At 34.5% G+C, this 135,245-nt stretch overlaps 4 protein-coding genes and 1 long non-coding RNA gene across 6 annotated transcripts; 1 reads left to right on the top strand and 4 right to left on the bottom strand.

The window, feature by feature from the left end:
- Nucleotides 1-4,197: 4,197 nt before the first annotated feature.
- Nucleotides 4,198-15,455, bottom strand: LOC125661760 (uncharacterized). Its single transcript, XM_048893920.2, has 9 exons — nt 14,664-15,455; nt 14,266-14,353; nt 11,779-11,861; nt 10,986-11,159; nt 10,771-10,868; nt 9,650-9,789; nt 9,153-9,265; nt 7,849-8,000; nt 4,198-7,710 (listed from the first exon to the last, which is right to left on the bottom strand). Exons 2-9 carry the CDS (start codon nt 14,329-14,331, stop codon nt 7,505-7,507), a joined length of 1,032 nt encoding a protein of 343 aa, XP_048749877.2. The 5' UTR covers nt 14,332-14,353; nt 14,664-15,455; the 3' UTR covers nt 4,198-7,504.
- Nucleotides 15,456-56,519: 41,064 nt separating this feature from the next.
- Nucleotides 56,520-68,856, top strand: LOC125655428 (ficolin-1-like). Of its 2 annotated transcripts, XM_048885709.2 has the most exons (6): nt 56,520-56,888; nt 57,638-57,701; nt 60,319-60,434; nt 61,397-61,493; nt 65,586-65,747; nt 68,416-68,856. In XM_048885709.2, exons 1-6 carry the CDS (start codon nt 56,550-56,552, stop codon nt 68,670-68,672), a joined length of 1,035 nt encoding a protein of 344 aa, XP_048741666.2. In that variant the 5' UTR covers nt 56,520-56,549; the 3' UTR covers nt 68,673-68,856. The 2 variants fall into 2 exon arrangements, with proteins under 2 accessions (XP_048741666.2, XP_056000515.1); XM_056144540.1 differs by lacking the exon at nt 65,586-65,747.
- A 2,757-nt stretch (nt 68,857-71,613) lies between these two features.
- On the bottom strand, nt 71,614-73,216 carry LOC130048187 (uncharacterized). The gene is made up of 2 exons (XR_008797027.1): nt 72,591-73,216; nt 71,614-72,300 (listed from the first exon to the last, which is right to left on the bottom strand). It is a non-coding gene; the product is annotated as an uncharacterized LOC130048187 (long non-coding RNA).
- Nucleotides 73,217-76,002: 2,786 nt separating this feature from the next.
- Nucleotides 76,003-88,514, bottom strand: LOC130048692 (fibrinogen C domain-containing protein 1-B-like). Its single transcript, XM_056145712.1, has 5 exons — nt 88,355-88,514; nt 85,125-85,261; nt 83,359-83,455; nt 80,667-80,831; nt 76,003-77,878 (listed from the first exon to the last, which is right to left on the bottom strand). Exons 1-5 carry the CDS (start codon nt 88,512-88,514, stop codon nt 77,637-77,639), a joined length of 801 nt encoding a protein of 266 aa, XP_056001687.1. The 3' UTR covers nt 76,003-77,636.
- Nucleotides 88,515-93,787: 5,273 nt separating this feature from the next.
- Nucleotides 93,788-130,337, bottom strand: LOC130046430 (techylectin-5A-like). Its single transcript, XM_056145711.1, has 7 exons — nt 130,032-130,337; nt 128,940-129,030; nt 128,562-128,732; nt 126,968-127,104; nt 117,517-117,613; nt 103,990-104,154; nt 93,788-94,051 (listed from the first exon to the last, which is right to left on the bottom strand). The coding sequence occupies exons 1-7, from the start codon at nt 130,335-130,337 to the stop codon at nt 93,813-93,815; spliced, it is 1,206 nt and encodes a 401-aa protein (XP_056001686.1). The 3' UTR covers nt 93,788-93,812.
- Nucleotides 130,338-135,245: the final 4,908 nt, after the last annotated feature.

Here is a 135,245-nt window from a genome sequence, read left to right as displayed (position 1 = left end):
TTTTAAGAAAATTACAGGTTGTTGAACTTAGTCCCTTTCTTTAAGGAAAGATTCATACTATGCAAAGAAAGTATCTCACAGTTTGATGATGGCTGAAAAAGTTCTACAAATTATTGCTTAAGAATATACCTTATGTAAGCATTTTCACAGGCGTATTATGTACCGTTTGCAGTAATCTTGTTAGAACTGCAATACAAAAGCAGTGTTTTGATTTTATAATTCTTTGCATGAACGATTTAATATGGATGTTTAGTTTTTGACTTTTTAAATTCTTTTTACCTCACCTGAGCTGATGGCTCAAATGAACTTTTTTGATCAAAATTTGTCTGTTAAAACTGGACCAATTTCAACCAACCTTGGCACAAATCATCCTTAGGTAAAGGGCTTTTAAGTGTGTTCATATGAAGGGCCATTTCCCCTTCAAAGGGGAAATAATCACAAAAATAGGATAGGGTCATTTAAAAATCTTCTTCTCAAGAACCACTGGGCCAGAGCAGCTGAAATTTACATGAAAGCTTCCTGATAGAGTGCAAATTCAAGTTTGTCAAAATCATGGGCCCCGGGGGTAGGAAGGGCCGCAATAGGGGAACAAAGTTTTACAAGCAAATATATTGGGGAATATCTTTAACAACCTTCTTCTCAAGAACCACTGGGTCAGGAAAGTAGAAATTTATATGAAAGCGTCTTGACATAATGCAGGTTCAAGTTTGTTCAAAACATGGCCCCCAGGGGTAGGATGGGACAACAATAGGGGATCAAAGTTTTACATACAAATATATAGGGATAAAACCTTTAAAAAAAATTCTTCGGACTATGAAAGTACAAATTTATATGAAAGCGTCCTGCCATAGTGCAGATTCAAGTTTGTAAAAATCATGGCCCCCTGGGGCAGGTTGGAGCCACAATAGGGACCAAAGTTTTACATGCAAATATATATGGAAAATCTTTAGATATGGGCCAAGGCTACTCAGGTGAGCGATGTGGCCCATGGGCCTCTTGTTTTATCAAGTATACCTCTCAACAACAGGTGTTCATGTGATTCTTGTTTTTTTATACTGTTACTATATTTTCTTATGTCTCCCTCTCTTTCAGGGGGATCAGACATATTGTTTTTGTACTTTCTGTCTGTCCGTCTGTCACAAAATCTTGTAAACACTTCTCCTCTTATTGGATAAATTTAAAACTTTGTAAAAAGTGCTTCATTGCCCATTGTAGATGTTGCATATTGTAGGGACAGAAGTTATAGTGGCTCTAAGAGGGGTGGAGGATATTGAAATAGCTTGTGAATGCTTCTCCTCCTATATGGCTTATCTGATAGACTTGAAATTTTGTACATTGCTTCATTGCCATTTGTAGATGTGCACATAGTAGGGACAGGAGGATCCAATTATTTTCCTAAAACTTAGAGTGGATCTAAGAGGGGTGGAGGATGTTTAAGGTTGATTGATCCTCATGTGATGTCATAATTTTTTGCAAGAATCTTTATTAAATTAAAATTTGCGCATATTTATAGAAATATAATTATATATCATTCAGAGGAATTCTATTCACTGGATAAAATTAAAATCTGGTAAACTATTGATACTGAAAAAGTTTATATTTTCCATAGATAATCAATTATTTATAATTGAAAAAATGTTGTAATAACTGATCAGGACTCTGCTGGTATTTCTTTTACTGCATGTCTATTATACATGATTTCCCCAATATCCACAATTAATTTATACATATTTAGGAATTTGTTGGTAGTTTTTTTGAAACTGTTGGCATTTAAAATTTGTCACTTCAACAAGTTTTTATCTATTATAAATATATTGTATAACGAAAATGTGTGATTTTCTGATCTTAACATATACTTCTGTTTTTGTATGTCTGACAGCTTTAAAAATGTGGCAACATACACATTTTCTTTGGTTATTTATTAAATTTAACTATATTGAATGGAAATTAAAACAGTTTTTCCACTTCAACCATTAATATTAATAAATCATAGGAGGATCAATCCACCTTAAATAGATTGTGAATGCTTCTCTTTCTTTATGGCTTATCTGATAGACTTGAAATTTTGTACATTGCTTCATTGCTATTTGTAGATGTGCATATTGTAGGGACAGGAGGATTCAAAATTGTTTTCCTTAAAGTTATAGTGGATCTGAGGGGTGGAGGGTGTAAAATAGTTAGGGTCCCGCATGAAATGCAGGAGCCCTACAGTAATCACATTGTCAGTCTGTCACTTTTTTGTGAACACTTGTCCTATGTGGCTTATCGAAGTTCAGAATGTCTATGTCCCTGCTCATGCTGTCTCCTCCATACCATACAGTACAATAAGGGGAGGAGATTATATGGAGGACTTCCAATTTGGGGAGCTGGGGAGACATTTTTTTTCCCATAAAAACGATCTCTAGTTAATATTGCAATTGTCATAGTTTAAGAATACATTTACAATATATCATAGAATGTTTTGGTTCAAGTGTGTAAGGTATACATTAGATGGAAAATGTATGTGTTGTTTGAAGAGACTATCAAGATTGTTGTAATTATATTACATGTACATGTACTTGCAATGAGTTATAAGTGATATTGTTTGTCATTTACAGCGAATTACAAAAGACCAGTTGAGTTTCCAATTGCCTGCTGGATTGATCAATAGACTTTACAATTTGGTCAGCCAAGAATCACATTTGGTCTGAATTTAGGTCACAAAGTTACTCAAGCGTAGATTGTTTTTACATGTAAATCTGACTTGATTTCAGTGTCTTTTGCAGCTATTTCCGTTAGTTTTTTTTTTTAAATGAACATCAATTTAATCAAACTTGAATACATTCTTTCTCAAATATACATTTCATTACTGTAACAAATTGTTTAAGTTAAAAACAAAGTGCACTCTCTTTCTTTCTCTCTCTAATTTGAAACGTTTCTAAATCAATAAATTTGAAATAAAATCAAATTTGATTATATTTTTCTTTCAAAAATACGTTTGATTACTTTAAGTAAAGAAAATTTAAGGGTTCTCTTTCTCTCTCTCTCAAATACAATTTTTTGGATTATTGATTAAACTGAACTTTACTAAACTCTCATCAATTTCACTTTAAAAAATTAATTAGACATCTCAGAATGTACACCATTCATCTGTTTGTCAATCTGTTTTTGAGGTTGGTCCATTCCTATCACACAAAGAAAACTTCCAGAATACTCTTCTATTGTATACTGTTTCTGACCAATAGAATTCTTGTTATTATAGCTAACCATTTAGGTTCGGTCTTCTATTCTATTTATAGTTTGTAGGGTTGGTTAGTGCACATCTACCTTTGAGAATTTTACAACACCTATTCAGCTTATATATAACCATGAAAAAAAATATGATGGGAGATATTTTAAATCTGAAGAAATAAATAAAGAAATTATTAACCTTTACAATTAGAGAAATTCTTTACACAAAATAATCATTAAAACATCTTATTTACAGGGTTGTCACTCACACCGAGAAAAAAAAGAGTGGTCAATTCTTTGTCATACCCGAGTAACTTTGTGACCAAAATTCAGACCAAATGTGATACTTTGCTGACCAAATTGTAAAGTATAATGATCAATCCAGCAGGCAATTGAAAACTCAACCGGTCTTTGTAATTTCGCTGTAATTCCCTTTGTTTGTTGCCATACATGTAGATCACTCATTTACAGATCATAAGAGTCAAGTGTCTTGACTCGTGATGATTACCTTGCATCTTTTAATGTCCATCCAGAAAGGGTGAAGAAAATACATGTATGTTTCTTATCTTTGAGGATAGATTGATCTCTGACCTCTGATTTTAAAACCATTAATGTAGTACTTCAGACTTCTTGAGAATACAGGAGTACCATTTTTTAATGATGGTAATGAAAACAAGATATTGTCAGAGCTGAAATCATGTGATCTGCTTACCTCTGTCTTTTGTTTAATGACCACTTGAAGTATTAAAGCTTGTTAAAATATTTTTGAATTAGCTTTGATTTTTATGTCACTCTGATTGCAAATGTGCCCTAGTGCAGAATAAGGGATTAATACATGTATATTAGTATAATTTTTTCCTTCAAATTCAACATGCTTATATCAATATAAAGGTCAACATGTATTTCATCAGTTGGCACAGCTTTCCAAACTATATATATCCCAATACTTATTTGGCATAAAAATTAAAAATATAACAAAAAGAGATGTGACATTGAATTAATTTTATTTTTCTAAGATAACTTAAAAAAGAAATCCTTAAAAAATCCATACACAAACAAACAAGTGGTCCATGGGCCACATTGCTCACCTGAGTCACCTTGGCCCTGCTGTTGTTCAGCTGCTGTGACTTTTCAAAGATTTTCTTATTAATCTTTATTCCCATGAAAAATTTTGACCCCATATTGTGACCCCAACCTAGCTCCAAAGGATCACAACATAACTGAAAAGAATTGACACAACACTGAATTGCCTCAACACAAATATGACAACAAGATCTTGTTCTGGAAAGACCATGGTATGATACGGAAAACCTTACCCTATGAAATCTATATACAAACACGATATTATTATAATCTTCCGATTATAAAGTCTCCCAAACGAAGTACTGGCTGTATAAAAGTGCCCTTTTTTAGCACTACTACTTTCCTCCCTTGACAAAATTCATGACAATGTTAACTTCCATTTAAATAATGTACATCACAAAGACTTTCATATTGAAATTTTTCAAAAAATCCCCATTTTCTTTCAGTAAAGCTAGTGACACTTGACCTTGCTCCTACTTTGTAGGTCCCAACATTCTCTCATCATTTTTGATGATCTCATGTCTCTGTCAGTCCTGGTTCTAAAGTTATACAAGTTTTTTAAATCAAGGTCACGGGGAAACTGGTTTGTAGGTCACAACACCCTTTTATCATTTATGAAAATTCCATGTCTCCATCAGTCTTAGTTTGAAAGTTATACCAGACTTATGTTCAAGGTCAGAGGTCAAGGTCACTGGAGTCACTTTACCTTTATACTGATTTGTAGATTTCATCATTTCTTAAGATTCCATATCACTCTCAGACCCGCTTCTCAAGTAATATTAAGTTTATGATCTAAGGTCAGAAGTCAAAGTCATTGGAGTCCCTTAATCTTGATACTAGTTTGTAGATCTTATCATTTCTGAAGATCACATGTCTCTATCTATTCCAGTTCTAAAATTATATGAGTTTGTATGTTCAAGGTCATTGGAGTCACTTGACCTTCATACTAGTTTGTAAGTCCTCTCATCCTCTTTACATTTCTGAAGATCCAATGTCGCTATTAGTCCTGGTTTTAAAGTTTTACCAGTTTCTCTCTTCATGGTCAAGGTCATTGGAGTCACTTGACCTTAATACTAATTTGTAGGCTCTGTCATTCTCTATTCATTTCTGAAGACCCCGGGACTCTATCATATTTAGCAAGTTATATCTGTTGAATTTTGGAATTGATTTTCCTCATAAAGTTTTGAAAATCCACCCCCATTTGATCCCCCAAAATGTACCCTAACCCCCTTCTATCTGAAAACAAAAACATTTCTGCACATCTAGGTACATTGGCCTATCAGATCCTTGAATATCCATTACTTCCATCAACTGGTTATGGAGAACGGTGACAGAAAGTTTTGGGTGCAAGAAAGAAGAAGCGGAAGAATAATAAGAACCGAGCAAAAACAATAAGTCTCCAAACTTCGTTTGGGAGACTTAATTATGAAAGCTTTATTTTAAAGGGACATTAGCTGTGAAAGTGATGGCAATTTTTTTCTCTCTCAAAATCTCTCAATGGCATAGGAATACATGTGTATATTAATGACAATAAAAAAATTTATTTTGTACAAATACAAGAAAAATCTAATGAAACTATGTTAGACACACTTTTAGTGTAAAGAAATATAGAAGGAAGAATTAGTGTCTTGCAAGGCAATGATCATTTAATCACCAAAATCACATATTCATTTGCTTGCTTTGATGTTAACAAGTGTTTGAAATAATTAAACACTGCTGTTATTACTGAAATATATAACATGGAGCAATTTTAATTTAATTCAGTTTTTGGTGATAAAATGACAGCAAATGCCCTTATGGAGATATTCAATAGGTCAGATTTTCATTAAGAGTAGGTAAAACATCCAGGTCATTGTCAAACACTGAAGTAAATCAATGTCTTGCCATAAAAATCTATATACAAATATAAAAGCTTTTCCTTATATGATTCCGAAAATATTGACTTGGTCAGATTTTTAAGTAGGTCAAAGTCATAAGATCAAATATGATTGTATTACAAGGTCATCTTGTCATAAAGAATCTAAATTCAATATGTGACACCCTATACCTGGAATACTTCTGAAAATATTTTATAAGTTACATTTCCTTAAAAGTAGGTCAAATTTCAAGGTCACAAGATTATAGTACATTTATGAAAAAAAGGTATTGTCATGAAAAATTTCTTTACAACTTATGAAAGATATATCTTAAATAGTTCAGGAGATATTCAATAGGTCAGATTATTTTTAAGTAGGTCCAACTCCATTGTCAGTGTTCACAAAATAAGGTGTTGCCATAAAGAATCTATCTACAAAAAATGAAAGGGCCCAACTATAATAGCTCCAGATATATTTCATAGGTTATGGGTTTTTTTTTAAAAGTAGGTTAAACTCGAAAGTTCAATGTCAAAGGTCATGATATAAAATGAACAAAATATGAAAAATCTACCTTCAGGACATATTGAATAGGTCAAATTTTATTTAAAATACGTCAAACTTCCAGGTCAATGTTACAAGATCACGCCATCGCATCACATGAAAGGTCTTTCCTCAAAGAAGGTACAGTATACACAAAATATGAAATAGTTGAAGAGGTATTTTCAAAGATTTTTTTCTATATATCAACATAAAACATTCATCCTCTATTGTGGCTACACCCTACCCCTACATGGGATTTATGACTTACAAAAAGTTGGATCTACTCTAGGTAGTTTTCATGTAATTTCCATTTTTCTGGCCCTATGGTTTTTGAAAAGAATTTTTTTTAAAGATTTTCCATATATACTCATATATACAACTTTGATTCCCTATTGTGGCCTTAACCTGGGGGGGGGGGGGGGGGGGCATGATGTTTACACACTTGATGTACGCTATATCAGGAAGCTTTCGTGTAAAGAACTTTTCTAGCCCAGTAGCTCTCTGGATTTTTAAATGACCCTATCCTATTTTTGCATTTTTTTTAGTTATCTCCCCTTTGAAGGGGACTTCATTTGAATAAATTCAAACCCCCTTCATCCATGGGTGATTTATACAAAGTTTGATTGAATTGAGCCAGCAGTTATGGAGAAGATGAAAATGTGAAAAGTTTACAGACAGACAAAAGGTGATCAGTATAGCTCACTTGAGCTTTCAGCTAAAGTGAGCTAAAAAAAAAAAAAAAAAGGTCTGCCAAAAATCTTCCATGAATGAAATTGAAAAGGATAATAAATCTATTGACAATAGAATTAAACTGTTCAAGCACCATAATAGGATATGAGCCATTCGTACAATGCAAGGGCTTCTTTATGATTGGATGGATGTGACCATGAGTTTTCCAACAGGATATTTTTACATTCTACTTCAAATTCTTCCAGACATCCAGAGGCACTCTGTCGAACACAGAAGTCTTCAGCAGCATCAACATCAGCTTCGTCAATCTCAATTTTGTAATCAAGTGTATCTAAAAATAAAACATGTACCTGTACAATAAATTCAGTTTACTAATGTAAAGCTGGTAGTAGAATATGAGGAAAGAAAGTTACATGATATATCCTGATGCATCTCCTACAGTATTGTGGGAATAAATTTAAACACCTACCATATAGCTGAGGAACATAAAACATTAAGTCTGGTTTTCCTCCAGGCAATTCAGCAGATTTAGTGTGTCTCATCCTGTGTTGATTCCATTCTTGAGCACATTTGTTCAGATCATCCTGCACAAGTTTGGTGAAACAGAATCTAAGACATTCACTGAAATACAATGCAAAAAAGAAACAATGTTAAAATTGTACAATTTATGATAACTCCTTATTCATCATTTTTATACGATTGCATAAAAATATTTTTTTAAAAATATATATCACTTACTATATGTACAAACAGAAATTAAAGGTGAACCTAGCTTAATAGTGGAAGGGAGAAAACCTGGTGAGGGCTCATAGAGCCCTTGTCCTGGAAGATGCCAAGTTCTGACAAGTATACAATGTTCGTTTTGGCTTTTTGAACATATAAACAATAAGAAATATTTAAGAAACAAATATGTCTCCTTGTGCAAAATTGAAAGGGGCTATTAAATAAGTGCATGTATACACAGGGTATCATTGAATTGGTAGTAGTTCCAAAACAAATCAGATGCCAAGTGAAGTCAATTTTGTATGAATGCCAAACAAGCATTGATTTCTGAAGATGATGAATTTTTTCATCATTTGGATTTAAGAGCTTGAACTTGTGGCATGAAGATCCAAATGGGAATCATCTTCAACCAGTGTTCTAAGTTTAGGTAATTAAAGGATTGTTAGATATAAATGAGCAGACAACATGTAATTCTAAGACCAGCAGTTAAATTAACCCTATCCCATGACCATGTTACCTGAAAATCTGCTCTCCAAGACCAACCACTGTATCAAGTTTAGTAACTGCATGTATCAAGCACAGGAGTCAGAAATAGAGTTGACAACAAATGGTCTTATGACTAGCAGTTTGACCTTGATCGTGTGACCTGAAAATCAATGGGTGTCACCTACTCTATAGGACTAACCACTGTACCAAATTTTGTAAATATCAAGCAATGCAATCTGATATTTGACACTTGGTCTATAGATTGACCAACTGACCCATCAAGAGGTTCAAAACAATATGCCCCCTTATTTTAAAAAAAAAGGGGGGGGGATAAAAATATACCTTAAAACAAAAACCTCATGGGGAAGGGGGCTCGATCCAAAAGCTTTACCAAAGATGAAATCATGTACGTGTGGCTAACCAAATTTTATTGTACGTACCAGTTATAGAGCTACAATTGAGCAGTTAGACTCAAAATTTATAAGAACAACTCAAATCACTTAAAGAAGAAAACCTTGTCATGTGTAAAATAAAAATGACCAGCTTTTTAAAAGATAAACTTGCATTTGAATAGGATTTGAGGTGGAAAACTTCCCTAATTGCTCCAGGTTGTTAAAGAACTCTATCCAAAACTGCCCTCCTCCTTGCCTGTTAGACAACCACCATCGTTCTATTCTCTGAAACAAAATATGTATATTTAAGCCCATGGGTCAAATCACTCACCGAACATTTTTTAACTAGTTGAAACTGGCTTAGTGGTTCACAGAAAAAGTTGAAAATGTCACAATTTTACAGACAACTATACAAACTGATGCTGGAGACAACAGGTTCATGATCAGAACTTAATTAAGCTCACTTGAACTTGAACTCAATTCAGGTGAACTAAAGTGAAACTTTTTCTGCATTGGTGGTGACTAAAAACTGTAAGCTTAGAAAATGCAAACATACATCAGTTTAGCAAGTATTAGGAGTATCAGTATTGTGTGAATTTTGATGACATAAAAATCCAATCCTTATTTATTACTATATAAGCTTCTATATACATGTATATATATAATCACTTGATTTGCTGGTGATGATCCTGTCAGAAAACTCTTCTCCCCTGCCATATCATCATCATGATGCCACCGAAATGCCCTCTGAATATCTGCAATTATGCAGTTTTCTGTCCCATCATCTGAACGAATACACCTAGGTACCCCTGTTCAATTGATAGTTTGAGATTACATGTATCCATCACTAAATAACACTGTAAATTACAATCAACAATACATATATTTGCAAACTGAATTGAAATGAAACTTGTATATGGCAAGCCGTTTTACTACTTATTAAAAAAGACAGATCTCTTTTACGTTCAGAGACATTTCTTTAAAGTAAGAGATATCTCTTTAAATTAGAGAGATATTCATCTAAGTTTGAGAGATATCTCTAAAATAAAGATCTCTCTCTCTTTAAGTTAAAGGGATATCTCCTTCACTTTAAGAAATATCTGAATTTATAAGATTTTGAATGCAAGATATCTCTTAAAACAGAAAAGATATCTCTTCGAGTTCAAAGAGATATCTCTGTAATTGAAAGAGACATCTCTCTATTTTCAAAAATTATTCTTCAATGCACATGGAATGCTTCCCAGAGCAGAAGCATGCCAAAATTGTGTTAAATGATAGAAATTGAAAGTGACAAGAAGCAGGCATTTTCAGCTTTCGATGTGCACACATGTATGAATGTAAAATATATACATCTTGTACATATTTACAATTTTTGATTTACTTTGTCCAACAAATCTACTAGATCAACACGGTAGAGACAACCTCCTCTATGTGTTCAGCCATTTTGACTGTGCACTTATTACGACATACAAAAGACAAATATGGGAGTAATAATTGTAGTCAGTTTATTGAGGTAATGTCTTTAACTTTCAGAAATATCTCTTAAAGTTTAAGAGATTACATTTTCTAAAAGAGATATCTCTTAAAGTTCTTTTGCATGTCTCTTTAACATAAAGAGATATCGCTTTAACTTAAAGAGATATAGTCTTTGACTTTAAGAGATATCTCTTTAACTTATGAGATATCTCTAACTTTAAGAGATATATCTCAAAATTGAAAAGATATCTTTCTCGAATAAATAGTAAAACCACTTGCCATACTTGTACAATGTTACATTCCAAAACAATTACCTTTGATTTCTCTTATGTAATCCAAGAAGTATGAAGCAATGACTTTTGGGTCATTATTTGATCTTCCTACTTTCAACCACAAGACTCGTCTTGAAAATCTAATAAAAAAAATCATGCATACACGGTGAATAAAGTGACTCAGGTATTCTGAGTTGTATTTGTCAATAGAGAGTAGACATTAATAATAATTAAGTTGTGAAAAGTAATTGACATACCCACAAACACATCCATGAATGGCAAACCCAAATCTTTTCAGTTTGTCGTAGCCGTCGACATGTAACAAATAATTGGGTCCCTTGTTGTGGTATACACGCCTTCTAAGATGTTTTTGCCTTCTTTCTTGGACCCTAATTGGATCTACCACATTTTGAATATAGGCAACTCTTTCTCTATATTCAAAGTAGGTAAACTATTGTATTAAATTTAAACAGACATGTATATATGACTAGTGCTACATGTATATAATTCCAGTTATATGTGGATTATAATTTGAAGCACATTATCTTGACCGAGCATTAATTAGGCCATAAATATGCTATCACCTGGAGAGCTTTAAATTAGCCAGGAATTTTTCTAGGGTCTGTAGAGGGCCGAAATTTGGCCCCATTTCCAATGCTAAAGAGCAGGTATTTTTCCCAAAATGATGCCTTAAAATTCCCAAATGATGGATGCTTTGATGAGAATATGCCATGAGGTGCCATCCAACCTTGGTGCCACTCTGTTACAAAACTTTTTGACAGTTTTTTCTCTGCCAAAGACCAGAAATTAAAGCTTGTTTAAGCCACATTGATAATAAAATATCAAATGGTTGACTTCTTACCTGTTTTTCTTATTTATTTGTTTGAAACAAATTTCCCAATTTCAATCAAATATCATTATTTTCCCCAAACTTGAAGGCCCTGGCCCCTGGATTCAGGGGTAAAAAAATCCCTGTTAGCTAAATTCACTTTAATTCTCCCCATAAGGTAATTTCACAAACAAAATACTAAATCTATATAACAAATTTACCTCGACACCACAAGTCCATGTGACAAGAGCCTGCGCTGCATTCCTCTACATCCAAGAACCGAGCCTTTATCATTTATTTCTTCCTTTTGTAAATATAAATCATGAAATATGTATTGTTCCATTGATGCATATAATTTATCTATACACACTCATACATGTACATGTATTTAATGCAAAAGAATCTAACCATTTCTTTTTAGATCTTCAGAATACATTTATAAAGTACTTTTATTAACAACAAGAGGCCCCATGCAGGCCTTATTGGTCATCTTAGTATCAAAGACCATGCACAGGTTTGCAGAGAGACTCATGTTTTCATAAAAGCTTCTTTGATTCTTTCTGGAAAATCTGGTACAAAACATATGGTATCTATAAGTTTGGTATACTCTCACAAAAATTGTCTATAAAAAATTCTTGTCAATTTTCATTCAATGGTAAACAGGGGTAAAGCATTGAAGTATATTGAATACCCCCCCCCCCACCTTAGGTTTTAGAAATAAGATAACTTCCCTATGAGCACTACTTAATATTTGCATTCAATCTTTATTAATTTCAATACAATGTGCTAGCCAACTAAAAAACCAGATATTGCCTTTGCTCAAACTCTTTCCCAAAGTACTATACTTACTATCCCAGGGGTGGATCCAGGAATTGTAGTTGGGGGGGGGGGGCAACTTTTACAGGGCTTCAAATATGTCTCCTATGTAGTAATTTTTACTAATTTCTGTCATTTTTGATAGAGGGAAATCAATAAAATAATGCAAATTGTAAGGGTTAAATCAAAAGATTTTGTCATTTATTGCTCTGAGAGTGGAAGAAATTATTGCTTCTTTTATCCTTCACATTTTTCTAAACAAGAGACCACGATTTACCTTAAATTTGAAAATTTTAGGGATGGCCCCCTTAAATCCGCCACTGTATGCTGACAGGATCTTTAATCGTTCATATCATCTACATCATATTTCAGCTTTCATTTAACTTCAGAAGGGGTAAAGATGTTGATTTCAAGCATTATAAACATGAACCCTATGTGACCATTTAGACAACACTCTCCTAACACCCCCTCCCCATTACCCATCGTGAACCCCTGCATTCTAATGTTTATAAAAATAATACTTACATTTGTTAAATGATTGACTTAGTCTTTCTAATTATGTCTAGTTTTCATTCATTTCATGTTTAAACGAAGGTGTTAAAAAAAAATTGTAGTCATTTTCACTATATGACCAATATGGCATTGTAAGCCTTCGGCACTATGAAGACACCTAACCAAAGGAGTCATAAAATTTACAATTTCGATGTTTGATAGAGGTTTCCTTGCTCATCATTACTTTATACTCAGTTTGTCTGATACATGCCAAGGGGTAGAAATAAAAAAAAAAATCTTTGAACATTGCATAAATTCCAAAGCTAATATCCTTGCATGTGGGTCCCATAAAAGGACCCAGTCCCAATTGAAAACTGTTTTTTCCAAGATTTTGATCGAAAAATCCCAAATTATCAGCTCACAAGCATAGTAAATCTGCAACATCTTGGGAATGAGTTATCTAATATGATATATATAAGACCACCTTTACATGAATTCGCTCATAATCTAAATGAAATATAAACACATGACATATATCAAGTCCCCCCCCCCCCCCATTTTATTTACAAAATACCGTTAATTTGTATTTATATCCAACATATATATTGGATCATATGTACCTTTAATCACGATATATAAATTACTGCGTTCTGGGTTTGTATGGTTTTTTTTGTTTTACCTACAATGCATTATTATTATTTTGTCCAAGTAATTTTCCCAAAATAGCAGTTTTTTGACGTAAAATTCCCAATTAAAAAGGCACCGGACCCTGTGTTAAGCCCCAGGTTCTATTTCTATTTTGATTTAAAAATTGATGCAGTGGATGTTTTGGGTAATAATTTTTACAATTTATGTTTTAATATCTATACCCATACAGGGCACATACTATATATAGAGGCTAAGATTGACTCAATAGTACATGTACAATTTGTTAAAGAGAAAGTTGAAAATTTTCATTTGTTAGAGACCGAGTCAGTAGGCAGGGTTCAATAGCAATATGTCATCTGAGTGACCCGGATGACCTAAAAGGCTGCAACTTATCTACAGTATATATATAATTTATAAACTTATAGAAAAAGAGGTATACTGAATACTAATCAATATGGTGCCAATTTCTATTTTCTTAAAATTATGTTCAGTAATTAATTCCATTTCAGTAAATGTAAGGATTAGCTATAAAAATTTAATTATAGATAAGAATGAAGACCAAATTCAAACATGACATTAAATTCAAGGAAATTATAACATGTTTAAATTAATTCATTATTCATGGTTAAATCTACAAAGTTAAAACATTATAAAAGGTTTTTTCAAATTGCTTAGATTCATTATAATTCATGACATATTAAATTTCAAAGGCTTCAAACAATGAGGATTGAAATTTGATATCAGAACCCCACCGTGATAACTTGATATGCTTCTTCTGTGTTTGGTACCATTCGTCTCCTCAGACCCATCTTGGCCATTATCCTCTTCAGATGTCTTTGACTATCAATGTACAAAAAACATGAGTCATATACACTATGGGGTCAATCACTCAAAATTGTTGGAGAAGACTTTCAAGACACCACCCCTCCACACACAAGGGAATCCACATCCAAATGTCGTATTTGTTGTGCTTTGGGAAGGGGGGGGGGGGCACTCTCCTGATGTTAAGTCACTCTCCTGATGTTAAGTCAGGTCCGTGGAGTAGACCCTTGGACTACTGTATGAAACAAGAATTGCTCTTTCACAATGCATTTAAGAAAGAGAACTTTTATTTTTGAGTGAGTGAAGGAAAAATGAAAATAATAAGTACCTTAGTTTAACTTCATGCTTAATTTGTAGAATGCCACAGATTTCCAGGTTTGTGTATCCCCCGAAGAAATAATCCCGTATGAGATCTTCCCCTATAACATAATATCTATGATAAATATGCTTTTCAAATCAATGAATCATTATTCATTAATATGAATCGATAACAGACTTACAAATTGACATACAATTTTACTTACGTGTTGCATCAGATCCTTGATCAATATGTAAAAATGTGTATTTTTCCATATCCTATACGCTAAATTTTCAGCTCTGAACGTGTAATATTTGGTTTCCTGGTACAATTTAATTTTCTGGGGAGTTGCAATTCCATGTAGTGATGTTTCCCAACATGCGCAGTATTCGATTTCCGGTTGAATTTTTATCGCGTTAGCGTGTCGGCGTGACGGCGCGAAGGCGTGTTGCTTGTTAGCGTGACGGCGCGAAGCTTGTCGGCGCGAAGGCGAGTTGTGTAAAGTTGTGTTAGCGTGAAGGTGCATTGCTTGTTGGCGCGAAAGCGCGTTGCTTGTTGGCGTGACGGCGCGAAGTCGCGTTGCTTGTTGGCGTTAGAGCGCGAAGGCGCGTTGCTTGTCTGCGCGAAGGCGCGTTGCTTGTTGGCGTGAGAGCGCGAAGGCGCGTTGCTTATTGGCGTGAAAGCGCGAAGGTGCGTTGCTTGTCTGCGCGAAGGCGCGTTGCTTGTTGGCGTGAGAGCGCGAAGGTGCGTTGCTTGTTGGCGTGATGGCGTGTTGTGACTAACGCGCAGTCACGCTTTTGCAAATGGCCCTATCAGGACACCATACATACATTCATTTACGAGAGTTGTTCGATATGCAATGTGTATTGTAACACAGCACGATAACGTTTTGCACGATTTCGTGGATGATTATACCTTTAAATAGCTCTATTCAATACATTTCCAACAGTATAAACACGAGTCTTCAGCTCCACATAGTTTTAAACTTATAGTCATTTCAATAGAGCCAGTCGTTGACCACTGTTGTAAAAATGGTTGGGAAACGGGTTGGGAATATTGAGGATATTAGAGCTTATATAAAAGTTCCCACAAAACTCTGTCATTCAGTAAAGCAGATTGTTTACTGAATTGGTGGAAGTTATGAGTCTGATAAGTTATCTTATGAGACAATTTGTAGGTGGAGAAAGAAATTTCTGACTGAGTCCGTCAAAGATACAGCAAAATCCGGCCGACCTGTGACTGTAGCAGGCAAGGCAAATGTCTCCAAGGTCAAGGAAATAATTGAAAGTGATGTCAGATACACGATTCGTGATATTGTCAGAGCTGTTGGGATATCCCTATCGCGGGTGCATTTCATTTTGAAGCGGTATTTTGAAAGTGCAAACGATTTCTGCCGCATGTATTGACAGATGAACAAAAACGGATACGAGTACAAACCGCTAAGCAATTGCGCAAAATGTTTCCCAAATTCAATCAAACACAATCTGTTACTGGTGACGACATATTTCACTATTTTGAACCAGTAAGAAAAATTGAAAGCACAATATGGCTAACTAAACACGGTAGAAGGCCTGTAGTTGCCAAAAGAACCATTAGCACAAAGAAGATTCTTTATTGAATATTCTTCTCATGTGATGGTATAGCCGTAAAAATTCCGTTGTCAAAGGGAAAAGTGTTACACGTCGGTATTATCGAGATGTTATACTAAATAAGCTCAAGAAATATTATCATAAACGACGCATGTTCGTTTACTTCATGATAATGCTCCATCACATACATTAATAGTGAAGATAACGAACAGTGATCAATCTCATAACTCCTATAAGCAATACAAAATAGATAGTTGAGCAAACACGGACCACTGAACACACCAGAGGTGGCATCAGGTGCCTAGGAGTAGTAAGGATTCCCTGTCGACCAGTCACACCCGCTGTGAGCCCTATATCCTGATCAGGTAAATGGAGTTATCCGCTACATCTAAGCTTGTGAAGCAATGTTTGAAGTCGGAGAATGTTACCATCTTGACACACCCAGCATATTCTCCATATCTAGCCCCATGCGACGTTTTTCTTTTTCCAAAACTTAAAAACGTTCTTATCTGGTCGTCGTTACAAGTCCCGACAAGCCTTTGGCTCAGTCATTAGTCAGTGTCTCAGCGGTCTACCTATATCAGCGTACCATGACGTATTTCAGAAATGGATTCTGAGATTGAAATTATATATTTCAAACCATGCAGAATACTTTGAAGGGCTATAATGTTCATTTCACTATTTGAGTCGAATGGTTTTGTGACATCGTACAATACACATTGCATATCGAACAACCCTCGTATGTACAGACATAGAGAAATTATTACAGTGTACTAATATGATGTAATCTGCATGTAATAAACATCGTCTCTTGGTATCTACTGGTATCTATGATTTATTTGCAAATTTCTTTATTATGCAAAATTGTACATGTTTTACTATTTGTACTATGCCTCTTAGGGCCCTGGGATGTCCATAAATAATCCGCATCTATATAACAAACACTTTGATAACGAATTCACACTTATATCAAAGTGATATTTATTCCTTTATTAGAGGAAATAACGACAGTTTTATAGGATAGTTTGGTATTAGATAAGTTATTTTACTGGTCCTGGAGGTTCACTCAAAACGTGTTTTACTGTATTTGGAAGTCTCAAACCTTAGAGAGGGCTATCTCAAAATGAAACCTTTGATAATAAATAGTACATGTAGGTTTATTAATAATGTTTATAATCATATATCTTTCTTAAAGAGGATTATCTCGGAGTGAAACCTCTCAACTTTGTTCTATTTACAATCTTTTGGAAATTAGATTTATTTCTTTGAGGGGGTTATTTCATAATGAAGACTGTCATGAAAAAGTATTGTGATAACTAAATGTGAAATCGTTTAAAATTACATCGTAGAGAGGGTTGCCTCAGAATGAAGCCTATAAGAGGAAAATATAGGGTCGATGTGTTATGTAAACGTGTTTAAAAATTGTATTTCTTTATTCCACAGGAATGCCCCTTCTAACGGTAAAACAACATTAGTAATCGGGGTATCAGTTGCCACAGTGCTGTTGATATTGATATGTCTAGTGACAGCCATCATCTTGAACAGGAGGATATATTCTCGAAGTAGGTTTCTTTATATCAATATTTAACATATTCAGTATTAAATCTAGGTAATTTGATTAGTGTAGAGATTATGTTCACTTAAATATGTAATTAAAGAATACAAACAATTTCATGGATGCAAATTTACATTTGATGACGTTATGTCGAAAGTTTATGTATTCCCATCACAATTCAATTCATTAGGTACTAATAGTTAAAATTTAATAGTTATTTGATTCATGATATGGCTTGCTTTCACATGTTCGTACCGGTACGCGAGGAACCATTAAAACAAACCATGTTAGTTCCGAAAATACCACTTAATAAGTACACTTGAACTAGTATTCAAATGACAACTGTTGAATTTATGCTTAAATAATTTATTTTCTCTTTCTACTTGTCTCAGCAATTAAATTGATAAGCATGAAAGGTGAAGATAACGAGCAGTGTTCAATCTCATAACTCCTATAAGTAATATAGAATAGATAGTTTGGCAACCACGGACCCCTGGACACACCAAAGGTGGGATCAGGTGCCTAGGAGGAGTAAGCATCCCCTGTCGACCAATTACACCCGCCGTGAGCCCTACATCTTGATCAGGTAAACGGAGTTATCCGTAATCAAAATCAGTGTGCTAAGAACGGCATAACAATAAACTGATATATCCAATTATGGATGTTGCCAATCACAGGCTCTTTAATCCACAACAGGAATGGATGGTATTCCTTCCAAATCGTGCCACCAGTTCCTTAAATTCAAATTTACAAACAAAAGAATTGATGCCGTCAACATAAGCAACATTATTCGTCATAAAAAAAAATCAGTCGTGTATTCCAACTTATTTCAAGTTCAAGCCTACACCCCGTATTTCCTACAAATATACTTTTACTATTGCATCCAAACTTTTTAATTATAAACAAACTTTGCATTGCCTAGATATAGACCATCTTATACGTAACCCACCTACGTGTTCTGGTTCTTCATCTTCTATCAACTATAGTCCAGCTGGACATGTCATTACTGGTGATGTTGATATAGTTGAAAATGAGGACCTCAAATCACTAATACTAAAAGATCCTAAATATATAGAACATCGGTCTTCCAATTGGCGACAGAACTTCATTTCTAATATGAGTTCTGTCGAAAATTATGCCAGACGATGGGCTAAATATAAAAAAGAAGAACTTGATACATTGTCAGAATGGATTAAAAGTATACGAGGAATATGAAAATCCTGCATTACACATATAAAAACAAAGGTACGTACCATCTATCCCGTGTTTAGTGAACCAGAAGTGATAAATGAATGAGATAGGTTACATGAGGAGTTCTTTGTTTGTAAGGCACATTATTACAGCTGTATTTTAAACGAACTTGGCATTAATTCCTCTTTTGGTAATCGTACCTGTACTCTACTTTGAAAAGACGAAATTCTTCAAAACCATGCTCCAGTCAATGCGTCGGATGAATATGAGTTACCGTACCCATACTGAATTCCTAAACATCATAAAAACCCTTACAAAGATACATTGCTGCATCCAGTAAATGTTCTACCAATACCCTACCTTTGCTCCTCACGGAAATATTAACAACTGTGAAGGAGAAACTTCAAATTTACTACATATGCCAAAAGTGGTGTAAATCAAATGTGGATTTTAAAATATTCTAAAGAACATTTAGTAAACCTGAAATCACAACATCCAAAATACTTTGTTGCTTCTTCAACAAAAACGGAAAACGGAAATATTCGTATCTAGTGACCAGTCATTCAAAAACTTACTTTGTTAATCACCATTCTGATTCCACGCTAAAGTACTCAGAATTGGAAATAAAAAAAATTGCTGGAGTTCCTCATTGACAATCTTTTCATGGTGTTTGGAGATCAGATCTTCCAACAGTTTGTTGGAATCTCCATAGGCACAAATTGTGCATTCTTGTTAGCTGACCTGTTTTTATATTGATATGAAGCATAATTTATTCAATCACTTCAATGTGAGAACAAAACTCTCTTACTGTGGCCTTCAATTTGACATTTAGATATATCGACAATGAAATATCTATTAACAATAATAATTTTCATTCATATGTCGATTCAATATATCCCAGTGAAGTCGAAATAAAAGACATCACAGAGTCATCCACTTCTGCTTCATACTTAAATATTTTATTGAAAGTAGATATTAAATTACCAACTCAATTTTATGACAAACGGGATGATTTCAGCTTCTCCATCGTCAACGTCCCATATTTATGTAGCAATATTCCATCATCACCTATATATGGTGTTAATATCTCTCAACTGATTCGATACACAAGAGGTTTTTCTGCGTATGGCCATTTTCTAAATCGAAGCAGGCTATTGACGAATGAGTTAATGGTACAGGGTTTCAAACAGTCTCGTTTAAAATCAGCATTTCGCATACTATGGTCGTTATAACGATCTAGTTTGCCAATACAACCTATCACTGGGTCAAATGTTGTCTGACCTGTTTCATGCCCATTACTAGGCCGTTCTTGACACACTGATTTTGACTACGGATAAGTCCATTTACCTGTCCAAGATATAGGGCTCACGGCGGGTTAACTGGTCGACAGGGAATGACCACTCCTCCTAGGCACCTGATCCCACCTCTGGTATACCTAGGTGTCAGTGTTTTCCCAGCTCTCTGTTTTGTACTGCTTATAAAAGTTATGAGATTAATTACCGTTCGTTATCTTCGCCTTTTACCCAGGGGCCCGTTTTTGCCCAACTATCTATTTTGTATTGCTGATAGAAGTTATGAGATTGATCACTGTTCGTTATCTACACTTTTCAAATTTCAATGAAACTTTTTATATTATTCATTTCAGCACCAAGAACATCAAAAAATGAACAACTGTCTACGCAAGGTATTTCTTAATCTTTATATTCATCATGATGAGAACTCGGTGTTCTTGAGGTTCAAAGAGATTTGTTTAATTACAAATTTAAGGCTGGGATAAATATTTTAATTTGTGGGGGGGGGGGGGTACATAGAGTTTGGCCAAATGACCATAGTTCAAAATTATGGCAAACTATAGGCCTTGAATACTATATCTTTAATATTGTGGTTCAATGGCAAACCCCCAACTAGAACTTACCTTTATGACATGTATGAAATTAAATTTCCCCGTTATAGCGTTAAGATCAGGAGAAATATTTTTTAAAAAGTTACTTTGACATTTGTTGAATGACCTTGGTTCAGTCCGCTTTCACATCGTGTGACCTGGAAGAATGATTGTGATTGGTATGTCCTCTACCTTTTGTATTTTGTAATGAGGATAAGGCGCGGAAAAGAGTGAAACTATTCTGAAAGTGTTATGCACGACTTTCGAAGGCAAGACAATGGAAATGAATAGTATCTTGACACCTGACTTAGTGATTGATTCGAGTGACCTAAATTTTGTTGCATGCCTACATATGTTTATCGACATCTTTTGGTTTCGTTTTAGCAGAAGGAACGCCACTGACACCTGTACATGGATAAGGAACATACAATAACATAGGTATTTGTGCACATAATATCGCATTCACTATCATTGTATTTACCTGATGGACACTCTTACCTGATCACATTTTGTCCGTCATCTGCTTGTTGTCCGCAATCTGTCGTCTATTGTCTGTATACCTAATATTTTCAACTTTTTACTCTGAACCCCTAAGCCAATGTTAACCACATTTAGTATAAAATATCTTGCATAAATGAGATCGATGTTTCTTGAAATGAAGGGCTATGTCCATTTTCAATTCAAAAGTAAAAAGAATACCATAACTTGTGTAGAAGCTTCCTTATAAACCCAAGATTTAGTTTGTATTCCAAATCATTGGGTCCACATGGAAATCGTAAATTGTAAAATCTGAAGAAATAGAAGATTACAATTTGCCAAATACACACACACAGTGTAAATACCAGTTTCATCCCACCCTGGCCTGCATTGAAAGTTGGGACCACAGTAGTGGTTAAGGAATTACTTAAGAATATCTAGGAACATTCTTTTAAAATCTCAACATCTGCAAGTTTATGATATGTCAAATTGATATGCAAGCACCCCCGTGTAATGCAGTTTCAAGTCTCTTCACATCATGACTCCAGGGTCTAGACTACAAAAGGGGTTTAAAGTTTTATATAAAAATATATGAAAAAGTGAAGATTGTAGTGATTCATTTCATAATTCTTATAAAGCATACTACGTTAAGTGTAGGGCAAACACGGACCTCTGGGCACATTCGAAATGTGATCAAGTGCCATCATGTGCCTACGAGGAGTAAACATTCCGTGTTGACGAGTCACACCCACCGTGTAATATATATGATACATGTATTTTCATGTGTCTTTTTAAGAATCACAGGGGTATGCTATGTCAAATTTTAAATATGCAAGCATCATCATTTAATTTAAACTCACATTTGTTCATGTCTAAATATCATTATTATCCGGGGAAAGAAGGGATCCGTAAGGGGGTTGTTCAAATTTACACATAGGTGAAGATACCGAAGAGTGATAAATCTCATAATTCCTAAAAGCAATGAAAAATAGAGCATTGGGCAAACACGGACCTCTGGATATACCAGAGGTTGGATTAGGTGCCTAGGAGTAGAAAGAATCCACTGTCGACCGGTCATACCCGCCGTGAGCCCTATATATTGATCAGGTAAACATAGTTATTTGTGTGTTATCAGTGTGCTAAGAAAGGCCAAAAAATCGGTATGAAGCATGTCACACAGCATTTGACCCAATGATAGGTTGTATTAGTAAACTATATCGCTGTTTCCATCAAATAATTTGCTAAATGTTGACAATAAACTACATAAAAGCCCTTTCAATCAAAGATACATTGCTGGATCCAGTAAGTGCTCTACCAAGCCCCTCTCTTTGCTCTTCACGCAAATATTAACAGCTGTGAAGGAGAACCTTCAAAGTTACTGTGCGACTACATATACCAGAAGTGGTGTTAATCAAATGTGGATTCTAAAAACTTCTAAAGACCTTTTAGAAAACTTGAAATGGGAAAACTTTTCCCAAATCAGTAGCATCAAAACCTATGACTTTTCAATACTATGCACGACCATTCCTCACGATGAATTAAAGACTAGATTGTTTGACATCATAGAAAGTTGCTTCTTCAACAAAAATGGAAAAAGGAAATATTCATATCTAGTGATCAGTCATCCAAAAACTTACTTTGTTAAACATCACTCTGATTCCACGCACAAATACTCTGAAGTTGAAATAAAAATATGCTAGAGTTCCTCATTGACAATATCTTCATGGTGTTTGTTGATCAGGTCTTCCAACACTCTGTTGGAATTCCCATTGGCACGAATTGTGCTCCTTTGTTAGCTGACCTGTTTCTATATTCATATGAAGCAGAATTTATTCAAAAACCTATACGCGAGAAGAAGAAATATCTTACTGTGGCCTTCAATTCGACATTTAGATATATCAACGACGTTTTGTCTATCAACAATGGTAACTCATTCCTATGTCGATTCGATACATTCCTGTGAACTCGAAATAAAAGACACCACAGAATCTTCCACTTCTGCTTCATACTTAACTATTTTATTGAAAGTAGGTATTAACAGCAAACTGAAAACTCAACTGTATGACAAACGCGAATATTTCAGATGATCCATCGTCAACTTCCCATTTTTATCTATCAATATTCCATTATTACCTGCATATGGTATTTATATCTCTCAACTGATTCGATACACAAATGCTGCTTGACATGTTTCATACCGATTGTTAGGCCGTTCTTGGCACACTGCGTTTACCTAATCAGGACATAGGGATCACGGCGTGTGTGACCGGTCGACAGGGGATGTTTACTCCTCCTAGGTACATGATCCCACCTCTTGTGTGTCCAGAGGTCTGTGTTTGCCCAACTATCTATTTTGTATTGCTTGTAGGAGTTATGAGATTGATCACTGTACGTTATCTTCGACTTTCGTGAACCGAAAGTGTTGAAACCCCTGCACCATCAATTTGTTTATCAATAGCCTGCCTCGATTTCAAAACTGGCCAAACTCTTGCGTATCAAGTTAGTGTATATATATATATATATATATATATATATAATATATATATATATATATATATATATATATATATATATATATATATATATATTAGAAGTTGAATTGGATTGAAAAGTTTAATAAAATAGTCCTCTTTGGCTTTGCGAGTTATTTCATTTTCAGTCCACATTTTAAAGAACGGGAACACTTTAAATTTACCACCCCCGCATTCTGCAAAATGTTCACTACATGGGGCAAAGCCAAAGAGGACTATTTTATTAAACTTTTCAATCCAAGCCTTAAGGTGGGTCCTTAGTCCTGGATTTTTGGGGTTTAGGTAGCATTTTTTTGTTTGGAATCAATAGATTAACATTCAGAGTAATGAGAAAAGGCAAATTAGTTAAGGATTTCCAGATTTATTTTCATTACAGACACTACTGAAGTAATGTACCTCTATGTAGATTTTTATGAAATTCATTGGAAACAGTTATCTGTTGTTATTTTAAAATAAAAACAACAACAAAAATTTTGAACTGCATTTATTTATCAGGAAACATGTCAATAACTAAAACACATGTCATTTTCAATATGTTCATCAAGTTTTAGTAGTATAAGTACAAAATTATTGAATTAGCCTTATTCTCCAAAATGTTAAAAAACAAACAAATATGGATACAATTTCCTTATAGCATGGTTTACATATCATTTTTTTCTGTTTATATTAATAAATGTACATCTGTTATAGTTATTTATGAAAAAAAAATCCATACCTTTCCTTAATAATTTCAAATCTATAGCTTCCAGAGTATGTATACTCCCATAAAAACCCTAAGTCTGGCACCATACAACTGAGCTATTCAAAACCACTCATGGATTAAAATTTTATGTAATTTCATGAAAAGACACAGATAATAATTCCTTATCACCTTGGTAAAATGTTTGTGAAAAATATAGGTAATCTATTGCATAATGGACTTGATAAATAATTTAATGAAAACAGAGTTATTGTCCTTGGATTCAATATTTTGAAACGCATCATTCACTATTCAAATATAACTAAGACTTTTGAAATATTTTATGGCTAACAAGATTTTTTACAATAACTATTGAAAAAGACTCCAAAAAAATGTATGTTCCAGTCATTAACTTATTGACTTTGCACAATCTTATGACGTCACAGGAGTGTGGAACTACGTTAATAGAAAATAATTATTTGAATAATTGAAATACAATTTAGCATAATATCTTTACAAAATAGTCAATTACCAAACGCTACCGGTTAACGTTATTATGACGTCATAAAGGACTCGTTTAATTGACGTCATAACAAAGACGTTACTAAACAATTTTTGTATACATATTTGAACTGCCTGATGAACCATGTAGACATGGAGAAAGCGCTAGCAGTAAATGATTGTTTTTTATGGAATGTGTCATTCTGATTTTCAATATTTATATATATATATATATATATATATATATATATATATATATATACATGCTGCAGTACATGTATTTTTATGAGATACATGTTTCTCATAAAAGCGAACTCATATAACGGTAGGAGAGGTCGCGTCATAATATATGTCAATGAAATGTCAAATCTACCCTGCCATAAAAGTGAAAAAGTTACTAGTTGATAGATGAGCAATGTAGTGGTTAGATGTCTAATTATAACTTATCTGTAAACTAAAAGATAAAGTATTCGCTTCCATTGTGTGTTCCAAAAGGACAAACCCGGTGAACGCAGAGCATTAACGGTGATTGCCAATCAAAATAACAGTACATTTCTAAAGAAAACATTTCGGTTGGACCAAACAACTTTGAATGCATTTGTAATCGATGTCGACTGATCCATTACTCTAATTGTTTCCCTCTTACATCTCCACAAGAATTCACTACTACCATCAAAATAAGTGGGACTAATAAATCGAACTTCGTATGTAGAATTATTGGAAAACTACATTTTCAAAAGAATGTGTGGGCCAAGCTCCCCTGTTGTTTCGTCTCTGTAATATTTTTCTGTTTATATAATCTCCTATACCGGAACACGTGTTCTATGGCATGGTCTTCTCTAAAACATATAATAACTAGTCATTGGTTACTATTTCCATCATCAAATCGTGGAACAGGTGTTCGAGTAGTACAGCACGATTTTCATTCAGAATTGTAGAATGATTTGTTAGACGCGAAAACCAAAGATTGGTTTCATAATGTCTCTGACTAAATGAGTAAAAAGCAGAAGGGGATGCCAAAATACACGACCATCTCCCATGCGGACTCCAGACGTGGCCAGAGACAATGATTATGATATAAAATTCAAACTGTTTCTTTTGCATAAATACTAATGCACTGATGCACTGAAGGATTTGCTATATAAAATTATTATCATTTAAAAAAAAAAACCAAATTGATATAAATAGATACACATGCAAATGCTAAAATATTGATTAATACTTGCAAGATAATTTTTAGTTAGATTTTTCATTGTCACAGTGTCAAATCGTGTATAAATTATTTGTAAACCTTATCACGTGTTATAAGGTTCACTCTCAGTCCCATTACCATGTCTTGGATTTAAAAACAAATTCAAGATAGGTTTTTTTTTATATTCCCATAACGTCTGAATGAATCCCATGCTCTTTTTACTCAATCCAATGAAACATTGTTTAGTCTTGTGCCTTCGCTAAACACATATTTATTGCAGAAATATACATATATTTATCCGGCGCCATGTACGTAATTGATATTTATTTAAGTTAGATTAAAACAATGCAATTGAATCCAAATGTAAACACAAACAAAATGTTGAACGGTAAAATTGAATAAATATGAAAGGCGAAGATAACGAAGAGTGATAAATCACATAATTCGTACAAGCAATACAAAATTAAGAGTTGGGCAAACACGGACTCCTGGACATACCAGAGGTGGAACCATGCGACTAGGAGGAGTAAGTATCTCCTGTCGACCAGTCACACCCGCCGTGAACCCCATGTCTTGATCAGGTAAACAGTGTAACCTGTAGTCAAGATCAGTGTGCCAAGAACGATATGAAACACGTCAAACAACATTTAACCCAATGGTAGACAATATTGGCAAACTAGATCACCTTAGTAGCCTGTCCCGATTTAAAAACTGATCATACGCAGAACAAGCTGTGCAAATTGAATCATTTGAGAGATGTAAACAAGAAATGCAGGTGATAATGGGATATCGGGTTGCTCTGTAATTACTAAATGCAATTACGCTAATTGTCCTTCAAATCGTAGTATTTGTTGCATTGAAACATCTACAATTGATAAAAACTTTCGGAGTGAGTCAAATAAACTTTTCAAATAAAATCATAGTACACAGTTGTTTAAAGAATCTTGAAACATATGGCGAAATAAGGTGGATTATTTTAATAATGAGTTCATGACATATCCTACTTGTTGATGCCGTCGCATAAAGTAACGTCAAAATGACACAACATTATCGTAAACTATACTGTATTTTAATATATGTACATATATCTTATAGAAGAACAGATGTGCATCATATCGAAGAACGGATGTCAATTTACTCGGATAGTCTAGTCGAATACGCAGACGTTTTAATCGAGAGATGGTCAAGTAGAAAAAACTCAGAATGACAGGGTAAAAATGTACCTACGTCATCAGTCACACTCGGTGCACACAGATAGCTAAGTTCAAGAGATGAAAGGCTGTCGATACCAACTATTTATCTGGATAGCCGTTTATAAATTTGTTCAGCTGAATTAAGGATATCGTATTAATTGCAAATAGCTAAAACAATATGCTACAACATTAACACATACAGACTTACGTTTATTTTTGTTCAAGTATACTAGCATGATTGATTGATTGATTGGATCTTGTCTAACGTCTCTCGATTTTTTTTTTAAAGTTAGGCCTATGCTAGGCGCATTGAGGAGTGAGGGTTCCTTTAGGGTGCCACACTTACTGTGACACGGGACATCCGTTTTTAAGGTCATCTCCGAGGACCCGTGACATTCACTCCTGATGCCGAGCGTTTGGCGATGGAACTGTCACTACCTGTTTTAGTGACTTTGATATGTTACGGCCGGGATTCGAACCCCGACCTTCCGCATGCGGGACGAACGATCCAACCTCTGGACCACCGCGGCGGTTACACTAGCATGAAAACGACGAAAAGGATATCAACATGCAATGTAAGACGTATTCATTTTTAGTATATCATTTATGTTTATAATTTTTTTTGATTTCATTTCATCATTGTTTTCCTGGGAAATGAACATAGGGGATGCTTCTTTCTGAGACAATTTTTGGGGTATGCTGTGCATTTTATCCAAATAAATCAACCCTACTTTCAGGATGTGCGGTATGAAAAACGTCAGACAACATTTGACCCAAGATATGTATCGAATCAGTTTTGGGACATAAACACCATATGCAGGTGATAAAGAAATCAAGATATTTTTGGCGGTACAGTTATACTCCGTTGTATGCACAACAGCATGCACTGACAAATTTACTACTCTTGATTTTTTAAGTACATACCTAGAAGCGTTCTACTACACCATTTTAACCGTTACATTACTATTTGGTGTTACTTTCCCACTTTAAAAGGTTTCGCTTCCAGTAGAAAGCGTTCCGTTCTCATTTTGAACCTTTCGTTCCATCAAAGCGTACAGCTCTTGGTCTAATACAAGGAGGAAATATTGGAAAATTAAGGTAGCTCCATCCTCACGTGACTTATCAATATTAATGGTTAAAAGTGGGAAAACTTTATTAATTTCCACTAAATATAGTTTAATTTAATTAATAACCAAAGAAAATATATATGTTGCCACCTTTTTAAAGATGTCAGACATACAAAAACAGAAGTATACATCAACATCAGAAAATCACACATTTTTTCCTTAAACTGAATAATAAAAATAAATAAAAACTTGTTGAAATGACAAAATTTAAATATCAACAGTTTTAAAAAACAGATAATTCATAAATATGTATAGATTAATTGTGGATATTAGGTAAATCAGTGTATGATAGACATCCAGTAGAGGAAATTCCAGCATAGGAATTATTGCCCTTGACAAAATTATTTTAATCATAAATAATTGATTATCTATGGAAAATATAAACTTTTTCAGTATTAATAGTTTACCAGATTTTTTATTATATCCAGTGAATAAAATTCCTCAGAAAGATATATTTCTATCATGCGCAAAGTTTAATTTATTAAGATTTTTGCAAAAACCTATGACATCACGCGAGGATCGATCAACCTTAAAATTAATTTCATGTTCTTGTTAGATTTTTTTTTTCTTGTTAGAATTTTGATCAAATTAAACTTTTATTTTGACAAGTAATTTTTCTCTTTCCCGCAATGCGAATGTATGAATGAAAAGTACCGAAAGTGTCCGAATTGCAGAATATGAAATAGAGGCGAAATCGTTCATTCCCATCTTGGACCAAAGCGTTACGTTCTCAATAAGAACCATTTGTTCCCAATCTCAAGGCGTTCCGTTCTACCTAAGAACCGTTCCGTTCCAACCGCTCAGCGTTCCCAAAACAAAATAATTCTTTGCAAACGCTTCAGCGTTCGTTCACCGTTCCACTGGTGTATTAGCACGCTTCAGGGGTTATAATATACGCTATCTGAAAAGTTCAGTTAATGACAGTTTTTGCAATCTCAAGAATGCAATACTTTACCTCAGCAGGTTAAGAAAAAACCTTGTCCGTTATCATAAGATTCCGTAGGGAGACAACGAACAGCTTCTATTTTCAAAAATAATTTTAGTCTAAGTACATGAACGAAGTTATTTGCATGTGAATTGTTTCTCCTAATGGGCTTCATGGTTTTTCGTTGTTGTATATTTTCACCCGTATTATGATTGTGTTATTATATGTAAGACTGTGTTATCTTATTTTTCAAACGATCATTTGGCATTAAATAAACATTGACTCACCTATCCAAAACTCGGAGATGAGGTCACCAAATCCACTTTTATATTCTGCCCAACCTCTGTAGAAGTTTACAGATCCGTCAACTCTGCGCTGTATCATCTAACAAAATTTTACAATTATAAATTGTCAAAATTATCTATATATGAAAGTTAAAGATAACAAGGAGTGTTCAATCTCACAACTCCTACTTGTATAAGCAATGCAAAATAGAGGGTTGGGCAAGTACGGACCCCTGGACGTACTAGAGGTGGAATCAGGTGCCTAAGAGGAGTAAGCATCCCCGGTCGACCGGTTAAACCTACCGTGGGCCCTATATCGTGATGAGGTACATGTAAACGGAGCCATTCGTAGTCAAAAATGAGTGTGCCAAGAATGGTCTAACAATCTGTATGAAACAAGTCAGACATAATTTGACCCAATGATAGGTTGTATTGACAAACTAGATTGTGATAACGACCATGTATTTTGCGAAATGCTTACTTTAAACGAGACTGTTGAAACCCGTACACCAGCAACGTGCTTGTCAGTAGCCTGTTTCGATTTAAAACTAACTGTACACAGAACAAGCTCTTGCGTATCGAATAAGTTGAGATATATAAACACCTTAATTATACAGGTGATAATGGAATATTGCTACCTGAATATGGGAAATTGACGATGGATGAACTGGAATCATCCCGTTGTTCATAAAGTTGAGTTGTTAGTTTGCAATTAATATCTATTTTCAATAACATATCTAAGTACATCTAAGTGGACGACTCTGTGGTGTCTTTCATTTCGAGTTCACAGGGATATATCGAATCGACATATGAATGAAAATCAGTATTATTAATAGATAAAATGTCGTCGATATCTTCACCTTTCATTTAAATGTGGCATTGAAGGCCACAGCAAGAGGTTTTTTCTTCTCACGTAGATATTTTTGTAAACTTTTTCGATTCCTAACTTCTCTGAAACTACTGAACTAATTTCCAAGAATAACTGTCCATGTAGAGAAATAAAAATCAGGAATTTTCAGGTCTGCAACTCCTTTGAGTAATAACTTTACTATTCATGCAAAATGTACGGCGGCTGACGTGGAATGGATTGTAGTACATTACACGAGTCACTGTTTAAAAATATGTTATGGTGAAGATATGATAATGTTGGTTTTTTGAACTATAATTACCGTCCAAATATGTCCAGAAGAGTTCATGCAGTTGGCTGAGAACACCTGACCATCTAGTTTCACAGTGTGAGTCATCACGTTGCCAGCAGAGGGTAAAACGGCATCACATTCACATTCTTAAATAAAGGTGAGCAAATAAATGCACTTATAATTTCAAATTAGAAAACGTCTGAAACATCTTAAAGTATTTGGTTCCGGACGTTTAGAATATAGCAGAATCTTCATATGCACCTATAATCATCACCCGGGTGTCTTAACAGTAATCATATTAAAATCAAAGAAGAATTTGGCCAGAATAAACTTTTGACATGACATGGTCTCTCTCTCTCTCTCTCTCTCTCTCTCTCTCTCTCTCTCTCTCTCTCTCTCTCTCTCTCAATATCATTGTGTTTATTCATTATAGATACATGTACATGTGTATTTACATTTATACGGAAAGTCATGAAAATAATGGATATTCAAAGTCACCACAAACAATACTCTCATTAGCATCGCGGATAGTCAGTGTCTCTCCATCGAAATATCATATAACAACACTTGTGTATATATAAGAAGATTTATATATATATAAGTGTATAAGATTTAAACATAAAATAAATAGCTTGATATCAGTACAAACCAAGAAGTTTCTCAATCATTATTAATGAAAAAGGTGAAGATACCAAACACACTAGATCAGGTGACTAAAAGGAGTAAGTCCACCCCCTCCCCCTGTCGACCATTAACATCTGTAGTGAGTATATCTTAAAGCTGTATGACCCGATGTTCATGTCTTATTTCTGTACTTGATTACTTTAAAGCAGATTAATTACTTTATAAAGTCATTAACTTTCCCTTAATTATATGCTTGAAAACATCAGCATGTAAAAGAAAACAGTGAGAATATTATTTAGAAAGTAAATATAATGTGGTACATATATAAATCATCGGAAAACCTCGGGTGAAAGAGCCTTCGGTCAAAGGTCAGAGGTGTTCCAGATAACACATAAATTATACAGTGTTAGACGTCTATCAATATACCCACGCTCGAAAAGGGAATCCCAAGATGATGTATTAACTCATACGCAACTGTTTAGTTTTAAGGTTGAAAGAGCGTAAAACAATGAATTACTAAGATGTATTTGACATTTTTACTTCTATTAAATTTATGACACGGTACTGTTGTAACAAAATACACAGCTTTACACAGATAAGACCACCGATGATTTGAAAGTTTGAACTGGTCACGTGACTGTCACTTCAAATGGTAGTGACGCGGTTATTTGTAAACATCGATTTAAAATCAAATAATTTTGGTTAAAACATGTGAAATAATGTATGATATGTCATACAGCCTCATAATTACATAGTGCGGTGATTTAATAGCGTTTTTACGAGATAGAAAACGATGTCGTAATTCGGACAATACAGCTTTGATAAGGTAAACAAAGAATTTTGTAGTCAATGTTGGTATGTAAAGAACGGTCTAACAATTTTTGATGAAATTAAACACGTCATACCGCATTCGACCTAACGACAGATCATTTCAATTTTGCAAAATACTAACTTTTAAAGAGACCAAAATGAAAGACAAATACACGTATTCTGGTTACGAGGGAAACCGAGGGTTCAATGAGATGTGACCCTTAAAGTACGCTATCAGATATATCTTTTTGGGGGTATGTTCAATAGTCAAGCAGTAAAGCTTGTTTTGCCTTTTTTGAAAAAAAAGAAGATTTTAAATATTGATGTTGTTGGAAAACGTATTCTTAATTATTTATTAATATCGCACTGGAAATCAGCATTTATCTTTCTGCAAATTAAAACCGACTAATTTACACCCGTATGTAAGATTTAGGTAGGTTATCAAAGTATTTCACAGGAAGTGCAATAAATGTCCACGGATCTGTTAAGGTACCATTAGTTCAAGTTGTGATTTTACTTTAGGATATTTATTTCATGATACACTGTTGTTATTAAGAATTACCTTTCTTGATAATGAACACAGGAAGTAGAATTATCACGGACGAATGTCACCAATTAGATGCATTTACATGGACAAGGACACATGAATGATAGAAAGTACTGACACATGAATATTAAAATAATATGTCTTACTGCGTGACCGTGTTTTAGGGCGAAGCAAAAAAATAATGACATTAGTATCTAGAGCAATAGCAGGACACAAATTATCTCGAAATATTAGCACCTAACGTGTGAGGACAGAGCTCAATCAAAGTATTCTAACTTTAGACATTTTGATCCGCCAATTCATCGAACGCGGGGAACTCTATGCAACTGATGCAAACAGTGCATTGTGACGTCATATTCAGCGTCGGTATTTAGCAAATAGACAAACATAGGAGACATGATCTACAATCGCGTTAATCGATGAGTGATTAGGCCTATATACGCTTAAGAAAATAAGATTTACATGTTTTTATGGATTTTATATAACATCTCATGACGACGTGAACTTGGGTACACGAGAGTCAAAATGGAGAAATACATTTCCACGCGCTAGTATTCGAATCGACCTCATTGGGACCAAACTTTTCAAGTTCCATAAGTATGGTTTAATTTTTCATTAGTTTTCTATATTTTTATTTTAAACATGTATATACGTGTTACCTGTAGGGAGAGCTCCGCTCTCACGGGCCTTCGGACCATGAGAGAGCTTCGCCCTTTATCAACAAGTACTGACAGATGCATATTAAAAGGTACTGACACATGAATATCAAAAAGTATTGTCAGATGCATATTAAAAAGTACTGACAAATGAATATCAAAAAGTACTGACACATGACTATTAAAAAGTACTGACACGTGAAAATTAAAAAGTACTAACAAATGAATATCAAAAAGTACTGACACATGAATATTAAAAAGTACTGACACATGAATATCAAATAGTACTGACAAATGAATATTAAAAAGTATTGTCAGATGCATATTAAAAAGTACTGACAAATGAATATCAAAAAGTACTGACACATGACTATTAAAAAGTACTGACACATGACTATTAAAAAGTACTAACAAATGAATATCAAAAAGTACTGACACATGACTATTAAAAAGTAATGACACATGACTATTAAAAAGTACTAACAAATGAATATCAAAAAGTACTGACACATGAATATTAAAAAGTACTGACAAATGAATATCAAATAGTACTGACAAATGAATATTAAAAAGTATTGTCAGATGCATATTAAAAAGTACTGACAAATGAATATCAAAAAGTACTGACACATGACTATTAAAAAGTACTGACACGTGAAAATTAAAAAGTACTAACAAATGAATATCAAAAAGTACTGACACATGACTATTAAAAAGTACTGACACATGACTATTAAAAAGTACTAACAAATGAATATCAAAAAGTACTGACACATGAATATTAAAAAGTACTGACAAATGAATATCAAAAAGTACTGACACATGACTATTAAAAAGTACTGACACGTGAAAATTAAAAAGTACTAACAAATGAATATCAAATAGTACTGACACGTGTATTGACATAAGCAGGATTTCATTATCGTCAACTCCATGCATATATCAACATACACAAAGTTCACATTAGGAAGGATTGTAACAATGTTTTAAGGATCGATATCTCTCTCCTACAAATACAAACTCTATGTAAACATGAAGGTATCTATCACTATGCAGCACATAGGTATACAATGACAGTTTAATTTCGATTTGCAGAGCAGCACATTTTACAAAATGTCTCTTAAACGCAGACATTGATTCCAAACTTGATAATATCAATAAAGACCTCTGTCATTTCTCTTGCTCTGCACTTTGTCCTTATAATAAAATTAGATTCCATTGTGGTATTATACTATGGGTATCCTTTAGTTATTAATTGTAAATTAATTACAGCCGTGTAAAATGCACTATAATTATAAGTTAACCAACAAGCAATATATATATATATATATATATATATATATATATATATATTAGACAGATCTGTACAAACTTTGATATCTCTCTTTTTTATTTAGAAAAGAGAGATGTTGAAATAAAATATATTACTATATCATTATTGATGGGATTATCCCATGCCTTCCGATTAGCTGCGATCCAACAACCTTGGATAATATCAACGTTATATTCATTTGAACAAAATTTGTTTCCCTATTGAATATATAATCGACATTTTTAGGATTATCTGAATTATTATGATCATGCAATACCAACCTATAGCGCACTGGCAAGCTTTCTTTCGTCGATCAAAGTAGGAATCCCATCCACACATGTGTTCCTTAAAGATGAAATCTCTATTCATCAAAATGACAATGAAATGATTTGTATTATAATCAGCGTTGCTTTGCTTAACACTACCCTCTTTGTTAGCATATACCGTTATAACCCGGGTTTTCAGATGGAATGGTAAGATATTGTTTAATGTCCCACCCGAAAATTTTTCACTCATATGGAAATGTCACCACTGCTGGTGAAGGGCTGCAAAATTGAGGCATATGCTCGGCGCTTATGGCCTTTGAGCAAGGAAGGGTTTTTATCGTGCAACACCTGCTGCACATGACGCAGGACCTCGATTTCCGTGGTCTCATCCAAAGAACCGCCCCATCTAGTCGCCTTTTATGACAAACAAGGGCACTGAAGACCTATTCTAACCCGGATGCTCACGGGGTCAGATTGATGGGAGTTAAAATTTGGTTCAAAAGTCTGATAAGCGGTATATTGCATACAAAGTCAGACTATTCCTTTTAATGCAAATAAGAAGAAATTCATAACCAAGTAGTCCACAGTTTATCCATAGAAAACGAAACAATGTTAAGACATGTGATTATATGTGTTTTAGTGCATGTCACGTGATGAAGTCACACAAACATTGGATTTGCAATGTACACTAAAACGAATTAGCGCAAGAGTAATATGAAATAAGTCCTGTGTATGACATTTGATTGTTGTTTGGAGTAAATGATATCACCCTACATTCTATCGAATAGAACGTGTACATGTGATTGACTTTCTCCTTAGGAATTTATAAAATTTTGTCAGGCAAACGATAATTGATATAATTTGATGTATATATATTCATACTAATGTTAAATATGTTTAAGACGAACTTTACCAATATTTAGGTGACCATAGTCAAACTATTCAAAAGAATTTAATGACTGTAACTATCTCATTGAAAAGGAAACTCACACAATTTTTTATTATCTCTGATTACTTGGTAGTCCATTTAAACGCTTTTGCTATATCTATTCTTACCAATTCATAACGAGAGCAAGTATCCTTTCCAGTAGTCAGGGACGTTGTTATTTTACGACTCAATCGACAGACATTTCCTGTCGGAGATGAGCACATGTCCACAGCATTGCAGTCCAAATTGCTGTGACATTCAGCAGCACAATAGCGAAGAGATACGTCTGCTTTTCCTAATGCTAACTCCGATATCAAGAAAGACTTCTCAGAATGAGATATATTTCCCCGATAGGTAAAACGTCCAGAATACGAGATGTTTCCCCGAAAGTGTGCGGTTTGTGTGTCAGTCATCGTTACCGAGATGCAAAAACGCGGCATTGAAACAAACAAAAGTAGGAAAATCATTTTTAAAATTGTGTTGAAGAAATATGCAGTTATCTCCAGGAACGACGATTTCAATTAGAATATTTTCCAATGCATTGATTGATGACGCATTTGCGTATGTGGACAATGTCGAATGATAGATCAAGGAGTAATGGGTTGGTGCAGCATTATTAAATCAATCTCATGTTGTAACATCATTGAGAATTTGATTTCAATATTTGAATTGGTTAAGTTAACAACATCCATTATCTAACAGATATGCATAGGAAGTACTATATCCTAGTTAAGATGGGGCCAAGGGGACACCTTTATCCCCCCCCCTTCCTGACATTGAGAATATACTATATTTTTACTGATTTTTGGATAATGCACACTGAATTACAGAGTATAAAGTAAAACAGTCAAAATTCAAATTAGGAGAATAATCCTAATGTCAGACTGTTAATGGGATTACAACCTCTGTGTAATATTCATGCATGGGATATTTTATCCTTCCAACGTACAATATAGAAAATAATTTCCTAAAACATTTTGAATAGGATTAATTATACTATTGAAAATTATGGGATTATTTATCCTATTAAGAATTTGTTATCCTCTAGGATTATGTTAGGATTTTTGTTACATTATAGGAGGGAAAAATCTCACCATTCTCTCACAGGATTATTGTCTTTTGAGGTTCTTATGCAAGGTGAAGATAACGAACAGTGATCAATCTCATAACTCCTACAAGCAATACAAAATAGATAGTTGGGCAAACATATCTATTATTCTACAAGGGTGTGTGAGCCCAACCTCAGACTATTACACACCGCTAAAATTCGACAAGACGCACTTTAATTGTCTCATAACGGTAGCAAAAAGTAAAGACGTTGTCGTGTCCAGAGTTAGATGCCGCACTGTTAAAAAGAGAATTATAAGGGTATCTATTTTACGACAATAGATAACAATTGCGATTTATTGGGGACTTCAAAATGAAACATTTATTCCCTTTATATCCCACTCACGTTTTATGTATATCCATCATGTGTGCCCAAAAACTATGCTGTACACGGGGTTATGTTTGCCCTGTTTTATTTTCGCCTTTCAAAACTTGTTGACGGTTTCTCTCCGTTTTATATTCGCCCAGTCAAAGTTGTGGTACAGAGAGATATGAATAAAAAAAACCACACAATTTCGCCCAATCTTAAATTCACCCACTGACAACAAAGGCGAAAAGAACGAAAATAAAACGGGGGCCAATATTTCCTTGTATACATATCAAAGGTGAAGATAACGAACAGTGATCAATCTCATAACTCCTATAAGAAATACAAAATAGAGAGCTGGGCAAACAAGGACCCCTGGATACATATCTCCAAATGGCAAGTTTCACAAGACTTGACAATTACTTGTATTTTTCTTTCGGCATTTGTAAATTCACAGTAGTCACGAAATGGTTTTCTTTTATGAAGCTGATACCGAGTCAAACTTACAATTGAAAACTACATTTATCAGTGCATATTACCGTATGTGTATATGCATGTTCAAATGTCCATGTATCCTTAGTTCATATTTGGAGGTGCATATAATCTTACGTGCATTTCACAGGTGTGTGTGACCTTGTGTGCATATTTACATGTGTATATAACCTTGAATGTATATTCGCATGTGCATGTCACATTGCATGCATATTCATAGTAACATGTAACCTTAAATGTATATTAAAAAGTGCATACATTCCATGTTTGTATATTCAGATGTGTATATAACCTTGCAGGCATATCCACGGGTGCATGTAGCCTTGCATGCATATCCATAGGTGTATATAACTCGTATGTATATTTACATCATGATCAATAATCTAGATCATTCAGACGTTTGTGTATGCTCCCCACAAACGTCTGGATGATTTCTATGTAGAATAACAATCTTCTTTAAATGGCGCTGATCTAGTTAGCTAGTTAGCAAGAAAATGAAGGATGTTATTGAAAGAAATTGCATTTCCAATAGTGTCTAATAAGAATTGTTAGTTCCTTTCATAAACCGATACTTTATCAAGCTTAATTGGTATTATTATACTTTCATGTAAAATACTTCAATCTGATATTGGTCGATAAGCATTTGAAAAAAACATATTGCTACCCTCTGAGAACAGAAAGCACGCGGTCCAGGGATATAGTATCTAGCAACGGGTAAAAGTACTTGACAGCGGGTGATATTATAAAAAAAAATCACATGCGTAAAATTTATGCGCGTACGGTTCGCCGTAGATTGTTAGTCGATGACATTTGAGCGTTTGTAATAAACACGAATACCCGCATTGACATACGATATATCACATGACAGTGATTGATCAAATGTCAACAGACGTAAGTTTTCTTGCTTTGTTGTTTATATAACATTCAGTATGGAAGGTGAAGATAACGAACAGTGATCAATCTCATAACTCCCACAAACAATACAAAATATATAGTTGGGCAAACACGGACCCTGGACACACCAGAGGTGGGATCAGGTGCCTAGGAGGAGTAAGCATCCCCTGTTGACCAGTCACACCCGCCGTGAGCCCCATATCCTTGTCAGGTAAACGGAGTTATCCGCAGTCAAAATCAGTGTACCAAGAACGGCTTAACAATCGGTATGGAACACGTCAGACAGCATTTAACCCAATTATAGGTTGTATTGACGAACTAGATCGTTATAACGACCATTGGCTAAGCCTCGGTTGACGATGGTTTTCTCGGGGTGAACATTTTCAATGTTACCCTCAACTACATGCAATATTTATATAATATTGCATTTCAAATCAGGGTAATCCTCAGCGCCGCATTCCACTTGCATAATAGTCACGCAAGGAAAAATCTAAGAAGACGTCTTCCGAAAGACAAATCTTCTAAATACTGAAGTTGATTTCCATTCAGTGACAAATTAATGCTTCAACTTTACAATGATTTCCCATTTCAAAGTATAATATATGTCAAGTTGGTTGACCGGTTTTTACAAAAAAGTACCATTCGGTCAGACGTATTCCATTACCGATGGTAAGGTACTGATTCCTACTTTGGCAGAACACCTGACTGGGGATCCAGTAGTTTGTATTACCTCGTCATGTCGGTCGTGTTTCTCCTCCTTTGTCATCTGATACTGTGACTTATTTCTGGAACTGACAACTGGGGAAGCATAGGCATACAAGAGGAGAACCTAGGTGTCTTGCTGAGGACAGCACGCTAGTTGAACCACAAGTAACCTGATAGGTGTAGTCATCTGGATTTGTCATCGTTATTGGGAATTTTATTTCCCGATACAGAAAGAAAACACAAATATACGACTAGAAGTGCACTTGACAATCCTTAATAGCAGAATTTCAATTCAGATTTAATAATTTTGAACTGAAAATTACTAATTGATATTCTCAATGTAGTAATACATAACCCCGTGTTAGCACTTTTTTTTATCAATATAAATGTGTCCAATTGTATATTTCAAATCAAAGAACAAATAAAATATTAACGACAACATTGATTACTAAAAGTAACCCCTCAGTTCTAATCAGATGTTGTCGTCATCGTAAGTGGTGAACTGCGCTGTTTCAATATTGATTCGTGTATGAAAGTCATTCACCTGGAAAATTTACGATATCATCACCAAACAGAATATCTTACATGTATCACTAAAATACACTATGTGTAACACTGCACGCAATAATAATGAGCTATATCACTGTTATGTGATATTATGTAATCTATCAACGCTTTTTTAAAGAGTATGGCACTATCTTCTACTATTTGATCAAGAAATAAATCAGTTTTGAAAATACGTTAGCGCGTAGACAGTGATTCTACACATCAGCATACTTCATGAAGCGTGTCAGTGTTTCATAAAAAAAGTATGCCGTTTATCTCCTCATGTTTTAAAAAAACATAACATTTATTTTCAATTGCAATTATAATTGTTCTGCGTCCGTCGTCGCGCGATAACAATTGAGCATTTTCCATTTTGTCTTGATAACCACCATTCCAATTCTGATTAAATTTGGTATGAAGCATCTTGGGGAAAGGGGACATACATTGTAAAGGCATGTATGAAAGGTGATGATAACGAACAGTGACAATCTCATAACTCCTATGAGTAATACAACATAGATAGTTCGGTAAACATGGACCCCTGGATATACCAGAGGTGAGATCAGGTGCTTAGGAGGAGTAAACATCCCCTGTCAACCGGTCACACCCGCCGTGAGCCCCATATCTTAATCAGGTAGACAGAGTTATCCGGAGTCAAAATCAAAGTGCCATAAACGGCCTTACAATCGGTATGAAACACAGCAGACAACATTTGACCCAATGAGAGGTTGTATTGGCAAACTAGATAGTTATAACAACCATAGAATTTGCGAAATGCTTACTTCAATTGAGAGGGTTGAAACCCCTGTGCCATTAACTTGTTTGTCAGTAGCATATGCAGTTAATAATGGAATGTTGCTACATGAAAATGAGAAGTTGACGATGGAGAAGCTGAAATCATCCCATTTCTCATAAAGTAGAGTTGTCAGTTTGCCGTTAATGTCTACTTTCAATAAAATATCTAAGTATGAAGCAGAAGTGGACGACTCTGTGGCGTCTTTTATTTCGAGTTCACAGGGTGAATTCGGCATATGAATGAAAGCTATTATTGTTAATAGACAAAACGTCGTCGATATATCTAAATGTCGAATTGAAGGCCAGAGCAAGGCATTTATTTATTCTCACGTAGAAGTTTTTGAATGAATTCTGCTTCATATGAATATAGAAACAGGTCAGCTAACAAAGGAGCACAGTTCGTACCCATTGATTACCCACGGACTGTTGGAAGACCTGATCACCAAAGACCACGAAGATATTGTCAATGACGAACTCTAGCATATATTTTTTCAACTTCAGTGTACTTGTGCATTGAATCAGAGTGGTGTCTAACAAAGGAATTTTTTGGATGAATGATCACTAGATATGAATATTTCCGTTTTCCATTTTTGTTGAAGAAGCAACTGTATATGATGTCAAAACTCTAGTCTTTAATTTATCGTGCGGAAAGGTCGTGTAAAGTGTTGAAAAGTCATAGGTTTTGATGTTATTGATTTGGGAAACGTTTTGCGATTTCAAGTTTACTAAAAGTTCTTTAGAATTTTTTAGAATCGACATTTAATTGACACCACTTCTGGCATATGTAGTCGCACAGTAAGTCTGAAGTTTCTCCTTCACAGCTGCTACTATTTTCGAGAGGAGCAAAGATAGGGACTTGGTAGAGCACTTACTGGATCCAGCAATGTATCTTTGTTTGTAAGGGGTTTTATGTAGTTTAGGAATCCAGTATAGGTACGGTAACTCATATTCATTCGACCCATTCACTAGGATATTAAATGTGTCTAAAACTTTAAAACTGAAGCATGGTTTTGAAGAATTTCATATTTTGAAATGGCAGTTGTAATCTAAGTATGATTACCAAAAGAGGAAGCAATGCCAAGTTAGTTTAAAATACAGTTGCAATAATGAGCCTTACAACAAAGACAATGTTGTTACAAGGTTTGTCAGTTGGAACCAATACATATTCCTCATGTAACCTATCTAATTCTTTTATCATTTCTGGTTTACTAAATACAGAAGGATATATGGTACGTACTTTTGTTTTAATTTGTCTAATGCGGGATTTCAATATTCCTCTTATGCTTTTAACCCATTCTGAAAATGTATCAAGTTCTTCTTTTTCATGTTTAGCCCATAGTCTGGCGTAATCTTTGACAGAAATCATAATAGATATGAAGTTCTGTCGCCAGTTGAAAGATCGAGCTTTTCTGTATTTAGGACCTTTCAGAATAAGCTATTTGGGGTCCTCATTTTCAACTATATCAACATCACCAGTAATGACATGTCCAGCTGGACTATAGTTGAAAGAAGATGAAGACAAAGAGCACGTTAGTGGATTACGTATAAGATGGTATATATCTAGACACGGCAAAGTTTGTTTTTAACTACATTTTTATTTAATAAATGTGCTTCATATGAATATAGAAACAGGTCAGCTAACAAAGGAGCACAATTCATGTTCATGGGAATTTACACAGATATCAATATCTGAATTTTAGATTTGATGAGTAACTATATAAAATAGTTTGACAACAGAATAAAGAGAAAATGATTGTAAACAAATATCGTCACTGATTGTTCTTCTTTTTTAGAATTTAGCACTGATAGACACTATTTACTCTTATGTAATTATGTAATGTGTTTGGAATCAGGTCATTTTAGCCTAAATTGTGTAATGCATAATCTTCTTGGCCCCCCAATGGTTCATAACAATACGTTTAGTTCATCATTTTTTGTAAGTGATAATTAAGAAAATACCCATTTCTGTTCTACCACTTCAGCGAAAAGTAACTTCATTGAATGTTGAACAGGTAGACATGGTTTCAAAGAAGATTTACTTAAATAGGAGTGTGGTGTTTTGCAAGAATAAGTCTAGGAACGAGTTGTTGTTCTGTGAAAGTCATTCCCCTTTGTTCTACTCTTTGTTGCTTTCAAGGTTTGCACTGAGCCCTTGTACACACACCATGTCAACCTTGTACAAGCGTACACATTAACAGTGATGTAGTCCCACAGTGCAAGTATTTTTGTGTTTTGGTTATGTTTATATTTATAGATAAATAATTTAAATTTTCAGTCACTATTTACACTGGCAAGTTATCGAGGTATTTGGCGGGAAGGCACTGTGTATTATGTTTTCACCCATAAAAAGGTCTTTCAAACTTTCAAAGTAAAGATTTATTATGAAGTCATTTCCAATATTATAGTTGTGTCATAATTTTTCATTATCTTGTGTTAATTTCTTGTTGTCAATTATTAATGATTTAAGTGTATTTTTGTTAACCATGTGTTATTCAAGAAAGTGACTTTTAGTCATACTTCCGTCAGTTATATTTATAACATTCCATTATATAATGTTACATCATCAACTCATGTATAATGACCACTTTTTCTGAATTGTCATTGAGTATAATGTTTTTGTTTCAGCCTTTACCATGATTTCGTAATCAGTAAAGTAATACACTGAAATATAATGGCGATTGGACGGTACAGTAAAAACTAATTTGTAAATATTATATGTAGAATCTCCGACAGACGAGGAAACATCTAAGAGAAGACTAAAAAAGTCACACTTTCATGACAGGTTTATTATGAAGAACATGTAAACAAACAGTGTGTGTTGTTTTTAAAAAGCCAAGAACGAAGGAGACAATAAAATAGGACATGTTCTAGTGAAGGAACATCTGATATAGTTAGCAAAGAAGTACAAAAGGACATCATACGAATTTTGTGCTTTCTTAGAAAGAATAGTATACATGAAAGTCAGAATGAAATTGTTTATCACAAAGTGATCGTTACTACTCTCTAGTCGCAATCAGAAACAGTTACAAAACACATCGATATTATAATTTCAAGAGGTAATATGTCTGACTGTGCTGGAAGCAAATCATCCAGTGGAGAATCCAACCGCAGTTCTTCATCTTCAACAATTACTTTAAAACAGAATGCTGAAGCAGGTGCTAGGGCGATAATGGTAGTCGCCAAAAAAAAAAAAAAAAAGAAGCTGAGACGAAACTCCACAAATCAAGATTAGATGAGGAAGAACAGATAAGGAGATCCGAGACAGCAAGGAAAGCGATATACTTGGAAACAAATCCTCACCTACTCATGATGCAAAAAGAAAATATCATAGCGGATAGAAGACTTTCAGTCATAAGAAATATTGTTGAAACAAATAGTGACAAAGTATCGGTGACTGAGACTTTAGATTGAAATAGAGAGAACATGTGTTGATGATGTCATAAACTTTCGTACGGATTCTGTGTGTGATGTAGGTTTTCTTAATCAAGAAGATACATTTTTCAATCCAGAATCGAGACCTTTTTCACCAAGAGCTGTGTACTCAACAACCAACATAATTGGAAAAAATGGACTTCATTCATCATCTATCCAACAACAACCTGTGACTCATCAGTAGTTTTCTATGCAACTTTATGCTGACATAGCCCCTGTGTCACTTGTGAAAAATGTACTATCTAGTGAAAGTTCAGTTTTCACATTTAGCCAACTACACGTTGAAAAAAGACCCTTTGCTATTGAGGATAACGGTATTCATTGACATACCAAAAACTGATTAAACTTGGAAGTTTAGCTATAGATTTGTGTGTTGAGACTTGAGGAATTACATCTCCTTATTCGCTGACTAGGTCTAACATCTGTGAATTACGCGTAGATATGAGCTTCAACTATAAAATAAATCCTCTCTGTGGAATCAACAATTTATGTAGTAGATTGGATGAAATATTTGGTTCACCAGAAATGGTAGAAGCAGCTCTGAAGACAGGATTGTCAAAGTTTCCAACATTTACAGAAAGTAATTCTAAGAGAGCTTACGAACTTTGTAGTTTATAGTCGGAAATCACATATTTCAAAAGAAGCAAATACTGTTATTTACAAAGTTACTACGATCCCTCAGTTAGTGTAAAACCAATTTTAACAAGTTACCTTATAACACACAGTAAAAGTGGATCACCAAAGCAACTAAATATAAACAGCGCATTCATGTCCCATTTCCTCCATTTTCACTACTATGTGAGTTTATCAAAGAATCGGCAACAGCCATGCATGATCCAGGTCTCGCATATGAAAGAATATATTCATCGAAAACAAATTCGAAATTTAATCGGGAATTAAGCACCACGAAAACACAATTTATGAACTTTTGTGTCCAATTCACAATTTTGTTCACACACAATCTCAATGGCTTCATTTGAAAACATCCTTGAATTCACTCTGTGACAAACCCATTCTACGGATGTTTACACCTGCATCATTTAGTGTAACACACACCTTTGAAGTGAACATTTACTCAGACGCGTCGGAAAAGGTTTTATCAGCCTTTAAGTACCTCCATACGATCAGTAAACAGGGTGATGTTAACGTGGTAACGTTGAAAGAAGCTCCGTCAACAGGACACACAATTCCTCGTTTGGAGTTGTGTGATGCGGTCTTAGCTACATAATTGAATGAACAGATAACAAACAATTTGTTCCTACCTTCTCATTCTTTTGATTTTTGTATTAATTCTAAAGTCGTGGTTGTAATATCAGAACAATCGTAACAGATGATTTTAAATCGGTCTCAGAAGTTCTCTAGAAGTGGATTTCTAGACCCAACTCTAGAGCTTCAACTACCGAAGGAGACAATGTTGACTTTTTCTTTATTTGAACCTCACACTGACGAAGAGATCGGACCGATAGTGCAAAGTCTGTAGACGACTCTTTTGTATGTCGATTTTTGAACTTCTCAACATGGAATTGACATATCTGCGCATTCAAACGCGTCAGGAGAATTTTTTCAGAAACTATCTGAAAAATGAAGGCATATCATTTCTACTGGAGAGTGTTGACGAAACATATCAAACAGAAGATTGATTAATTTATTGATCAATGTTTAACGTTCCTCTCGAGAATATTTCACTCATAAGCAGACGTCACCATTGCCGATGAAGGGCTGCACAATTTAGGCCTATGCTCATAGCTTACGGCCTTTGAGCAGGGAGGAATAATTATCGTGCCACAAGTCACACAGCATTTGACCCAATGATTGCCTGTATTGGCAAACTAGATTGTTATATTGACAATATAATTTGCGAAATGCTGATCGCACCTCGGGTAAACCCAAGGGTCAGTGTTTGCCCAATTCTCCATTTTGTATTGCTTATAGGAGTTTTGATATTGATCACTTTTCGTTATCTTCACCTTTCATACTTCACATTTTGTCGGTATTTACATGGCACACTTTAACAACTTTTTGATATGTGTCAACATCACTCGATGTATAGTTATGCCGTCATCAGATTAATTCTATAATGATCGGACACAAATTACATGACAACAGTATAGCATTTCGTATTTCTTTGGATCTTTGTAGCTGCATAATTTATTTTATACAAAAATAAATCTTACGTAAAATGAAATCGAAATTTGATATATACCTAGTGATATACTTATGTCAATTGTGACGTCACATTGTTTTATGGATTTTATCATAGTAAAGGTTTTCATAACCTTCCTTAACGTACCCTCGTGGTGTGTTTGGTAGATTAGATCAGCGTTTGGTACATTATATCTACTATTTAATCATTCATTGATTAGGTGAGATTGCATACATTCAGTATTATTCAATTCAGCATACTATTCCGCATGCGTGTATACAGGTACATGTATGTACAGTTTTTTCTTCATACTGGTGATATTTCGGTGATATTAAGTGGGAAGTGAAGCTTTATACATAAATGATTCTAGGAATGACTTGCTTTCTGTGTGTAAAAGTTATTCCCCTTTTTCTACTCTTGGTTGTTTACAAAATCTTGCACAGAGCGCGTGCATACACACCAGTTCAACCTTGCATAAGAAGAATAAGCCTTACCACTGATGTAATCCCACATTGTAAGTATTTTTGTGGACATTAATCATTGTGGATTGGTCAGGAAGAAAGTACATGAATTTCCTTGCTGTGTTTGTGTATACTTTTTTCTTATGTTTAAATTTACATAAGCAGTCAGTTTTTGCACTTGTAAACGTTCATGCAAGTTATTTAGACCTTAGGTTGGAAAACAGTATGTTATGTTTTCACCTATAAGCAAGTCTTTTAAACTTTCAAAGTCAAGATTTATTATGAAGTAATTTCCAATACTATATTTGTGTCATATATTTCTCTTTTTTGTATCAATTTCGTTTTGTAAGTCAAAAATGATGCAGATGTATTTTTGTCAACCGTGTTATCACGCGGCTATTCGAGAAAAATCAGTGTTGTTATCAATGTAAATCTGTTCACTTGACATCATATGACGTCACAATGAAAAAGTACGTCACAATGTACATAGTTATTATAGTTGCATCGCGGGTAAAGTGTCAAAATATGTTGTCGGTATTTACTAATGTTATCAAGGTGAAAATAACGAACAGTGATCAATCTCATAACTCCCACAAGCAATACAAAATATATAGTTGGGCAAACACGGACCCCTGGACACACCAGAGGTGGGATCAGGTGCCTAGGAGGAGTAAGCATCCCCTGTTGACCGGTCACACCCGCCGTGAGCCCCATATCCTGATCAGGTAAACGGAGTTATCCGCAGTCAAATCAGTGTGCCAAGAACGGCTTAACAATCGGTATGAAACAGGTCAGAAAAATTTCTTGTCAAATGCTTGCCAGATAATTATAAATTATCTCCTTATGATAACAAATCACTCTCCAGTTTTAATACATACATGTAGTATACACGAAGGTGATATTCATATTACATTGTGACGTTGAGATCGCCTCTAATCTGAATGACTGATGCGTTTAAAAATTCACTAATGTGCATAAATAATATCATGGTACATAAAAAGTGACAAAGTTCAGGTGCATCAGCTGGTTATAGTTAATATATTCTAGATATCTTTATGCGTTTGAAAAGTGCAAGAAACAACTTCTGTCTTGAACGTTAATGGTATGGTATCTACAGGAAAGTGGACAACCTCGTTAATTCACCAACAACTGTTGATACGTTGTTGAATTATAGCATGGTGAGTTTGAGTATGCACTTGTTCCCAACAATTTTTATGCAAAGGATTTTTATTTATTTCTGAGTATATCAACAAAAATCCAGCTGGTTACTCGCATGAACCTGAATATTTGTTTCCAAGTAGGGCCTATTTATGTTTTCCAAAACTAAAGTGTTACGCGATATTCAACTGACGTCACGGAAAATTGCCATGAAGGGAATTTACAGTCAACATATGGGCAGATGCTTGCTATCTTCGTCTTTCACTGAACTATAATGGCTAGCGATCAGTATAATGCTAATGAAAACGGTGAAGATAACGAACAGTTATCAATCTCATATCTCCTATAAGTAATACAAAATAGAGAGTTGGGCAAACACAGGCACCTGGGCATATCAAAGGTGGGATCAGATGCCAAGGAGGAATATGCATCCCCTATCGACCTGTCACACCCGCCATGAGCCCTATATCTTAATCAGGTAAACGGGGTTATCCGTAGTCAAAATCACTGTGACAAGAACGGCCTAACAATCGGTATGAAACACGTCAGACAGCATTGGACCCAATGATATGCTGCACTGGCAACCTAGATCGGTATAACGACCGCATATTTTGCGAAATGCTGATCTTAAATACCATGCCTCTTTCCATAAATTAGATAATTAGCATCCGGATTTGCATAAAGTGTATGTTCAAATCTGCTAAGATTCCTGCATTCATTTTAATGACATATGCTTTCAGATCTACCAAATATTAAACTTCAGGAATTTTATCATCGATATTTCATGTTAAACTGTGATTGTTTAAGCCATATGGCAACTGCGTCTAAGAATTACAAGATTCATCTCAGCAGGTATTGCAAACCAGGGATTTCTTGATTAACATATTATGGCATAGATCTATTTAGTGTTGTAATAAATTCAAAATAATTCATTATCTTTTTTTGTCTTGGTAGTTAAGTAATCGATATAATTTAGAGTTTCAATGAAAAAACAACAACCGTGATTTGAATGTGATAATTACTTAATATACTGAAAATTAACAATTCGTTATTCAAGATTTGTCACTTGCAAACAAAAGAGGATCATTACACCAATGCTTTATTCGATTGATCGTTAATACATCTCATTATGTGGTCGTTATAAAGATCAAGGTTGCAAATGCAACATGTAACGACCTTAAAAGTTGCAGAATCCTGATATCAATTGAGTTTGTAGAAACCTCTGCAACATGGACTTGTTTGTCAGTAGCCTGCCTTGATTTCAAAACTGATCATACGCAGAATAAAATTTTGTGTATCGAATCAGTTGAGAGACAAACATCATATGCTGGTGATAGTGGGATATTACTACATAAATATGGGAAGTTGGGGATGTTATAAACGGGATGTTTGAGTTCTTAGTTTGACGTTAACATATATATTCAATAAATGTTTAAGTAGGAAGCAGACGTGGACTACTCTGTTGTGTCTTTCATTTCGAATTCCCAGGGATATATCGAATCGACATATGAATGGAAATTATTATTGTTAATCTAATGTTGAATTGAAGGCCACAAGAGATTTTCTCTTCTCGTGTAGAAGGTTTTAATAAATTTTGCCTCGTAAGAATTTAAACGTAGATCAGCTAATAGAGGATCAGAGTTCGTGTCAATGTGAATTCTCACAGACTGTTAAAAGACTTGATTACCTAAGGCTACGGATATATTGGCAGTATGTACTTGTGCATAGAATGAGGGTGTTGTTTAAGAATGTAATTTTATTGAATGACTGCTCACTATGTCTGAGTATGTCCTCTTTCCACTTTTGCAGACGAAATAACTGTCTATAGATGTCAAAAAGTCTAGTCTTTAATATATCATGAGGAATGATCGTGTAAACTGTTGAAAAGTCATACGTTTTTCTCCTGTTAATTTGAAAAAAAAGTTCCATGATTTCAAATTTACTAAAAGTTCTTTAGAATATTTTAGAATCCACATTTGATTTTCACCACTTCTGGCATATGTTTGAGGCAACACGTTTAAAGTTTCTCCTTCACAGCTGTTAATATTTTTATGAGCAGCAAATATGGGGGCTTGGTAGAACATGTAATGGATTCAGCATTGTATCTATGATTGAATATGTTTTTGAGAAGTTTATAAATCTAGTATACATTTAGGTACGGTGATACTTATTATTCATCCCATTGACTTGTGCTATGTCTCTGTTTGAAAATACAGAATGAACGGTGAAGATAACGAACAGTATCACATTTGTTTTACACGCTTACGATGTAAGTGACCTCTACCCAGTGGAGGCCAGGCTGAGCTGGCAAATCACACTTCACACACAGGCAACCAATAAGCGTATTCAAAAATGCTATATTGTTCTGTCTTAATTTATGTAATCATATATATTTCGTTTTCGTCAAGAGATAATATTGTGTCTAGGAGTCCGTGTTGGCCAACTATCTATTTCATATTGATTTTAGGAGTTATGAGATTGATCGCTGTTCGTTGTCTTCGCCTTTCATTGATTGAGGTTTTCAAGATATTATTTGATAGGAAAGATGAATCAAATGTATATAGCTGTTCCATATTTACATGTTCTTTAAGAGATGCGATATGGTATTAATATCGTTTTCATATACAGGTTTTCCTCTCTGCTTTATGAGGCAAACCTGTTTGACTTTGAAATAAAGGTACAATTTGTACAAAAACGAAACAACCATTGAAATAAAGATAGAGGTTCCCATGTAAACGATCTATCGCTATGCAAAACAAATTGATATATTAATATTCAAGTCACATGAAATCAACATGATAATAACTCCACCGTACTCAAAATTAATGGTCTTCATCTTTTTGAGCAAATGAAAGTTGCAATGTATGGATATGATGGCACAGCATTAACTGAACATACATTATAACATGTACCTTTTGAAAATACAAACTAGTTCACATGTACATGTGGACATGCACATAAGGTAGCACACAATTTTAAGGTAGAGACGAATAGCAACCACGTGATCAGTGAAAATCGTGTACATGTATTTGCACGTGAATTTATTTTTCGGAATTTCGCACACCGTCATAAAGAAGTTGGAAAACAAAAAGGGGTTCCGAAAGTACAAGTTGTTGCTGTAACTGACTCGATGATTGAGGGGGTCGTCTCGACGAAAGATAGAGCGATTTGGTCATAGTTTAGATTAGGAATACGTCAACCTAATAATAGTGGACCAAATGTTTCGTCCGCGCAGAATGGCACTTTTTACCTCAGGAAAACCACCACCATGCATAGCTGCGCTACGTTTACAAAGTTGTTGATGTAGCGTGATCGTGATGTCCGAGTGTTGCGTGTTTCAATACTGTTTATGTAGTCACTGAGAGAAGAGGAATTCGATGGGTGCATTCAACGTGGACAACGAAATCATAATTTCGTTTGGTAAGTGAAAAAATAAGGCAAATTAAATTTGTATTCAACCCACTTTTCCTCTGCTATTTCACAACACGATTTTATAATAACATCTATAAACGCACAACTTAGAGCTGTTTCATTTTCTGTGCATTTATGTATTCCATATGTGCCAAACATATAACTCCTACATGTACATGTAATTGTAAATGGATGTCATGTATATGCCACATTTAAAAAAAATAGAGAGAGAGAGAGAGAGAGAGAGAGAGAGAGAGAGAGAGAGAGAGAGAGAGTTGCACTAAAATTATATTTAGTATATATGATAGTACTTTAGTATCTTGAAATTTCATTGACCTAAGAGATATTTCAAATCTGGGGTTTCATGTTTCACACAAGCATGTAGGTCTAAGCATGTAGGTCTACAAAACTTTATTTAAAATATTTCTAAAATCACAAGCCCCCTCATAGGCAAATATATGTATTGTATGAAAATAAGATATGTACAGTGTATGTCCTTCTCTTGACCAATACCCGGTAAAGAAGACAGATCTGATAAATCTAGAGTTGACTTGTTTTGATATTATTAGAATGAACTGGCAGGTTATGAAAACATATCTGCCATCTCATATTCTCATTAATGACGGGGGGTGGGGGTGGGGAGGTTATGGGGTATGTGCAGTTTAAATATAATTTAGCTATAACAATATAAAATAAACAAGAGGTACTGTGAGCAATGCTCACTAAGAATACCCCCGCTTACCCCAATCTCCCAAAGGGTGCTATTAATAGATATAAATTACCTTTTTCCTGAGTGTAAAAATAGGGTATGCCTTTGTAAAAGAAAATGGAAGATATAGTCCAAACACAAATACATGGCTTAAACCTATAATTTTGACCTTAAGATCAAAGGTCAAGGTCATAAAAAGGTCATGAATGTACATGACACATAGTCTCATGGTGATACACCCATGTCTTATGGTATGACTATATCAAAACCTATAATCAATTTTGACCTTGAGGTCAAAGTTCAAAGTCATATAGAGATCATGAAGGTAACCGACACATCGTCTCATGGTGATTCACTCATGCGTCAAATATGGTATGCCTATGTCAAAGAACAAAGAAGTCATTGCCCTGACACGAACCATTGTAAAAACCTTTAATTTTGACCTTGATGTCAAGGTCATATGGATGTCATGAAGGTACATGACACATCGTCTCATGGTTATACACCCATGCGTCAAATATGGTATGCTTATGTCAAAGAACAAAGAAGTTATGGCCCGGAAACGAATTCATTGTAAAAAAAAAACAACTTTAATTTTGACCTTGAGGTCAAGGGTCAAAGTCATATAGAGGTCATGAAGGTACTCGACACTTCGTCTCATGGTGATCAACCTGTGTGCCAAATATGGTATGCCTCAATCAAAGAACAAAGAAGTTATGGCCCGGACACGAATCTACACAGACAGACGGAAGGACGTACAGACGGACAGACAGACAGAGTGATTCCTATATACCCCCTGAACTTCGTTCGGGGGGTATAATAACAATCATGCAGATGTACTACTACTGTAAGAGTTCACATTTTTACTCTGCACACATTTAACTTAGTGTTACATATGTAATATTGATTTCAGACAAGATTTTAAAAATTAACATAATAAAATAGATACTATGTATGTAATTTTCAATTTATCAGTATTTTAAAGTTCACTGAAGATGCATTGAGACACACAATTTTAAAATTGACATTGTCTGACACAGTATAATTAATGATTAATACTGAATGCAAATATTAATTATGATGATTTTTTTCCCGAAGCATCATCCTAAGGACTGGTGCAAGTTGAAATGGGCTTCGAGCCAACCACTTCAACAGCAATTTGCCTTGAACATCAGCAAGAACGGTACAATATTTTCTAAAATAGAATTTTTCATTTTAACACCAGACATTTGTATAGACAATCCTTAGTATATTAGATATTCATCTTTTTTTTTCCAATATTTGAATATACAAAATATATTTTAACTGGTACTTCATTTACATTGATGATGTCATATCCCCTGGACCCGCTAACTTTACAAGTTACAGAAAAATTCAAGAAATACTGCAAAATGTGGGACTTGGATAGAATCAATAATGCATTTGTGAGCCCAGAACAATGACTATATTGTGGAACATACTAAAGTGTGAATTTGAAAACAATTACATGGCGATGTACTCATGTATGCTATTACATGTCCTTTTTAAAGACAATAATATTGCATAAATATAGAGGAAGTGTCATTGTTGATTATTCTAAGTTTTTGATATATCAAAATCAGTAAACATTTCTAAATGAAATTAAAATACCAATTTTATAACTTTTTATCAATGTGTTTGAATTTCTTATTCTCTACCTCCCCCCTTCCAATACATACAGTGCATATATACCGTGAACTGGGATAAATTACAAATAGTTAATGCAATATGCATGCATTCTGAGTTATCCAATAACGAGTTTTTGTTTCAGTGTGAGACTACAAGTAGGACTCATAAACTTATGAAGAGACATATATATTTGTGAGAACAAGATAGTTCATATGGGCCTCGAGATCCATGAGTTGAGCCGCGGTGGTGGTCTAGAGGTTAGAGTGTTCGCCCAGCATGCAGAAGGCCGGGGTTCGAATATCCCGAGCGCGACAAACCTGAGTCATTGAAACAGTTAATGACAGTTCCATTGTCAAACGCTCGGTCACAAGTGTGAATGTGGGGTCCTCGGAGATGACCTTAAAAACGAATGCCCGTGTCACAGTAGGTGTGTCACGCTACAGAACCCTCACAGCTCAATGGCCGTAAGCGCCGAGCAAAGGCCTAAATTTTAAGCCTTTCACCGGTCTTGGTGACGTCTCCATATGAGTGAAAAATTCTCGAGAGAGAGAGACGTTAAACAAGATACAATTAATCTATCCATGGGTCGCTTGGGTTGAAATATTTCCATTGATATTGAATATAAAGTTGTTATTTAAACATAGTTGGTGCTCTATGCTGTATAATCATATCAATTTCTTCAAATAGGTATACATGTAATAGGTAATCGTGTCTGGTTATTATAAAAAATTGTATGAAAAATAACTAAATATTAATGCAATCATTGTGAGTGCAAAAAGGTTAATTGCAAGAGCACATACATAAATGCATTGGCGGATTTAACAGTGTAGCCCCCACCCCCCCCCCCTAAAATTTTCAAGAAATCGTGGTCTCTTTTTTAGAAAAATGGATACGATAAAAGAAGCAATAATTTCCTTTACTCTCAGAGAAATAAATGTCTGACAAAATCTTTTGATTTATTAAATAACTTTTAGTGGGAGAACTGCTATTTTTTTCCCAAAAATCCTTAGAATTTGCGTCATGTTATTAATTTCCCCTTATTAAGAATGACAGAAAATAATAAAACTGACTACATAGAAGACATGTTTTAAGCCCTATAAAATCTGAAAAAATCGGGAGTTTCTGGGGAATCGCCCCTACTTCAAGGTGGCCCCCAGACCCCTGCCTCTTACAGTTGTACCCCCCCCCCCCCACACACACACACTACAATTCCTGATCCGCCCTGAAATAGCTTCTTATTGTCATGTTCAATTTTCAAAGAGGTAATTTGGGAATGCTTAAATATTTTAAGTTACAAAAAGGTCAGTAGTTTATCTCTGCTGGTTAAATCTTTCTTCTCAATGCGCGGAGTGCAATTCATGATATCTATGTTCCTGCTCATTCTTTCTCCTCCACACCATGCAGTATATTAAAGGAGTTGGGATGTAATGGAGACATTTGTTTTAACAAATATAAGTTATATTTCAATTTTTTGTGGTCATTTTTATGTGGGAAAACTCGAATATTAATCATCAAATATGATGACGTATAATAAATTTATATTCTGAGTGTAAGTGCACAAAGGTCAACAACGATAACTACAACAAAGTATGAGCTAAAATTTGAAATACATACTTTCTGTATTATATTTATTAATTCAAATAAGGTATTACAAAGAATCCTCGGATTTCAGCAAGCTTTTTGTGGATTGTTTACAACATCTTTTAATAACCCATTTTCTTACGACAATGTGTAGTTTGTTAAAAGGGGGTGGGGTTAGGAATGTTTTGCTAGTTCCATATTGAACCTCATTATGGTGTATCATTTTTTCCCCTTATATTTAACTTACTAATAGACTAACCACTTAATGAAATAAAATAAGAAATTTGATGGGTAGTTTTTTTTTTCGCAGCTGAAGCAAAAGCATGACACTGTGTGCAAATACTTTGCACTATTTTAAGGTAATTGGACAATGTAGCTTTGTTGAAGTAATGTTGCTGCATGTTAACAATGATTGCTGAACTTGAAATTGATGTGTAATATACAATTATGTGAGGTTGTTTGAAACCATATATGACAAGTTATGATCCTTTTTACAATAAAAATGTTATAGCTCTATTTGTATATTGCTCTCTACTTCTCATATTTCTCAAAAACAAGGTCGATTACCAACATTGATTTTTTAATATGTTTTACATCAAAGCTTCATTATAAACATAATATTATATCGAAATTTAAAAAAACCAATGATTAATTTTTTTTACCATCAACCTATCAATCTCTACCTTAATCTAATTTTCAGTTGAAAGATTTACTTGGTGTCAGTTTCGCAATGGATGCCAGCTCGTGACGGATGTGGATATAGAAAAGACGAAAGAAAAAATATAAATCCCAAGTGCTTTGGAACTTACCATTTTTCGTAGAAAAACATAGATATATCGATACATATAATACCTTTGTCAATACATGAGCATGCATAAAAGTTATTGAAATATAGAGGGAGTTAATATTACTGTGCAATACATAGTGATTGATATTCATTGTGTTAAAAGTTGCTACCCATATAAGTTTCTTTATGCGTTTCATGAATATTTCATTTCTCAATTAGAAGCTAATTTCATGTTTTCGCAAACACGTTGCCAATCAATGCATTAGGAAAAGTTCTTATTGAAATTTTCCTTCGTGGAGGGAGCTGAATATGTCTTAAACAGAATTTTAAAAAATGATTTTCCTGCTTTTGATTGTTTCAACACCGCATTTTTGCATCTCAATAACGATGACTGGCACACATACTATACACTTTCGGGGAAATTCCACGTATTCTGGAACTTTTACGTATCGGGGAAATGTATCTTCTTCTGACAGGTCTCTGTTGATATCAGAGTTAGCACCAGGAAAAGGAGACACATCCCTTCGCGTATGTGCTGCTGAATGTCACAGTAATTTGGACTGCAATGCTGTAGAAATTTGTTCATCTGCGACAGCAAATGTCTGTCGATTCAGCCGTAAAATAACCACGTCCCTGACTACTGGAAAGGATACTTGCTCTCGTTATGAATTGGTAAGAACATATATTGCAAAACCGTTTAAACAGAGTACCAAGTAGTCAGAAAATAGAAATGTAAGCGAGTTACGTGCTATGAATCAGGCTTTCCTTGTCAATAAGATATTTACAGTAAATCAATTCGTTTGAATAGTTTGAAGACAGTCACCTATTAATATTGGTAAATTTCATCTTAAACATGTTAAACATTGTACAGCCTATTATATCAAATATTTGTTTGCTGCAAAAATCTCATAAATTCATAGGGAAAACTAATTCATAAGATATGAATTACTTGTACATGTACACGTTCTATTTGATAAAATATAGACTTGCATGGTTTACTCCAAATGCCGATCAAAAAATGGCATACACAAGACTTATTTCATCTTACACTTGTGCTATTTCAAATTCGTGTACATTGGAAATTCACTGTTTAACTTCATTTACAGATATATAGTGGAATACTAATGTCATATAATCACCTGTGTTAACACTCTTTTGGATTATGGATAAACTGTGGATTACTTTGTTAGAAATTTATTCTTATTTGCATTGAAAGGACTAGTCTGACTCTGCATGCAACGTACCGTTTATAAGTCGGACATAAAGTTTTGGACTTTTTAATCCCAAAAAATCCGACTTATAAATAGACGAGCATATACGGTACATGCAAGCAGACCGAGTAGTTTTAATCAAATCAATGCTAATACTCATGAAATTAATTCTATGGCTATTTTGATGAATATCAATATCACCTTTACCAGGAACACACGTGTGGATGGGATTCCTACTTTGATCGGCGGAAGAATATTTGCCAATGCGTTTTAGGTTTGTATTCTACACTCATTACATAATAATTTAGTTAGTCCTCGAACTTTATATCTTCAATAGGGAAACAAAGTTTCTTAAACATGCACGCAATAAATTTCTCTCAAACGTTGTAACTGCCAGCATGGTGTGGTTATTCTCTTGAGTCTCGGATTGTGACGTCAGAATGTTATATCTAGCGTTATATCAGAAAGGAAAATATGAGGTTTATAATACATTTGTATTCCCCAATCATTTTTTCATGGTATTGGAAACATACACGTACATGTATTTTAGTTCTGCTGAGAAAGTGTCATGGAGATAGAATCATATACACTACCACGGATAACTCCGTTTACCTTATCAAGATATAGGGCTCACGGGGGTGTGACTGGTCAACAAGGGATGCTTACTCATCCTAGGCACCTGATCCCACCTCTGGTATGTCCAGGAGTTTGTGTTAGCCCAATTCTATATTTAGCATTGCTTATAGGAGTTATGGGATTGATCCCTGTTCGTTATCTTCACCTTTCATACAAATGACAGATAATAAATGGTGTCCAGATACGATGTTTGATTTCAACACCACTCTCTCTCTAAAAACCGTGAGAGACCTAAGTCATTACAACAGGTAGTAACAGTTCCATCGCCAAACGCTTGGTATCCAGTGTGAAAGTCGTGAGTCTTCGAAATGTCCTCCAAATCGGAAGTCCTGTGTCACAGTAGGTATGGTACACTAAAGAACCCTCACTACTCAATGATCGTAAGCGCCGCGCAATGACCTAAATTCAAAGCACTTTACCGGTCATGGTGACGTCTCAAAATGAGTGAAAATTTGTCGAGAGAGCCGTTAAACAAGATACAATTAATCAATCTCTTTCTAAATATAGATATTATATTTTTTTTTAGATTTATTCCCTGTCTAAATATTGTCTAATTTGCAAAAAAAAGGTAGAAAAGAATCAATATATATTGTTATATAGTGTGTAGAATTGCAACATATCAAAAATAAGACAACGAAGCGTGATGCACAACGGAAAGCGTTATCTGTATTCAGGATTAAATAAATACATTTAAAGGGGCTAAACATAATTCTACGATATAGAAAAATAGATGCCCTGAATTATCCTCATCATAAATAACGATTGAGTTAACTTCATAAATTGTCAAAGTATATGTTTGTTTTGAGAGAAAATTGTCTTTCATTGACAAATAATCGAAATCATTTTTTTTTCGAGGAACTTCACCTTCAATATTAACTATGTATACAATATTTTGATAAATAAGCTCCGTAAAACTCTGCCTTAACAGCTAGACGCTTCGTTTTGATAACCGAAGGTTAGTACCTTTGTATTTTTGTGCATATAGATTATAAGGATTGACATTAATTCTGGGGCATGTTATCCGGGTATACAACGGATTGGGCAGTTTAAGCTTTTTTTATCATTCGGTTCGCGGATTTAATATGTCCCAGAATTAAAGTCATTTCTTAAATGATTAAAAATACCAATGCTTAGATATTTTAATTCATGTCTGCATGTCTTTTGAAATATTTTTTTCTTTTAACATTCAGACGTTTTGCAACAGCATCAATATTTAAAATATTTTTATTAAAAGGCACAACAATCAATAATTAACGTTAATTACATGACTGAATGGATACGCGTGAACGATTACGGTAATGATCACATCTCATTAAAACCTTCTAATTACCCTCTAAACAAGGATGTGTGTATTGACTGTTATTGCAGTCTTTTTTCAAGCTGACATTTCGCAAAATCGTAATAATAATCTAATTTACAAAATTCAATACGATATATCGTCACATCGAATGCAGCCTGACGGGTTTAAATTGATACCAATTGTTAAACCGTTCTTTACATACTGACTTTGAGTACGGAGTGCTCCATTTACCTGATCAAAATGTTGGACTCACAGCAGGTGCGACTGGTCAACAAGGGATACTTACTTCGCGTGGGCACTTGATCTCCTGTGTTTGTTATCTACACCTTTTACATTGATAATGATTAAATTCAACAAAAGCTGAAACTTCCATGTGTGCACCGATATCAAGTGATCTATTCATGCCTACATCTTATAGGATTATATAAATAAATTATCTGCTATTATATACAGGTGTAGTTGTATGATAGTTTGTGAGAGTTGTGTGTGATGACTTTGGAAATTTTTTTTCAACATTGATTGATTTTATGTTGTTTAACGTTCATCTCGAGATTGTTTCACTCATATGGAGACGTCTCCATAGCCGGTGTGGGGTTGCAAAATTTAGACCTATTCTCGGCGTTTACGGCCTTTGGACTGAGGGGATCTTTATCATGCCACACCTGCTGTGACACGGGACGTCGGTTTTTGCCGTCTCATTCGAAGGACCGCCCAATTTAGTCGCCTCTTACGACAATCAAGGGGTATTGAGGATCTATTCTAAACCGGGTCCACATGGGATATTATAATTACTGTTAAGACACCTCGGTTATGCAATGATTTCTATTTGCATGATACCAGGACCCTGTCATATTCTAGATATGTGGAACAAAATACATTCAAATCTTTCAGACGATTGAATCATTTCTGATTTGAAATTATAAGCAGTGAATAAATTTGGTTAGCGTTATTTAAGATTGTGAATGTGACGCTGTTACGCCTTCGATCGGCAGCATGGAGATTCATAATGTGAAACTAGATGGGCAGATGTTCTTAGCCAACTGCATGAATTCTACTGGACACATTTGGACGGTAATTATATAGATAAAACACCACAACTATTCTATAGTACTTCATTTTTACACATTTCTTGGCAATGACTAGTGTAAAAGTACTGCAATCCATTCCCACACACCGCCGTGCGTTATGCTTCATATATCCCTATGAGCTCGAAATAAAAGGCACCACATGGTCGCCCACTTCTGCTTCATACTTCGATATTTTATTGAAAGTAGACATTAACGGCAAATTGACAACTCGACTGTATGGCAAACGGGATGATTTCAGATTCTCTATTGTCAACTTCCCATATTTATGTATCAATATTCCATTATCACCTGTATATGATGTTTATATCTCTCAATTGATTCGATACGCAAGAGCGTGTTCTGCTAATGGTCAGTTTTTAATTCGAATCAGGCGACTGAAAAACAAGTTGATGGTACAGGGGTTTCAACAGTCTCGATTGAAGTCAGCATTTCATAAATTCTATGGTCGTTATAACGATCTAATTCGTCCATACAACCTATCATTGGGTCACCTGTTGTCTGACGTGTTTCGTACCGATTAATTGGCCGTTCTTCGCAAACTGATTTTGAATACGGAAAACTTCACTTACTTGATCAGGATATAGGGCTCACGGCGGATGTAACCGGTCGACAGGGGGTACTTACTCCTCCTAGACACCTGATCCCACCCCTGGCATACCAAGGGGTTCGTGTTTGCCTAACTCTCTATCTTTGTATTCCTTATATGATTTTGTCTATGGATAACTCAGTTTACATGTACCTGATCAAGATATAGGGCTCACGGTGAATGTGACCGGTCGACAGATGATTCTTACTCGTCCAAAGCACCTGATGCTACTTCTAGTATACCCAGATTGAATAAAGCTGATTATTCTGATCCCCCATGTAATCTGTAGATGTATATTTAGACACCTTACATGAAAATATTTATACTGAAATTAGTTCGATAATTATAAATTTTGTTAGATGATACAGCGGAGAGTTGACGGATCTGTGAACTTCTACAGAGGTTGGGCAGAATATAAAAGTGGATTTGGTGACCTCAACTCCGAGTTTTGGATAGGTGAGTAATGGCGGGTTATGTATTTTGGGGTTATACCTCGAATCATTCATTTGAGGTTTAAATGCAAATTCACTCGTTGCACACAGGTAAAGGCGTACATGCGTACGGCTCAGATTTAAGGTAAATACTGAACCTAAGGTAGAGGTGGTTTAAATCTGACTTCATCATCAATCTTGAATATTGACAGAATCTTTGGATATTTTGGATTGTTTTTATGCGGATTCACTAATAAGAAGTGAACAAAATGGACAAGACTAATTAAACCCAATGCCATTTCATGATAACCAATTCTTAAATACATATTTTGGCTCATGAAAGTGCTGGTTTTAATTATTTTCAATTATAGATTAATCGTGAAATGGGTGGAAATATTTTGCAGAATTCGTCGGTGTCTCCTTTAAATAATGTTCAAATAAAATTGAGTCACTGCCTTACCTGAATTTGGTTGACTGTAAACGACGGTTTGAGATATACAAGTAGACAATTAACTTTAATATCATAGGATACCCATTATTTTAGACGCAACAATTGAGGTATGATTTTGCAATGTTTATATGTTATTCTGTCTTTGAAAGAACAATGTAAGTCGGTCATTAATACATGAAATGAATGCCCCACTAAAAAGACGTTTATAAAGGATTTCAATGTTTGAGTAACGTTTATACATTGAATTTGCAAGCAAAACTTTGTGAATAATGCAAAAATGGGTAGATATGGGTGTTTGGCAATATCCTTATTTGTTCGCCATCTTTTTGCTCTGGGTTTGTTTTCATGAATTTTTATTTGTCATCTTATAGCGTAACATTATTTCAGTTATTTTGTCTTCTTTGGGGGAAATCAGACTTTGAGTAATTTAGCTTTACAGGTACTTTGGTGTAGAATGTATTATCTGATTTCCCTCAAAATCTTATGTTGAAGATTTATTTCGTCATTTGGTATTGTAATAAATGACAATTTTTCAATCTCAATCTTTCTTTAGTTCAGATATTTTATGACAGCAAAAAACGAGCTACGGTGAGCAGAGTTTTGGGTAATAGAATCCGATAAACATAAATGGGTAGATATGGGTTTTGGGCAGTATTAAAACATTTCAAAATAGTTTTTCAAGCTTCTATAACAAATTTAACTGGGTATCCAAGATTTTATTTTAAAAAGTATTTTCTGCAAGATTATAAAGTTTGGATAGCTATTTCATTTGGTTTCCGATTTATTAATGGTCTTAGTGGGTGGTTTGAATTTGGTTTTGCGGCAATGTTTTCCCGTTTGGCACTTTTCTAAATTGGCATTTCCTCTTATTCTGTATGTATTTCTAATAATATCCTTTCGAGATTCATTAAGTTGAAAACAAATTGACTTTTCTAGTGCTGTCGACTTTGGCGACTTACTAGCTCTTGATATCTTACTTTGTGCAAGTCCGAGTATAACAATGTTTGAATAGACAACCACCAAAAAACGATCAATTCCATTATCACCTGCATTTAGTGTTTATACCTCTAACTCGATACGCAAGAACTTGATCTGTGTTTGATCTGTTTTTAAATCGAGGCAGGTTATTTCGTCAAATAGCGTTCTCCTTATCAAACCAAAGAGTAGTGAAAGAAATGATTGACTAACTTAGACCAATGTACGTTAGTAATATTTCTTAGAATTATCAGTCATGCATTAGCAAGGTGAAGATAACGAACAGTGATCAATCTCATAACTCATATAAGCAATACAAAATAGATAGTTGGGCAAACACAGACCCCCGGACACACCAGAGGTGGGATCAGGTGCCTAGGAGGAGTAAACACCCCCTGTTGACCGGTCACACCTGCCGTGAGCTCTATATCCTGATCAGGTAAACGGAGTTATACGCAGTCAAAATCAGTGTTCCAAGAACGGCTTAACAATAGGTATGAAACACGTCAGACAGCAGTTGACCCAATGCGAGGTTGTACTGACGAAGTAGATCGTTATAAAGACCATAGAATTTGCGAAATGCTGACTTCAATCGAGACTGTTGAAATCCCTGTACCATTAACTTGTTTGTCAGTAGCCTACCTCGATTTAAAAACTGACTATACGCAGAACAAGTTCTTGCATATCGAATCAGTTGAGATATATAAACACCATATGCAGGTGATAATGGAATATTGCTACATAAATATGGGAAGTTGACGATGGAGAGGCTGAAATCATTCCGTTTGTCATATATTTGAGTTGTCAGTTTGCCGGTGAAAGGTGAAAATAACGAACAGTGATCAATCTCATAACTCCTATGCGCAATACAAAATAGTTAGTTGGGCAAACACGGGCCCCTGGCCACACCAGAGATGTTAACATGAACCCCGCTAGAGAAAGCTTGGGCATCGTCTATGGTATTGTAAGCAACTACTTCGGAATTTTAACCCATGCCATTTATTTATTTCTTATATTTCGTATTATCACGTCACTTTCAATATTGTTCGTGATTAAGTACACATATTGATGTTTTTTGGGGATTTGCCGTACACCGGCCGTTGAAAATTCAACCATTGAAAATATAGTTTATAATTTTTCAAATAAATTATCAAACAAGAGGGCTATGGAGTGGAATCCACTTCCGAAATTTGATAAATAATGTACATCACAATGGAAAAAAAACCAATATTTAATGGATTATTTCCTAATTGGAGCATTGGAATATAAAACAATTCTATCTAAACGCAGTTCATAAGCAGAACATACCAGAATATTTAAAATGTCGAGTGTTTGACTACGGATTTCTCCGTTTACCAGATGAAAATAAAGAGTTCACGGTGCGCGTGACCGATTGACAGGGAATGTTTACTCCTCCAAGGCATCTGATCCCAACCCTAGTGTATCCAGTGGGCCGTCTTTTCCACCTTTCTATTTTGCATCCCTTATAGGAGTTATGAGATTAATTACTGTTCGTTATTTTCACCTTACAAATACAACCTGTCGTTGGGTTGAATGATGATGTTGACGGGTTTCACACCAATTTTTATGTCGTTCTTTGCATGAAAATACTGATTACGGATTACTTCGTTTACCTGATTAAGATATGGGGAGTTTACGACTGTGTGACTGGATACCATACGATGCTTACTCCTCATAGGCATATGGTCCATGTATGATGTGCCCAGGGCTCCGTTCTTAATTATGTAGTCTTTATACGACATACCAGAAATGGGAGGTGTCTAAGAGAAATAAACATCCCCTGTCGACCGGTCACACCCGCCGTGAACCCTGTATCAATAGTACATAGAATGGAATTACAAATATATGTAGTGGACATTAAAATGTGATGAAATCTTCATTCATTGCCTAGAACAGGATCATGATCGGTGTTTGAAAGTTTTCATCGCATGGCAACTGAAGTCCGGGTGGGTTGAATTAAGAGAAGGACAAACATCATATGATAAAAATAAACAAGGTGGATTTTTTGTTGAAAATGCATAAAAATGTTACATGTACATGTATATACATCTGAAATAATCTTGTTTGTGAGTCATGCGAAATATTCATTTTTATTTCAGTAATAAGCCAAGAACAATGATAAAAAAATGGAGATACATTGAAAAAGATTTAATCTGTATACTTATGCTTATTTACGTAATCATGATAATATTAGTTGAATTGTTTAATGTGAAAAGTGAAGGTAACGAACAGTGATCGATCTCATAACTCCTGTAAGCAATACCATATAGAGAGTTGAGCAAACACCGATTCCTGGTTATACCAGAGGTGGGATCAGGTGCCTAGGAGGAGTAAGTATCCCCTACCAACCGATCGCATCAACCATGAGTCCTATATCTTGATGGTGTGAACGAAGTTATCCGTAGTCAAAATCCATGTGCCAAGAACGACCTAAAATCGGTACATGTATAAAACAAGTAACACAGTAGTTGATCCAATGATATATTATATTGGCAAACAAGATTTTAATGACGACCATAGAAGTTGAGAAGTGTTTACTTTTAACCAGATTGTTGATGCCTTGTATCATCAACTTTTTTGTCAGTAGTCTTCCCTGAGTTTGTCGCATGTTAATCTTTTGGAAATCACAAAATTCTTTTGACCTCATTACTGCTTCTAATTGAATCTTAGGGCTAGATAACATCCGGTTATTGGTTAACAATGGTTATACAGTTCTCCGTGTTGAGTTGGAGGAATTAAAGGAGTCTGTGTATGCAGAGTATGACAATTTCTATATAGCAGGAGAAGACGACAAATATCGGATCCACGTCTCTGGTTACAAAGGAAATGCTGGTAAACTCACATCGTCTTTTCATTGCTAATCAAGAAAAACGAAGTTTTGGAGATTTCTATTAAAATAAATTGAATTGATTGGTTGCTTGCTTTAAATACCGTTGGTAATTGTTTTCCACCCATATTGTGTGGTCACCAGCTGTAGGTGAAGTGCCACAAATCTAAACATATGATTAGCGCTCAGGGTCGTAGTAGTCAAGGTATTTTAACGTGTCAAAACCTGAAGCGATATGAGACCTTTCATTTTAAAGTTCATTTAAAAAAAGAACTGTGACCAATACTCCTAAATGACAAGCGTTTTGGTAAAAGATGAACTACTACCTACGTAACTAGGTTAAGGGCTTCCATAGGAAAATTCAAAATAATCATGGGGTGGAAATGCATCTCAAATTCACGGATATCTTTACACTTGTTATGGTTAAGCACCGAAACGATTCTACCCACATATTTACTGTGATTGAGCTACCGTAAATTCCCCTAAAGGTAATTTCCCGTGACATCAGTAACACTTTATTATTGGAAAACAGCAAGAGGCCCTACTTGTGAACAACGGTTCAGGTTCAAACATGAAAAGTGTTGGGAGCAAATGCATGCTCAAACTAAACATGCTATGATTCAACAACATATCAACAGCCATCAGTGAATTCCCGGGGTTTTCCACATTCTTATATATTTTATATTAACGGTATGATATATTATATCATACCGTTTATATAAAAGACAGAAATTGCTCCCCGCACTATTCAAACGCATAAATATATCTAGATTATATATAAGAAAAAAATCATATTGTTTTATAGCAGATGAACCGGAACTTTGCCACTATTTCTGTAGTATGAGATTATTTATGTACATGAGGGCATTTTTAAACGAATCAGTCATTCAGATTAGGGGCGATTTCAAGGTCACAATATAATATTAATATTAACTTCGTGCATATTATACATTAAAAATTGAGAATGATTTGATACCATAAAGGAATAATATATATAATCATTTGACAAGATATGTTTTCACATACACACTTATCACTTGATAACAGTAGTAAATAACGACAAAATATTAAACACTTTCCCCGACGATACAACGATCAGAACATGTACGCTTTGACGTACTTTTTCAATGTAACGTCATATGGTGCGAAGTGCACAGAGGTACATTTATAACAACACTGTGATTTTTCTTGGATAACCTTAACAGAGCAGCGTATATTTACGTCTTGGATTTAAGGTGGTCATGACACACGTGAGATTCGAACTCATGACCATCCACTTATAGAGCGAAAACTTTAACACTTAGCTACCACAATCGGTATAATCATTTGAAATAATCTTTTAAGCATGAACATCTACAGAGAAAACATATGTCCTTAGCCACTAAACTTGATAGAACAGCTGATGTATGACATTAATTCATATTTGTTCAAATCATAGACCACTGTTGCTATTGCATTGCTATGACCGGCTTACAAAGTTTAACAGGGTACAAAATTAGAAAAAAAAATATTGTATTGTTTTTCTAAGATAAAATTAATCCGATTTTATCTTTGCGTCAGTTGTGACCTTGTGCGTTCATGTTATTATGTAATATATGTTACATTTTCAATTTCTGTTTGGCTATGCATGTACATGTGACTAGAAAGTAATCAGCTTTTGAAAAAAAAACACCGTGAAATTAATTTTGTTAAATACTAAAACTTAAAACAAAATAAAAAGAAAACACGAAGGTCTATGTTGAAAGTATGTAGATGAAGAGCTAAAAATATAATTAATGGTGAAACTTAGATAAGGTTAATTTCTTAGCAGGAACGCAAAGGGTAGATTTTAATTTTGCTTCGTGGTTAGGAGGTCGCGACATGGAGTCCTTCTCGTAGTGGGATTAGAGGTAGTGTCCGCTAGTTCTCAAATCTCTCAATTTGTCGAGATTTTTAAAACCCTAAGTCACGGCGGGCATTAGTATGATAAAAAAAACCCTCACTGATACGACCCAAAGATTACCTCTAAAAGATACGACTAGTGGCATTTCGTGTAAGGAATATCTGCACATGAACGTAAAACAAGCGAAAATATATTAATGTTGAATATGTTACACATATGAGCCATTCAAGTATGCAATTTTGATACTTTTATTTATTATCAAATGATACTAAATGTATTAGATAGCTGGTACCGGTGTCAGAAAGACCAATTATTTTTTTATTTTTTTTAATTTAAAAAGAAATCCCAAATCCCAGCCTTCTTCTGAAGCAGAACCCACCGTCACAACCTAGTTCTATTCCAAACCCTGTATGTGATGCGGTGAACATATTAAAATCCATTCATTTGTAAACAAAACCCATTGTAAGGATATAGAGTATACGCTCCGCGAAATCTCGGATTTACGTTGCTACACTATAAGCATGTCTTTCAGTGACCTGCGCTCAAACAGTGGAGAGGAGGTCGGGTGTACATTGCGCAAATCTCGAATTCGCCGTGCCGTGATTGTCTTTCAGTGATCTGTGTTGACAGTCAAATCAATGTATTGTATGTTCAAAGTAAATCATCGTCTCATGCGCCATCAAATAGTTTCAATTTTTTCACTCATCACTATCGTCCACTATCGTCCAAGGTTCATTTTATTTAATGATATCCTGAGTTATGATGATATATAAATTTACACTATGTTTTAGGTGATGGAATTTCATGTTCACTGCAATACTGCAACAATAATGCGCAGTTCACCACGTACGATGAGGATAACGACAGCAGTGCATCATCAAATAATGCTCAACTATGGAGAGGAGCGTGGTGGTATCACTCGGGCCATACCTCCAACCTGAATGGAGAGTATGGTAACAACAACCACGGACAAGGCATGAACTGGTATTTCTTCAAAGGATGGAAAAACTCATTGTCAGCTACCCGCATGATGCTTCGCCGTGCCTAAATCGTATCCGTGGACCATCAGGGTTACTCGATTGAAATAATGCTTTGTCATGACGCTGTACCGAGGACACTATATTGGATAAGCATGTGTTGAGCGACTTATTTGGAATTTTGTAGATTTACATTTTGTTTCCACTGTAGAATTGATCTATAATTTAAAGGAGCACGGGAAATGTGAATCATTTAATTATTGTTGCTTGTTCGTTTGTTTGTCCCGTCGAAAAGAAAATCGCTCATATTGAAACATCGCCAACTGTAGGTGAAGTACCAGAAATTTAGATGTATGCTTAGCGTTCAGGGCCGTAGTATTGAGTTTCGTTAACGTTACAACAAATCCCATGAGGATCCAAGTTAGAATAAGTCCTCAGTACCACTTGCTTGTGGAAAGAGGTGACAAAATGGGGCGATCCTTTGGATAAGACCGCAAAAAAAAACCAACGAGTTGCCGTGTTAAAGCCGGTGTGGAATGATAAAGATCCATCCCTGCTCAAAGGCCGTAGGCATCGAATATAGGCCTAAATTTTGCAACCCTTCACCAATAATGTTGGCGTTTCTATATGAGTGATAGATTCTCGAGAAGAACGTTAAACCATATCAAATCAATGGCGTGACAACACCTGTCGTGACACGGTACCTCTGCACTTCAGGTCATAACAGTGATTTGCACTTTTTGGCGAAGGAGCAATCACTACCTATGTTTGACGCGGGCATGGTAAGAGTAGAGCTGGATTTTAGGACCTCCCAGTGATGAACCTATCGCTCTACCACTAAGTCATCGCGACTGATTGAGGAGAGGAAGGAAATGATGGTGTATATGTATATGAACAAGTGAAGATAAAAATAGTGTAGAATAAACAAGTGAAGATAACGAATAGTGAACTAACTCATAACACCTATAAAGTATACAAAATGAGGAGAAGGGCAACACAGATCTCTTGGGTTACTAGAGTTTGGACCTGGTGTGTAATAGGAGTAAGCATCCCCAGCGAAACGGTCTTTGTTTTAGAAACAGATTAAGATATCACGCTATGCGAAAAAAGCCAGGAAACTGAGTTATAACATATAATTTATTTCGAAATAAATAAGCAGAAAACCCGATATTGAGGATGTCAATAACAAATTCTAGCATTCTCAGGTTCCTCATCTTGGTCATCATTGCTATCGTCAAAGTCAATTTCCTTTGATTATCAATTTGAGAATCATATAATTTATAAAACATTAATTTGATAAGTAAATCGTGTATCAGTTCTTGTCAAGTTTATGTGATTTATGATTACTTTGAATTCTGGGAGATTAATGTCGTGTAAAGTTATCGCAACAAGTAATATACTCGTCAAATATGAAACCGGAAGTAAACGTAAATGTAAATGATTGCATTTGATGTACTATAAAACGCAACGTCAATGTCGTCATATATATATTACAAGATATTTTTGACACGAACACAATCCTGAATTTAATTCCTGTGTATTGAATGATATACACTGTACGTATAACGTGTTCTCAATTATTATTCTTACACAGTTATACAAGTGGGGTGTTGTGCAATTTTGTGGATTTAAGATTAACACCAGCTAATTAAAGAAAATTGTAAATTAACCAAGACACGATGTATCTTCTCAATGTTTTCTCATTGTGCAATTTCGTCACTTCCTATGTCTCCAATTTCTTAGCAATAAGTAAATGCGACAAATTAGAATGATGCAGACAAATGTGCCAAGAAGAAAACACTACATGTGATTGTGACGGAGCAATCTTCCTCAAAACATCTATCACCAAAGTGTGTGGGTTTTATCGCAATATTAAAAGCAAAAACATCTTATCAATCTAAATTTTTAACTTTAACAGGAACTAGAATATCGCAAATATGTTTTAAAAAACAAATGGAAAAACACAAACGGTGAAATTCTTTATTGGTGTTTAACTTCTAGATCAATGGTGTACACTATCGTAGTATGTAAAACTTATACGGTACCAATTTTGATGCACCAGATGCGCATTTCGACAAATAATGTATCTTCAGTGATGCTGAACCGAAATGTTTGACATCATACAATCATGTATTGTATTCTTTAGTGTTTGGAAAATGCACAGAGTGTATGCACACATACACCTGCCCTTCACAATTATGACGTGAAATAAAAAACACACATGCAGAAATAGGTGTTATTCCGGCTTTGCTTCCGGTTTGACGCGGCCATGTAACGAGCGGCGCTCGAACTCATGTCCTCTCAGCTACGAAGCGAACGTTCTACCACTGAACCACCGCGACCAGTAATTCAATACGAATGTTAATTGCAAAACTATTTTTGCAAGATTTAATCTTAACAGCCAAGACACTTTCAGTAAAATATCAGCGCAGTGATCTGTTAATTGAAATTGACACCCAGAGAAAAGTAAAAACAATTGCACCCATCACATGCATTATTCGTTATGTTCTTATACAATACTTCAATGCCAATTATTCGAATACAATTAGCCGTTAGATTTAATGAGCTTAAACAAACACTACAGCTCATTTTCCGCATAAAGCATGAAATGACAATATCTCTTAGAGCTTTCTCAAATACAAATTATTCAATGTGCCAATTTATGTTGCAGCTTAACCCTTTCTCTACCGGCACATTTTAGAGGTTTTTAAAGACTAAATGACAGTATTTTTAAATCGATTTAAATCTGCATGGATCACGATTTGGGGTAGGCATATGACATGTAATTTTGTTAGGAATTGGAAAGGGAACAATTTCTTATAAAATTTGTCAATGTATCCCATGACCTCAAATAGGTCTACGGGGTCAAAGGTCATATAAGTGCACATTTTTGCAATCTTTTTTCTCTGAAATATATATATTACGACCCCTCTCACTAGATTAGAGTCAAAAATAAGAAATTCTAAATGTTTGAGCTAATGTGCTTTTTAATATACTACAAAAAGAACAAAATCAAACTAATCAATTTTATTGACAAACAAATATTTTTGGTTGCTAAGTAACAACACTCATAGTACAATTTTGACCATAATTTGCCTTTCTGCATCCATTCGACACAATTTAAACGTAATTACAATCCATGATGATTAGTAAATGTCACATTATTTTAAAAATATAATCTTTAAATAGATCTTAATCATTTTAAAAGGTTTTTAACAAAAAATATGATGAAGAGAATTAAGGTCAAAGGTCATCAAATGGAAACTTCGTATTTTATATACTTGTCCATCATTTTCTAATAATATGACGTTTTGCCATTATGTTCCATTAAATAGAATAAGTATTGCAACATTAAAACAAAGATCTTTCAATTATTGTTAATCTAAAAATAATCTATTTTTTATTCAATTATATTTGGTTGCTAAGCAATAACACCTTATCAAATGTTATCAAAAAGTACTAACCATTTTTCCTCTCCAAGTTCAACATATACGAATGTTCAAGTACTTACTTTCAATCACTAGATTTAAATGTACTTGCATCATATTTAACAAAAATGTTCTTATATTCAACCTCTTCAAACCTATTTCTAGACATAATTCTTGATAATGAGTTGTTCCGACATGGGCATGCGTTGACCAATATCTGTCTATCGACTGGAACTTCACAGCAGGCGTGTATAAGATAATGCACAAAAATCTGGAAAAAAAGTATTTCTTAATACTTAGTCCTAAATACTAATGTATTGTCAAAGCTTTTGAATACTCAATTGGCTCTGTAAATGTTTTTGATAATCAAGGCCCTCTGAAAAGTATGCATTTAATTACTTATGAAATTTTATCAGAGGTAATTGTAGTACACATTTAATAAATGAGTTACATCCACAGCCAGATTAATTTTGGTAAAGGTAATCTTTTTACTATGCATTTTATTATTCTTTTTAAACTGGAAATCACTGCCACAATATCGGTTTTTAAAACTTGTAATACCTGTACAGTTCCTCTTCAGTGAGAGGCTGCAAACTTCCTTGGGAAGTATATGGCAACCCTTCCCCCTAGATATGACCATCTCAGCATAATGGTTGGTGGCAACACAGATGGAGAAAACCAAATCTTCTGTCAAAGACAGCTTCATAAAATCTGCAGTTCTCCGAATAATAGGGTCCCATATCTGAAAGAAAATTGCAAATAAAATCAGTATTGGCCACCATACCTTAAAACGTGTCATACCTTATAATTAGAAACTAATTAGAAATTGTTTTGTCTCATTTTGTATGTATACGATCCCTAGTTATGCAACAACAACAAAAAAACACAAACAAAAAAAACAGTAAAATGTTACACACATATCAGTGTACCATAATGCCATGATTCCAATTGTGAATGTATGATCTGGATTTATTTGAATGTTAATCAAATTTATACTGATTTAACCCTATATTCAACCTCAAAGAGTCATACCAACTGAAAGCCAGGTTATCACCCCGAATGAAATGCCACAGTTCTGGGATCAGGTGTTCCTGTGTCCTCCACATCAGCATCCTTCCAATGCATGTCTGGATTTGCCAGTAGACTGTCGCTAGCGGATGATACCTGGGAACTTCTCACTAAATATTGGGGTGTCAATACCCTTTTTAAAGAAGAAAGAAAAGAAATTACAATTACGAATTGTTGGTTTATGTTTAAAAAGCAAAATCTAAGTTTCACGGTAGCATGGAACAGTTTCGCACTTAAATTTATTTACTCAAATTTATTTAAAGATAAGGTAAGGGATTGCATACATGCGTTAGAAATGAATCGAATATTTTATTATACATTGCGAGAGTAGCAGAGTGGGTAATGAAAAGAAAAAAAATATGTATTATGTAGGTATCTGCATTATGCCTAGCATATATTATACACGAGGGCAAATACTGAAGAAATTCAGGTTAAAACCTACAGGGTCCAGCGAAAATACTGAAACTCTGAGGGAAAGTGAATGAACCCAGATATAAAAGTTGAATTGAATTGCTTCTTAATGGCACCCAGTGTCTAAATCCCCTTGCATGGTACTCTGATGGGCTGTGGATTTAGTCGAAATTAGAGAAAATCTAGGCAAGAAGGGGATTGATTGATTGATGTTTTCTGCTAAACTCAACAATTTTTCAGTTATATCTGGTGGCACCCAGTTTTTTTTATTGGTGGAAGAGAGAACCCAGATACCTAGGGAGAGACCACCGATCTTTCGAAAGTAAATTGGGAAAACTTTCTCACTTACCGGCGTGAACGGGATTCGAACCCGCGCCGACAGAGGTGAGAGGCCGTGTGATTTTGAGCGCAATGCTCTAACCACTCGGCCACGGAGGAGGCCGGCAAGAAGGGGTCACGTGCCCATCAGCTCATAGCATACAAGTACCAGCATGCATGGATCACGTGTAATTTATGGTCATAAAGCTACTAAGTGTATATAAAATACATGCATTTGGATAAAAGAGAAATCAATATGATTTTTCATTAGCCTGTCATAATTAGACTTTGATTGATGTTAATCCACCCCCATTTTGGCCCAAACACACATTTTTTTTTATATTTCTGTTACAGAATAAAGAAAATAATTCAAATTTTGATAATAAATTCTAACATTACAATAATGCAAAGTGTGTTTTCCTAACAGATAGTGTTTTCTTTTCATAGAAAGATAATTTCTTTTATAAACATGGAAAAACCTTGGAAAATAGCCTTCTCACCAGCGGTCGTGAATGCCCAGTCTGATTAAAACCACCCCATCCCATTATACACTAAATACACCCCCTTCTTACACTCGCGCGTCAGGTAAGGAGATAATTCTGGGGAAAAGGGGGGGGTGGATGTTAATCAAACTGCCGGACCCGGACAGGGTGTTATTCACTTGGTTTAGGTATCATAAAATATAAATATTTTCTTTCATGAAACGACAAATCATGGCATCAAATCGCGGTTAATTAATCGTGAATTTTTCATAACATGACAAAACCGCAATTTTTTTTTCCGTTTTAGTCGGCCTATGTGGCTACATCAACTTACATGTACGTATTTATACTGAATGCATGATCGTTTGAGTCATCCTGCATCAGGAGATCCAGGGCATCTTCTTCTTCTGACATCAGGTCGTTTTAAAGATGTAAAATACAAGCACTCGCTGTGACAGTCACGGTGAAGCTGTGTTGTTTTCGTTGAAACGGAAACACGTGTGTTCTCCGTGCACATTTTCAGAAAATCCCGCGAGGCCCGCGATCCGGATCACGGAAAAATAAAAGTATACAGGCTATATATAGGCGAACTTCTTTTTTGTTTTCTTTCTTTGGCAGAGAAAAAAATTATTACTATTCCGAACAAATATAACGTTTATATCTGAATTTGAAGTACTTTATATATCTTTTTTTAAATTCAATCTGCCGATTTAACATTCTCAATAGGTGTTTTATGAAGTTGCATGTAGGTTGTGCAACTGTTATAAACCAATATTGGTTTTATGCTTTTTAAAAAAAGCAGAGATACCTGGCTGGTTATTTCATACATGTATGTATGTTGTTTCAGTGTATCAACAGGTACTGAATTTACTAAAAGAGGGCAATACAAATAGTTTTCACTACTTTATTGTGCGACGCGCGTCGATTGCTGAACTAGCGACGTCGATTTGTCGCTAATTTTTAAGAAAACCGCGCAGCATGTCCCAATTTCATTTTATCGTAATATAAAAACTACCGAGAATTATAATATGAATAAGGGTCCATCAAAGAGAACATTTCCTCTACTTTTACAGGATGTATTTACTTTTCCCTATTTCCATATATAAATATAGATAAAACGCCGATCTGTTTAAACATTGAGAAATAAAATCGTAAAACAACGTATATGTGCAAAACATTGCTATTTTCTTATAACTTTGCCAGGCATTAAAAATAATTTTTATATGTACTGAAAGCAGGGAATATATGCTTTTCAAAAATATAAAAAATATTGCATTCATAGGGAAAATAAAAAAAATCATAGCGAGGGGGGAAATGGCCTTGCGACAAAGCGTTGCGTCATATTTAGACGAAGTCATCTTTCATTTTAAATGCTTTTTTTAATGGCTTTATTTATTCAATTGATTTTTGCATAGTTAAAAAATATAGAAAATTTCCAAAAATATGATATATAAAACATATATATTACGTCCGTAGTTTCAAAGATTTATAGACACTCCTTTTGCGTAGCCCTGTTTTTACGCGCTATCGGTCATATTGACCGATACGGTAGAGAGAGGGTTAAACAAACTAGCATTTTAGTCTGACTACTTTGAAATCCTACAATTATATACGAAGATAATTATATCTGTCTGTACCGACACTAACATATTTCAAATTTGATTTTTCTTTAATAATCAACCAGCAGCTAATATGACACAAAAAGAGGAATACTTGGTACAGGTTTAATTCAACATTTGCAGTTATCATTAAATTAATGGATGATGCTAATAAAAACGATCTGGATAATCAACACTACATGTAAATCACAAATACATTGATACAACATCGAACTATGTCATGATTAGTATCCTATGACACGAATAAAACAAATTCATCACAGGCGTACATCCATGAGTTGTCACAACGGATCTCCATACCTGTAACCATGCTGGCAAAAGCAACCTTTCCCTTGATAAATTCGACAAACCTCTTACAATGCGAGTTAAAAGTTATTACGAACAACGATTTGTGCACATGTGTTAGACAAGGTGAGATTCAACCATGCTTGAATATTACCACAATTAGTGGTTGCTATGCTAAAACTGTAACGTTCGTCTTAAAAAGCTTGTTCGCATTATTAAAAGGAAAGGTAGAAAATTTGGTAAAATGTAAGCATGCCAACTATTGATCGTTTTTATACCTACCATGACTTGCAATGTAATCGACCAACATGTAATTTGGCTGAAAATACAGCAGGATTGCACTATAATAGTGATATACCACTGTATAAAGGTGGTTTAAAGGTCGCATGCATCCGTGTTACTAACGAAAGATATAGTCTCATCAAATATTTTCTAACTTAAACACACCTTGTACAATCTAGAACACAGTAGTCAATATAGCTATTTTTGAATATGTGTTAGAAAAATGTAAGTAGGTTATTGGGTTATTTCTAATATTATATGTTCATAATTACATCTTCACGACCGATACTTTGATCACTTTGCATAAAATACATTGTAGATAGGTCTAATCTACCAAAGCCAGTATAACCATGCACAGGTCGTTGCGTTTTCTCAACTCCATGATATAGATTCAGATACAGAAAAATATGCCGTTTGGCAACTGATATTTATACCCCAAACTTACTTTTTAATGAATAGAGTTTCTATAACAAATCTATATATCATAAAAGTAATCATGAACAGGGAGAAGATGCCATAAAGTGACACATTTCATAAATCGTACAAAGCATACAATGACGACAACAGGACAAACCTGGCTACCTAGATACACCAATACAGGATATAGAGATAATGGCGGGTGTAACCGATCAACAAGGGATCTGTGCTTGTCCTACACACCCGATCTACACACCTGATGTATCCAGGGGTCTGTGTTTTCCCAACTCTTAATTTTGTTTGTAAGATATGTGAGATTAAACACTTCCTTATCTTCACTTTTTGAGAGAAAAAAATATATTGCAAATAATTATTGTTTTTTACTAAAGTAAGTCAAATAAGGATTTTCAAATTCCGTCTTCACAGTAAATGAAATCTCAAACTTTTCTGTTTTAGTTTTCTACATGAGCAACATTTGTGTGAAAAATAATAAATCAAAGTACCAAAGCTTACCTCCGAGGAATTATAAGATCACTATCTGTACTGTAATGAATCAAAGTATCAGCAAATCTACTATAGTAAATCACAGTGCTTACAATCGTTAACCATACACAAGGTAATCTTTTTTATTTGTATTTCACTATAAGGTTGATATGTTGATTAGTGTGATTGGTATGATGTGACATAAATCCTCGCCCAAACTCTTACACACATGCGTCACTTTTTCAAAGTCTCCTAACTTTCATCTCGGTGGTCTTCAGTGAGTAATAATATCCATGCCAAGCAAACCAGTTGATACCATCTGCATACGACGTGTGATTACCAGCAAGGTACATTCCATTCAAATTGGATGCATGACATTTGTTATACCACCAAGCCCCTTTGTAACGATAAGCACAATTATTTGAATTGTAGTGGTCTATTGTGTCGAACTGTTTTCCGTTGTGGGGATTGATCAAGGATTCACCTGGAACATTAATATCACAATATTTACCTCCAGTACCTGGTAGTCAAAGTTTCGTGGATTTTAATGTTTGTATCTGCAATTAAATATATTACATGCTAAACATTGTACATAGTAGTGCGCTTTAAAATTGTGTGAGTTTAACAATTCATTACATTTTAAAATATCCGATCGGACATTGCAGATGGCTTTATTTTCTTTTTGAGAAACATTAATCTAAGTTGGAAGAAAACATCCATTGTAGAACTGTATCTTCTTTTATAACAAGGGCTAAATACGAAAGCCTATTAATCAAAGGTGAAGATAACGAACAGTGGTTAAGCTCATAACTCCTATAAGCAGTACAAAATAGATAGTTGGGCAAACTCGGACCCCTGAACACACCAGAGGTGGGATCAGGTGCCTAAGAGGAGTAAGCATTCTCTGTCGACCGGTCACACCCGCCGTGAGCCCTAAATCCTGATCTGGTAAACGGAGTTATCCGTAGTAAAAATCAGTTATTTATCTTTGCTTTGTATTTTAAATGAATTACAATAATTGTTATTATCTAAATAAATGATATTAAGGCCAGTAGTAAGTAGTTTCATCTTTACATCAGTCTTAACGCTACAAAGGCAACCTGCGAAGAAACAGTATTGTCTTGGCATAGGTAATGCTGACTGTAATTTTCGTTCGTTTATTGAGGGGGGGGGGTGTTGTAATGCATATGGTGTTTTGATTTGATATGGAATGATGATTGATTTTTTTAAATCCCCTCCTATACGCCCAGCTTCATAAACGTACACCAGATATATACGGAAATTTCTTTATATATCTTTGCACAAATTTCTAAATGTAAGTTAATTATCAACGTCGCTTTACATATAGATCTAGAAGTCCAAAGATGAAAACGTAAATTTAAAACTCCACATCGTGTGCAGCGATAAGGAAAAGGCCTGCATCAATTCTTTTTTTAAATGAATAAGTATGGACGTTTTGTTATTGGATTCTAAAGTGAAATTGCATTTATGTAAATTAAATCATGAGACCTCTCTCCTTCATTGATTCATATAGTAATAGTTTCTCAATACTTCTTTGAAGAAATTTAAAAGAAAGTGATCATCTAAGACTGGATAATCTATTAGACGCAACGAAAGCAATATTGACATCTACATGCAGAATGAATTTGAATGATCGCGTAAGTTTTTTGGTGTGAATGACGTCAAAAAAGTTTTAAATTTCAGCTTTCTAATTTACTGCGCTTTTGCAACTGTGACGTCATACAATAGACATGGTTCACGCGGGGTCATATCTGAAAACCTGTAGAGTAACGAAATATACTAAGCTGACCGGAGCGTGTGAACAGTTTGTTGTCGTGACCATTTCATTCTTCTTTTGAATGGACTCGTACAGCAATATGCGTCTTGGCACATTTGTGAGGGTCACAAATTTTGTCGTCTATTTACATTCACAACGGGGTTCAACTAATTACAGTAAACTTAGTGTAAACAAAGTCTCTGTATTAAAAATAATTCAATCTCGGACATACACCTATAAAATAACGTTTCATCAATTCAGATATCAAAGTTGGGAATATTTTGTTTTGCTTTAAATGATATTACAAACATATACATGTATCATCTATAATATGTAAAGTCTGTTGAAAATTGGTTCTAGTTTGAAATTTAACAAATGTTTGCGTTTATATATTAGCACAGGTCAGGACGAGTGGAAAATTATCAAAATTTAATCTTCATGGTAATATTCTAAAATTGATCTCATAATGCACTCAGTCAACAGCTGTTCTTTATACTATAATTCAGCATTTTATTACACAAATGTGGTAATTGTAAGCATTGTTTTGTACTTCATGATGCTTGAGGCAGTAGATCTCGGATACACCAGTGCAAAAGTCCAAAACATTTATCATCCTGATAAACTCTCATACATGGTTATGTTTTACCGGTAAGCAGAAAATAAATTGTCGACACTTCACTTTAATTTTGGCCATTTCACAGGGCCGATTTTGACCCTTCTTGAGCAACCTCCTTTCATGCACTTCTCGTCCAAAATTAAAGCAATCTGTTATAGTTTTTTGAGAATATCCAGTTCATGAATAACAAAATCTTGAGGACATTTATCAACGCCAAAATCTGAAAAAATAATTTCTTTCCAAAGTTAAATTAAAAAGATGACTCTCTAATCGATACTTTCCTATTGCATTTCTTGTTGTTGCATTTCCAAACGTGCCTATATTGTTATTGTAAGAGGAGTTCTTTCGCAATCAAAACACTCCAAAATCACAAGATTTACAAATCCGGTAACGAAGATTCAGAACAAGACTTACTTCTACCAATCAATTGATTATGCTCTCCAAAGAATCACATATTTTCACAAGAGATTTAGGTTTCATTGGCATATTTGTTTACATTGAACACATGCTGGACTGTCCGAAGTCGTAAATATTCCAGTTAAAAACTATGGTTTAAAACAAAGTTTTGAATTCAAGAAAATGTTTCAGAATTTAAATTGTGGGTTCAACCGGACAAAACGCTTAGATTTTAAATATTATAAAGAAAACGCATTTGGTGTATAATTTAACGCGTTTTTATAGGGACTGGCAAAGTAAATTCGTTCCAAAAATTATAGTAATATCATAGTTACTTATCATCTTTCTCGTAAATTATTTGCCGATTCCGCCCTCTCCTCAAACACTTTCTGGAAGAACGAATATCATTTGAACGACCAAAAACGAAAAAATATATATAGAGCTCGAAACATACAAACCAGTGCAAATTTAAATTTTCTGTACCTGCTGTTCCATCGTAATCTCTGACGTGAAGAGCGTAACCATGGTTTTCATCTCCGATAGAGAAACTTTTGTAAAGAGCGTATCTTCTTTCTTCATTGAAATCAGACATATCTATCCTAAGTTCGTAGTTGCCTTGCTGAACTATTTCATATATTCCGTGGTTACCTGAAGAAATATTGAATATGCTGTCTGACATGTTTCATACCAATTGGGCCGTTCTTTGTATGCTGATTTTAGCAGGTTGTTCCGTTTATCTGATCAAAATATAGGACTCAGGCGGTTTTGACCGGTCGATAGGGGATTCTTACTCCTCCTAGGTCTGGTATGCCCTGGGGTCGGTGTTTGCTCTACTCTAATTTTTATTTTGTATTCTTAATAGAAGTTATGAAATTGATCACTGTTTGTCATCTTCCTTTTATCATGTATAGTATCCAACGATGATATGATCCGCATTTAATTTAAGTGTAATAAATTAAGTGTGGTAATGTGTACTTTGTCATCGTTATGTATGTTTTTCTACTCATTACCTATACCGTGGGATTTTTTCAGCAATTTCACTACATGTATATATACAAAATGTATATATATCGTCATTTAAAGTACATGTAATGAAGTCTTCAGAGAAGGTGACGCTAATCTCATTTCAATATATCAACTTTACATTATGACCCCTGGGTCGAGGCCTCTGCTGGTGGACTGTTAGTCCCCGAGGGTCTCTACAGCCCAGTAGCTAAGTACTTCGTTACTAGCTTGAAAATACGGATGTATATTTAATTGCTGTTACAAAATTTTGAAATTCATTTCAAAATTAAGGATTATCTCCTTCATGCATAGCTCTTATCCTTGGACGAATTTGGCTCCACTTTTTTTGGCAGGCTGTTTTTGGCTATATTTAGCTCTAAAACTTCATAGTTATTTCGAATTTCAAAGATTTCGGTTGAGCATCACTGAAGAGACATTATTTGTCGAAATGCGCATCTGGTGCATCAAAATTGGTACCGTATGAGTTTTACATCAACTAAATGATTTTATGTTGGAAACCATATTTACCACCTACCTTGAAGGACCAAAAGAAGACCTTCAATTTATCTCATAACTCTTATAAGCAATACAAAATAGAGAGTTGGGTAAACACGGATCCCTGGATAAATCAGACGTGGGATCAAGTGACCAGAAAAAGTGAGCATCCCCTGTCGACCGGTCACACCCACCATGAGACCCTCATCTTAATCAGTTAAACGAAAGTTGTCGATGTATCTAAATGTCGAATTGAAGGCCACAGCAAGATATTTTCTTCTTAAGTAAAAGTTTTTGAATAAATTCTGCTTCATAGGAATATAAACACAGGTCAGCTAACGAAGGAGCACAATTCATGACCATGGGATTTCCAACAGATTGTTGGAAGACCTGATCATCAAAGACCACGAGGATATTGTCAATGAGGAATTCTAGCATATTTTTATTTCAGCCTCAGAGTACGTGGAATCAGAGTAAGGTTTAAAAAGTAATTTTGTGGATGACTAAAGCGAGGAAGCCACAGAAGCTACATAATTTTAATATGTATGCATGCGAGTTTCAGTTCTAATAGTTTTGTATGTTTAATTTCAAAAATAGCTTTTAGTAAATGAGTTTTAATGCTGGATGAGTATGAAAAGTCAATATAATAAAGAGTGATCGATTATATAACGCCTATAAGGAAACAAAATAAAGGTTAGAACAAACACGGACCTCCTCGATACACAAGAGATGTGATTAGGTTTCCAATACGAGTAAGCATCCCCTGTCAACCAGTCACACCCGCTGTAAGTCTCATGTCTTGATCAGGTAAACGGAGTAATCCGTAGTCAAAATCAGTGTGTAAATAACGGCCTAGCAATTGGTATGAAGTATGTCAAACAGTATGCCCTATGGTAGGTTGTATTGGAAAACTAAATCATTATAACAACCATAACATTTGCGAAATGTTGACATTAGACGAAACTATTGAAACCCCTGTAGCATCAACGTTTGTTTGTCGTAGCCTGCCTTAATTTAAAAACTGATCATACGCAAAACCAGCCTTATCTCTTGCCCCTCTATTACATTTTGTATAAATACATTAGGTCTAAAATGGTGCATTTAACTACATATATATGGGAAGTTCGTAAACTGAAATCAAGGAGGTGTGAATTTGCAAAATATCCGCCATTTTGATGTAGGCTTTCTAGGGCCTTTGAGATTATGTAATAGAATTTTGTAGATGAATGTACTCCTTCCGTTGGGACCTTGTTCGCGCTCGTTTATCATTAAAACTCGCAAGAACTCTAGATCTGACTCTGCGCCCGTTATCAATTGTATTAAATGCGGATAACTCCGTTTACCTGATCAGGATATGGGGCTCACGGCGGGTGTGACCGGTCAACAGGGGATGCTTACTCCTCCTAGGAACCTGATCCCACCTCTGGTGTGTCCAGGGGTCCGTGTTTGCCCAACTATCTATTTGGTATTGCTTGTAGGAGTTATGAGATTGATCACTGTTCGTTATTTTCACCTTGCATTTAAAGAACTATCTTAGTGAACAAATAAAAAAGTAAATTGTCAAAATGATACATTTGAACAGGTTACGCCTGTATAGTTTATGTTCAGACTTGTGGTTGCAAGGGAGAGCAGTGCATGACCTATAAACAATTATTGATCACAAATACTCACGTACCAAGCCAGTATTCTCCTGTTTTATTCCCAAATCCGTATTTGTAGTCATTCCACTCTCTTAAAAAGTCCACCGTTCCATCCATTCGCCTCTGAATAACCTGAAATGAACATGTTTTATTCAGAGAATAGTTAACAACTAAATGAATGCAGTACCGATTTATCTCTCTTTAAATATAATTCTAAATATAATTCAAATATAATTCTAGTGTGGGACAAATAAATTTAACCAATGCACAACGTTAAAGCTCTTCTATTGTCGCAGACGTCGTTGTCAAGGGACAATGTAATTAGAATAAAATTACTGATAGACGGTAGCGTTGGTTGGGATAAGCTTAGCTACGGTGACCTTAAAACAGTAACTGCCTGAATGAACCATCATTAATGGAGATTTACTTTGAAATTTTAGTTCAGTAATGGTAAAACAAGATAATCGAGTTCATAGAGAGTTTATTCAATGCAAAGGAAGAAACGCGTGCATATAGTTTAAAAATGCAGTTCCAAAATTTGAATTAAGAACATCACTTGTAAATGAGAAAGTTTTCTCATGAGAGAATAAATGGAACATGAATCTCTGTTTTCCTCTTGATCTTATAGGAATGTATTTCAGAACTTTGAGAACGCTCACCTTCTAAAATGAAGAATTGTTTGTTATAAAAAGGTGAAGATAACGAACAGAGATTAATCTCATAATTCCTATAAGCAATACAAAATAGATTGTTGGGCAAACACGAACCCTTAGATACACTAGAGCTGGTATCAGGTGGTTAGGAGGAGTAAGCATCCCCTGTCGACCAGTCACACAACTTGTCAATGTGTCAACTATTGAGTGATGTGTTTCATACCAATTTTTATATCGTTATTTACGTACTTTTTTTTTTACTGCAGATTACTCCGTAATGTAAAGATCAATATCAAGCAAACTCTTGTACTGGAATAAAAATAAGTAACCGTTGTCTTCAGATTGAGTACCTTGGCGTTATACTAAATTATTATTAATTATAACTCTGTCGGCAAACAACGGAATTGTTAAGTTATATCACTCAGTCTGTAGCTACCTAAGTTATAGTTGTGATTTCTCGTGTTGATTCGTCTGATTATGTTTACTATTAGATCTTATAAAACAAAACCATCATCCACAAAATAAACATGTAATGGTTAAAATCAAGCAAAATGTATTAGAATGAAAACAAATAATCGTTGAGGACCTTGGTGTTATACTAATTTAATATTAATCATATCGATCGCAAAATTTTGTGACTTTAAAACAAGCAATTCTTGGTATTTCTACATGTCATTTAACTCGTTTGGCTTTAATTACTATTTGATGAATTACATCAAGAAAAAGCTACGATTGAGATAATGTTCATGCGTTTCCCTCCAGTCATTTTTGAATTTGAAAAAAAAATGAGTTCAATGAACTGCTTCATACCCCAATGCAAAGTAACTACAGAAAAATAAATAATTAACGGTGGAAACTTCAAAAATTTAATGGCTAAGGAATTCACATAATTATTATCAACAGTAAAAATACAAAATTATGTAATGAAGAGAATATCGATTCATTTAAACTAATAATGTAAGCTGAAATCACGAATATTTCGCCAATAGAGAAATAAGACCAGACATAACATATTTTGCAAGAGTTGATTTTGATTTCGTTTTAAAGAGTCATCGCCCCTTTTGGTAGTTAAATTCGAAGTTTTCATACAAACTTTCACCTCAATAAACCTACACAAAAGAGAGAACTGTAATGTTTAACAAACAAACCGTCCATCCTCCCCCGTCTGTATGCTGGTCACAGAAAACCTCTAAATCTCCACTTCCCAGTGGATAGATTATGTATACTTTGCTCTCTGTATTGCCTGCCCACAGTATATCTTGGCAATCCTTTGGGAAGTTTTCCACTGTAAGATACGAATGGAACTGTTACAAATATATTTTATAGAACCATACAATATGCCATGAAAGCTAAGTAAAGAATGTTCTAAGAAAATGCATAGATACAAAACAAAATTAAATAAATTTATTTATAGCATGCTACTATTCTATAGGAAGAATGAAATCTTAGCCAACAAGCATTCTTAAAATTGAAGTAATACGATTATTCAAACTGACGATTACAGTTATATTGTACATCATGTCTGTTCGTATATGCGGCTACATATCACAGCTTGCAGAAACAGAGTAGAAGCAGCTTGGGAAGCTTCATCTACTCGTTTGATCATATCCCTAACACTGCAAAACTATTTTTCATTTTATTGTTACCTTAGATCTTTGTTTACTACTTTCACATGCTAATTTACTAGACTACATGCTGGTTAACTGCACTGTGTGCTGGTATAGGCTTCACATGTTTTACATGCAGTAGTCCTCCTCTGATATGACAAGGGGTCCGTGTTTGCCCAACTCTTGATTTTGTATTCATTATATTTTTTTTAGATTGCTCACTGTTCGTTATTGTCCATTTTCCATGCAACTTTCATGCCAGAATTATCTAATTTTCTAATTTGACTCTTATCTGACATTTCCATCTAGCTATGTGTAAAACGCATTTATTAGTTTTCTGCTACTCTATAATATCTTTTCACAGTTCTACCCTAGACATTATCAGTTCAGAAAATATGATTATTTGACTTCCTAGGCTGCTTATCTTACTATCTTTAATGATATTTTTGCTAAACAAATTATCAAATATTTTAGTTATCTTTCTATTATATTTCATAATGCACAATAACAATAGAATCTCACAGGGTACGAGTTGATTAACATAATTAGCTAACTTGTCCTTCTTTAGATTAGTTAAGTCTATCATTACTACTCAGTGCATTGTAGATCAGTCCATTGGATGAATAAGATGTGCTCTGTACAACATTGGTTAGCAAGACAAAAGCAATAAAGATGTAATTTGCAGTGTTAATACATTTGTGGATTTAGTGTAGTTTTAGTTCTAGTTTGTTTTCTTTTTACGTATATGGGTATCTTTAACCACGTTAAGTAAACTCTTTTCGTTTCTCCTAAAGAATTGACGGGCTGTCCTAAAATTTGACAATTTAATTGGCCCTGAAATCAATAGGGTTGTTCCACTCTTGATAAAATAATGCGTAACATCAATCGATCAGGGAATGGAACCTGTAGAATGTATATAAAGTCAGTGTTACACACACACACATTGGCTATGAAAATCAGTCATACTGATTTCGTGGTTGGGATTATAGCTACGTGACAGGGAGCTAGTGGGTTCTAGTCCCGATACGACCTTGGTCGTGTGAAAGCTAACACGGAACACTATTTAGAGCTCGCTTCCTCGTCAAAATTATTAAAGAACAAACGCACAAGAAAGAAAAAACGGATTGCATACCGGTTCTTCATTATTATCAAATCAATTTAAACAATGTAGTACAAGTTCCTGTATTAAAAATATACCACATTTCAAGTTAATTATCCACTGTCCGTTTGGCGGGCATCTGAACACCCGTGAACCATTCTGCTTGTAATTTTGGGAACATTCAAGTTCCATATATCTTCCAATCCCAATTCCTTCCCATCTACCGACGCTGCTCAGATTCACTCCCAACTGAGATGGAATGCCGCAATCTGATGACAAGGAAAATACTGTCAAATCTGTGTATTTTGTGTTTAACAATTTCATTTCGTTGTAATCTTTGAAATATTTGACTCTAATTTTGGAAGATTGGCATTCAAAGGTACACGTGCTCGTACTGAAAATTAACTAGAATAAAACTACTTCTTATTGCATGATTAAAAGGAAAACATAATGCATCACCTGATAAAACACATTCAAACTTGCCCATTGGTAATGGTTTGCATTTTTCATTGATGGAACAATTTGATGCCGAACACGAAGATACAATATCCTGCAACAGGAATGGAACAGATATAACTATTCAACAAACTTTGACTTCATGTGAAAATATCGATTCAATATTTTAGTCATGAAGATATATCTACTAGATTTCATTGAAAGGATTTTAAACCATTATCAATATGCGAAAATTATAGCACATACTCTTCGATAGTGGGTATTTTCCTTGACTTCTTTATATATCAATACTATCCCTGTTTACTCTCTTTGTTCTTTTTTGAAAGAGCCAGAGGGAACGTTTACTGGATTCAGTACGTGTCTTCCCTTCTTTATCAAAGGTAGATTTTCAACACGTAATGAACAAAATGTGGAGGAAAGCGTGGGTTTGTCTGACGTATTGTGATGTTCAAAATGAAGTATGTACAAATTGTTCCAAATGTAGGATAATTGTACATCATTGATGAAAAGTGAAAATAAAGAACAGTGATTAATCTCATAACTCCTATTAGGAGTATAAACTAAAGATTTGGGCAACCACTGACCCCTGGATACACCAGTGGTGAGAGCAGGTACAATGGTACAAGCATTCTATGTGTAGTGTTATCTGTTTATCTGCAGTGTAGATGCACAATGTATCTGTATAAGTCATGACTTTTTTGTAAATGTTGATCAAATCTTCAAACAATCGATACATCATTCAAAAGCTAAATTTTACTAGCAAAGAAGCCAATTTAGACTTGCTGTGATTTTATCTATCAAAACTAATTATTTGAGATTTCCACCGCAATGTTGGATCGATATTCTATAATGATCGTTCTTACTAAAGTCTATGCAGCGCAAGAATTATACCGGTAAAATTACCTGAACAGGTACCATGTTTGATAACCTATGAATTAAAGTGAGCTGAATTCTTCTAAGGTTAAAACCATAGTCACGGTAAAAAGATGAAAGAGAATTGGTGATTTTGGCCACCTAACGAACGATAAGTTGCCCTTGAACCTGGTCAACAAATATAACATCATACTCACAATATCCCAATCTTCCTTTTCACTGTAGATCCACCCCAAATGTTCGACAAATCTGTCTCGGGCTGAAGATTTGTTTTCATAGTTTGTTTCACAATAATTTGTTCCTTTGTAATAACTCACGGATTTACACCGTGTTGTTCTCAAACACTCCTCAGCACAGTCTAAAATACTGAAGTTAACAAAAGAGTCTATCATCTTTCTATCCAGTCTGTGTCCATATTGTAACTTTGAGTAGCTGTCCTGTAAACGGGCGTCGCAGTATATAACAACAATCATCACAAGAACCAGGGTCTGCTTCCTTGCCATTTAGAAGTTCTTGTGCGCTAGATTGTACAATACACCTGAAAGCAGTTTTGTTGTACAATATATGTAGGAGTTCGGCTAATACTGTACCTCTTTCTGGATGTAGTGTATGTATGTCCATGAGATGACGGAACGATCAATGTAACTGCAATTCAATAGTATATGTATATAATAAGTACCTGGAGAATATCAACAGACACGGTTTCGTCAGTGGTATCTATTATTTGTGTCCATGTTTGTAAAAAATGAACAATCTGTTTCCAGAATAGTTTCATCATTTATTTATTATTAATTGAATCCCCGCCGAAGCGGACCCATATATCTCGATCGGGTAAACGGAGTGATCCGTACTCAAAATCATTGTGTTAAGAACGGTATCAACTGGTATATAACATGTCTAACAGCATTTAGTCAATGACAAATGACTTTTCAATAGTGAATGAACTGAATTAATTCAAGGTGTATATGTAGGTACGTTTAACTTTATTTTCATTTGATTGCACACTTGATGCTGAATTTAGTAACTGTCATTGGATCAAGTTACACTCATCAAAAATCGTGCATAGTCACCCAGCCTTTTATTTCAAGCAAGATTAAATGATTGGTTGGTTGTTTATTTGTATTACGTTCCGTCGGGAATTTTTAATCTATATTCAGATGCTATCAGTTGTACAGTAGGTAAAGCACCACAAATGTAGACCGATGCTTAGAGCGTGCGACCGTATCATTGAAGGTTCCTAAACGTTTCAACGCTTGCCGTGATACAGACCCTCCGTTCTAAGCTTGAAAGACTCTTAACTCTCACTTCTAAATGCCAAGCGTTGGTCAAACATATGTTTACGTCGTAAGTTGTACGCGGTCATTGCACGACCAGGGATCGAACTTCCGGTTTCTAAGCAAATAATCTATCATTGAGCTAACGCGATCGGTTCATTTCTTGTTGAAAATCAATATACGTTGTAATGTCAACGTTTATAGGGGACCCTACTAACGGAGCCCATTGAATTTAAATGTCAGTTCAGGCATCCGTGCAATTGAAAATAAATATCGTCAATTGAAAATATGCCAAAAAAGAGATAATTAATAATGAAAACTGCTATCGTTACGAATACTTGTTATTGATATTTTTTTGTTTTATTCAGAAGAAAAAAACCCCGCGGAAATCGATGTAGAATTGAGTATCAGGATTTATGGAACATTTCACATTTAATACGAAATATGGCATCACTACAATCAAGCCACCCCTCCCTGAGGAAAATTACATACATATATTTCATACGAAATCTGACATCACTATAATCAAACCACCCCTCCCTAAGGAAAATTACATACATGTATTTAATAAGAAATCTGGGATCACTATATTCAAGCCACCCCTCCCTAAGGATCTGCTAATCATACAGAGAACAGTAAGCTATAGTCAATACAAAGTGATGTATATCAAATTTTACCTAGGATTGCTTGCATATTGAAATAAGTAACCAAGGCCTGTGGTTTTTGAGAAGACTTTTTTTAAATCCCCATACATCACCTTGGGAAACTGTCACCATACAGTGGCGGATCTAGAGGGGGTTACGGGGGTTGTACACCCCCCCCCACCTTTTGGATTCGCTAAAAACGAGAGAGAGAGAGAGAGAGAGAGAGAGAGAGAGATAGAGAGAGAATGACTATAGAGTAATTAAAATCCTAGGCGATGGAAATTGTTTATACAATTGTGCGTCAACATTTCTATCAGGTGATGATACTTCATATTATCTTGTATATGGTTTGTATCTGTAATATTACATTTTATTTTTTTTTTAACTGAATTACTGGGAGTAAATCGGAATGCATTTTAAAACAGGATTCGTTTTAAAATCAAGAGTGACAGATCTACCTCTGATAATTATACAATAACATTAATCCAAATTTGAATTTAGAAATACAAATTGATAGCATTCCTGTTAAATTGTCGTTTAACAACGTTAACGCACGTTATAACAACTCTCATTTCAGTGGCGGATTTAAGGAGGGGGAGGGGCGCAGTCGGCGTCCTCTCCCTAAAATTTTCAAATTTAAGGTAAATCGTGGTATCTTGTTTACACAAATGTACTAAACGATAAAAAAGCAATAATTTCTTCCACTCTCGGAGGAATGAATGACAGAATCTTTTTGATTTTTTGAATTACTTCATTGGGAGAACTTACTTTTTTCAAAAAACCCTTAAAATTTGTGTCATTTTACTAATTTCACCTTATTAAGGATGATTATAAAATAGTAAAAATGACTTAAATAGGAAACATAGTTTAAGTCCTATAAAATCTGTAAAATCCAGGAGCCACTTGGAGGCTCAAGACGGCCCCCAAACCCCCTGCCTCATAAAGTGGCACCCCCGTAACCGCAATTCCTGGATCCGCTCCTGCATTACCTCTTCAACCTCCAACCCTTTTCGAAAAATTTCTAGATCCGCGCCTGCGCATATATTGTGGCCCTACCCTATCCCCGGGAGCCGTGATTTTTAACAAACTCGAATTTACATTATGCCAGGAAATGATTATGTAATTATCAACTTTTCTTGACCAGTGGTTCTTGAGAATATTTTAGACGAACGCTCTCTATTTCTTTTTGTTTTTTGTTTTCATTACCTCCATTTTGCATGGAGCATGGCTTCATTTGAAGAAACATACATTATCTTTACTCAAGAATAGTTTCTGTCAAGTTTCATTGAAATTGACAAAGTGGTTCTTGAGAAGATTTATAAAAGCTACTACAACAATTTTACCAATTCTTAATCATATTAATTTCAAAAGGAGGTGTGGTCCTTCATTTCAACAAACTTGAATCTTCTGTATCGAAACACGCTTTGTGGTAAGTTTGGCTGAAATTAGCCCTGCAGTTTCGGAGATGTCGGAAATGTTAAAAAGATTAGGGTCAGACAGAAGGCGGACACAAAGTCATACGAAAAGCTCACCTCAGCCTTCAGCTCAGGTGAACTAAAACTTAAACTAAACCTCCGAATAATCTAAATTAATTAATAAGGTTTGTCGGTCACGTTGCTATTACTTTGAAGTACATGTATCATTAGCCCCAAAGACTGCGAAATGTATAATGTCCCTACATATCTAAGATAAAACTAATATACATCAGCAGCATTATAAAAACAAGATATGTTCTTAGAACATAAATATCCCCGAAAGCTTCCATACTGGTAAAGAATTTATATGATATAATATGCATGTTATATTAAGAAGAAAAAATGTTCCATCTCTAGAATTTTTCACTTATATTGAAACGTCATCATTGCTGGTGACGGGCTGTAAAATTTGGGTCTATGCTCGGCGCTTACGGGTCTTTATCATGTCACAACATATTGCAAATTTAGACACATGCTGAGCACTAAGGGCTGTAGCGATCAATGTTCTTTACGTGTCAACGCCTGCCACAACATGGGACCTTTATTGTTAAGGTCATATAAAAAACCGGCGATTCTCACTTGTAAATATCGAGCGTTTCGGGAAGGAGCAATCACTACCTATATTAAGGTTTTAGGTTGACCACGGCCATGACACGGGCGGTGCTCGAACTCACGTCATCTCGATTACGAAGCTAATGCTCTACTACTGAGCTACCGCGACCAGTAAATCAATATGAATGTTGATTACAAAACTATTTTTGCAAGATTTAATCCTAACAGCCCAGATACTTTCAGTAAAGTTTCAGTGCAGAAATCTGTTAATTGAAATTGGTAACCCGAGAAAAGTAAAACAAAATTGCACACATCATATGCATTATTCGTTATGTTCTCATATACATACTTTAACGTAAATCATTCGAATACAATCGGCCATGAGACTCTATGATCTGAAACAAACACTAAAACTCATTTCGTGCATAAAGCATGAAATGACAATATTTCCTAGAGCTTTCTCAAATACAAATTCTTCAATATGCCAATTTATGTTGCAGCTTAAGCAAACGAACATATATGTCTGTACTAAAACTAACATATTTCAAATTTGATTTTTCTTTAATAATCAACCAGCAGCTAGTAATACACAAGAAGCGGAATACTTATTACAGGTTTAATTCAACATTTGCAGTTATCTTAATGAATGATGCATATAAACACGATCTGGATAATCAACACTACATGTAAATCACAAATATATTGATAGAACATTGAACCATGTTGTTATTAGTATCATGTGGCACGAATGAAACAAATCACCAGAGGTGTACATCAATCAATTGTCACAACGGATCTCCATACCTGTAACCATGCAGGCAAAAACCTTTCCCTTGATTAATTGGACAAACCTCTTACAATGCAAGTTGAAAGTTATTACGAACAACAATTTGTGTACATGTGTTAGAGAATGTGAGATTCAAGCATGCTTGAATACAATCACAATCACTAGTTGCTATGTTAAAATTGTAACTTTCGTTTTAAAAAGCGTGTTCTCATTATTAAACGGAAGAAAATTCGATAAAATTCATAAAATGTAAGCATTATATGTTATTTGTCGTTTTTATTCCCACCTTGACTTGCACTTTAATCGGCAGCATGTAATTTGGCTAAAAATATAAACGAAATCTCACTATGATAGTGATATACCACTATTACCATAACAGTGATATAGCACTGTTTCTAGGTGGTTTAAAGATCGCAAGTATCCGTGTTACTAACGGAAAACGAACTTTCTTCAAATATTTTCTAACTAATATCCATATTTTACCATCCAAAAACACAGTAATGAACAAAAGTAGTCAATATGGCTACTTTTGAAATATGTTGGAAAAATGTAAGTTGGTCACCGAGCTAATTTTAAGATGTTTCTTTTCTATGTATATTTTCACGACCCATACTTTGATCATTTTGCATAAAACACAGTGTAGACAGGTCTAATTAACCAAAGCCAGTACAATCATGCACAGGTGGTTAATTTTTCTCAACTCTATGATATATATTAAGATGCAGGAAAACATGCTGTTTGGGAACTAATAATTATACCTTATTAAACTCGCCTTTTAATGGATACATTTTCTAAATCAACAGTATCAAAACGGAAACACTGATATATGATAAATCAAAGTATCAAAGCTTAATTCTGATGAACTAAAGGATGCAAGGTGAAGATATCGAACAGTGATCTATATCTTAACGGTAATGAATCAAAATATCAGCATTTTTACTATAGTAAATCAAAGTTCTTACAATAATAAACCGTAGGTAATCTATAAGATTGATATGTTTATTAGTATCACGTTGGTATTATGTGACATAAATTCTCGTTCAAACTCCTAAATGCAGGCGTGTTTTCTTCAACTTCTCCTAATTTTCATCTCGGTGGTTCTCAATGAGTAATGATATCCATGCCACGTCACCCAGATAATACTATCTGCATATGACGCGTGACTTCCAGCGAGGTACATTCCATTCAAATTGGAATCATGACATCCGTTATACCACCAACCACCTTTATAAGTATTTGCACATGAATTTGAATCATGATCCTTTGTGTAGAACTGTGATCCGCTGTGTCTCCTGAGCAAGGAGTCACCTGAAACATTAATATTACTAAATGTACAACTTGCACCTGTTAATCAGAGTTACGTGGATTTCAATGTTTGTTTCTGTAGCGATGTATACTAGATGCTGAACAATGCTGTTGAATGTACAAAGTTGTGGGATTTAACAATATCATGTGAGTCTAAGAATTTAATAAAATTTATTCGATGGAACATTGCAAAATATTGCCTCATTTACCTTTTGAAAAATACTAATCTAAGTTGAAAGAAAACATCCATTGTAGAAATGTATTTTAGCTTATAACAAGGGCTAAATACGAAAGCCTATTGGTACCATGTAAAAAAAAATCTCATGACATTATCTCGTAATTACGACCAAGGATCTCGTTATTGGGAAAAAAGATTTTGTCATTGTTAGAAAATATCTCGTGATTACGAGGAAATATATGTATATAAAGCCGAGTTGCATAAGTTATGAATACTCTTGGAACCGTTTGATTTGGTAAACGGGAAAATGTGCAATATGGATAATTTTATCTAAGTGGTTTTTTTCCCGCCCGTTTGTGATAATCTTTTAATGCTCAATTGTTTAAAACAAAAAGATACTCAACAAGTTACTATTTCCCGCAATGTTGCTTGCTCAGCAAATCAAAATGATCTTATTTGAAGTGTGTGTGATAGTACATATTCTTCTCCGGTGTCGCATGATTTAAATACCGATACTTTAGCTTCCCCGCCAAAACCTTAAATGTTATAATTTTGGTTCCGGGCTGTGTAAGTTTAGCTCCGGACACAATTTTGGTTCCGGGCGCTTTCAGAAATATCAAATGCACATGTATACGAACATGTCTGATGGGTTTTGTTTCTTCCATCGGGTTATACAATAATTAAAGACTACATTGTAATATCATTAAAGCCAGATAATACATATGTCTATTTATGTGTTTTCAAACACCAAACAATTGAAAGATCGATAGGTGTTTATTCTTGTTTTATTACGGAGGTTTGATCTCCAATTCAAAGGATTGTAAACTGGAAGTGTGAAACCTGTATAGATAGAGTTGTTATATGAATATTTCTATAATATGTACCGACACAAACCCTCACTATTATCAAATGTACATGTAGCATCAGGTACTGATCCACATATATTGAGCATGAATGAAACTTATTTCAATAAGTTTGGATTTTTTATTTATTTATTTAGAAATTTAGACTGTATACACAAATGTAGGTAACATCTTCTTTATTGATTAATGCCATCTTATAGCTTTAATGGTCAAATTAATTTGTACTCGTTACTTAAGAGATTAAGTAGGCGTGTGAGAGAGAGAGAGAGAGAGAGAGAGAGAGAGAGAGAGAGTTTGAGTTTTACGATAATAACAATCATATTCCTTCATATGTCAATTCCAAATACTAATGTGAACTCGAGATAACAAATACCACAGAATCCTACATATCTGCTTCGTATTTATATATTCTACTGAAAATGGATATTAACGACAAACAAACAACTCAATTTTATGACATACCTTATAAGAATTTTGAGATTCATTACTATTCGTTATCGTCAACTATGATACAACGTCCTTGGTATATCTACATGAAAGGTGAAGATAATGAATAGTGATCGATCTATTAACTCCTATAAGCAATACAAAATAGAGAGTTGGGCAAACACGAACCCCTGGATGTACAAACGTATTATTTGTTTGATGATTGATCACTAGATATGAATATTGTCGTTCCCATTTTTTTTTTGAAGAAGCAACTGTCTATTATGTCAAAAAGACTAATCTTTAATTTATCGCGAGGAATGGTCCTGTAAAGTACTGAAAACACATGTGTTTTGGTTTGTTGATTTGAGAAAAGTATTGCGATTTGAAATATACTAAAAGTTCTTTTCATTGTTTTAGAATTCATGTGTCATTACTACCACGTCTCGCATATGTAGTCACACAGTACGTTTGATGTTTCTCCTTCGCACCTGTTGATATTTTCGTGAGGACTAAAGATAGGGGCTTGGTAGAAACTTTACTCGATCCACCAAGACATCTTTCTTTGTAAGGATATTTGTAAATTTTAGGAATCATGTATAAGTATGGTAACTCATATCCATCCGTCCCATTCACTGGGATATCAAATGTGTCTAAAACTGAAGCATGATTTTGAAGAATTTCATTTTTGAAAGGACAGCTTGAGTATAAGTATGATTACCAAATATTGAATCAATACCAAGTTTGTTTATAATACAGTTATAATAATGAGCCTTACAAACAAAGATAATGTTGTTACAAGCTTTGTCAGTTGGAACCATCACATATTCCCCATGTAACCTACCTAATTCTTTGATCACTTCTGGTTTACTAAACACAGAAGGGTACATGGTACGCACTTTTATTTTGATGTGTTTAATTCGAGATTTTAATATTCAGATTGATAGATGATACAGACCCTGGAATGTACAACTACAGCACATGAAGCGTTTCTTTCTAACCAAGAACCCTTCCGTTCCAACATCAAACCGTACCGTTCAAATCGCACAACGTTCCGTTTCCAGCTCAAAGCCTTCCGTTCCCAGACAAAAGCGTTCCGTTCTTATTTGTAACAGTTCGTTCCCTTAAAGCATTCCTTCCCTTAACCCCTTCTCTACCGTACCGGTCAATTTGACCGGTGGTGCGTAAAAACGGGACAGTGCAAAAGGAGTGCCTCTAAATCTTTGAAATTACGGTCATAAGATATATGATCTATATATCATATTTTTGGAAATTTTCTCTATTTTTGAACAATGTAAAAATCAGTTGAGTAAATAAAGCCATTAAATTAATAAAAGCATTGAAAGCGAAAGATGGCTTCGTCTAAATATGACGCAACGCTTTGTCGCAAGGCCATTCTCCCCCTCGATACGATTTTTTTAATCTCCCGTATGAATGCACCATTTTTTATATTTTTGAAAAGCATATATTCCCTGCTTTCCGAACATATAAAAATTATTTTTAATGCCTGGCAAAGTTATAAGAAAATAGCAATTTTTGGCACATGTACGCTTTCTTACGATTTTATTTCTCAATCTTTAAATAGATCGGCGTTTTACCAATATTCATATATGGAAATAGGGAAAAGTAAATACAGCCTGTAAAAGTAGAGGACATTTTCTTTTTGATGGGCCCTTATTCGTGTTATAATTCTTGGTAGTTTTTATATTACGATAAAATTAAATTGGGACATGCTGCGCGGTTTTCTTTAAAATTAGCGACAAAACGTCGTCGCTGAAAGCGATCGACGCGCGTCGCACAATAAACTAGTGAAAACTATTTGTGTTGTCCTCTATTGGTAATTGAGTACTTTTTTATACACTAAAACAATATACACATATATGTATGAAATAATCAGCCAGGTATTCTCTGCTTTAAAAAAAGTATAAAACCATTATTGGTAAATTAATAACAGTTACACCACCTACTTGTAACTTCATAAAACACTTAGGCTAATGAGAATGTTACATCGGTAGAGTAAATTAAAAAAAAACAAAAAAAACTTCAAATTCAGATATAAACGTTATGTAATATTTGTTCGGAATAGAAATAATTTTTTTTTCTGTCAAACAAAGAACGAAAAGATCAGTCTGCATATATTTGTATATATACTTTTTTTCCGTGATCCGGATCGTGGCCGCGGGGTTTTATGAAAGTGTGCACGGGCAACACACGTGTTTCCGTTTCAACGAAAACAACAACACAACAAACGCTTGTAATGTATTTTACATCTTGAAAACGACCTGATGTCAGATGAAGAAGTCTGAAGATACCCTGGCCTGGATATCCTGTTGCAGGATGACCCAAACGATCATGCATTCAGTATAAACATGTAAGTTGATGTAGCCACATAGGCCGACTAGGAAAAAAGAATGTTCGCGGTTATGTCATGTTATGAAAAATTCACGATTAATATATTAACCGCGATTTGATGCCTTAATTTGTCGTTTCATGAAAGAAAATATTTATATTTTATGATATCTAAACCAAGTGTATAACACCCAATTGTTTATTAAGAGCTGAACATATCTTACATCAATTACATTATATTAGTCAGTCTGATTACCCCCCCCCCCCTCTTTTGGGGTATCTCTTCACCTGACGCGCGAGTGTAAGTAGAGGGCACAGGGTTTTGACACAATATGAGCAAATTGGTATATATAGTATAATATTATACTATATATACCAATTTGCTCATATTGTGTCAAAGCCTGTGGTAGAGGGTGAATTTAGTGTATGATGAGAAAGGGGTGGGATGGTTTTAATCAGACTGGGCATTCGTGACCATTGTTGTGGAGGCTATTTTTCTATGTTTATAAAAAAAAATATCTTTCTATGAAAAGAAATCACAATCTGTTAGGAAAGCATATATTACATTATTGAATTATCGTAATAATAAAATTTATTACCGTAATTGGAGTTTTTTTCTTCATATTGTAACAGAAATAAAAACGAAATGTATGTTTGGGACAAAAGGTGGGGGGGGGTGGTATCCTCAATCAAAATCTGGTTATGACAGGCTATTGAAATATCTTTTAATTATATGATCCATACATGCTGGTGTGCTATGAACTGATGGATATGTGTCCCCTTCCTGTCTAGATTTTCTCTAATCTCGACTAAATCCACACCCCATCAGATACCATACCAGGGGATTTATACTCTGTGTACAATGAAGAACCAATTCAATTCTACTTTAAATCTGGGGCCATTCAATTTCCCTCAGAGGCACAATATTTTCGCTGGACACTGTATGTTTTAACCTGAATTTTTTCAGTATTTGCTCCCATTTATATGTTGGGCATAATGCTAACGCCTCCATGATGCATTTTTTTTCAATACACACTCTGCTACACTCGCAATGTATAATGAAAGATTCCATTCATTTGATTTCTAACATATGTATGTAGTATTCCTTACCAAATGGCACTTTAAATATAGGACATCTCTATCTTTAAATAAATATGACCAGTACTTTCGTGCGAAACTGTCCCTTACTATCATAAAGCTTATATTTTGCTTTAAAACATAAACCAATAATTCTTAATTGTATTTTTTCATCTTTAAAAAGGTTATTGACGTCCTAATCTTTAGTGGTAAGCTTCCTGGTATCTTCTGCAAAGATATTGGCAAATCCAGACATACATTGGAAGTATGTTGATGTGGAGGACACAGGGACACCTGATCCAAGAACTGTAGCATTTCATTCGGAGTGAAAATCTGGCATTCAGTTGGTAAGACTCTGAGGTTGAATATAGGGTTAAATCCGTATACATTTGGTTAACATTCAAATGAATCCAGATAATACATTCACAAATGGAATCATGGCATTATGGTACACTGATATGCGTGTACCATTTTACTGTTAATTGTTGCATACTAAGATATAAAATGCACACAAAAAGAGACAAAACATGGAAAATCATTATTCTGTTTCTAATTATAAGGTATGATAAGTGTTTTAAATGCTGACAAATAAGGTATCATAGCCAATACTGATTTTATTTGCAATTTTCTTTCAGATATGGGACCTGATTATTCAGAGAATTGCAGATTTTATGAAGCTGTTTTTGACAGAAGATTTGGTTTTCTCCATCTGTGTTGCCACTAACCATTATGCTGAGATGGTCATATCTCGGGGGAAGGATTGTCATTATGCTTCCCAAGGAAGTTCGCATCCTCTCACTGAAGAGTAATTGTACAGGTATTACTAGTTTTAAAGTACCGATATTGTGACAGTGATTTCCAGTTTAAAACGAATAATAAAATGCATTTTAATAAGACTACATTTACCAAAATTAATCTGGCTGTGCATCTAACACATCTATTAAATGTGTATTACAATTACCCCTGATAAAATTTTACAAGTAATTAAATGCATGATTTTCAGAGGGCCTTGATTATAGAAAACATTTATAGAGCCAATTGAGTATTCAAAAGCTCTGAGAGTACATCAGTATTTGGGGTTAAGTATAAAGAACTCTTTTTTTTTTCTCTTCAGATTTTTGGGCATTATCTTATACATGTCTGCTGAGAAGTTCCAGTCGATAGATAGATATTGGTCAACGCATGCCCCTATCAGAACAACCCAGTACCAAGAATTATGTCTAGAAATCTGTTTTAAGAGGTTGAATATAACAAGAACATTTTTGTTAAATATAATGCAAGTACATTTAAATTTAGTGATTGAAAGTAAGTACTTGAACATTCGTATACAATGAACTTAGGGAGGAAAAACGGGCATTACTTTCTTATAACATTTGATATCATAATGGTGTTGTTGCTTAGCAACCAAATATATTTGAATATAAAAAATAGATTATTTTAGATTTTAACAGAAAAGATCTTTGTTTTAATGTTGCAATATTTATACTATTTAGTGGAACATAATGGCAAAACGTCATATTATTAGAAAATGATGAAGACGTATATGAAGTACGAAATTTCCATTTTATGACCTTTGACCTTAATTCTCTTCATTATATTTTTTGTGTAAAAATCTTTTAAAATGATTAAGATCTAGTCAAAGATTATATTTTTAAAATAATGTGACATTTATTAATCATCATGCAATGTAATTATGTTTAAATTGTGTTGAATGGATGTAGAAAGGCAAATTATGGTCAAAATTACACCATGAGTGTTGTTACTTAGCAACCAAAAATATTTGTTTGTCAATAAGATTGATTAATTTGATTGTGATGTTTTTGTAGTATTTTAAAAGACACATCAGCTCATACATTTAAAATTTCCTATTTTTGACTTGAATATAGTGAGTGGGGTCGTAATATATATATTCCAGAGAAAAAAGATTGCAAAAATGTGCACTTAAATGACCTTTGACCCCGTATAACTCTTTGGGGTTATGGTATAACATGACAAAATTTATTTAAAAAAATGTTCCCTCTTCAATTCGTAACAAAATTATGTCACATGCCTACCTAAAATCGTGATACATGTAGATGTAACTCGATTTAAAAATATTGTCATTTAGTCTTTAAAAACCTCTAAAATGTGCCGGTAGAGAAAGGGTTAAGCCCTTCACCTACCATTTTCGTGTTTTTGTAGCTCAACATCACGATCTGTCAGGGATAATAGACAAAATAAATTTGTTGATGAAAAGAACAGAACAGTTGTGTAGAAAGGGGATTTTAATCCCAAACAAACAAAATATCTAAATCATATGCTCAAAATAATTGCATTTAAGTCTTAATTTGGTAAGAAAAAATCAAAAGATTCGGCGACTTTAAGATTGTAATTATGTGTACCGAACAGTTTTATTTCAGAAATATACCTGCATGATATAAGATCAATAGATACACTTAAATGCATTTCAACATGCTATTTACCGTTCACACACGAACCACTAATTAAATTCTCAAGAAATAAAACCATGCACAAATTAAACTGACTTTGTTTTCATAATACCCCTGTATTACTTATACCATTAATGATCTAAAATTATGTCAAGAAATTGCTAATATTTCTGTGTTATATAGTGACAATTTTATCAAAATCGGAGCTGAAATGACTCGATGATATATTATTCATAAAAGATGCTCTGTATAGAATAACGGCACCTAATTAATTATTTTATCTATTTACATATCTTTCCTCCTTACGAAGTTAGTAACAGCTGAGAAGGAGAAACGTCAAACTTACTGTGCCACTACATATATCAGAAGTTGTGTTCAATAAATGTGGATTCTAAAATATTACTAAGAACTTTTAGTAAACTTGTAATCGCAACACTTTTCCCAAATCAATAACATCAAAACCTATGACTTTTCAAAACTTTACACGCCCATTCCTCACGATAAATTAAAGACTAGACTTTTTGACATCATCGACAGTTGCTTCGTCAACAAAAATGGAAAACAGAAATATTCATATCTAGTGATCAGTCATCCCAAAAATTACTTTGTTAAATACCACTCTGATTCCACGCACAAATACTCTGAAGTTGAAATAAAAAATGTGCTAGAATTCCTCATTGACAATATCGCCATGGTCTTTGGTGATCAGGTCTTCCAACAGTCTGTTGGAATTCCCAGAGGCACGAACTATGCTCCTTTACTAGCTGACTCGTTTCTATATTCATATGAAGCAGAATTTATGTTTAAAAACGTGGGAAGAAAACATTTCTTGCTGTGACCTTCAATTCGACATTTAGAAATATCGACGACGTTTTGTCTATAAAGAATAATATCTTTCATTCATACTTAGATATTTCATTGCAAGTAGACATCAACGGCAAACTGACAACTCAATTGTATGACAAACGGGATGATTTCAGCTTCTCCATCGTCAACTTCCCATATTTATGTAGCAATATTCCATTATCACCTGCATATGGTGTTTATATATCTCAACTGATTCGATACACAAGAGCTTCTTCTGCGTCTCGTCAGTTTTTAAATTTAGGCAAGCTACTGACAATCAAGTTGATGGTACAGGGTCTTCAACAGTCTTGATTGAAATCAGCATTTTGCAAATTCTATGGTCGTTATAACGATACAACATATAATTCCTCGATACAACATATAACTGGGTGAAATGTTGTCTGACGTGTTTCATACCGATTGCTAGGCCGTTCTTGGCACACCGATTTCGACTAAGGATAACTCCGTTCACCTGATCAGGATATAGGGCTCACGGCAGGTGTGACCGGTCGACAGGGGATGTTTACTCCTCCTAGGCACCTGATCCCACCTCTGGTGTGTCCAGGGGTCAATGTTTGCCCAACTCTCTATTTTGTATTGCTTATAGGAGTTATGAGCTGGATCACTATTCGTTATCTTTACCTTCCAAACAGGCTTAAGTCATATATACATAAGTGTATATCATGCTTAAATTTACTTTATCCCACTCTCCATTGTTACACTTTAGAATGGAAACATTTTTAAATAAATCATTTGGAATAAAAATTCAATTCATTCTTTCTTTATCACAATGTCTTTTTAAGTAAAGAGTGTTGAAAGAGTCCAAAATGCAAAATTTGAAATACCGGCCAAATGGTTCGTTCCCATCTTAACCCAAAACGTTTCGTTCCCAACCCGAACCGTTCAGTCTCCATCTTAAAGCGCTCCGTTCTCGATAAGAGCCGTTCCGTTCTCGCCGAGAACCTTTCCGTTGAAACCATTCAGCGTTCATTCCCCAATCATAACCGTTTGTTCCCAAACCGTTCAGCGTTCGTTCACCGTTGCACTGTTGTAGTAGAATGCTTCAGGGTACGTATGTATTTTTGTTTTGATGTGTCTAATACGGGAAATTAATATCTCTCTAATACTTTTAATCCATTCTGAAACGTTTTCAGGTTCCTTTTCATATTTAGCCCATCGTCTGGCATAAACGTTGACAGAATTCATAACAGAGATGAAGTTATGTCGCCAATTGAAAAATGATTTTCACTTGACTTCTATATCTCCGAGTAAGCGTAAAATAAAAGAAAACACAAAGCCTTCCACATCTGGCACAATGATCGTGAAACATTTTAATCTTCAGTCCAAATCTGATTATTTCGACGAAATGATTGAGAAGTCGATAACCATTTCAAACTAAAATTCTAATTCAATATTGTTTCATCAAATTTCTAGTGTCTGCCAATCAAGAGTTTCAGTTAAAAAGTAGTTACCATCTTACGTGATTGAAATGTTGACCAAGTCACAGTTTGTTACATGATACTGGGGCTTAGTTGATTATGATCTATTTGTACACTCTTTCCTCGGGCCAATATATTCTTTGTTTCAACAGAAAGCTTCTTTGATGAAAATTATATTTATATATTTCACATATTATATTTCTCGCAAAATATTTATCGATTACTCCCCCTCCACAGATGCCTTCGTGGAGGGTGAATATCATTTGAACTGCCAGAAATGAAAGTGCACGTACTACTCTTAAAACATACAAAACGTAGGTTAAAATTCCCGTACCTGCTGTTCCATCGTAATCTTCGACGTGAAGAGCGTAACCATGGTCTTCATCTCGGATAGAGAAACCTTTGTAAAGAGCGTATCTTTTTTCTCCGTTGAAATCAGACATATCTATCCTAAGTTCGTAGTTGCCTTGCTGAACTATTTCATGTATTCTTTGGTTACCTGAAGAGATATGAATAATGTCTTACATGATTCATACTAATTGAGGCAATTTTTTGCACGTTGTGGGTTGCTCCGTTTACCTGATCAAGATATATGACTCATGACGGGTGTGACCGGTCAATAGGGACTGCTTACTTCTCATAGGCCTAGTATGTCCAAGGGTCCCTATCGACATTGAATTCATGTGTAATGAATTAAGTCTGGATGATATGTACTTAGTTATTGTTAGGTATATTTTTTCTAATTGTCATTACATTTACAGTACCCGCAACGTTATTCTTGACATGATAAACGATAGAACACGATACACGCACGATAGGATAGGATACACGCACGATACGATAGGATACACGCACGATACGATAGGATACACGATAAACCTGATAAACGCAAAACCTGATAAACGATCTTCACGATAGACCTGATAAACGCAAAACACGATAAACGATCTTCACGATAAACGGAAAACCTGATAGAAATGTTGTAAATTTAGAAACGGTTTAGACGGAACGAAATTTTGATACCTACAACATAATTACATTATGTTTACATTATGTTGATAATAATATTGAAGGATTTCAATGTTCATTATATACCTACATTACGGACAACACGGATTTCTTGTTTCCCGCGTTTTCACGATGGGGAAAAAAATCTAACGCGGTAATCTATAGGTAACTCAGGAAAACCGCGTTCTCATCGCGGGATGACTATCAGCTACCTGTCCCCGTCGCGGTAACATTTGTTTAAAACATTAATCGGTTTTGTACCATATAATTTCTTTAATCTACGGTCGTACGTTTTTTGTTTTGTTTTTAATGCCATCACAGCTAAAATTTAAAAACAATATATATATATATACGGCATTGAATTCATTATTTGATATCTATATGAATTTTATCAGCCAATGATTCTAAAACTTATATTGTCACCTAATGTTTAATATATAGATTATACAGGGAATTAACTAAATGTAATATAATGTAGTGATATCATGCTTCAGTAGCTCTCTTATGCTAATGTATATTACCTTGAGTATGAAATAAAACCAAGTAATATTGTGCGTGTAGCGAGGAGGGGGTTATTTTGCATCAAGCTCTAAGTTCACGGCTCATTCAACATCTCAAGTTATTTTCATAACGACCGCTTTAAAAAAAATCAACCCCACTACACCTGTTAGATATTTTTACACTATGATTGATAATTGATAGTCATAAGTAATTGGAACATATTTATTTGAATTGATATTTTGTTAACAAAACATAAATAAACTGTTTAAAAAACATAAACAAAACCCGGCTTGTTTTAAATTCGCAATTTTGAAACGCTTAGTGTGTAAAAAAAATTCAAATAATCATCAAAACCAACATAAATTTCCAGTATCTACACGTACGAGTATTGGTACATGTGTACATGTACAAGGTATATAAAAAAAAAAACAACGATGACAACGGAATCGTGCCCAGTTGAGCAGAATTTTGGGGGATGCAACACCCTTGCACCCTTTTAAAACTTAATCTTCTAAATGTGTGAAATACAATGTCCCTGAGAATGTTAGCTGTCAAAACACGGGTGATACACAAAATCAGATATAAGGACGCGCACAAGTTCAGCAGTTGCTATATAAGTAGCATACACGTGGAAAAAAAAATCGGAAGAAAAAGAACCATTATTAAAATATACATGTTTGTGATAAACAATGTAATTTACTGATTTTTCCTTTCAAATCGGAACTCCCTATTTTTCTGTTAGTGTTAATTACAAATAACTGTTTCTAGACAAACAAATGTTTATGAACTTCAGAAGAAGGAGCTTTCAGATTTACTGTGCTCGGTTTACTGTCCTACTTTCCAGACTACTTAGAATTAAATTGTGATAAATTTTCACTCTCTCTCTGGACAGACAAATAGCTCTTCTTCTGCCTTAAAATCGACAACTTTATGTTCTCCTTCAAATACACCGTCTTTCCTCGATTCCTAAAAATAGCTTCTTTAACAAAACGAATAAAGATTTCGGAAAGTATCGTACTTTTTCATTAGATTTTATATACGATCCCGATAGTTTCCGAAGCTACACGATAAACGATTTTCACGATAAACGGAAAACCTGATACACGCAAAACACGATACACGATAGACCTGATAAACGCAAAACACGATAGAAAACGGAAAACCTGATACACGATAGGATAGGATACACGCACGATACGATAGGATACACGTACGATACGATAGGATACACGCACGATAGAGCACGATAGGAATGTCAAGAATAACGTTGCGGGTACTGTACCACGGACGTTTTCAGCAATCCCAGTATACACTTTTGGAAACCACGAATCGTGTCCTTTAGTAGACCCAGGGATATGAAGGATTTTTTGGAAAAGGACAGATTCGACAACCTTCTACCAAATTGATGCTCTGATCATTATAATGCTCTAGTTTGCCAATATAGCATATCATTGTGTCAAATGAGGTCTGACATGTACCACACCATATTCTTAGACCAATCTTGGCACAATGATTTTAACTACAGATTATTCCGTTTACCTGATCGAGACATAGGGCTCACGGCGGGAGTGACCAGTCGGCAGCCAATGATTGCTTCTCCTAATCACACCATCCCACCTATGATACCACGGTATGTCCAGGGGCTATGTTTGCCCAACTCTTTATTTTGTATTCCTTCATTTAGTTATGAGATTGATCACTGTTCGTTATATTCACATTCTATGCTTTTCAACTTGCTGTGACAAGTGCTGTGTCTTTTGCAAATTTAGCCAAAACGAAACGTTTTTAAAAAGCTTACCATAGGCAAATTTATAAACTATTGGGTTAATTCGCCTGTAAACCCAACATTTGCATATACCTCACCATACATGTATGTAAATAGTGAGGCCAACACTATCGGGGTAAACTACAAATATTAGACTTATAATCAGCAACCACCGATCATTAAGATAAAACGCGTGACTAAACCTGTAAGATAAACGTTTCATCACGTCAATAAATGTCACGTTTGGCAAGACATGCAAGTCGTTGTTTTTATCATAACTCAACGAGGACCGAAGCAGGGAGAGAAAAAAAACACGGAAAACACAAACTGTGTCGCTTGAAATAATTCCATTTAGATGAAATGAAAGAATTTCAAATGATTTTACACGCAGGAAATTAGGATAAACCCTCACCCTAATGATATTCCCCAGCTCTATCGTCAATGCTTACCCGAGGAGAAATTCCCTGTTGTATAATTAATTGTAGCATTGATATACTTCCAACTATATCCCTCGATGTAAGGCTTTGTCCTTCAATTCCTTGTGCAAGCCATGTTTCGTATTTTAAAAAATTCGACATTTGTTTCACCTTTAAAACTTCTACATCATTTCATTTATTTGATAAAAAGTATAAGAAATAAACATAAGTAATCAGCAACACACACACAGACACACACACAAACACTGCTTAGTTCTTTTTATTGTCAATGGATATTAACGGTAAACTAGTTATCTTAACTCGTAACAACTCTCAACGCCTTATGAAAGGTGAAGATAACGAACAGTAATCAATCCCATAACTCCTACAAGCAATACAAAACTGAGAGTTGGGCAAACACGGACCCCTGGACACACCAGAGGTGGGATCAGGTGCCTAGGAAAAGTAAGCACTCCCTATTGACCGGTCACATCCGCCGTGAGCCCTATATCATCAGCAGGTAAACGGAGTTATCCGCAGTCAAAATCAGTGTGGTAAGATCGGTCTAACAATCGGCATGAAACACACCAGACAGCATTTTACCCAGTGAAAGTTTGTATTCGCAAACTATATCGTTATAACGACCACAGAATTTGCGAAATGCTGACTTTAAAGGAGACTATTGAAACCTCTGCACCATCAACTTGTTTGTCTCGATTTGAAAACTGACCATGCATAGAACAAGCTCTTGTGTATCCAATGAGTTTTAAGATATTTAAACACCAGATGCAGGTGATAATTGATTATTGCTACATAAATATGGGAAATTGACGATGGAAAAACTGAAATCATCCCGTTTTATAATAAGTCATTTGAGGTCCTCTTTTTCAACTATATCAACATCACCAGTAATGGCATGTCTAGCTGGACTATAGTTGAAGAAATCAAAGAAAAAGAGCATGTAGGTTGATTAAGTAGAAGATTGTCTATAACCAGGCACTGCAAAGTTTGTTTATAATTAAAACGCTTGGATGCAATAGTAGAAGTATATCTGTAGGAAATACAGGGTGTAGACTTGAACTTTAAATAAGTTGGAATGCACGACTGAACTCTTTGATGACGAAGAATGTTGCTTATGTTGTTGACGGCCTCTACTCCTTTGTTTGTAAGTTTGAGCTTAAGGAACTGGTGTCATGAATTGGAAGGAATATCATTGTTTCAAAATTGGTACCGTATAAGTTTTACATTATGACCCCTGGATCGAGGCCTCTGCTGGTGGACTGTTAGTCCCCGAGGGTCTCTACAGCCCAGTAGCTAAGTACTTCGTTACTAGCTTGAAAATACAGATGTATATTTAATTGCTGTTATAAAATTGAGAAATTCATTTCAAAATTAAGGATTATCTCCCTCACGCATAGCTCTTATCCTTAGACGAATATGGCTCCACTTTTTTGGCACACTGTTTTTCCGTATAATAGCTCTAAAACGCCATTGTTATTTCGGATTTCAAACATTTCGGTTGAGCATCACTGAAGAGACATTATTTGTCGAAATGCGCATCTGGTGCATCAAAATTGGTACCGTATAAGTTTTACATTATAGATTTTAAGCTTTATCAAGACCTACTCGTCTGATCATTTCCCTGACAATGATACTATGATCATTTATGAGAATTTTTTTCAATTCTCTCAACAGAATCAGCCCCCCCCCCCCCTTTTTTTTTTTTACTATGACCTTCATAACCGATTGCTTATATGTAAAACCCATTTATCAGTTTACGTGATTCTATGGGTTTTTTACACGTCTATTTTAGACATGATCAGTACGGGAATGTCTCATATTCGTCAATACAACCTATCATTGGGTCAAATGCTGTCTGACGTGTTTCATACCGATTGTTAGGCCGTTCGTGGCACACTGATTTTAACTACCGATAGCTCCGTTTACATGATCAAGATATAGGGCTCACGGCGGGTGATATCAGTGAAAAAGTCATTAAATTTCATACCGATTGTTAAGCCGTTCTCGGCACATTTTGACTGCAGATAACTCCGTTTACCTGAACAGGATATAGGGCTCACGGCGGGTGTGACCGGTCGACAGGGAGTGGTTACTCCTCCTAGGCACCTGATCCCGCCTCTGTGTTTGCTCAACTATCTATTTTTTATTGCTTATAGGAATTGTGAGATTGATCACTGTTCGTTATCTTCACCTTGCATTGATTCGATTTCATAGGCTGCCCTTTTGAGGTTTTTCTAAGTTGGTCCACCTTGTTTATTTTCTTTTTTTTCAAATTTTTGTTCATTTCTAATTCATACTCTATTTTTATAGTGTTCATTTATATACATATTTTTATTATTATTTTTTAATTATTATTATTTATAAATTACTTTTCGTAATGCATAGTTAAAATAGAATATTTCTGGGTACGAGTTAGCATTACTATTGATCAACATAATATCGGTAACTCGTTCCACCTGAGATTAATTAATTGTATTTTTACTACTTCGTGCATTTTGGATCATCTCTTTGGACGGATAGGGCATGTCCTAATTTGCTCCGCTTTTACATACCCTGAAGCGTGCTACTACACCTCCAAAGTGTTTTATTTTGTTCCGTGCACACCGTTCCTTGCATACCGTTCACCGTTCCGTGCAAACCGTTTACCATTCCGTGCAGACCGTTCACCGTTCCGTGCAAATCATTTCGTGCAAGAATCCTTCCGTGCATGATCAAGCCACTCCCATAGAAACGTGCAGATCGTTCAAACCACGCCCTTAGAAACATACAGATCGTGCAAGTCATGTAGGACAGGTAAATATTGTTGGGAATTTAAGCAATTATTTCAAATTGTCTCTAAGACGTGCTTTCAACGGTGAATATCTGCAAATAATCGAAACAAAACAGTTTATTATAAAACTACTAGGCAGAGAGAAATCCGATACCATTCTATCATCCTTGGTAGTTTCTAGCAAGTGCAGAACAATGTATATATCTGCCCGCCGTATTTTATTTTTTTTTTTTTGTATATAGGAATAATTTATTTGTCTTGTTACATTTGTATGATAAAGTTTCTCTTTTTGAATAAAAGATATCCAAAATTGTTTATCGGAACTGTCTGCATAATGCAAAGACTGACCTGTGTATAACTTTATATTCTACGCAAATTCCATGGTGCTTTTTTTAACACAATAGAGGTCAGCTAATCTGTGTATTTGAAATTAACATTTGAACAGAAGGTGTGAAAATCGGCGGGGCAATTGAAATATGACTAAACAAGTGTTTATATCTTTTCTCTCTCAAAAATGAATGCAAGAATCTAATTAAAATTGGATGTTAGATCCGCTCGCATATCTGTTGATCATTACTGAAGTTAGTCATTTGTTTTATCTATTCATTTAAATGCTTGATTTATTTCTCAATCTATTTCAATCATATTTTGATTGTTTCTTTTTGTTTTGTACCTTCCCTTCTTATCCAAGGTGACATGTTTTTATTGACTCTCTAATACGATGTCTAGATGCAACCTCCTCCCCTCTCGTACCCGCCCGAGAATATGTTCCAGTCTTACCTGACGAGAAGCTTTTAAAATCTTTTCATATGTTGTCATACATGTTTGTAAAATGTATAGGTTTATTCAACATCTGTCTTTGAGAAGAGGCCTGGAATATACTAATTCTACACAAGTGTTTTAACGGCACTCAGATTGAATGTACAAAAGCAGCGAAACAGACGTGACTTTTTGAATGAATGTAATAGAGCAATGAATAAATAAAGTTGAATAATCAATATTCCATGGCGATATAATTTATGCATCCTTTTCCTTTATTTCCGAAATTAAAAAAATATCCATTTCCTTTTATTCCAACGTGTTCATAAGTCATTTAACTATTCCAGGATGAAACAAATAATGCTGAAAAACATCAAAGCGTGCAGGCCATGCCAAGCGTTTCGTGCAGGCCGTTCAAAACCCTCTCCCCGCCCAAACATGTTTCAATCTTTCCTGACGAGAATGCTTTTTTTAAAAATCATTTGATCTCTTTTTATACACGTACACATGTATATAAAATGTATAGGTTTATTCAACATCTGTCCTTGGGAAGAGGCCAGGAATATACAAATTGCAAATGTATTTTAATGACACTCAGAATGAATGTACAAAAATAGCGAAACAGACGCGACAATTTCAAAACAGTTTCAATTAATCTAATAGAGCAATGAATCAATAAAATTTGATTAAACAATAATCCGTGACGATACGATTATTGCATATTTTTCTTTTATTTCCAAAATTAAAAACGAAATTTATTTGTTTTCATTCCAACGTGTTCATACATGTGAGTCATTGATCTAATAAGTAAAAATGAAATTTACCGCGTCGTACATAAGCAATCATTTTAAAATTAATCATTATCATTTCTTTCTCAACTTTTTAAGAGCTTGTCTACGAGAAAACCATGCAAATATATAAAAATGAAGGAAATGGTGGTCATCAATATCATTTCTAATCATTTATATCATTGGAGTATATGGTCGGAATAATTATAATTTGAGGTCAATTTATTGATAGGTCGTTTCTATTTTTATTAACAGCGCATTCTGTATTTACACGTGGATTAGTCTTTGAACACAAGAAAAATCCTTAAATATTAGGGTTTTATTTTTTCAAAAATGCAAATCAATTCTGAAGACTTATGAAAAGAATGGATTGTTTATGATATTTCCATGTAAACCACTTATGGAGAAATCATGTTTGACATCATAAGTGTCCATATAGAGATTATATGGAGTCTGTAATTTGGCATTGTGCCAAACTTCTTCATTTTGTGTTATACGGTCAATTTTGAAATAGGTGTTGCTGCAAAAGTAACGCTTAAATTTCTTTAAAAGTGTATAATACTTGAATATCAAATCCTTGTCTGTAAAATATCAAAAAAATTGTACTTTGGACTTTTGGCCGTTCATTTGCAATTAAAATTTAAAAACTGACAAAAAGGAACATTTTGAAGCATTTAAAATTATCTTTTAAAAGATTAAAGATTTAAAATTTGTGATATTAGATGCATAAATTGTTTGGAAATTTAATTTTATGGATAGATTTAACATTTTCTAATAAATAAATCCTAGTAATCTACTATTTTATATGAAAAAGGGGGTCTTAAATAAATGAAATAGACCTGTTGCTGGAATTACCTCCCCTTTGATGCACTCTTCATACGTAGAAGGTATAAAATGATAGCAATATTATGGAATGTTATGATTCCAACTTGAAATGGGATTTGAGAATTTGTACATCATGTTTATGTGATATCAGTGAAAGACATAACAGTATCTGTGAATGTAATCCAGAAATTTCTAAATATTGGCAGGGTTTAAAAAGTATCCGGCACTTCGTCCTGTTATACTGCACACTAGTACTAGTGGTCAGGCATGCGCGTTTTGTCATTGAAAAATTGAAAGCGTTCTTTCCTTGATAATTCATGCATTAACTGAGAATGATTAGATGTTATATGGAGGAAATCAAAGAAAACATGCATCTATAGTCAGTCCAGATGGATCATGTGAGGATCTAGTGCAGCCCCCTCCCCCCTCCCCGAATTTGCGAAAGGTATATTACCATCATGATTGATGAGGAAAAAAATTGTTATTAGTTTACATATATGCACTAAGTAATGAGGACAGGACAATATAACAAAAGTTCGAAATAAAAATGCATAACGTGTTCTCAATTAAGAATGTATATACTGTAACAGTTTGCTGGTATCTTTCTTTCTTCAGCTAGTGCTCAATGTAACAGTATGACATACTGAATGTTCAATCATAGGTTACGATTCAACATGCAAAAAATTACACCTTTCTCTATTTTAACAACAACAAAGATATAGATATTGTAAACTGATGGTATTACGTATATGTATATGCTAATGTAGTTTCTTAAAGTCATTGATGTAGGTAGAGTTTGGATCGTCACTATACTGTGTTCATCATGAGAAATTGATCTGGAAAAAATTTGGAAAAATCATTTATCTGACAGGGAAACTGAAGATTATTTCGATCAGGTCTCTTTAGCTAAATCAGCCCCCCCCCCCCCCTCTACTTTTTTATGGCAATCAATAAACAATTGAAATGGAAGCTTGAACTGATGAATTAAATCCTTGGACCCCCCCCCCCCCCCATTATTATCATTATCAAGGATTTTGAGCTTCGGGTTGTGTTAAAAGTAATTTTTAGGGAGGTTGGGGTTTTATAAAAAAAAATTGCCACCCACCCACACCCTTCGCCCTGCTGATGATCGAGTGCCAACTACGGGGCCTCTTCACCTAGCTACACTGCATGTGTTTAGACAGGACAGATTATACCAGTCGGGTCAGGTATAAACAATACATTTCATTACAAATTATATTTCCAATTATTACAAGCGAGCTTCTTTACTTTTGTGCGAATTCGGACGTTATTATTATCTGACTTTCATCTTCGGTGCAATTTATGTGATTACAGTTAGTATTTAAGCTATATTTCATTTGTATGTGTAATGGTGTTAGGAGTGGAGTGCGAATGCAAAGAATATTTCTGTATTTAGATATATTCAACATTATTGATTATTTTATGATTTTAACAAGATCATTCACTATCTAAGAGCATTTTACCATTACCACCCCTCTCCTCTCAATATAATGTTTATAATAATTAATTTCCGGTATTGAATATGGCTGCTTCGAACCCTTTCGCATGGATTTAGAATGTAGAATAATACGCTACATGTAAGAATAAAAAACAAAAGAAAGACAAGAAAAGAACATGCACATTCTTTTTAGCTCACCAAGACGACTATCCGGAGAGCTACATGTATTGTAATGACCCCAGTGTTGGCGTCGCGCCACTTTAAGGAAACACTTTAACCTGGGTTATATCTTCTAAACCAAGGGGGGGGGGGGGGGGGTACGGTTTTGATATTTCCCTTATTGATTCCTCTTGAAGAGACCTTTGATGTGGTACCAAGACTTTCGACCTTGTGACCTTGACCTATTTTTTTAAAAACTTCAACCTGGGCTATGTCTTTTGAACCAATAGGGATAAGGCTTTGATATTTTACATATATAGATGCCTCATGAAGAGACCTTTTTTTTGGTATAAGACATTTGACCTAACGATCTTTGCCTTGAAATTTGATGTACTGTTCAAAAACTTTATCTTGGTTAAATCTTTTGAACCAAGAGTGATAGAGCTTTGATGTTTCAAACATAGATGCCATTTCTTTTGTTTCCAGAACTGTCAACGTCGACCTTGGACTTTAACCTATTTTTCAAAAACTTTTAACCTTTTGAATAAACGGTTAGGTACAGTCATCTGACAACTCTTGTTTATATGTACGTATAAAGCATGTTATTTAATTGTTTAAGGGTTGCTGCTCATTTTTTTTTCTGGGTACTTCATTTGTTAAATATTGATGACATCTAAATATTCCTAACCACATAGTACTTTTTATCTAATATATTGCACGGTACCTGACAACTTCATATGACGTGTTAACTGTCCCGAGGAAACGATAAAGATTTGGGGTATTTTTATACTCTAGATATTTATTAAGTTCTGTCTTCACACAAGTTTTACCTTTGAACTTAAACACGTCAGTCTTTAAATTGGTCTAAATGTTACTATGGCAACAATTTTGTTTTAGAATATCAATATTGTGACTCTCGATCATACAACTTTTCAAAAGTTACATTGCTGTCTGGCTTAGTATTTGCGATTGAGTTTGATTATTTCAGAATGTTTTCAATAACCAGTCAGATTAAAAAAAAATAGATTTATCCTTATTGTATCCATGGGAAAAGCAAATCTATGAAGAAATATGATCCAGTTGCTTTTGGTATATTTAAGTCTCTGTAGGACCACAATGTAAACTAGTCATTTGTACTAATTGTGCTATCCTGTCTAAATAAAGAATTTATTATATATAGCATACTATAAATTGGCATGAAATTTGTTTTTAAAAATTGCATTTTAAAAGTACACAAATATCAATTTTGTTAAATTACAACTATTCATACGATGCATATTATTTTTTTAAAAACGTTATTTTTTTCAAATTTTGCAATCTGTCACCATGGCAACCAGGACCCATAGCAACAATAAATGATTGATACATACTTCTGGTCATCTGATGTGAAATCATAAAATTATTGATAAGATAACAAGGACCATGCATGACAAACAGGTTTAGGTGGCTACCAGAATAGAAGCTCTACAAGCAGGAAAAAATGCCCAACTTGAAGTATTAATATATTTACTATAATCGAGAGTCCAAAGACAGATTTCTGATATATCGTAAATATACTTCTTCTTTATAAGATGAAAGTAATTTTGAATAAATCAAAGCGTTACTTTTTGACTACTAATTGATTCAAAAGTTATCATTTTCTGCAATTTATCAAAATCTGGAATCGTACCAAATTTGTGACCTTTGTGCACTTAAACAGAAGTAAAATTTTAGAGTCCCACTAAACAATATGAATATGTATATCCAGTTGTTTTACAAACTGTGTCAATTTTTAAAAATCCATTTTCAATAACCTGTTAGAATTTTTAAATAGAAAGGGTAAAATATACATAATTTTACCCTTTTGTCAGAACAAAAGTGCTATTTTTAGTAACATGGCTGCAAATCCCTATCCAATGACTACACCCCCGAAAACAATATGCCAAAATATTTGATATTGATGTACTTTATTACACTCAAAATATGTTGTTGATCCGACAACCTTGCTTCCATCACATTTTGCATGGTTTTGTCGTAGACAAGCTTTTAAAATATCTACATGTAGAATACTGACATTATATTGAAACTATTTGAACCAAATGATACCAGAAAAATCAAAGCGTGTAGGGCACGCCTACCGCTTCGTGTAGACCGTTCACAAAGCGTGCAAGCCACGCCTACATAGTGTTCAGTATTTTGTTCGAAGCGTTTCGTGCAAATCTTCACCGTTCCGTGCAGACCGTTCAGCGTTTCGTGCAAACCTTCACCGTTCCGTGCAAGAATCGTTTCGTACCGTTCCGTGCAAGTGGTGTAGTAGTACGCTTCAGGGTCTGTAACATTGATTGGCAAGTCTAAAAGCCAAACTCATGAGTGTCGTTGTCATTTTAGTGCGTTGTATAATTTTTTGTATTTGACCTTGTATCCATGTTGTGGATCCGACACTTTTTAGGTATCGGGTGTTGTTAGAATTTAGTGTTTTTATATATATTATCAAATCCAATTCGATATGAATTGGAGGCTTTTCTGGAAGAAAGTGTTCTTCCCCCGTGTTTTGTTGATGTTGTGGTGAACTTTGAACTTATTTGGTTGAGTTAAATGTGAACTTTGATGTCGTTTGAACCTTGAGTGTGCCAAAAATGATCTAACTATCAGTATAAAACACGTCAGACAACATGAAAGGTGAAGATAACGAACAGTAATCAATCCTATATGCAATAAAAAATAAAGAGTTGGGCAAACACATACCCCTGGACACACCAGATGTTTAATTAGATGTCTTGGGGGAGTAAGCAGCATTTGACCCAATGATTGGTTGTATTGGCATACTAGATCGTTATAACGACCATAGAATTTGCGAAATGCTGACTGTTGAAACCTCTGTAGCATCAACGTTTGTTTGTCAGTAGCTTGCTACGATTTAAAAACTGACCATACGTAGAACAAGCTCGATCTCTTGCCCTTCTATGGCATTCCTTATAAATGCATCAGGTGTAATATGGTGCATTTAAGTACATGTGTATGGGAACACAGGATTCGAATCTACGCAAGATCGTACAATGAAATCAAGGAGGTGTGGATTTGCAAAATATCGGACATTTTTGATGAGGAGCCTATGGGTTCGTATCAAAAAGTTTTTGTATATGAATGTACGGCTTCAGTTTTGACTTTGTTCGCGCTCGTTAATCATTAAAGCCGCAGAACTCTATATCTGACTTTGCGCCCGCTATCACTTGTGTTAAATTCGTGTATTTACAGAACTACATGTACCTTAGCGAAAAAATAAAGAAGTAAATTGTCAAACTGATACATTTGAAGAGATGTACACCTCTATAGTTTCTGCTCATACTTGTGGTTGCAAGGGACAGCAATGCACGACCTATACACAATTATCGATCACAAATACTCACGTACCGAGCCAGTATTCCCCTGTTTTGTTACCAAATCCGTATTTGTAGTCATTCCACTTTCTAAAAAAGTCTACTGTTCCATCCATTCGCCTCTGAATAACCTGAAATGAACATGTTTTATTCAGAGAATAGTTAAGTACCCATTCATGTGCAGTGCCGATTTATTTCTTTTCAAATATAATTCTAAATATAATTTTAGTGTGGCATAAATGATTCAACAAATGCACAAGGTTAAAACTCCTCTATTTTCGCAGAAGTCGTTGTCAAGGGACAGTGTATTTAGAATCAACGTACTGATAGACGATGGCGTGGGTTGGGAAAAGCTTAGCTAAGGTGACCTTAATACAGTAACTGCCCGAATGAGCAATCATTAATGGGGATTCATTTTGAAATCTTAATTCAGTAATGGTAAAATAAGATAAACGAGTGCATAGACAGTTTATTAAATCCAAAAGAAGAAACATGCACAGATACAGTACACGACACGAGTTTTATACACCCCACCGTGGGAAGACCACGGTGGAAAACCCACGGAGATACACCGTGTCCTCCGTGTTCCATGGTGTGTGTTGTTTGCGAATATACACAACTTCTAGGAGCTTTGTTTTGGCCACGGGTGCCTCGCACGAGATGTGAAAATGTGCCGCAGATTAAATAATCGCGATAAAAGTGGAATTTTAAGAAAAGAAAAATGTCAATATTTCCCCACCTGCTACTGATATTGTTTTTCAGCATTTTGAGTCACTTCCAACGATACCAAACACTATATATTATGTTTTTGAGAAAACCTGGTTTTGAATTTTTTTCTTTTAGTCTTCTAATCCCTTTCTTCATTAGAATATTCTTAAATCTTATGTTTAAATAATTCGTACTTGCAGGCAATTCCTGTTTTGAATGCTAATTAGTATATTCAGTAAATGAAAAGCGTACATGTACATGTACAACATGTAATAGGGATATTCAATAATTACTTATGTATAAGTGTAGTGGATCTCTCTCTCTCTCTCTCTCTCTCTCTCTCTCTCTCTCTTTGTAACACAATCGCCAAGTGCATTATATAACCCTATGCATTATACAGCATAAATTAAAGTACTGTAGTGATTTATAATATGTGATTTGAGTAACTTCCAACGATACCAAACACTATATATTATGTTTTTGAGAAAACCTGGTTATTGATTATTGATATACAAACTACTAACGAAATTTTCTAATGAGAAGTTTGTTAATACTTATAATTCATTACAGAGGACATTCGTACCACGAAGGACATTCGTACCCAAAGGCTAATTAATATTTATTCATAGCTTTCTTTGCTGACCAATACCAGCCGATGTCTGAACAGTGATATTTTGTTTACCACAATTTTCGTCACTCAATAAAATTATTGTTATGTGTTTATTAGACTTTCTGTCTCCTAGCAAGAGCTGATCAGAAATAAACGGCAGAATATAGAAGTACAATGGGTGTCATCACCAGGTCAATACAGTCAAAATAACTTCTGATAGTTCGTCATCCTTGATTAAGAGATGGTTCATGGTCAACAGGCTGGACAAACACTGGTTCAATATCCAATGATAGCACGTCCTAGGACACGAGACTTTCCGAGAGTTCGCTATCACCAATAGAAATAGACTTTGTTAAAAAAAACTTGGGCCCACATCTTCTTGTGCAAGTGAATTATCGTTCCTTCCCCAGCTGCTCTCCATACAAAGACCATCTCAGAACAACTGTCTGCAAGTGAACAAACTGTGGGGAAACCAACTTACGTTTAGACTGCGTTTCGGAACCTCGATTGGCTCGAACATTTTTTATCATTTTCATTTTATTTTTAAAGGATTAAATTATTTGTATTTAATTCTTGAAGGACAATTTATGTTATTTTAAAACACAATGCGGGGATATTTTATTTTCCTTATTAAAATCTATACGATCGATCTTTATTGATTGTAATTGTAATAAACTTAAATTATAGCTGATTGATGTCTTTTGTGATTAATGTATAATAGTTGAAATTGTCTTACATCTCTCTCTCTCTCTGTGTGTGTGTGTGTGTGTGTGACAAATGCACTGTTTAAGGTACATAATACTTCTATCATATTGTGTTGATATGCATCTTGACAAATATAACTTGATCCAATATAGAAACCGGAGCATCGTCGATGATTAACAAATTGGAATTAATTTATTACATAATTAATAGTAGCAAATATACAAACCATTGAATGGTTTATTTTCGAAATCCCGAGATAATTACATTTGACCGAGACTTATGTTTAATGCACTTAGATAGAGATTTTCATTAAAATAATGTTCATCGGGAGTGTCTGGATAATTCAATGATTTTTATATACCATGCAAATTCTTAGGGTCTTTGTCACAGTATAACTAAATTACGGTTATTTGAAATTGACAGCAATTTTTGACTTCTTATGAAAAGTGTGAAATATGTTGGGTCGGCGCGATATCAGATCTAGTCTAAAATCACGGGTATCTTGCGCCGACACAATATATTTCACACTTTCCGCAAGAAGTCAAGCACTTCTGTTTATTTCAAATACACGGATTAGCTGACCCCCCCCCCCCCCCCAATTGTTCTATTGAGGCGAAAAACCCTTCGAATTTGCATGAAATGTACAAGTTATACACAGGTCATTGTTATAATCATAGATCATAGTCCCGCTAACCCGACAGCAATTTGTTTTATTTCAAAAAAGTTATTGAATGACGAAATATGACCAAACTGCAGATTGAACTTTATAGAGCCCTGTGCTAACATTCCTTATATCTTTCAATGTATCAGATGGGATATGTTACGGAAGCCAATTTAGGACCTATCAAAAATATTTTTTAATTTGAAATAGATTTTATTTTGTTATTTCAAACTTTTAAATTCGTTTCAACGGATTAAATTTGTTATAACAAATTTGTTGAATTTGTTATAACAAATTTCAAAATTTGTTTTCACAAATTAAATTTGAAAACACGAATTTCAGAAATGATTATATCGAATTGTCAAATTGGATATAACGATTTATCAAATCGTTGATATCAAATTATAAATAATTCGTGATAGCGAATTGCAGAATTAGTAAGAATATATTAAAAACTTTGAAATTATAGAGTTTTCCATTCATTATATCGGATTTTGATGCATTAAAGCAAATAAATTTTAATTTGTTAAAACGAGTAGTTAATAAAATGTAGTTGGATGAAAATGTCGCAAGATCAGACACCTGATTACACCTCTGGTATAGTCAGGGGTCCGTGTTTGCCCAACTCTTAATTTTGTATTCCTTATAGGAGTTACGAGATTGATCACTCTTCGTTATATTCACCTTTTCATCAGTACAAGTTTTTTTTTAAATTTGTTGTTACGAATTATGCAATTTGATATAACGAATTTCGGGATTCGTTATTTCAAATTAAGTTGTTATTTCAAATTTTGAAATCCGTTATTACGAAGTTTACAAATTTGTTATAACGAATTTAATCCGTTAAAACGAATTTTATTGTTTGAAATAACGAATTAAAATCGAAATAACGAATTCTGAAATTCGTTATTTCAAATTAGAAATATATTTTTGATAGGTCCTAAATGGGCTTTCCTAATATGTAGCCGGTTAAGTTGTGTAAAATTCTTGACAAGCAAGAAGATATTAACAACAAAAAATGGTAATTAAATTGTCCGATTATGAAAACCTTAAATTCTTAAATTTCAAGCTTTCATGTTACACACCCTCCGATTGTACGTGCCTGTAATCAATATTTAAGGATGTAAAACCTCGGTATCAAATGCAACTACAATGTAGTTCAGGAAAAACAGACTAATATCAATAAAAACAAAAATGACTTAATGATCCAGGAAAACAGACTAATATCAATATAAACAAAAATAACTTAACGATTTGCATTTTATTTGCTTCTATTCATATACGCTATCGATTATCAGAATTTCTAATTGCGATATGAAATCTATTTTAAATTTAGATGCATTAGATAATGAAAGCAACACCGATCGATCGATCGATCGAGAGAGATCATTGGTAATTATTGATTATAATATACATGAATGTATGCAGATACGTGAATTTAAAACGTCCAGTTTAAATCTTAAACGTACAATTTCTTTCTGAATAATTATCCATCCCCTTTCATTCTGATATATGTTTTTAAACTTCCCATATCGAAATGTTAAATTATTTAGCTGGTCTGGGTTCAGACTGATGAATGAGTCCCCCCCCCCCTTCTAAAACGATGTTAGGTGCTTAGTTGTCTATCTCCCCCTCAGTCAAAAATAAAATAAATATAAGCTATACTACAACATCATAGGATATACTGTATAATTCTTCGATTTAACCATCATAATGCATGTTTATGCAAGCGGACTATCTGGGCATTTTTTCCATCATCGCTAGCTAAGATTATTCGTCCACGAAGGCACAGCTGACCCCAAACCCATTGCTACCAGATATGAGATGAATTTTACCCCCGTATTATGTTATAACTGACCAAAAGCTAGTACGTTTGTTTTACAACTTTCATTCAGAGGACGGGCAAGTTTGTGAGTCACTGAATAAACGAGAAAACAGCAATCGTTGTCAACTGCATACTTTGTGATATTTCAAGACTACATGTACTTGATTCAATTTATTGGATCTCGACACCATTATACAATGGTATACAGAGATATAAAGACAATCAAAGTACTGAAAGACTGAAAAGCGCTTCATGAATTTTGTTAGTAATGTTAATGAGCAGGAACAACAGTAAAAAAAAAACTTCATGCATTATTCTTTATTTTTCGCACAACTAAATAATACATTTTCTGTAAGGAAATAACAAATATGGATTGGAAACAATGTCCTGAAACTTTTCAACATGGTGAAATATAAGCTTTACATGATGTTGTTAAAAACAATGGGCACTATAATAATTTTGGTCCCACCCGGAGCTAAAACCATGTCAAAGAATTCACAGCTTGTGTAGGAGTTCTAATATGAAAAAGAAAAAGAGAAATGACTCGCAATAGATATAAAATATTTACAACATGTAAATGTATAAGCTCAATGAGAATCCAAAGTTAGGCATTTAAAAGTTACAAACAAAAGTAATTTTCAAACGGTAATGTTGAAACCACTGTTAGAAATAATAAAGAGGCATCTCGCCGAAAAACTAAATGCATTTTTATATGAAAAGATTGTTCAACGAAAGCAAAATGTGGGGACAGGGAACGACAGTAAAACCACACCCCTTCCACTCCTTCATCCTTTGTACGTTCGGAGACACATGTAGCATATACCTGTCATTGTCAATTGTTTGTTTGAAGTACAAACAAATTGAAAACACGATTACTTTTCATTGTGTGTAGCGTGCTGTGGACCACAAACCATTTTACATTCATGTTTGACACAATGGCATTGTTAATCTAACACTTGTTATAACCATATATATTTCAGTAAACAGCCTTCGTAAAATTCCAGGCGGTATTTTGAAAACTTCAAACCGGGACATTGTCTTCCGTAAACGCTGATATATAATTTTGTACCTTTGTCTTTTCCCTCCTCCGAGATCATTATTTTCAGTCTCAATTTTGAAACTAAATACGGAAATCAATTTTGATTGTGTTGACGATGATTCTGAAGAATATCCTGGTCGTTTAGAAATAGTAAGGTAAGTTACACCGCTGCATCCCCTAAATTCCTGCATGTCGTACTTACATATATGATCGGGGAGATGTAATCAGTTACGCAATATTGCCCCTCTGAGACACCGATCTCTGTCCTTCGCTGTCAAAACATAATCGTGCACAAGTCTTTTCTCGTTCACGATCGACACGGATCAATTAATATTTTTTATTGTGTTGCACACATTTTTGCTGTGTCGGACAAAATTTTTACTGAGTCAGAACAGCAGTCAAAACACAAATGGAAAACCCTTATGACTCATGTATAGCTTAATGACGTGGCTTCTAATTATAGATTGCACAATGCAAAAATATTGATTTCCGTTACCTCTAAGCACTATGCGAAGATAACAATGCAAAGGCACCCTAGCCAAAACGGTTTCATCTACAGATTCTTATTCATTTTTAGATTTTGAATTAATGAATAATCACTTTAATTATTACAGACGCAGATTCAAACCGGAATTTTAACTTAAGAATGACCTGCTTCTGTTTCCCACTTTTCCCCAGAATGAGGAAAAAAATCATCTTTTTATACATATTTTATCCACTGTATTTCTGACAAAATGCCCCATGCGGATATAAATGTTATCCCCGTATTAGATCTGTTGCAAAGTTAAGACTACTTTAAACATGACTTGTTTACTACAGCGATACATAAATTTGCCTATAGCTGGCAATAAACCGGAAACGTGATGACGAAAGCAAACTCCAACTTGCGACAATAAAGTGCAGCTATGCTTAGAGCTTTAAAAAGCTGGTATATATACATTTAGTAGATAATACATGCGTGTAATAAAGTATTTATCAAGTTAGAAAAAAACCTTTTATTATCAATGTGAAGTATGAAAAAAAGGCCCAGTACTTATTGTTATACATAGTTTGTTTAAAAGTAAAGATATATTTAATTTTGATTTTTTTAGGTGATAAAAATTTCATTCTTTGTTCACATTGCATCACAGTTGACTACATAATGAAATTAATCTCCAATGTAAACATGTATATAGCAGATTTTAATCACCTATTCCTAATTACAACGTTAAAAAGAAACACTGCTTATGGTACACATTTTTAGGTGCTATTTATCAAATTGAAATTACTGGCATGTGATTGTCGTTCATGACCCTTTTATTTGGTGAACTTGTGCTCCACGTGCCATGAAACAATGTACCGACGGGTGATGGGAATAACACAGGTGTTTGTGTACTGGATGTCGAGAATTTGGGCGTTTCATAAAAAGGTGTGAACGTCTGCAGGGAAGTCTGCATACGGATATCTACTGAAATCACCAATGTATCTAAACAACAATTACAAGAAATGAATGATTTACAGCTCATTTCTAAATAATGAATGGGTTGGGGTAGGGGGCATGCATGCTGGCCAAGCGAAACGGGGTTTTTTTTTTGGTGGAGGGGGGGGGGATCATGTCGGAAATTTCGTCTTGCTATCATTATTTCTTTGTTTTATCACACGGGGGTACACGGTGGCATCGGCGGAAGTACAAGTGACATCCACGGAGATCCTCCGTGGACTTCAATGCCTAGCTCGCGCGAAAAATAGGACTTCAAAAGTGCCGACAATTTTAAAGGTCCACCGTGTTAGGGGCAATTTTTTTCCACCGCGTTGCGAGGTACACACATAAAACTCGTGTCGTATACTGTAGTTTAAAAATACAGTTCCCAAGATTGAATTAAGAACATCCCTCGTAAATGAGAAATGAGAGAAAAAAGAAACATAAATTCCATATTCATGCACTGTTTTCCTGTTAATCGTATAGGAATAAATTTAAGAACTTTAAGAACGATCATCTTGTGAAATGAAAAATAGTATATTATGAAAGGTGAAGATTACGAACAGTGAACTATCTCATAAATCCTATAAGCAATACAAAATAGATGGTTTGGCAAACATGGACCCTTAGATACACCAGTTAGGATCAGGTGGCTAGGAGGAGTAAGCATCCCCTGTCGACAACCTGTCAATGGGTCAATTGCTGCGTGATTTTGAACTGCAAATTACTCCTTAATGTAAAGCTTAAAATCAAGGAAAATGTTGTATTGGAATAAAAATAAATAATCGTTGTCTCCAGATGGAGGACCTTGGCGTCATGCTAAATCAATATCAATTATAACTGTGTTGGGAAACAACAGAATTGTTAAGTTCTACCACTCAGTCTGTAGCTACTTGAGTTATATTTGTGATTTCTGGTATTGATTCGTCTGATTATTTTTAATATTATATCTTATAAAGCAAACTCATAATCTACAAAACAAGATGTAAAGATCAAAATCAAGTAAAATGTTGTATTAGAATGAAAACAAGTAATCGTTGTCTTCAGATTGAGGACCTTGGTGTTATATTAATTTAATATTAATCATAACGATCGCAAAATTTTGTGACAGTAAAACCAGCAATAACGAGATGTACCATATATACTCGCCTATAAGTCGGATTTTTTGGAGTCAATTTTTGGTCCAAAACTCTATGTCCGACTTATTGGCGCGTCCTAAGAAGATTGATATTTTTCTAGGCGGTGTAATGTAGTGTTTTTTAAACAACTCCGACGATTATCATTGACTACCACACAAATGATTATTGTTCACAAATATCTAGACATATTTTAAAATTATGTATAAAGTACAAGTATTTACATATTTTTATCTTGTTAAAAATTATTTACATACCGGTAACTAATACTTTCAATTCAACTAATCTATCGTGTATCGGTAAAATTAAATTACGAACCCGATTTAATACTGAAATATTCATATGTATATCAACTGAAATATATTTCATAAAAGATTGAATATTGTTAACAGATAATTTAGATCATCATTCTTGATTCTTAAAAACTTTATTGTTGATACATTGAATTATACCGGAACCCCACAATAACCGCGAGGCGTGCACCACTAAGTAAGCACGGTGTCAGGTACTGGTAATTAGGAGACCATAATTGCGTAGGTAAACAAGGGATCATTGTCCATAATAGATCAAGGGTTGTGTTTAAACCCCAAACATATATGGCTTGAATATTGAGCGCCTCGTGATTATCAATTTCTCAAAATATTTTTTGAAATATAGGCAAAAACACTAGAGCATTGACTAGAAATTGTCAACCGATTCTGACAAAAATTTGTACCGACTTATAAGCGGGTCAATGGCAAATTCCTACAAAATAACCTTAAAAAATACAACCGACTTATAAGCAGACCGACTTATAGGCGAGTATATACGGGTAGGAAAGTTCTCATGCAATCAATTCTTGGTATTTCTACATAGCATTTAACTCGTTTGGCGTTAATTGTTGTTTGGTGAATTACATCAAGAAATAGTTACGATTGACATAATGTTTCTGCGTTTCCCTCTAATCGTTTTAAAATAAAATAAAAATCGGTACCGTCAACGTTCAATGAACTTCTTCAAACTTCAATGCAAAGCAATTACAGAAGAATAAATAATTAATGGTGGAAAATTCAAAAATTGAATGGCTAAGGAATTCACAAAATATCAACAGTAGAAACAAAAAACCATGTAATGAAAAGAATGTCAATTTATCTAAACAAATAATGCAGGCTAAAATCACGAATGTTTCGCCAATGGAGAATTGAGAACAAAAAATAGAATGTTTTGCAAGAGTCGATTTTGATTTCGTTTTAATAAAAAGAGTCATCATCCTTTTTGGTAGTTAATTTTTAAGTTTTGATACACACATTCACCTAAATAAACGTACACAAAATAGAAAACTGAAACTTTTTAATAAACAAACCGTCCATCCTCCCCTGTCTGTGTGCTGGTCACAGAAAACCTCTAAATCTCCACCTCCATGTGGACGGATCGTGTATACTTTGCTCTTTGTATTGCCTGCCCACAGTACATCTTGGCAATCCTTTGGGAAGTTTTTCACTGCAAGATATGAATGAAAGTGTTACAAATATATTTTATAGATGCATACAATATACCATAAAAGCTAAGTAACGAGTTTTCTAAAAAAAAAAAAAAAAAAAAAAAAAAAAAATATTGCATAAATACAAAACAAAATCAAATAAATTTACTTATATCGTGTTTCTATTTTACAAGAAGAATGAAATCTTAGCCAACAAGCATTCTTAAAATTGAAGTAATACGATTATTCAAACTGACGATTACAGTTATATTGTACGTCATGTCTGTTCGTATATGCGGCTACATATCATAGCTTGCAGAAACAGAGTAGAAGCAGCTTGGGAAGCTTCATTTACTCGTTTGATCATATCCCTAACACTGCAAAACTATTTTCCATTTTATCGTTACCTTAGATCTCTTTTTACTACTTTCACATGCTGATTTACTAGACTACATGCTGGTTGACTACATTGTGTACTGGTCTACATTTCAAATGCTTTACATGCAGTAGTCCACCTCTGGTATGACAAGGGGCTCGTGTTTGCCCAACTCTTGATTTTGTATTCATTATAGGTTTGAGATATTGTTCACTGTTCGTTATCTTCGTCGTTCCACGCACCTTTCGTGCCAGAATTACCTACTTTTCTAATTTGACTCTTATCTGACATTACCATCTAGCTATGTATAAGACTAATTTATTAGTTTTCAGCGACTCTATAACATCTTTTCACAGTTCTACCCTAGACATTATCAGTTCGGAAAACATGATTATTTGACTTCCTATGATGCTTATTTTACTTTCTTTAGTGATCGTTTTGCTAAACAAATTAGCAAATATTTTAGTTATCTTTCTATTATATTTATTAATTCTTAATGCACAATAACAATAGAATCACACAGGGTACAAGTTGTCTTTTGCATTGATTAACATAATTAGCTAAATCGTCGTACATGTACTTTAGATTATTTAAGTCTATCATTACTCTTCGTGCTTTGTAGATCAGCCCATTGGATGAATATGATGTGACCTTATTCGCTCTGTACAACATTGGTTAGCAAGGCAAAAGCAATAAAGATGCAATTTGCAGTGTTAATACGCTTGTGGATTTAGTGTAGTTTTAGTGCTAGTTTGTTTTCTTTTTACGTATATGGGTATCTTTAACCAAGTTATGTAAAAACACACACACACACACACTCACACACACACACACACACACACACACACTTGCTATAAAGATCGGTCGTACTGATTTCGTGGTTGGAATTCTCGCTTTGTGACAGGGAGGTAGTGGATTCTAGTCCCAGTTCGACCTTGGTCGTGTGAAAGCTAACACGGAACACTATTTAGAGCTCGCTTCTTCGTCAAAATTACTAAGGAACAAACGAACAAGAAAAAAAACCCAGATATCATACCGGTTCTTCATTATTATCAAATCCATTTAAACAATGTAGTAAAGGTTCTTGTATTAAAAATATACCACATTTCAAGTCAGTTATCCATTGTCCGTTTGTCTGGCATCTGAACACCCGTGAACCATTCTGCTTGTAATTTTGGAAACATTCAAGTTCCATATGTCTTCCAATCCCAATTCCTTCCCATCTACCGACGCTGCTCAGATTCACTCCCAACTGGGATGGAATGCCGCAATCTGATGACAAGGAAAATTCTGTAAAATCTGTGTATTTTGAGTGGGTCCATATCTCGTGTTTAACAATTTCATTTCGTTGTAATCTTTTAAATATTTTACTCTAATTTTGGAAGATTGGCATTCAAAGGTACACGTGCTCATAGTGAAAAATTACTAGAATAAAACTATTTCTTATAGCATGATTAAAAGGAAAACATAATTCATCACCTGATAAAACACATTCAAACTTGCCCATTGGTAATGGTTTGCATTTTTCATTGATGGAACAATTTGATGCCCAACACGAAGATACAATATCCTGCAACAGGAACGGAACATATATAAATATTCAACAAACTTTGACTTCATGTGAAAATATCGATTCAATATCTTAGTGATTAAGATATATCTAATAGATTTCGTTTAAAGGATTTTAAACCATTATCAATATGCGTTTATAACACATAATCTTGATAAAAATGCTCAAAAGATACAATCAATAACAGTGGGTATTTTCCTTGACTTCTCTATATATCAATACTATCCCTGTTTACACTCTAAGTTCTTTTTTTAAAGAGCCAGAGGGAACGTTTACTGGATTCAGTACGTGTCTTCCCTTCTTTATCAAAGGTAGATTTTCAACACGTAATGAACAAAATGTTATTGAAAGCGTGGGTTTGTCTGACGTATTTTGATGTTCAAAATGAAGTATGTACATTTCGTTCCAAATGTAGGATAATGGTACATCACTAATGAAAGGTGAAGATAAAGAAAAGTGATTACTCTCATAACTCTTATTAGGAATACAAAATAAAGATTTGGGCAACCACTGACCCCTGGACACACCAGTGGTGAGATCAGGTACTATGGTAAAGGCGTAATATGTGTAGTGTTATCTGTTTATCTGCAGTGTAGATGTATATGTACATGTCATGGCGTTTTTGTAAATGTTGATCAAATCTTCAAGCAATCGATACATCATTCAAACGCTAAATGAGTATTTTACCAGCAATGAAGCCAATTTAGACTCGCTGTGATATTATTTATCAAAACTAATTATTTGAGATTTTCACCGTAATGTTGGATCGATATTCTATAATGATCATTCTTACTAAAGACTATGCAGCGCAAGAATTATACCGGTAAAAATTACCTGAACAGGTACCATGATTGATAACCTATGAATTAAAGTGAGTTGACTTCTTTTAAGGTTAAAACCATAATCACGGTAAAAAGATGAAAGAGAAATGATGATTTTGGCCAGCTAACGAACAATAAGTTGCCCTTGAACATGGTCAACAAGTATAACACCATACTCACAATATCCCAATCCTCCTTTTCACTGTAGATCCACCCCAAACTTTCCAAAAATCTGTCTCGGGCTGAAGATTTGTTTTCATAGTTTGTTTCACAATAATTTGTTCCTTTGTAATAACTCACGGATTTACACCGTGTTGTTCTCAAACACTCCTCAGCACAGTCTAAAATACTGAAATTAACAAAAGAGTCTATCATCTTTCTATCCAGTCTGTGTCCATATTGTAACTTTGAGTAGCTGTTTTGTAAACGGGCGTCGCAGTAGATAACAACAATCATTACAAGAACCAGGGTCTGCTTCCTTGCCATTTAGAAGTCGTTGTACGCTAGATTGTACAATACATCGGAAAGCAGTTTTGTTGTACAATATCTGTAGGAGTTCGGCTAATAATGTATCTCTTTCTGGATGCAGTGTATGTATGTCCATGAGATGACGGAACGATCAATGTAACTGCAATTCAATAGTATATGTATATAATAAGTACCTGGAAAATATCAACAGACACGGTTTCGTCAGTGGTGTCTATTATTTGGCATGTGTGTGTCCATGTTTGTAAAAAAAATGAACAATCTTTTTCCAGAATAGTTTTATCATTTATTTAGTATTAATAGGGGCCATAATTCTCGTTTCTCGTCACTTCCAGTGAAACGTTTCCGGTGACAAACAAATCCGATTCAGTATTACGAATATAGAATCGGGCCAACCACACGTCCGAAAAACCCACGCTAATGCGCAAATCAGAGAACTCTGTGTACCACAACCATTTGTTATGTCCCTGTTTAACAAGTTAAGGTACATTGTCAATGCAGTGGTTCAAGTGTCGATGGAGAACAAGTTGTATAAAGTAATCAGGTAACTGTGAGTATACGTTCATCTTCATGAATCATTTATACTTTTAATTCAACTTACTTCTTCTCTTTTAATTCAAGCAACCAAGTATATTATTGTTAATAATTAGACATATAATAATTAGACATACAAATGTACAATGTAACTCAAGTAGATAAGTTTGTGATGTGGCTAAAAGTGAGGGGGGTGTTATGGTTATATTATGGCCTATTACTTCACTAGGTTTTTTTTAAAACTTATCATTATTTAAGGAATTTGGAGAAATTGATAATATTAAGATAACTTGATTATCTATGACTTAATTAAGTTTGTATATATTTAGCAAGAAATTACAGGACGGGAGGGGGGGGGGCACTTCTTGTCTAAAGATATCAGGAGGCAAACACCGGAAAGAGTAATTTCATTGATTTCATCCAATAATGGAGTAGAGAATTTGTAGAATGTGTATCTTCTGTATAATTAACGCCTATTTATTGTGGATTCTCTTTTCATAAATCTTCACTGTGCATTATATATATAATATATATAAACATTTTGTTACATTTGGAATACAGGAAGAGTATCCCCCCCCCCCCCTCTAGTCCAGCCATCCTTACCATCTGATACGGGGCCAGCTTTTGAGCAATATGAATTATTGAGTTTCGATTTTTTGGACTACAGCCGACTGCATGTAAAATTATCCGGATCATCAAGGACTCTTACTGGAGAAAGAACATTGCAAAGTGATATAATCTTATTGCTGCAACTTGATTATTTGGACAGCAGTTGACTGCAGAATTACCCGAGATCATAAAGGACTCTGAATGGACACATAACATTAACAGAATTATACTTTCAATATTTTCATTCCTGAATGAATTCAAAATCAATATGTATTGATAGAATATACTTAGTAAAACAATAACAATCAGTAGTGTAAACTCAGGTGACCTATTGCAATTGGTTTTCGTCCGTCGTCGTCCGTCGTGCGTCGTGCGTTAACAATTGAACATTTTTAACTTCTTAAGAACTACCAGTCCAATTCTTTTCAAATTTGGTATGAAACATCTTTGGAACAAGGGGGACATAATTTGTAAATATCAGGATTCCTACACCCCTGGAGCCTTAGAGGCAGGGCAAAAACTGTCTAAAAATGACCAATTTTCAAAAATCTTCTCACGAACCACACACATGTAAGAAAAACTAACTGCATAGTAATGTAGAGCAGGAACGCTTCTACCACAATTGTAAATTTCATGATCCCCGGGGTAGGGGTTATGAGCCCAAGGCAAGGCCTAACTTGTTATATAGTGTTTATGTGTAAAACACTTAAATAACATTTTCTTTAGTGCTTTTGATACTAAATTGAAACTAAATGGATAGAGCAGGTTGTCTTTAACCAAAAGTGTAAATTTGATTTTTCCCAGAGTAAGGGTTTTGACCCCATGGTGAGGCCAAACTTAGTATATAGTATTTATGTGTAAGTTTGCTGATACTGTATAAAAAAAAATGCATACTTAGGTATAGCAGAAAAGAATGTACAAAAAATGGTGAATTTCACAATCCAGGGTTATGACTTTAAGATGAGTCCAAATTAGTCATATCTTTTGATGTTTTAATGTTAACATACCTATTATTTAAAGCCTTTCATCAGTGTATGCACTTTTGAGGGCAGTGAAGTTTTAAGAACACATCTTGTTTTATACTGTTGCTGAACATTAGAATTTAGCTTAGATATTTAGAACAGGAATTTTTTTTTTTTGATTTCATAGCTCATGGAATTAGTGATACTTTTTCACTAGTATTCAGGTGACCGATAAGGCCTGTGGGCCTCTTGTTTATCTATACTAAACTATTTGACACAGAAGTTTTATTATATTCATAAAAGATTTGCAAAATATAATGATAAATGAAGAAAATGATTTTAAAATTAAAAAAAACCGAGTGCTTAATTCCCGAAGATATCAACATGTAGAGCATTGTACTTAATAGTCACTCCAGAAAATGTTTTAAAAAATATTACGGTTGAATAAACAGTTATTAATATTCAATATACTGTTTAATGCATCACATGTACACATTTATCTTGGTTGATATTGGCTCGTAGACTGCTGGTATGCAGATTTTATCCAGGAACTTTGCTGTTTGTTGATCCTGTATTCAAAATTGAAAAGTATGTGATTGCACCATTTGGTGTTACACAAGTCACTGCTTTGACGGTATGTCAGCGCTCACAGGAACTGTGTGTCATGGCGTGGGTATCAAGGTGTCAGGGAATATTTCAAAAGAATAGTCTCAATGGCATCAATCCATCTAACCTATATAAAAAAAAAATGGAAGAGAAATCATTTTCATGTAATATGTTTCTCTTTATCTCAAGGAAGTTATTGTAAGTCTTAAATTAAAGCCACATTTTTTAATTTAGTATAAACTAATATTTTTCTATACACAAAACTGTGTTTATATAATATTAAACTGGTTTAAGGAGATATGATAGAAAAATTCAATGCGGATGGAGAAGTTTTATTTAATAATAATATTCCCAGTAAACAATCAATACAGTTGTACGAATTTTAAAACATAACGTATTACATGTAGATGTATGTTATCAAATTATATCCCCTCCCCTCTACCAAGTACCAATATAATCTCAATGAATCCACCTTCTAAAACAATAATTTATTGTTTTGTGATATTAAATACTATCACTTCTTTTTTAAATTGTAAATATTACATTTATCAAGATCTAGCTGCAATAATGTAGCCCTCTCCGAGTTTTTTTCACTCTGAACCTCCCCCCCCCCATTTTTTTTTTTTAGAGGAGAGGGCCCCTTTATTGCAGTTGATTAAGGTCACGCACGCACGGCGCCGATAAGATATCAGTGATGAAGTTTTGTTGTATATGGAAAGTAGTACTACAGTTGTATGTGTCTAGGAATGTCTTCGTAAATATTTTCTCTATAGATAGTAAAATCATGCTCCTCCCTCTATAAACATTTGATGTATACAATTTCAAGCGTGACTGCAAGTGACGTATAACTGTGTACATCTTCGTTTGTGGATTGTAAATAAATAAATGTAAATCTATTTAGATCTACTTGAGCGTATATTTAACTAAAGACTGATGATCGGTATGAAGGCCCTAAATGTGGTAACAAACAAAACCAAGATATTTATTATCTAATGGAAATAAAGTTTACTACCGGTATTTGAATGCATTTATACTGACCTGCATAACTTTCCCCATAACGTCCACTTCTTTGCATCGACCAAATAACGATACAAATTGCAGGATATTTCCAATTTGTATGATTTCATGCAAACCGTAAAGGTTTGTTTGTCACCGGAAGTACTCAAATCTCGCATCATCTCGTTTGCGAGCTTACAGCCCCTATTGAATCCCCGCCGAAGCGGATAAGGTTAATATGACCCATATATCTCGATCGGGTAAACGGAGTGATCCGTACTCAAAATCGGTATGTAAAGAACGGTATCAACTGGTATAAAACATGTCTAACAGCATTTTAGCCAATGACAAATGACTTTTCAATGGTGAATGAACTGAATTAATGCAAGGTGTATATGTAGGTACGTTTAACTTCAATTTCATTTGATTGCACACTTGATGTTGAATTCAGTAACTGTCTTTGGATCAAATTACATCCATCAAAAATCGTGCGTAGTAACCCGTCCTTTTATTTCAAGCACGATTAAATGATTGGTTGGTTGTTTATTTGTATCACGTTCCGTCGGGAATTTTTAATCTATATTCAGATGCTATCAGTTGTACAGTAGGTAAAGTACCACAAATGTAGACCGATGCTTAGAGCGTACGACCGTATCATTGAAGGTTCCTAAACGTTTCAACGCTTGCCGTGATACAGAACCTCCGTTTCAACTCGAAAGACTCATCACTCTCACTTCTAAATGCCAAGCGTTGGTCAAATGAACAATCGATATATTTGTTTACGTCATAAGTTGTACGCGGTCATTGCATGACCGGGGCTCGAACTCACCAACTTCCGGTTTCTAAGCAAATAATCTATCATTGAGCTAACGCGATCGGTTCATTTCTTGTTGAAAAGCAATATACGTTGTAATGTCAGCGTTTATAGTGGACCCTACTAACGGAGCGCATTAAATTTAAATGTCAGTTCAGGCATCCGTTCAAGTGAAAATAATTATCGTTTGAAAATATGCCAAACAAGAGATAATTAATAATGAAAACTGCTATCGTTACAAATACTTGTTATTGATATTTTTTGTTTTATTCAGAAGAAAAAAATCCGCGGAAATCGATGTGGAATGGAGTATCAGGATTTATGGAATATTTCATATTTAATACAAAATCTGGCATCAATACAATCAAGCCACCCCTCCCTAAGGAA

This window comes from Ostrea edulis, chromosome 7 (genome assembly GCF_947568905.1).
Source record: "Ostrea edulis chromosome 7, xbOstEdul1.1, whole genome shotgun sequence".
Taxonomy (NCBI): domain Eukaryota; kingdom Metazoa; phylum Mollusca; class Bivalvia; order Ostreida; family Ostreidae; genus Ostrea; species Ostrea edulis.
The sequence above is the reverse complement of the archived record's forward strand: the minus strand, read 5'-3'. Positions and strand labels throughout refer to the sequence as shown.

What these genes read in the sequence shown, in the direction of transcription:
- LOC125661760 (XM_048893920.2), bottom strand. Translation starts at nt 14,331, where the DNA reads ATGGCCAAGATGGGTCTGAGGAGACGAATGGTACCAAACACAGAAGAA. An exon ending in ACCTCAAATCCTATTCAAAT is followed by an intron (nt 8,001 to 9,152) that starts GCAAGTTTATCT and finishes ATTGTATTTCAG; the next exon opens with TGAATGTCTTAGATTCTGTT. An exon ending in TTATGTTCCTCAGCTATATG is followed by an intron (nt 7,711 to 7,848) that starts GTAGGTGTTTAA and finishes TTTTATTTTTAG; the next exon opens with ATACACTTGATTACAAAATT.
- LOC125655428 (XM_048885709.2), top strand. Translation starts at nt 56,550, where the DNA reads ATGATTTTCCTGCTTTTGATTGTTTCAACACCGCATTTTTGCATCTCA. An exon ending in TATTTGCCAATGCGTTTTAG is followed by an intron (nt 57,702 to 60,318) that starts GTTTGTATTCTA and finishes GCGTTATTTAAG; the next exon opens with ATTGTGAATGTGACGCTGTT. An exon ending in CAACTCCGAGTTTTGGATAG is followed by an intron (nt 61,494 to 65,585) that starts GTGAGTAATGGC and finishes ATTGAATCTTAG; the next exon opens with GGCTAGATAACATCCGGTTA.
- LOC130048692 (XM_056145712.1), bottom strand. Translation starts at nt 88,514, where the DNA reads ATGGCAAGGAAGCAGACCCTGGTTCTTGTGATGATTGTTGTTATATAC. An exon ending in TTTAGACTGTGCTGAGGAGT is followed by an intron (nt 85,262 to 88,354) that starts GTTTGAGAACAA and finishes CGTATCTTACAG; the next exon opens with TGGAAAACTTCCCAAAGGAT. An exon ending in CAGACGGGGGAGGATGGACG is followed by an intron (nt 83,456 to 85,124) that starts GTTTGTTTGTTA and finishes TGTTCATTTCAG; the next exon opens with GTTATTCAGAGGCGAATGGA.
- LOC130046430 (XM_056145711.1), bottom strand. Translation starts at nt 130,337, where the DNA reads ATGGCAAGGAAGCAGACCCTGGTTCTTGTAATGATTGTTGTTATCTAC. An exon ending in CAGACAGGGGAGGATGGACG is followed by an intron (nt 117,614 to 126,967) that starts GTTTGTTTATTA and finishes TGTTCATTTCAG; the next exon opens with GTTATTCAGAGGCGAATGGA. An exon ending in AACAGGGGAATACTGGCTCG is followed by an intron (nt 104,155 to 117,516) that starts GTACGTGAGTAT and finishes ATATCTCTTCAG; the next exon opens with GTAACCAAAGAATACATGAA.